The 144,179-nt window shown below is 37.8% G+C and overlaps 8 protein-coding genes across 11 annotated transcripts in view; 5 read left to right on the top strand and 3 right to left on the bottom strand.

Moving 5' to 3' along the window:
- LOC133517388 (protein O-mannosyl-transferase TMTC1-like) overlaps positions 1 to 19,257 on the top strand; it is a 385,685-nt gene extending 366,428 nt beyond the window's left edge. The window contains exons 4-14 of one of the 2 annotated variants that reach the window (XR_009799368.1): positions 6,684 to 6,815; positions 7,332 to 7,505; positions 7,943 to 8,132; positions 8,819 to 8,940; positions 9,540 to 9,698; positions 10,622 to 10,735; positions 11,647 to 11,790; positions 13,798 to 13,997; positions 15,681 to 15,831; positions 17,262 to 17,723; positions 18,002 to 18,136. Coding sequence is in view for 1 of the 2 variants with exons in the window: in XM_061850690.1 (XP_061706674.1) it covers positions 6,684 to 6,815; positions 7,332 to 7,505; positions 7,943 to 8,132; positions 8,819 to 8,940; positions 9,540 to 9,698; positions 10,622 to 10,735; positions 11,647 to 11,790; positions 13,798 to 13,997; positions 15,681 to 15,831; positions 17,262 to 17,391; positions 18,002 to 18,283 (1,798 nt within the window). In the remaining variant the exon portion in view is untranslated. Of the gene's footprint in view, positions 1 to 6,683; positions 6,816 to 7,331; positions 7,506 to 7,942; positions 8,133 to 8,818; positions 8,941 to 9,539; positions 9,699 to 10,621; positions 10,736 to 11,646; positions 11,791 to 13,797; positions 13,998 to 15,680; positions 15,832 to 17,261; positions 17,724 to 18,001 lie in introns of both variants that reach the window. The other variant, XM_061850690.1, reaches the window with a different exon arrangement.
- On the bottom strand, positions 5,059 to 6,509 carry LOC133517389 (uncharacterized). Its single transcript, XM_061850691.1, has 2 exons — positions 6,226 to 6,509; positions 5,059 to 5,899 (listed from the first exon to the last, which is right to left on the bottom strand). The coding sequence occupies exons 1-2, from the start codon at positions 6,242 to 6,244 to the stop codon at positions 5,283 to 5,285; spliced, it is 636 nt and encodes a 211-aa protein (XP_061706675.1). The 5' UTR covers positions 6,245 to 6,509; the 3' UTR covers positions 5,059 to 5,282.
- Positions 19,258 to 33,091: 13,834 nt separating the features above from the next.
- LOC133517381 (histidine-rich glycoprotein-like) lies at positions 33,092 to 54,261 on the top strand. Of its 2 annotated transcripts, none has more exons than XM_061850682.1 (4): positions 33,092 to 34,227; positions 44,482 to 44,701; positions 48,935 to 49,127; positions 51,019 to 54,261. In XM_061850682.1, the coding sequence occupies exons 1-4, from the start codon at positions 33,214 to 33,216 to the stop codon at positions 51,155 to 51,157; spliced, it is 1,566 nt and encodes a 521-aa protein (XP_061706666.1). In that variant the 5' UTR covers positions 33,092 to 33,213; the 3' UTR covers positions 51,158 to 54,261. The 2 variants fall into 2 exon arrangements, with proteins under 2 accessions (XP_061706666.1, XP_061706667.1); XM_061850683.1 differs by having other exon boundaries at positions 33,096 to 33,735.
- Positions 54,262 to 56,203: 1,942 nt separating this feature from the next.
- On the bottom strand, positions 56,204 to 63,294 carry LOC133517383 (uncharacterized). The gene is made up of 6 exons (XM_061850685.1): positions 62,745 to 63,294; positions 60,526 to 60,697; positions 59,988 to 60,094; positions 58,718 to 58,831; positions 58,166 to 58,296; positions 56,204 to 56,894 (listed from the first exon to the last, which is right to left on the bottom strand). Exons 1-6 carry the CDS (start codon positions 62,877 to 62,879, stop codon positions 56,711 to 56,713), a joined length of 843 nt encoding a protein of 280 aa, XP_061706669.1. The 5' UTR covers positions 62,880 to 63,294; the 3' UTR covers positions 56,204 to 56,710.
- LOC133517382 (uncharacterized) lies at positions 63,177 to 70,872 on the top strand. The gene is made up of 6 exons (XM_061850684.1): positions 63,177 to 63,623; positions 65,109 to 65,274; positions 66,074 to 66,291; positions 67,648 to 67,778; positions 69,619 to 69,729; positions 70,658 to 70,872. The coding sequence occupies exons 1-6, from the start codon at positions 63,456 to 63,458 to the stop codon at positions 70,716 to 70,718; spliced, it is 855 nt and encodes a 284-aa protein (XP_061706668.1). The 5' UTR covers positions 63,177 to 63,455; the 3' UTR covers positions 70,719 to 70,872.
- A 2,727-nt stretch (positions 70,873 to 73,599) lies between these two features.
- LOC133517378 (uncharacterized) lies at positions 73,600 to 84,638 on the top strand. 2 transcript variants are annotated; one of them, XM_061850676.1, is made up of 7 exons: positions 73,600 to 75,207; positions 76,381 to 76,523; positions 77,357 to 77,473; positions 78,421 to 78,520; positions 80,636 to 80,726; positions 83,917 to 84,047; positions 84,228 to 84,339. In XM_061850676.1, exons 2-6 carry the CDS (start codon positions 76,386 to 76,388, stop codon positions 84,035 to 84,037), a joined length of 567 nt encoding a protein of 188 aa, XP_061706660.1. In that variant the 5' UTR covers positions 73,600 to 75,207; positions 76,381 to 76,385; the 3' UTR covers positions 84,038 to 84,047; positions 84,228 to 84,339. The 2 variants fall into 2 exon arrangements, with proteins under 2 accessions (XP_061706660.1, XP_061706661.1); XM_061850677.1 differs by lacking the exon at positions 83,917 to 84,047 and having other exon boundaries at positions 73,615 to 75,207; positions 84,228 to 84,638.
- Positions 84,639 to 85,156: 518 nt separating this feature from the next.
- Positions 85,157 to 85,845, top strand: LOC133517379 (uncharacterized). Its single transcript, XM_061850678.1, has 2 exons — positions 85,157 to 85,348; positions 85,424 to 85,845. Exons 1-2 carry the CDS (start codon positions 85,258 to 85,260, stop codon positions 85,759 to 85,761), a joined length of 429 nt encoding a protein of 142 aa, XP_061706662.1. The 5' UTR covers positions 85,157 to 85,257; the 3' UTR covers positions 85,762 to 85,845.
- A 7,174-nt stretch (positions 85,846 to 93,019) lies between these two features.
- Positions 93,020 to 113,909, bottom strand: LOC133517377 (protein ARV1). Its single transcript, XM_061850675.1, has 7 exons — positions 113,722 to 113,909; positions 112,636 to 112,755; positions 110,773 to 110,909; positions 100,625 to 100,761; positions 99,955 to 100,026; positions 97,883 to 98,047; positions 93,020 to 95,331 (listed from the first exon to the last, which is right to left on the bottom strand). The coding sequence occupies exons 1-7, from the start codon at positions 113,818 to 113,820 to the stop codon at positions 95,219 to 95,221; spliced, it is 843 nt and encodes a 280-aa protein (XP_061706659.1). The 5' UTR covers positions 113,821 to 113,909; the 3' UTR covers positions 93,020 to 95,218.
- Positions 113,910 to 144,179: the final 30,270 nt, after the last annotated feature.

The following is a 144,179-nucleotide window of genomic DNA, read 5'->3' as shown; positions in this document are numbered from 1 at the left end:
TTTTTTAAGCATACGGCCCGCCTGATGGTAATAAGCAGTCTCCGTAGCCTATGTACGCCTGCAACTCCAGAGGAGTTACATGCGCGTTGCCGACCCTAAACCCCCCCCCCCTCGTTGAGCTCTGGCAACCTTACTCACCGGCAGGAACACAACACTATGAGCAGGGTCTAGTGTTATTTGGCTGCGGTTTTCTGTAAGGTGGAGGTACTTCCCCAGTTGGGCTCTGCTCTAGATCTGGAATGACATCCACTGGCTGTGCCCTACCACACAAAGCGAGATGAAATTCACAATGCCCATACCTCTCTTTTGGACGTAGTTTAAGGACGTACCCTGGTCCAGGACGTACCCGGGTCCAAGTCCGGGTTGCTCGTGTTACAAGAAACACCCGGTATAAGATTAGACACTATCTCAGAGCCATATGTTCAAGCTTTAAAAGACTCGACTGTTTCCCGGCACTAGTGAAACGCCTGCGAAAATAGCACTAAATGGAATTAGTTCGATATTTATGAGATTTTTTCCTCCAACTTTTTAATCAGGAGATTTAAAATCGTTACTGTCCCGGCTTAGCGGAGAAGTCACGTAGTTTTCAACTGACGTTTTAACTTCCAGCAAAGGGGATTTTACAAGTTAAACACGTGTTATTAGAAAATCGCATTGTACAGACAGTCACGGGCTTTAATCGTTTAGGGTTTACTTTACATTGGATATTTTCATACCGTTAGTATTACAGTCAAGTGTATGTAAAAATATGGGTGTACACATCTTACTCAAAAATATGTCCCATAGCATCTTATTCCAGTGTGATAAGAGCGTGTAGTAGTATTGTTCCAAAAAAATGCTTACTTTATGGCAATAAAAGTTTACAATAAATTACCTGATGATATAAAAAACAAACCAACAACATTATTCAAAAAGTATTTAGATTATTACCTACACAAGCATTGTTTTTATAGTGTTAACGAGTTTCTGGACCATAGTGATTAGTTTCATAGTTTATTTGTTTGATTGTTCCTAGTTTTGATTTCGTAGGTATTTTGTGTAAACCAAAAATATAGATTTAAGAATTAGATATAAGTAAAAATATTTGTACATCACCGCCTTCACGGTAGAATATGAAAGCACTAATTCTAATTTAAGATCAAATCAATGTACCATATTCTGACAAATAAATACATTTCATTCATTCATTCATTTCATTTCATTCATTCATTCATTCATGTACCATATTTATGAGACGATTTATTCGATACATATTTTTGCACTTGACTGTTCAACCAAATTAGCTTGAACAATAAACGGCTCAGCAATTAAAGTCCGTGACTGTACTTCCCAAGCGGATTTAACGAATTTGAGGAAAGATCTAGAGGCATGTCTATCGAGATAATTATAAATTAGATATGTTTGATCAATCTTATGGAAAGGAGTCAGGGAATTATTTCACTATTTATTATTATTATTTTATGATAGATATAGTAAAAGAAAGAAAAGGGACCTCGAGGAAAATGTATGCTCGAATAGATGGCGATATAATATATCTTTGGCCTATTTTAAGGGTTTTAGTGCTATCTCGAAAAATAGCAGTAGGTAAATTTAGTTGACTAAATTCTCTATGTTTTCACTGCATTACTTACTCCTCTAGCGCAGCGACCCAAAGTGTGTCTTGGCCTCCAACACGGTGACTGCTCGCCACTAATCCCAGTCCTGTGTGATTGTTATAAAAAAAAATATATATTTCGGACAAGATCCATATAATAAACACAAAACAACAAACATTTAAAATATTGTCATATAAATTAGTAAAATTAAATTAAAATATATATAAATTAAAAAATACGAATTAAATTAAATTAATATAATTAGTTAAATTAAATCAAAATTATCAAGTAATTTATACATAAATATGACCATAAACGATCCGTTTACTAATTGCTCACGTCTCATTAATCACCCTGTAATATTTCTTATCTTATCTTCTAATTACCGGGGGCCCTTGCGGATACACTTCGACCCATAGGGATATATGTAATATTTACTTGAAGGGCACCTGTCTACAGGATAGCTTGAGGATGATTTTGTCTTCTAAACTATACTTCAATATGCATTGCAAGAAGTTGATTCCAAGGGTAACCACTATTTTGTACTCGCTTTGGGTCAGATTGATTTTTACAGTTAAGCTCTGTTTCCTAGGATAGCAGCAGTATTAATACAAAACAATGGATGAGTAGTATTTTATATGGAGATGGCCGCTATATCCCCCCCCCCCCCCCCCCCCTATCATAGAAATTCAGAACTTAAGGCAATAAACATTTATTTTGACATAACGCTGCCCATTGAAAAATTGGAATTAAAAATTTATTAAATATAATAATAATAATAATTCAGCCTATATACGTCCCACTGCTGGGCACAGGCCTCCTCTCATGTGCGAGAAATTTATTACTCGGCAGTAAGGTAAACAATTGAATGAGTGCTGTAATGGCTGTTACGAAATTTATGTGTGGCATGGAATCTTCTTCCTCGCGTTGTCCCGGCATTTTGCCACGGCTCATGGGAGCCTGGGGTCCGCTTGACAACTAATCCCAAGATTTGGCGTAGGCACTAGTTTTTACGAAAGCGACTGCCATCTGACCTTCCAACCCAGAGGGGTAAACTAGGCCTTGTTGGGATTAGTCCGGTTTCCTCACGATGTTTTCCTTCACTGAAAAGCGACTGGTAAATATCAAATGATATTTCGTACGTAAGTTCCGAAAAACTCATTGGTACGATCCAGGGTTTGAACTCGCGACCTCCGGATTGCAAGTCGCACGCTCTTACCGCTAGGCCACCAGCGCTTTGTGTGGCATGGAATAACGGAAGCGATGTGCGGTGTTCAATGCTTGATGCATGGCATCTATAAACTCTCTACTACACGGTCGGCGACGAGGCTTCCGACCGCTGCGACCTTGGTAGATTCCGACTTAAGGTTTGCCATTAAATTGTGTTGCGCCCCGTTTAAGGTCAGAGTGCCTAGTCCATCGCGCGACAGTTCATTCCACAGTTCAGCCTGTGAGAGGCAGGAAGTTTCTGGAGAAACGCAAATTTGAAGACTGTAATCTTGTTTAATACTTTTTAGGGCGCAATCCGATATTGTAAGGCAGTGTAACATTTTTTTTCTTATGCATAATTTTTGGACTACGAGTATTTTCTGTAGCGAAATGTATATCAATCCCAGAATTAGGAAGAGTAAGCTGACAGTTGTTTGAAAAATATAGCATGACACTACGCAAATTAAAGTTACTTTCAGTCATAAGTCCCTATATTTGTACAAAAACGCTCTAATATCTGAATGTACGACTAAAAGTGTCAGTGTACTCTTTTTTTTTTTTTTTTCTTTTTTTTTTTTTTTTTGTATACTACGTCGGTGTCAAACAAGCATACGGCCCGCCAGATGGTAAGCAGCCTCCGTAGCCTATATCTGGAATGACATCCACTCTGCAACACTCTAGAATGACTCTGCATATAATGTAGATGACGATGACGCGCAGATTTGTCAAATGTAACCTTTATAACATGACAATACAACTCAAGGCATGCGTCGTCGTGAATGACACGATCTATAGTTAGGTTAAATGGAGCAAATGCTCATAATTCGTAATATGTATAATTTAAGAGGCTGTCAATACCTAAAGCACGCACACTGTCTATTTGTATCGGAGTAAATGAGATAGCACTGTCGCATGTTACTGGGCCTGGGCAAGGGAATAATAAGAAAAATATTTAAATAAAAAGCGGCCAAGTGCGAGTCGGACTCGCCCATGAAGGGTTCCGTACCATTTATGACGTATTAAAAAAACTAATTACTAGATCTGGTTCAAACCAATTTTCGTTGGAAGTTTGCATGGTAATGTATATCATATATTTTTTTTAGATTTTTCATTCTGTTATTTTAGAAGTTACAGGGGGGGGGGACACTTTTTTTCACTTTGGAAGTGTCTCTCGCGCAAACTATTCAGTTTAGAAAAAAATGATATTAGAAACCTCAATATCATTTTTGAAGACCTATCCATAGATACCCCACACGTATGAGTTTGATGAAAAAAAATTTTTTGAGTTTCAGTTCTAAGTATGGGGAACCCCCAAAATTTAATGTTTTTTTTTTCTATTTTTGTGTAAACATCTTAATGCGGTGGACAGACAGACGGACATGACGAATCTATAAGGGTTTCTTTTTTTGCCATTTGGCTACGGAACCCTAAAAAGAGTGGATTATTAGTGTAATATTTTACTCAACCACGGTTTAGATATAAATGTTTTGAAATTGTGATTTTAATTGCAGACCCATAAGTCAAAACAATAAAGACATAAAACCGTTTAATTGTAATTTTAAGACCAATCTTTGCAATTATTTTCTATCGAGCCGATTTCGTTCAATCGTGTATCGAGTACAACCACGGTCTTTGAAATATAATTAATATGAACATATATTCTTACTTGACTAAAACAAAAAGTCTTTCTTAAAAAACTGTTTAAGTAACATTAATTTCAAGGACATTGGGTGTTGACAGCCTCTTAAGCTCTTACTACAATCAATCTACCGACGATGTCGCCTGCGGTATTTCCGGACCGATACGACCTTCAAGTCCTTCAACCTTCAAGAAAAGAGCGTACCCCCATCCTAAAGGCTGGCAACGCACGGTGGGCTGCGCGCCAAGGGAAGGCGGCCATAACTAATATTTTATGATTTTTCCTGATTTCTTCTACTTTTTCTTTAAATACAATTATTCAGTAGGTAGTATATTAAAAAAAAACGTGTTAGGGTATATTGCATGCAAAATATATTCATAAATTCTAACAAAAAAGTCATTCTCTTAATAATATTAAAGTTAATTCTTAAATATCTATGTTAACATTATTTACATTTTAATACTAATACATTAATAAAATATGTGTATGTATAATATTATAATATACCTATTATGCTAACAGACAAGCATAGTTAAATAAAAACTAACCAAAAATTCAGATTAATACATGTAGAATTAAAGTTAGTAAGTCCTTAAATGTGTATGTTACTTATAACTATTTATTAACAGAAAATAAGTAAAAAAAACTTTTATTTCGTATAATATATACTAAAGAACAAATATATGTAAAAGTTAAATAAATCTTGTAAATAAAATAGTAATAAAAACAATATTTTTCTAGCCTACCACAGAAAATTAATAAAGGAAAACAAAAAGTAAAATTGTATAAGTAAAAGTCAAATCTACGCTATTCTTTACAATCTAACAAACTTAATGCTTCTAAGGAGAGTGTTGATTCTTTTTTCGAGGTAATCTCCTACTGGAACTGATGACTGGGTCGGAGTTCAGAAGTAACCTATGAATAAGGTCTGAGTTGGTGACATCTCGAGACATTTTTCTTGTATGGTTACGCCGAAAGAACTTTATATTTTTATTGTTTGATTCTGCAGCTTCTTCGGAAAGTTCACCAATAGGTACCAGAGCATTTTCTATTATAATTGCACCATGCAAAAGTACTTTATGGACGGATGCAGGCAAAGGATACCATTTGTAGGCATTCAAAAGTTGTTCTGCACTTTCTACGGCATATTCCTGAAATTTTTGTACATTTATTTTGTATCCAGACGATATACATTCCAAAATGGTTCCGCACCTTTCGATAAGGCTCTGCTGTATGCCGGTGGTATTTCTCCCAGAAGATTTCCAAAAAACCAGGATTCGATTGCAAATATACGTGACGACGTTATTCAAATTACTTGTATCCACATTTTCTGCATTTGGTACCATTTGTATTAAATATTGCACCACTTGACGACGTCTTTCAATATCTGAACCACTCGTAGGTAGCCATTGTTCGAATATAAATCCTCTTGTAAATGATGCGATGTACATGTCATCTGAAAAAAGAAAAAAAAGGTGAATTGTCATTCGTAATATTTTCGTAGAGCTGCTACGCGTTCGCTTACCGAAGCGTAGTAGTCTTGTAACTATCAAAGCCGCAGGCGTCTGCAGATAATCTTTTATGGCCGTTAATCTAGAGATATCAAGCTTCAAAACAATACTATTTTCAATGTTAGAATTCATTCGAAACATAACTAGAAGTTTAAGTAAACAAAATATTCTAATCCTGTTTGTATGACTTTTTGCTACCTCGTAGACCTATTATAATAAATATACGTTTAATGAAAAAATTATACTTTGTATATAAAATGAAACAACATACCTGATTCTTTAAGCTCCATATTAATAATAATCACTAAAATCACTATTGCCTCAGGAATTCACTACTAATGACGTTCACTTAATGAGCCTTTGATAAGAGAGCGCGTACAAACGGGAGTTGCGTTAACTTTCAAGGATTGTTAGAGAATGAAAGTAATTAGTTATGCGGGATCTATTTATACCTGATAAAAGTACACTTATTAGCTAATAATATTCAGTCATTGGAAACCAAAAAATACAACATGCATTTTTTTGAGTTATGGCCTAAGGCCAGCCCACCGTGCAACGCCCAACCCGTCTGGTGTTGAGGGTATCCATTGGTGATGATAATCTTTTACCATCAGGCGATACGTCTGCTCGTTAACCACCTAATATCATTTTAAAAATCTCCATGTAATTTTTATTGGGCAATAACGTTAATAAAATAAATAAGTAAACAAAATTTATATTATATTGCAGATGCTCCAACCGTTACCGCGCCTGCTGGAGCGTTGTTCTGGCTGCCCTCAGCATGTTGGCAAAAGAGACAGGCCTTACTGCGTTGCTGGTCAATATAGTCTTGGATCTGTACAAGAGTTGGCCTGGAGCAAGGTAAACATTCATCACCTTACGAGTATATTATTACTGCTGAACATCACAGCCCTTATCCAAGAACCTCAAACCACCAATCCTGACCAGGATCAACCTGCAATCTTGACCAGGTTGTTTAGAGTTTGAAGAGGGCTGTTGTGCCGTTTTTTGCGCTCGCTCCAATCAAGAATCTTTCTGCTCCTATTGGTAGGTAACACCTCCTCTATTTAGTGTTTTCCATAATGGGCTTAGTGGAGAGTTGTTCTGGCGGCCCTCAGCATGTTGGCGTTTGATACATATTAACATGAACACGTTTTATCAAAATCCATAGGGTTTGCGAAAGGGTTTTCGTTATCTAAAATAAAGTCATAGCTTCTATCTATTATATCTATAAATCTTCGAAAAATTGTTTTTAAATAAAATTCGTTTGGTGAAAATGAAAAATTGGAAAAAGAAATACCTGACAAAAATAACATGGAAGTTATATACGTATCCCATTGTACAAATTTTCTCAAAGCATTCTCTCTCTAATTCCAGATGTTCTCTCATGGTGAAATGGCGTTGGAAAGGCGACGCGTGCGCGCGCATCAGTATTGCGTTAGCAGGACTGGTACTGTTGGCGACAGCCAGAGTTGCTCTTCTGCAGGGTTCGCTGCCTGCGTTCTCACCGCAAGACAATCCACCAGCATTCCATCCTTCATTCCTGGTCAGGTTAGTGTTTTATTTTGTTTCACCAAGACTGGAAGGGATTCTGCTTCTAGAGACAACCAGGATTAGCCAAGAGGTATCTTCAAGGTTAACTACTTGCCTTCTCTCCTCAAGATATAATCACACCTGAGAACATTAAACCCTAATTATTTCATGATATATAATCAAAAAGCAACATTAGATACAAATAGCATAAGAAAGAACAGTGTCTCAGCAGCTGTCCGGTCTTTTTTACTTAGGTGAGTGAATAATCGTAAAAATATATTGCTGTTGATTGTTAGATATCAACGATTAAAACATGCATTTCTTTTATTCAGTATCTCGTTCCTAGTGCTAGATAAATCCACAATTGGCTTCAAATCGCATCGTATATCGAATCTGTTCGCGTCAGCTAAAGAAATCTTAATGCTGTTTCTCATCGTTAATCTCTCAATTTCCAGACTAATGACGTTCTGCTACCTGGCGGCGTTCAACTGGTGGCTACTTCTCTGCCCGTGGACTCTCAGCCACGACTGGCAGATGGGCTCCGTTCCATTGGTCACCAGCGGATGGGACCCTAGGAATCTTCTTACGGTTGCTGCCCTGATTGTGCTGATAGCACTATCGTATAAATGCTGGATAGATTTGGAGGTAAAGATACTCTATCATTCCTTTTGATTTCTGCTCATATTTAGGTTAGGCTGTGCAGAGCTGGAATAAGATACGATAGATGACGTCGGCTAAAATGGCAAACCTCTCTCTTCCCTCCAAAAAGAGGTTTGACACTTTAGGTATTATGGCTTAAATGACCAAATTCTAACGTCCTTTAAAAGAAACTTCTTTTATGAGGTTATGAGGTTTGCGATTTTAGCCCATGAATAGAACAAAGAACGACACTGTTGTCGTGGATTTATATTCATATAATGGAGTTACATTCATAAGTGGATTTTCAATAAATGTTTGCTCTATCGATGTTGGTGACTTGAGATATTTTGTTTTTTTTTTTAGTTTGTACATAATTATAGAGAATATAATTGTGTCTGAACTAGCCACATTTATTATTAAGTTTTAACTGTGACAACACTAAAACATCTATATTTTCATAACAATATTGACTTGACCATATACAATTTTAAAAGAAACGTAATATAAGTTTCTAAATTCTGAAAAGCTGCAAGCTGTATTATACATTCAGCTTTAGTGGTCCTTCGAACCAGATATAAACCAGTGAACTGTGGATATAAAGTCCACACATCACACTTATAAAAAAACTGTATTTTATTATTTATACACAATTTACTTTCAGTTTAATTAAGAAGCCAATTATTTCTTTGCAGCTCCAAAGACACCCCCCTGCTGCAGTTGGCCTGATGCTGCTGGTGATACCGTACCTGCCGGCGTCGAACTTGCTGGTGACTGTCGGCTTCGTGGTTGCTGAGAGAGTACTGTATCTGCCAAGGTATTTTATTGATTAACAACTTATCATTTTTTTTTAGATACGTCTGCGAGCGATATTACAAACTACTTAGACCGGTGTTCTAAAAAACATAGTTCACAAACTTTGATAGTAATAGAAAAATGGAAAAGTTTAAGCTTCCGGCATGACTCGAACCACACCACGATTGACTGATTGATGCACAGATTGCAGAAATCGTGGGTTTAAGTTCTGCCGTAAATTTTTCAAATTTTCCTTTAAATATAAAATAAACTTATCGCCTAATCCGTGAAACTTAAACTGTGTAATGAAGACAGTATTTCCAGACCGATACGAGCTTCAAATCTTCAAGAAAAAAGCGTTTTCCAATCTTAAATTCCGGCAACGTGTTTGCAACTCCTCTGGTATTGCAGGTGTCCATAGGCGACGGTAATTTCTTACCATCAGGCAATTTTTCTGCTTGCTCCATATACCATTAAAAAAGTTTTGCAGTTGGAAAACTATCTTAAATTAAAAATTCATTGCATTAGAGTACAGTAAACAATTTCAATAACTATTTGGGTTAGTGGTGGGAACAGATGTTTGTTTTTGCTTTAGGAACTAATTAAAGCCTTTGCTTTCAGCGTGGGCTCAGTGATCCTTACAGCCTACGGTATTCAGCTGCTCTGGCGTCGCTCTGACCGTCGTCTACTGTTGGTCGGAGCAGCGATCTTGGCTGCCAGCTTCGCAGCAAGAACTATCATGAGGAACCAGGATTGGAGAACAAGGGAGACACTTTTGAGGTATGTATCTTCCACTATCGCTCTTGCATATTCGAGTGATAGGGAGGTAAGTAGAGTAGGTTACTCTGGCGTCGCTCAGATCGTCTGCTGGTGGTCAAAACAGTGATCTTAGCTACCAGCTTCGCAGCAAGAACTATCATGAGGAACTAGGATTGGAGGACTAGGGAGTCACTTTTGAGGTACACTTTCTTATGAATTTATTTCTTATGTCGGCTTTCTTTTGACAGTTACTGACTCGTAAATTTTAAGGAGGGTTGTGAGCATACGGCAGGTGTGTGCTCACCAGGTGTAGGGGGGGGGGGGGGAGTAGGCCTGCTCGTGTCTCGCCTCATGCGTTTCTCTTTTAAATAGGCAAACCAGGCATCGTCGTGCTTGCATTGACCATCATGTCGATGTCACATGGGTCGGTCTTCGGGCAGTTTTTGGTATTGGTTACATGAGATATTAAAAGCAATTATATCCCGCTTGACGCAATCTTTAATGCGGCGACCCGACCGGTCTTTTTGCATCTGCAACCTCCCCTAGCAGGATTTGACGTGGTAGACGAGTCCGTTCCATTAGATACACGCATGTGTAATTGTGCATCTCGGGCATCTCAAACCACCTCAGTCGTCTCTTCTTACTTACTTACCTACTTACTTGGCTGGCGTGATGACCCAAAATGAGTCTTGGCCTCCAAAACAAGAGCACGCCATTTTGCTCGGTCCAAAGCGGACTCGCGCCAGCTTTCGCTGACGCCGAGCTCACGGAGTTCTGCCTCTCTCTATCCGCCCAATGATATTTAGGATAACCAATAGGACGGCGCCCAGTTGGTCGGCCCAAGTAGGCCCTTTTGGGTGCCCGATCGTCACCCATCCTTTCAAGGTGGCCAAGTGGTCTCTTCTAAAACGTGTAGTTATTTAACTTTTCTTTATATTTTACAGGGCGGACTTGGCGGTGTTACCGCACAACGCCAAACTGCACTACAACTTCGCAAACTTCTTGAAAGACAAGGAGCAACAAGAAAATGCTATCAAACATTATAAGGAAGCTTTGAAGTAAGTCATAGTACAGTACACACACAGTAAAACGCCGTTATCACTGTACAGTTTAACTGCAAGCCATTGAAGAAATATAACTTGTACAACACGACGCTATTAGTATTTATATCTTATGAGAAACCATCGAAGAGCTATCTAGAAATATTTCAGGGCCAGAACCCGCCACCAATTATTACCAATACCATGCCCAACAAGATACTAAAAGTTGGCAGCAGTTACGTAGTTCGATGGGTGAAGATCGTGCAGTCTGAAACTCTGAAGTCCGTACTTTGGAGTTCTAAATAACCGAAGACCGTCAGGACGCCCTAAGTACCGCTGGAGAAACGAAGTGAAAAAAAAGACCTTAGCGAACTCGGCGCCGTCGACTGGACAGAAACGGCTTTGGACAGAGAAGCATGGTGGTCTTTGGTGTCAGAGGCCAAGATCCACTTCAGGTCACAGCAGTAGTAATAGTATGCCCAACAAAATACTAAAAGTTGGCAGCAGTTACCGGCTCTGAACTATGTTTCCACTAGGGAGGGCACTACTAAACAGAAGGCCCGACCACCATCGGCCTGATCAACTTATTATTAGACTGCCAGAAAATGGGCTACCATCAGTCACCAGAAAGCCCACAAATGACGCTCTCACTGACCTGAGGGGCTACCGCGAACACCGAAGTTCACGTTGCGAGCATCTTTCTATTTTAATCCAATGAGGGCATAATCAGAGTGCCAGAGAAAGTTTCCCGCAATTTCCAAACGCCTCAGGAAGCGTGGTCAAGATAGCAATTACTTATCACTAATGTCAATAGAAAACAAAATAATTTATGGAAATGCCCATGTGAATTTTGTTCACGCCTGTCATTTCGATAGTTGTTTTACTTTTAGTTTGGCGTTAACGTTAAAAACGCTCTTTCTTTCTTCCAGGTTGTGGCCTAGTTATGCCAGCGCACACAACAACCTAGGCACCCTGGTGATCGCGTCAGGCCGGGCCGAGCACCACTTCCTGCAGGCGCTCAAATACAACAGGGATCATGTCAATGCGCACTATAATCTTGCCAAACTATACAGGTAGGTATTCGTCAGCGTCACTACTTTGAATAAATCTCGTATCTCACACTGCTCCTCAAAGTTGAAACGCAGTAAAGTAACTCTGTATCTGTATGCATCCCACATGCATCCCACACATAGTTACTACATTTTTCTTTTGACAGACAGAACAAGATACGAGTTTTTTTTCAAAGTAGTGACGTATAGTATTGTAGCCACAATAGTATTTCCAGGAGCCAAAATGTGCATAAAATAAATACTGAATATACAGTATAAATTTGTACAGCCAGCGAATACAATTCTGCAGCTCGTTGTAGACATAAGCTGCAAAACCAAATGGTCACGATCCCCAGTAATGATGGACCGACAAAGAAAAGAGAGAGTAGGTACATACATATAAACTAGACTTAAAGTTAAGTAAACAATAAAGAATAAAAAAAAAACATGTGGTCATTGACTATGGAGAAGACCGTGTATAAGAAAGGTTTACACTTTTTTTTTATGGAGGATAGGCAGGCGTTTAACCACGATCTCACCTGATGGAAAGTGATGATATAGTCTGCGGTGGAGCACGCTTACCTATGAGATACATAAATACTCTAGCATTGAAGAGATCCAGATTGTACTCTTGCGGAAACCCAGACTCGGGCAGGGCATTCCACTCCTTGGCAGCTCGCATAAGGAATGTTGAAGCGAAACGCTTCGTCCTTATTTGTGGAATACCTACCATGAAGCGATGCCGGAGTGCCGACAAGTTCTTTAGTCGCTTTTAACTCTTGCGTTACTCCATTTACACAAGGTCGGTAGAGGAAAGAAGGAAGAGACCTTTCCCTCTGGTTCTGAGAAATACGAGTTGCCCTATGACTCTCAAGTTGGTAGTACCTCGTACGGGCTGTCGCCTGTACAACAAAAAAGCATACTCTCTCTCCCACGCTTCTTCTTCCTCGCATTGTCCCGGCATTTTGCCACGGTTCATGAGAGCCTGGGGTCCGCTTGGCAAGTAGTCCCTAGAATTGGCGTAGGTTCTAATTTTTACGAAAGCGACTTCCGTCGTCCTTCCAACCCAGAAGGTAAACTAGGCCTATTAAACTATTGGGATTAGTCCGGTTTCCTCACGATGTTTTCCTTCACCGAAAAGCGACCGGTACATAAGTTCCCAAAAACTCATTGGTACGCCCCGAGGTTTGAACCCGCGACCTCCAGATTGCAAGTCGCACGCTCTTACCGCTAGGGCCACCAGTGCTTCATTCTTCGTTCCCGCTCCCCCACTGTCGTACCAATATTGGCAAGCTTCGAGCAACACCGGCTTCCGACACGTCGGAAGGGAGGAGCCTAAGCGATATCTTACCGAACAAATTATTCTGCCATTCTTTGCGGGGGGAAACGTGCACACAGTCGCACTTCTCACTCACTACATACAAAATCCAATCTGTAATAACGACACAAATACATAGAAAATGACACACGTCAAAGACATGCAAACCTCGATCTCTTTTTGTGTACGGACGAGTCACAACATGCACCGCCATAAGCACAGTTGTGCCTATGCTTTGGCAGAGGGGAAATAGTATGAATGCCGTCTCCCTTCCGTGTGTTGCTCGAAGTTGACAAGCCTTTGTATATACTTTGTGTAAAATGATCACGTCATATACTGGCATCAGACCTAGTGTGGACTTTTTTCTTGTTCCTTGGCCTCAGTGAAATCAAAACTAAAAGTTATAAAATTATATTAATTCTTTTTTTTGTTTTTCAACTTACTTTTTTTTCTATTTCGTTCATATATTATTAGTGACTAAATAGTTCATTTTAAGTATGAAAGGTAATTCGGTAACTGTTCTTTTTCGTGCATGTTGTGTCTGCTATTTTAAGGTGCACACAAGTTTTTGTTGGAAAATGCATATTCTATAAGCTGTACTAGTTGTGAAACCCAGTTTATAGAGCATTAATAAAAAAAATACGGCCTTTCCAAACAACCATTTTTAATGCCAATCTTTTCCACATTTTACACTAAGATTCTTATGATTCCAGGAAGAAAAACCGCCTGGCCGACGCCCTCAAAATGATAGAACGCTGCTTAGCCCTGGAGCCTCGCTTCGTCCAGGCCTACATAGAACTACTGCAGCTGAAGAACGAGGACCAGAAGAGGGGGATCCTGGACAAACTCCTGGAGTTGGAACCAAGGAACTGGGAACACTATGTGCTGTACGGGGACTGGTTTAAGGGCAGAGGTGGGTGCAATTGTCCCTACTATAATGCAGCTTATGCAGCTTCTCCCTCTGGACCGCATTCAACAGAGAGCGACTCGATTTAGAGGTATTATTATTATTTAAACTTTCATCATCAAAAAAGGTAGACTTAATGCCTCATGGCATTCTCTACCAGTCAACCATAGGGCCAAACAGAAAAATGTCAAGGTGGGTACAGTGAGAAGCGTTTAGAAGCAATCAAGTAATACAGAATACTATAATTTATCTTGATATTTCGTTGTCGGTTGCCAGCATATTTCAGATCGGCTTGACTTTGACTCCTTGGTGCTGCGTAGAGATTTAAGCTCGCTCTGAATTTTCTATCCCATGTCTAACGAGGAGTGCTCCGAGGAATTCTTCAGATTAATCCCTACTGCCTCTTTCCGCCATCGCTCTACGCGACAATATTTCCATCCTCACCACTTAGATGGATTGCAAATTGCAATTCTCACCTGTGCGTTTCTCCAGAAACTTCCTGCCTAGCAGCTCATCACAGACCTTTACGTCTTTTGCAGACGATTTAAGCATTGCTGTTTAGACAACGGGTCTGGTGACTGTGGAGGCCGATGCGTGAGCGGCACGACCTCCCACATTTTTGGCAGAAAAAGCTCATGCCACCTGAGGTTCCAGCCCCGGTTTGCTTTCTGCAACACCTTCTGCTATCTAACGCATTAAACCAGGCTTGGTCGCATAGCCTTCTCCCCTCCACAACACGCTTGTGCCATCCATCACGATCTTCAGCTAAGGTTTCCCAGGCATGGAGGTCGATTTCAAATGCTGACATTTTTCGCTTCCACCGGTCTTCCAACGTTCCTTTTAGCACATGTAACTGCACCAAACAAGACACGTCGAGGTATTCTAAACTGTGGAATAAACTGTCGCCTGCAGTATTTCCAGACCGACTTCAAGGAAAGTGCGTACCCTCTGGTATTACAGATGTCCATGGGCGACTGTAATTGCTTACCATTTGGCGATTTGTCTGCTCATTTGCCTCCTATATCATACAAAAAACTATATTTTTATAAATATGAAGGTAACTGTTTCTGTCTGTCCATCACACATAAACCGCTGAATAAATCACATGTAATTTGGTATGGACATACACACACTCGTACATATTATAGTCTCGGGAAATGATAAATTAATATAGTTTTATACGCAAACAGAGTGATAGCGGGTAGAAGCTAATTCTATAATTAACCATCGGTGAAACAATGAATATTAGTAGCGGATAGACCAATATATCGAATAGTTTGACATATAGATATATTTCTATACTTATTTCGTGTTTTAAAGTAGTTACCACGCCCTTCTTCATTCATTGATTGTACCTATTTAACCCTATCCTATCCTATTTAATTTGATTGTTTTGTTTTGTTTTTATTTGTAGTTTCTTTTTTATTTCCTTGTATTTTTTTTTATTTTGTAGTTTCACAGTCCCTTGGTTATTATTATTACTGTAATGCTGTGTCACTCATTTACGAATATTATTCAGCTTAAGAAGATGACGCTAGATGGCGCTATTCGTTTTATTTAATAACCACAGTGATGATCTACGATCATCTTTCAACTCGAAACACGATTTTTCTTAGACTTCAAAAACTCCTCCCTAATAACTTTGTCTTTGTTATATAGTTGTAAAACCAAATGTATATATCTTTTCAGGCCTCCTACCCATCTCTCTAAATTACTACATGACCGCCTTGAAACTCTCTCTCGCAAGCGGAGACCGTCGCGGCGTCGCAGCCCTCCGGGCAGCGTGTTTAGTACTGCGACAGAAGGGACAATGGGCGAGGGCGTTACATCTTATTATCAGGTAGAATTGTGGCTACAGGTTTCTACATTATGTATTCTCCTACCGCTCTCTCTAAACTATTACACAACAGCCTGGAAACTCTCCCTCGATAGTGGAGAGTGTCGCGGCGTCGCAGCCCTCCGTGCGGATAATTAATAATTTATTCTCCTCGTACTTCGAGAGGAGGGGCAGTAGGCAATGGCGTTACAACTTATCACCGGGTAGAATTGTAGATACAACCGGGTTAAGAAGGCGCGTTTCGCTAAAAAGCGGAAAAATCGCGCAGGAGCCCTATTCGAACTTATGGACTTACTTAAAATGTTGTAATTTTGTTATCGTTAGTTCGTGCGTCTAGTTCGCGCGTCTAGTTCGCGCTGTCGCGAATATATACACGAAAATGTATGAGCGAAAAATAACAAAAGGACATAATTTTGATATCGGAATGTCAGTTCGCAATATCCTCCACGTCACTAAGTTCTTACTGAAGTATTGTACTGCCCCATTTGGAGCCTAGTAATTACTAAAAACAACAATACGGATTCACTAACCACTATTGAACGTTTAATCTAGCACTGAATTGGCTGTTTACACTATTTTAGTCGGATCTGGATTGGCCGAGCTAAAATGAAAAAGTAGACTATTAATCCAATCACTGGGCTGGAATTCTAACTGGGATCCAGTGCCGGTTTATATTGTGCCAGTAACATTCCAGTGATACTCGATCACTGCTTTGGCATGCTATTGCTACTGGAATAGATGTGAACCGGCACTGGAATATAAGCAAAATTTCAAGCATACTATTCTACTATAGTAGCACTGGATCGGGCGAGCTAAAATCAAAAAGTGACCTATCAATCCAGTCACTAGACTGGAATTCTCACTGGGATCCAGTGCCGGTTTACATTGTGCCAGTAACATTCCAGTGCTACTCGATCACTGGATTGGCATGCTACTGGAATAGATGTGAACCGGCACTGGAATATAAGCAAAATTTCAAGGACACTATTCTAGTAGCACTGGATCGGGCGAGCTAAAATCAAAAAGTGGACTATCAATCCAGTCACTGGACTGGAATTCTCACTGGAATCCAGTGCCGGTTTACATTGTGCCAGTAACATTCCAGTGCTACTCGATCACTGGATTGGCATGCTACTGGAATAGATGTGAACCGGCACTGGAATATAAGCAAAATTTCAAGGACACTATTCTAGTAGCACTGGATCGGGTGAGCTAAAATCAAAAAGTGGACTATCAATCCAGTCACTGGACTGGAATTCTCACTGGGATCCAGTGCCGGTTTACATTGTGCCAGTAACATTCCAGTGCTACTCAATTACAGGATCGGCATGCTACTGGAATAGATGTGAACCGGCACTGGTACAATTTATGCAAAATTTGCAATATATGCAAAATTCCGAGGCTATTTTACATATGCCTAATGGTGGTTCCAGGTGGCAGACCATGCGCGGCGACGCGCGCGCGGCGGGCGCCCGGGCGCTGTGGGCGCGCGCGTGGCGCCTGCGCCGCGAGCTGCAGGGCCGCGCCGCGCTCTACGCGCGCCCCCGGACAGACCCAGAGCAGGTACATACATAGCGTGGCGCCTGCGCCGCGAGCTGCAGGGCCGCGCCGCGCTCTACGCGCGCCCCCGGACAGACCCCGAGCAGGTACATACATAGCGTGGCGCCTGCGCCGCGAGCTGCAGGGCCGCGCCGCGCTCTACGCGCGCCCCCGGACAGACCCCGAGCAGGTACATACATAGCGTGGCGCCTGCGCCGCGAGCTGCAGGGCCGCGCCGCGCTCTACGCGCGCCCCCGGACAGACCCCGAGCAGGTACATACATAGCGTGGCGCCTGCGCCGCGAGCTGCAGGGCCGCGCCGCGCTCTACGCGCGCCCCCGGACAGACCCCGAGCAGGTACATACATAGCGTGGCCCTAGGACTTTATTAATAAATAATTGAATTTAATTCACTTTGATTTGATTTCATTTGATTCGATTCGATTCGATTCGATTCGATTCGATTCGATTCGATTCGATTTGATTCGATTCGATTCGATTCGATTTGATTTGATACTATTCGATTCGATTCGATTTGATTCAATTCAATTTAATTTAAGTTAATTGAGTGTAGACTGATAGTGAGATGGTAGACGGAAAATAAAACCTAATCCAACATTTTTCTTTCTTATTCAGCCAAAATCTACCTGCCTAGACTACAGTCAACTGGAACTACGGGATCCTGCAGAAAAACATAACAAAAAAGCACAATCAAACACTCTTCTCAGCGAAACTAAAAATAATGCCAAAGATAAAAGTTGCCAAAATGAAAGTGCCAAAAAAGTATCAATATTGACTCAATTTAAACCCATACATAATAAGAGTGAGACGGGAAAGAGTTGCTCCTTGAGGAAAAAAGAGATAAAAGATGCGGATTTAACCCCTTTCGTGTCGGACCATTTGATAAAGACTTATTAAAATAAGTTAAGTTAGGTACTTATTATTATTAAGATACGAATAAGATGTGTTTTTAATGTCACTTTAGCAGGGAATCTTTGAAATTTCACTTTTAGGGGAAAAAATGCAATAGTTATAAGTTCATAACATACACAAAAAATTTAAAATCTAGTTATATGTATAAGTATGTGTCGTTGCATACCTTACCTCTCAGTAAATCAGTGTATTTTAATAATTATATAAAGATGCTGGCAAAATATGTGCATTTATCTATTAAATTTAAAAAGTCAAATAGTACTCTAATCGAAATGCTCTAGTTTTGCTGACTGTCTGTTGTATAACAACACAGTTATCAGTATTCTTATGTAACATTAGAACACTGTTTATGGTATATTAAAAAAGTTTATACGGGCTACGGCCAATGAGAATGGGGCCAGTACAGTGGTGTCACTCACGAATTCGAGCCAATCGTGCAGTCTAACGCCACAACGCGATTGGTTGATGAGGTCGCATCACGCGCGCGATTGGTCGCAACTAGTTGCGTTAGACTGCACGATTGGCTCGAATTCGTGAGTGACACCACTGAACTAGCACCATTCTTAGTGCCCGTAAGGCCCGTCCTTAGATATATGTCAATGAGGTTATATATTTATTTTTATTAGTATAATTTCTACATATATGCTTCATGCATTGCAATGCACTAGCTGTTGACTTTTGATATTGAGTTCTTCATTTCCTGCTACCCAAAGGTTGTCTAGAAAAGATTGCTTTTAGCGATAAGATCGCCTGTTTTTTCCTAGTTACAATTTTCTTCTAAATATTCAGTGTAATGTTACATGTAATGTTAATGGAACAATTAATATTATTTACTTGAAATTCAGACAGGCATTTAAATAATAAAATATAAAAATATTTGAATGTAAATAGCTCAATTGTAATCGATTTGTAAATATTGGAATTGATATAACTAAGCCATCATAAGTATTGATATAACTAAGCCATCATAAGTTAGTTATAAAAGGTATACTTATCCCAATACAGCCTATTACAATGAATTCATGTCATTCTTCTTAGTATATTACACACTTAATGATGAATTGTCAAAATGTTACTGTGTGATCACCTATTTCACCTATTTCACCAATAGGGAGTACTACTGCAATGTTCTGCCGCCAGAGTACAGCACTAGCACGTATCTTAAGCCATAGAGTAACTTATACATACTGTGTCTTAAACTGTATTTTGACAAATTTTCATAGATAATAAAATATGACGTCAAGGTTTGTTGACAAAGGGCCTACCGGAAAACGAGAAAATCGAAATTTAGTTATCTGCCTCTTTATCGCTCAAATATGCAAGAGTGATAGAGAGGTTAGATAACGAAATTTCAATTTTCTTGTTTCGTGGTTGACCCTCAGATTGTGATGGATTGTGGTAGTGGCGCCCCCTACGCAGAGTTTCGCGTAATATTCCCTATTTGAGTATGGAAGGTAGAGGCAAGGAACAGAAATTCCTTACGCAGAATTGTTGCAAAAGTGTCCAGCTGTCAGCTATAAATAATAGTTCCAAATCTCTCCAGAGTAGCGCTAGAGTAGCTAAGAACCTAGCTAGGCGTTATCGACGGAGTGAAATGCGCTGTCTATTGATTAGATTTTTTTCTCAAGTATTCTAGGTATTGTAGCGCCGTCCATATATTTGAGAATAGGGGATATTACAAAACTCTGCGTAGGGGGCGCTTTTAGTACATACAGAGGGCATACCGCGAAACACGAAAATCGAAGTTTCATAATCTGCCTCTCTATCTCTCGCATATTCGAGCAATAAAAAGGCAGACAATGAAATTTTGATTTTCGCGTTCCGCGGTAGGCCTGTGTAAACAAACCGCCTTGATACATCAATGTCATATTGAAAACTTCTTAAAAACTGCTTAAGGCATTGTATGTATTAGTTACTCTATGGTTTAGAATATGTGATAGTGCTGCTCTCTGGCGGCAGAACATTGCAATAATATCCCTATTGATACCTGATACTAACAATTTCCTGTACATTTCTGGGTTGGTAAGTAAAGACGGCACAGACGGTCAATATACTTGTTGGATCAGCAATGTTCGATGAATTGTCAACGTTAGGAGGCAATTGTAAGGCTGCTTTTCCACTAAGGCTGAGATGAGAGGGGAACCAACCAATGGCAACTAATCCCAAGAGTTGGCGCAGGTAGGTTTTTACGAAAGGGACTGCAATCTGACCTTCCAACCCAGAGGGTCAGCTAGGCCTTATTGGGACTAGTCCGGTTTCCTCACGATGTATTCCTTCAACGAAAAGCGACTGGTAAATATGTAATGAAATATCGTACATAAGTTTCGAAAAAGCGAAAGCGAACTTCGCATGCTCTTACCACTAGGCTACCAAGGCTTTTCAATCAACCGAAGCAATTGTAATCCATTAAAGCGGAGATTTTTTTTAAATTAACTTATAAGCTATATTAGTTACAATGAGTATTTTTAGTTATTAATTACATGTTTTCACACTATGGGCATAGGTCAAAGTAGATCTGACCTGCTCCATCCAATTCCATACTATGGGGCAGCTAAATCTGTCCGCAACCACCTTCAGAATGCTGTTTCAACTTTCCTTTACGCGACCCATATAGCGGCAATATATAGCGATATGACTTAAAACCAATTTTTATTGGTTGATCACCGCATGCTTCTTCTCATCACCGCTCATCTGGAGGCAGACCTCAACGTTAGCATGGTGAAGCAAGGGCCAGAACCCCTCGGGCGGTGCAAAAATATTTTTTCCTACTCCTCAACTGTTATCTGTCATTTATGCATTCATTAACACGAATATAAGAACATACATAAAAGATTTCAAGAAAAGTCTATATTGTCTATTCCTCATAAAAGCTCTTGTGCTTTTATACGCTATAACGTTACTGCGATTAATGGCTACCAACCCAACAAAACCAAAACAAATACGGTTTTAAGCTAAGTGCATTGATGCCAACTTACAAAATATTCATTTGGTTGCATAGTAAAAATAATTACTTCATAAGTCAGAAACACGCATGTGACACCCGTAATATAGCAACACCCATAGACTACGAAGACCGCTTAGCGTTGCTTGTTAGTCTCCGTAGGCAGCGGTGGCCAAAATTGAGAAAAAACTGTCCAAAAAATTAATTTAGCAAGTAGCAAGTACCAGGGCCTCATGAGTTACGAGGAGGTGTCGCCGACCGGCCGGCCGCGGCCCGGGGCGGGCCGGGCGCGTAACAAGGTATGCTCGCGCGTCTTGGCTATATACTTTTGCTGTAATTTGTTTACCTAAATTAAGATTTATTTTTGTTGACTCGTAGGAAAAATATTGTATGCAACGTTGTATAAGTAGGTCAAAAAATTCTCGTGGCGTATTCCTTTACAATGTTCGCCTATGCCTTCGGCTCCGGCTCACATTGTAACTCACGCCACTCGCCTTTTTTTACCCTTCTTATACAACTGATGCATAAAATACTATAAATTTTCGCGTCGAGGCGGCAAGTTTTCAATAGTAAAAATGCGTGGTTATTATATGCATTTCTAGGCATCTTGTCGCACGAGGGGGTATCTAAGAAATGTAAATGGCGTATGTAAATAAGTGAGAGAAGCAAAAATCTCTCAAATCTGCCAGGAAAGGCCTCTCAGATTCTTTGGCGATTGCCACACAACAGCCTCGAACGTGACATCATACTGGGTCAAGTTGAAGGCACGCGCGCTAGAGGAATAACCCCTGCAAGTGGTCGGATTCCATTAGACAAGCATGTGGTTCCATGCAGAGGGCAGCACACGTAGCCCTAGATAGCGTTAAATGGAGGGACATGTTGGTCACGATCCTCATACATGAGGGTACGACGATGAAAAGGAAGAATGTAAATAAGTAGTTAGTTTATACTTAAAGTATATTGTAAGACATATGGTAAATTGGTAAATGCACGCAACGCTTTTAGTGTGTTTATTTCGATTAATATACAATAAATACATTTAAAATATCGCTGTTTCATTATAACCTTAAGTAATACTAGGTAATAAAATACTAAAGTACTCGACGATAAATATTGCATATCGGTTTTTGGACAGAAACTCGGCTAATTTCTGCTTCGTGCCATCTCCATACAATTTATGGGTTATTCGCGGACGGTCTAGAACGCAAAATGACTACTGTAATATTTTACCTACATCGGTTATAGTCTACCGCTCTAACGGACTAGAACGCAAAATGCCCACATATTTTTTTCCGTTTTATCTTAACTTTATAGCGATGTCGACGGAGCCCCGCTTGGCGGGGCTCCTATTCTCTACTGTTTGGCCTTCGGCCATTTGAAGATACCTAACGAACCTAACCTACCTATATAAAATGTTGTGGTGATTTTGCGTTCTAGACCGTTTGCGATGTAGACTAATAGTGATATAGACAAAATATTACAGTAGTCATTTTGCGTTCTAGACCATCCGCGAATGACCGCGATATTGATAAAAACTAAATCTGACTTTTCGCAACTCAGTAAGGTCAAACACGACTACAATTGAATTATTATACTTAACTCAAATGTAATTGTTATAAAACTATTTGTACAGTTTCTCCAGATTCGGTCATGCGTGACGCACTGATTGATTTGTTTATGGTCGTGAACTAGGTATTTGGAACTTACTAAATTATTTGGTTTATGGCGTAATTAGCGAGGTAGTGTAAAATTAAAGTTACATTAGTTATTTGTTTTAAAAAGGGGCAAAGTTGTTGTTTAATACTGATACCCGACTAAGGGAAAGATTCCAAAACTGATTAACAAGCGTAGCGAGTGGTTCGAGCAGTGGAAACTTGTTGCGAAGGTTTCGAGGCATAAGGTTTAAACAAACTTTGCCTCCGAGTGAAACACGAAATTTTTCACCACACGAGTGCAAGGAAAATACTAACTATGAAATAATAAAAAAAATTAAACCAAATAAAATCAAAATGAACGTAATTATACATTTATAATGTCATTTATCAAATCATTATTTAAAAGTTAATTCGACCAGCGATGATAAGGAAACAACACAACATTTGCATCTGATTACTTTGCCCCACATGTGGATAAAATGCAACTTTCTCATTAGTTTTTGAATAATCAAGAGGGCCTTTACCAGTTGGTGTGGTGAAAAATGATATAATATGTTAATGAACATAATTAAAATTAATTACATTTAATAATCATTTAATTCAGGCATGACTCATAATGAATATGACATTATTTTATTTTAAAATCGTAATCCGGATAACATATACTATAATTTTATATTTTAGTATATTTTTTTAATATAATTTGGTACTATAATTTTAACAAAACATTATATACTATAGTTCGTACTATAGTTTGCGTCACAGATGACATCTATGTTAATGAGAAACACCTCATGAATTATCTCAGAAGACGCTGTGCAAAAAGTGGGGAAATGTAATATTAAAGGCGAAAACTTTAATCCGCCCTTTTATTTTAAATTAAAAAAAACCTATACCTAAAATTAAAAAAAAAAATCTCTGGGTTGTATACCTGAAATATATATATATATATATATATATATTAAATGCACCGCTGCAAATTTATCACAAAATAAAATGAAAAATCCATAGTATGTGCTGCTACTCTTTTTCCGAACCACGTAGATAAGGTGAGGGGTTGAGGGGGGGGGCAAAGTGCGCCATGTCGTCTAAGTGCGTAGGCGCGTAGGTTATATATCGAAAACTGCTTACAGAGCACTAGTAACTATTATCAATAAAACTGCAAGCTATTAGTCATTTACTAGTATTGTATTGTAGTACGGGCGATTTTCCGCAACTCGACGACTGGCGCCTATTTTGCGTGACAAGGGAGGGTGGAGGGTTGGCTACTCATGCCAGCCCAACTCCTCGAGGAAACCTATCAAACCTTTGATGTTGAGTAGGACCTCAGGGAGGTCTCTCGGGTATCCGAGATATTTTGCCCTGTATGGGGCCACTCCGCTGCATTCCAGCACCACGTGAGAGGCTGTTTCTACTATCTCCATGCATCCTCGGCATAGGGGACTGTCTGTGACACCTGTCATGAAAAGATGTATGTTAAATAGTCCATGACCTGTTATTAGTCATTTACTAGTATTATATAAGCTGTTTTTTTTTTTATTTTTTTTTTAATTAAACAAATTTAATATTATTTTCAATGTACGCTCATTACACAAAAAACTTAAATAAAACACACTACTATTACAAAAAAAAAAAATTAGCACCACTATACAAACACAAACTTAAAATTACTTAACTAACGTAAAGCCCGTCCTGTGACATGCCTTGTCCAAAAGTCCCCATCACACTCGCAGCGTTGCCACGCTGTATGGCGATGGAGACCTGTTGGACAAGCCAGGACCCAGAACGGGGGTCGTTCCCCCTCTCCCTTAGCCGCCGACCCAGTTCCCTGAACAATTCGGACGCCTCGCTGCACCAGGGTCCGGCTGTCTCGACAGCAATGGGCACAAAATCGTACGCCCCCTGTAACCCGGAGTACTTGGCACGCTTATTTTTGGCGGCAATTTCTGCCGCTGAACCCGCGGCCTTAACCGTGTGTCTTAGATGGGATGCAGCAAATGTACTAACACATGTCGCATCCCATAAAAGACACCGCCCCCTCCGCCAGGGGACTAAGGTGAGCCCGTCGGGTCTTTTACCGTCCGACCGTGACAAGCCCGGTGGTTCCAGTACGCACGGGATATTGGCCGACACCATTGCCCGCCGCACAATATCATTTAAAGAGTGGTGTCTAGGGAAACGACCGGCGCACCTTTGGCAACTCAGCCCGTGATGGCCACTCTCCTCAACCATCATGCCACAAATACACCGGTGTGCGTTGCACACTTTGCATCCCAACCTTAGGGCCACTGCAATTCTGAGGGAGTCGTTGTCCAACAATGTGCCCAGGTGCGGAGACGGCAAAGCATGCAACCACGCTCCCGACTCAGGCATGGAAACTGCCTTGAGGCGCGCCAAGTCGGCCCCCGAAGCCCCACTCTGTAAATTTGCGCACGCAAGTTTACAAAGGATGTCATCCCATGCCCTCTGCGTCACCAAGCTATCTGGACGTTCACTGGTAGGGCATAATGTGGCCCATTTTGCCAAAGCCTCGGAAACGTATGGTACGCACACGTCGCTACCATGGATTCCCAGAATACGAGCAACGAGACCCGCTGAGCCATGCGCCGACGCCAAAAAGGCCACCAAACCGACGTCCTGCACTCGCCGAATACCAAGACCGCCGTAACGAACCGGTAAGGAAGCCTGACGCCACTGAGTATCATTCAGGTTCACATTTAACAGCGATTCCAAAGCAACCTTGAGCGTGTCGTCCAGAGAAAGCAGATCCTGTTCAAAAATCCAAGTTGGAGACGTGCGCAAAGTGTACACCATGCGGGGCAACGCGAAACAATTCCGCAACAAAATGAGGGAGACGTGTGCAGCCAGATGCGCCAAATGCTCGCGTACTCCCGAGAGTGCCTGCCTTTTAAGTTGTAGTACAGAGCTGACACCCTCGGAAAACACGGGAGCACCTAGCAAATGGAAAGAGGATTTATCAATCTGCCTCATTCCGGGCAGAACTACTTCAAGCTCCGTAAAAGCTTCACAGGATATGCCCCCGCAGGTAAAATACTCGCACTTGGATGGATTAATCTCCAGGCCGATCTCTTTAAAAGCTGGTATTAAGGTCTTTAAGCTCTCAACGACCACATCTGGGCTACCTCCAATGATGCCGTCATCCAAATACCACACATTTAATGGAGCGTTCACCCCCGAGATTATTTTATGGATGGCCAAGCAGAAAATAAGGGGTCCCAGGGGGTCTCCCTGTTGAGCACCGACTTGCGACTGGATGACATCACTAGAGTAGAATAGGTTACTTGGAGAGGAATAGCATTGGTAAATGAAGGGGTATAAAGAGGGAGTTCTTTCTAGGACCTCCTTAAGAATGATGTCTCTTTCCACCGTGTTAAACGCATTTTTTATATCGATCTTAACAATAACAACTGCTGTTTTTGATATACAATAAGGGGCCCGCCATGAAATGGAAAAAGATTAACCACGTATTGCTGAGGTCGTAAGAAGGACGTGCTGTACGGATCGTCGACGATCCCAAACTCACAAAGCGGTATTGAACCTTTAAGTCTAAGGAGAGACTGCCTCCTTATGTGTGTTCTACCGCTTATACAATGGACTGTGCTCTGAAGAATTGTTTGACATGATGCCCACGACTACTTTCTATCACCGCACCGCCCGCCGTCGGCAGGGTGTTCATCCTCACACCCTGGAACCTGGATGGTCGCGCACTGTGCAGTTTAAGAGGAACTTCCTCCCGCGCACGCTCCGGTTGTGGAATGAGCTACCTGCCGAGGTTTTCCCGAGGGTCTACAGTATGAGGTTCTTCAAAAAAAAAGGAAAAAATCTTATACAAAGTTAAGTCAATACCGCCAAAAAAAAAACTTTTTACGTTTTTTTTTTACTTTAGTGTTGTGTTCCTGCTGGTGAGTTCGGTTGCCAGAGCTCAACAAGGGTGCAGTGTAAGGCAGTGTCTTACCTGAGCAAATAACTTGCGAACGCGAAGCGGCGCGGCGCGGCGCGGGTGAATTCAATCCTTTGATACCTATGGAAGTGTCCTACGTGGGCGATCTCCGAATGCCGTTTGGCCGCTGCGCCGCACCGCGTCGCATTCGCGAGTCATCGCCCACGTAAGCCGCGCAGTTAGGGTCGGCAACGCCAACGCACATGAAACTCCTCTAGAGCTGCAGGCGTACATAGGCTACGGAGACTGCTTACCATCAGGCGGGCCGTATGCTTGTTTGCCACCAACGTAGTATAAAACAAAAACTTTTTGTGTGTTTTACATATTTGCATTTATATGAATTAGTACACATTTTTTCGTAAAAACTAGTCTATTCAAAGTGTTCCTTGTTCTAGGGTTACCATCTCTAAAATTTGGAAACCAGGACAAGACGCGTGAAAACCCCGGATTATAGAGTTCAGAACCCAGACATGTCAACAGGTTTTTTTAAACAGGTTATGCGTGTGTCGCGGGCGGCCTATGGCTTTAAATTTTTAAACCCGGACTACAAATGAAGTCCTCCTCGGACGCTCTCCGGACGCCCTCTAAACTAGGACAAATCCGGGGAAACCCGGACGGATGGCAACCCTACTTGTTACTGATATCTGTCAATAAAGACGTCTAGACCAAAGAGTAAAGTATGTCTAGACTAGGTTCCAGAGTGGTGACATCGCCATCAAAAAGGCGTTATGCACTGAAACTCGATAGAAAAAACTTTTTTTTAAATTGGTAACTCTGAAAAAAGGCGAATTAAAAAATAGATTATACCTATGTCTCTAAATAATAACTGGAATATACTTTTAAAATCTTTTCGTTTCCCCGCGGGCACCGTGTATTAAAAGTAGCCACACTTTACCTTCCGTTTTCCATTATTTTTTGCCATTAAACCAAAACAAAAACAAACTTCGGTCGTTCTCATTCCTCAAGGTCAACTCTAAAAAAGTTCCTCAATTTAAATTTCAAGATGTTAGCTAAGGTTTCATTATACAGTTAGGCAATGTTGGATTAATTAGTTGCAATGGTGGCCGTTGCCTCATTTTGTGAAACGGAACCTTTTTTTACTACGCTGAATAAGCATAATAAGCGGGCTTATTTGTAAGCGAACGCGGGATATAGGTTTTAAGCTACAAGAATGGTACATGCACGTTACTGACTTGCAAAGCAGGTGTCTTGTTGTGCCATGTCATCATCTGACGTCGGCGACCATCTCTCGGAACTTATTTCTATCTTTTGCTATTCTGCTCAGGTTGGCAGCGTCCTTAATATGAGTCCAGCTTTTAATGTTATCCATCCAGGCTAGCTTCCTCCTTCCTCTACTTCTTTTACCCTCTATTTTGCCTTCTATTTTTTTCCTTAGATATTACATATTTATTGTTACGATATATATGTCCAAATCCAAAGTATGAGATCTTTCTTTTCTTTACTGTTTCCAAAAGTTCCAATTTTTTCTTCATTCTTTGCAAAACTTCTACATTGGTTATTCGATCTCTCCATGATATTTTCAGCATTCTTCGGTAGAGCCACATTTCAAAAGCGTTTATTTTTGCCTCGATGGTACGTATGTATGTTTGTCACTTTATTACACATAAGCAGGTTAACATAAAACAGACAACAAAATGTTAATGTACAAAGACAAACTTACCCCTAAAGTGGTCCAGCTAACCTAAATATTAAGTAATTCTAATTATTATTATTATTATTTTTTATATTAATTTTGGTCCCTTTGGTAACAAAATATTGCTTTAGGTGTTAGTAAAACCACTTTCTACGCGTAGGAGTCAAAAACTTTCAACTCCATTTTACCTTAAAGCCGACCCACACTAGCGTCTCCCGAGCGTCGGCGTCTAGTCAACTCTACGGCTGCTGCTCAACGCAACGTTGGCGCAACTGCGCAGCGACTTCATTTTCCATAGCGCCAACCCACACTAGCGTCTCCTGAGCGTCGGCGTCTAGTCAACTCTACGGCTGCTGCTCAACGCAACGTTGGCGCAACTGCGCAGCGACGCCATTTTCCATAGCGCCACCCCACACTAGCGTCTCCCGAGCGTCACTGTCTAGTCAACTCTATGGCTGCTGCTCGACGCAACGTTGGCGAAACTGCGCAGCGACGCCATTTTCTATAGCGCCAACCTACACTAGTGTCTTCCGAGCGTCGACGTCTAGTCAACTCAATGGCTGCTGCTCGACGCATCGTTGGCGCAACTGCGCAGCGACGCCATTTTCCACAACGCTGACTAGATGCCGACGCTCAAGAGACGCTAGTGTGGAGTGGTCCATAGAAGTTAGAAGATATCTCGACAACATTTTGAACAATATGTTCCAATATATGCGTGTTTTCTGTAAGTATTATAATAACGCGATGTTTTATAAGTGTGTACATATATTTTTTATATGAAAGTTACTCTGAATGCGGAATGTGCAAGAATGCACCTTTAAAATCTGTCAGGTTATATGGGCGCACGGTGTATATTCTAGAACACTTAAATACACACAAACATCTATAACACAGGAACAAAGTTATATCTGTGATAAACACAGAAATAAATGCCCTTATCACGATTCGAACCCGGGACCTCCTGCTGCTTAAGCAGGATTACTACAGACTGGGCTAGGAGATTATTTTCCCCGGGCAGCATGACCACTGGGGTTCATTTTTCCCCTCCTCAAGTAAAAAAGGAGACCATTATTTGCACCTAGACTTTACTCATAGCACTCATAAATACTCGTATTTCCTGATTTAGGTGGGTAAAAATGATTGCTAATAAAATATTTTAAAAAGTGAGATTTGGCAACTAAATTTTTTTTTAATGTTGTTGACGACCGGTTTGGCCTAGTGGGTAGTGACCCTGCCTACGAAGCTGATGGTCCCGGGTTCAAATCCTGGTAAGGGCATGTATTTGTGTGATGAGCAATGGATATTTGTTCCTGAGTCATGGGTGTTTTCTATGTATTTAAGTATTTATAAATATTTATATATTATATATATCGTTGTCTAAGTACCCTCAACACAAGCCTTATTGAGCTTACTGTGGGACTTAGTCAATTTGTGTAATAATGTCCTATAATATTTATTTATTTATTAAACAAAATGAAGATTGTTAACGTATATTAACAATATTAACATAATAAAAAGCATATGAGACCCTTAATTTTTGAAAAAAAGGGTAATCATCAGTTAGACGTAATTTGTGATAATGCGTAGTTAACAATTTTGTTTCTAAAAATAAGGTATTTACTTATATACAACGAGAGCGGCGCCGAAGGAACAACTAGAGAAATTCAAATCAAGCCTCTAACCTCCCATGACCTCAGACCACGATGTTAATAATCTTTTATTATATTTATCTAGATAAGGACATTGTTGCATGTTTAATTGTTTATTCCTAATGACGTCAATGTGTAAGTAAATAACTAAGGAATTTAATGACATTGACCGCTGAGATGAACTGACTCATCAAACCGCTGGATAGATTATTAAACATAGCTAAGAACTCGCTTTCACGTAATAAATCGAAATCGGTCCACCCGATTAACAGCTACGATGCTACAGACAGACACACATACAGACATTGGCGTCAAACGAAACACTCCTCTTTTTGCGTAGGGGATTACCGCGAGCCCGGAACAGATTTCCATGACCAATCGCCTCCCGGGCGATAACTAGTGTTGTGGTTAACGGCTATGTATGATGAACCCTCGTGGACGTCAGCTGCCGCTCCGTTGGTGGATTGAGGAATGGCAGCCATCGAAACACTTAAAAAAAAGTCATTTCTATGTCATTATGTTCTTTCATATTGGTGAGCAATAAAGAATATTTGTATTGTATTCTCATCGCCTCCCGTTTGATACTTTGTCAGATGCTATCGTGAATTTAAAAATGGCAGACCCTCCAACGCGCACGGTCCCTATATACACTCAGGAGTCGCCCGAGTCGCCCAGGGCCCGCGGTCTATAAATAAAACAAGCGCCATCTAATGACCCATTAATCGCTGGTATATCACCAAAAACCGAACTCAAATTGGTTTTACCTTTTGGAAGCTACGAAGTCCCAAACAAACACAATAGAGACCGTGCGCGTTCTGCCATCTTGTGACCTGAATCGGAACCATAAACATGTACATTTACACGTCACGTGTTTTCTTGTGCATAGTAAGTGCTGCCATCTTGTGGGCTACATCGGAACAACACATCACATTTACGCCTCGCGCCGAAAATCTGACGGCTCCTCTGCTGCCTCCTACAGTTCATGCACGCTCCCTATACTTGTTAAACTTATAACATTTGCGTCCTTTATGAAAAATATTCGTAACGTTTGAAAGAGATGGCGAGACGACCTGCGGTGGCAGCATGGTTGCATTTTTATCATTTGTCACTATGCCTGTCACTTTCACACTTACATACCTGTGAGAACGTGACGGGCATGGTGACAGGCGACAAAAATGGGACCGTGCTTAGCCCGCTGGACTCATTTTATGGCGACTGGCGGGAGCATGCACAAAGCTGTGACGAGTGGCGGAAGACAGAGGAGGCCATTGCCCAGCAGTGGCACAATGTAGGCTATAAAAAAAAAAGTTTTATAGCTTTTTAGTCGCTAACAATAACATACTACTCGTACTATGGAGATTCACTTTTAACTGGGATGAATATAATGATAGGTATAGATCGTGTCATTCACGAAGACGCGTGCCTATTGTTTGCAGATTGTGTATTAAGGGCGGTAAACAAGAATTTGCGAACGAGTGTGAATTGAAGCCCGAAGCCAAAAGCGAGGTATAAACTTTACAGCTCGAAATTAAGGATTTACGGACCGCGCCTAGCAAGTGTGATGGAAAAATACATTACAGGAAATAAAATAAAAATGGGATTACGTATAATAATACCTTTTAATTTTTTTTATTTATTTAGAACACAAACAGTCACATATACAATTGGATTTGAAGTACAATGTAGAGTACTTAACATACTTAAGAATCATAGACCTGGAGGTTCATTATTAAGTACATAATGTTAACATACATACTAACAGCATAAATAAAATGAAATCCTGAAATCATGAGTCATACTTAAAATCTATTTACTAGTCTTCAGAGGAGAAAAAAAAATACAATTAGTAGTAATACAGTAAGCAGGTTTGACATTACTGTCTGTTTCATTAATTATCGGATATGTTGTATTTTTTTTACAGTACATATGGTGCTACTTTACCGCACTAGTGCGCAAATTAGCATATAACGTTACTGTGTCAAACATTTAAAGGGCCATATGTACTGTAAAACGTTGTACGATACATGTGCGAATAGATAATTCGCAACTCCCTTCAGTCGTGTTTTAATTTATCGCCACTCGTTTCGAATTTCATATATTTCGCACTTGTATCGTAATGTACTATTATGATACAAGTGGGAAAAATAGAGAATTCGCAACGAGTAGCGATAAATTAATACACGACGGAAGAGTGTTTTCAATCGACACGAGTTGCGAATAACCTATTCACACATGTATCGTATAACGTTTTACAGTACATATGGCCCTTTGAAATTTTACAGTCTCGTAGTTTGCTAATTATCGCACTAGTGCGGTAAAGTACCACCAGATGTATTGTAAATAATATGTGTGCTTATTTTGATGCGGTTGTTCCAATATTTCTGTATCTGTGTTGTGTCTCCTATATAACACTATAACGCATAGGAGAAGTAAGTTACATTTGAATAGTCCGAACTTTGTTGCACGAGAATACGACTCATAATTGAACGAGTTTTCTTATGTCTTACTGTTCTCATTATTAGTTATCCGAAATAATTATAAATTTGTAACAAATGTTGCAAAAGGACTTTTTCAATTCTATTTTCGATTACCCGACAGTCTTGGTCAATGTTTACCAACACCAATAAAGCAATTGATTTTTAATAACAATAAAATGATTAAGACATTCACGATCAAATTATAAATGACAATAGTTAAATATTACCAACAGTATTATAGCGGCGAAATGATTTAGTAATTATCATTCACGTTTACTTCAATCGCCTAAAATATTACAATTTACCCCCATAACTTGCATAATCCTGATAATACATCATCCATGGTTCAGTAATCATTGCATAATATAACCTCAGAAAACTTAATTTTATTCACGGTCATAGTTTTCACCGAAAATCCATTTTAGCGTTAAAGTACGCTTTCTAAGCGGCGTTCGAACGACAGTGCATACCTGGCGTTGACCGCGCGCGCCCGCTTGTGCAAATAACGTTGTTGTCTTATTTGCAATCTACCGACGTTGAATGGTATAAAAGAAAAAAATACAACGCTTGCAGCAGTGATGAAGTTACTTTGGTTCTTGTTAGTTGTAGCGGTGGCAGCTCAGCTCGATGATATCGAGGAAGAGGAGTTGGAAGAACCTTACAATGAGGAGGATTATGAGCATTCCAAAAACAAAAGAAACATAGACGATTTTGAACATTCTAGAACCAGACGAGATATAGAAAACGGCGATCCTTATGAAGAGATTTTTAGAACGCGGCGGGATATTCATGAACCGTTTGAAGAACATTCAGGAGCTAGGCGAGATATAAATGGCGATTATAAAGAGAATTACAGGACACGGCGTGATGTACATGAAGGTCCGTTTGAAGAGCATATAAGAGTGAAAAGATGTACATACGAAGATGTCCCAATAAGTCGTGTCCGTCGCTCAGTAAGAACTCCTCGCCAAGTCCATCAATATGAAGTCCATGAGTTTACGGATGGAGATAGCTACCCATCGCCTCCATATGAAGAAATGCTAGCGGCTAGCGCTGAACATTATCATAAAGTTTACGCAGCACCGAATACGAGGCCAGATGTGAGTGTGCCTGTTGTGTATCGTCCTGTGCCGTCTGTGTTGTCTCCTGTGCCATATAAACAAGCTCGTCAAATATCCCAACCTCTCCATACTCAACCTCACCAAACTCCTGTCCAAGCGTCATACGCAAAAATCCAAACCCCTCAAGTACCCCAATATTCTCAAAATCTGCTTGCGAAACCCCAAGTCCATCAACTCACTCAACCTTCAAATCCCGTAGCTCTAACCCACCAGCAACCATTCTTAGTTCCAGTTAAATCTTCTATCCGAGTAGCTAACGCTCCCAACTCCTTCCAAAGTTCTTTAGGTATCATCCAAGCGAAAGTCCCGCTTTCCTCAGAAGTTGCTGTAGCTACTGTGGAAGAAATCCCGCTGTTGAAGGATCAGCAGGAGGCAGCGGCGGTGGTCAAGCATCATAAGCATGCGACGGGACATACTCAGGGAGGGGGTCATTCGAAACATGCGCAGCATGACGCGCATAAAGGAGGAAAGGTATGTTGTGTTCTGTGTTTATTTTAAGTGCTTCATTAATTTTGCACCTGCATTTAAAAAAGTTATAAATAATTTGGCTGGCGGTTTTTAGGGTTCCGTATTTATAAGTATGCTTATGAAGAGTTCAAGGACAAAAATATTATGAGACTATCGATTCGGCCCAATTCTAACATTAATATTAACATTCTTTTTTTAATTTATTTTTGTAAAAATGAATCATATATATATATATATATATGTAGATCTGTACCCCTAGTGTAAATTTTATCGACATCATAACGTGACGAATGCGTTTGCGTTAAGTCTCATTTTGTATAGGATTTTGAGTTTCCAAAACGTCCCGCTTGGCGCGCTCTTTCTAAATCCAATACAAAATGAGACTAAACGCAAACGCGTACGTTACGTTTCAAAATCGAATTTATTTACACTAGGGGTACTGTACCCCTAGTGTAAATATTTTCGACAGCGAAACGTGACGTACGCGTTTGCGTTAGGTGTCATTTTGTATGAGATTTTTGACTTTCCAAAACGTCCCGCTTGGCGCGTTGTTCAAAAGCCCATACAAAATGAGACTTAACGCAAACGCGTACGTCACGTTTCGCTATCGACTAAATTTACACTAGGGGTACTGTTCTTATGCTGTAGGAACTTGTATGTGTAATTAAGATGGGAAAAAACTTTTTATAATTTACTATATTTCTATAAGTGAGAACCTGTAATTGGCTCTGTAATTCTATTGGAAGTTCTAGATATATATATAGCGCTGTTGGTTTTCCATGTACTAAAATAAAAAATAAAATAAATGAAGATATATTAGGTCTTGATATCGTATCTAGACCTAATATTTGACGTATTAAAGTTCGAATCGGGCGTATATACTTATGTAAAATAGTTATGTCAGTTATTTAGAAAGCCTCGTGCATGTTGTTTTGTACAGTTTACAAAAACATATTTAATAAATTGTTTTCACCACACCGACTGGTAAAAGTTGCACTTTATCTATATCTGGGGCAAAATAATCAGATACAAATTTTGAGTTGTTTCGTTATGTTAGCTAGTAGAATTAACTTGATGATTTTGAATTATATTTTTTTATTACGTTCATTTGGATTTTGGATTTGATTCAATAAGATTTTTTGGTATTTCATAGTTAGGAATTGAAAATTGAAAATTTTTGTGTTTCACTCGGAAGCAAAGTTTGTTTAACCTTCGTTCCTTGAAACCCTCGCGACGCACAAGATTCCACTTCTCGAACCACTCGCTACGCTCGTGGTTCATTTTTAGAATCTTTCGCTTGCTCGGGTATCAATATTAGCACGAGCGGTTAAACAATAACTTTGCCCCCTTGCAAAACAAAAATTGACAGCTTTTTCTGTTATTCCATAGTTAAAATTTGTAATACAAAGTAAGGTTTGCTGACACATTGTTTGCTTAGCTAAAAAAATCAGTCCACTTTTAATATATTTGAGAAAATGCATAAAAACATTAAATATGTTAACATTAAATATTCGTTAATTTAAAACGTTCAACAACACATTACTTTCACAATAAAGTTTAGTTTCGATAATTTTGAACTGCCTGCTTATTTACTTGTGATTCTATCCGGCTTGCCAATAATAAATACGTCTACAGAAAACCTTTAAATTGATACTTGTATAATATTTTGCCAAAATTTTCATTTTGGTACAAGCTTTTTTCGCGGACTGTACTTTTCTTATCACGGGCAACTAATATTCATCAAGACAATTCTAAAAACCCTAAATACGATTAGGTTGCATTATTTCATCGCAGAGTTCCTATGGCCACCTCCTGTCTCCATCATCAGCTCGATGGTACCATAATATAGCATTGTCACCCAACTTACATACTCGTATGTATGCAAATTTTCAGCTCAATCAGAAATCGAGAACTTGGTCCAATTTAGCTTCACATGTTTGACACACACTAACAAACTAACATACATTACTAACAGGGCAAGTTGAATAAAAGCTTGTAAAAATAAATGTCAGTTTACTTAAACTGACACGCATAAAAAAAACCGATCAAATTGTAGCTTAGGTATGTCACCGGCTTTATAAAAACAAATCGATCTACATAAACATACACACATATTCATAGTATTTTTCAAACACGAAGGGTACGGTGATAGGTGTCATCTCAATAAATTTCGGAAGATTTGGCATTTTAAGGTTATAAATATCAGGATAGTGAGGCTCTTTGTGCCTTTCCTATCCAAGCAGGAACTTAGGGCTAGACACCATACTTCTTGCAGTTCCAGCTACGCGTACTGTAGCACACCTGAAATCTCCTCTCATTCGCGCTCTAAAATTTCTGAACGCGGTTCTGTCATGGGCCCCTGAAAGTGATTTGTTTGCAAGTCGATGGGCAAGTGTCTGTAGTGTCTGTCTGAAGTACTGCGAGGTGATGGATGGTAGTGGTATTTCATAAAACTGTTGTTGTAAAGTGTTGTGTACCGTAGCGTATAAGTTGTCTCTAAATTGTACAGCGATTTGGTTTAGACTGTCAGACTGTATACATTTTGTTTGAATAAATAAAAATATAAATTAAATTAAATAAACATTTATTTCAGAATTAAATTTCCATATTATATTTTATTATATTAGTAACTTATTACCTAATATACTAAACCTATATTAATAATATAAATAATTAAATGGAATGGGATGACACCTGTCACCGTACCCTTCGCGTTTGAAAAGTATTATACATAAATGTGTACTTGCATGCATATTTTACAGACTGGAAATATCATAATCATTCCCGTAGGATAAGAACAAAGACATACAATGCGTAGGTACGTAACTAAAATAGTGGAGAGCCGTTGCATACAAGGTGACCTTAGCCATTGGACAAACCCTGAAATCCCACGTAGGGTTACTTCTCAGGAATGCTCTGACGTTAATATATTTTTAATTAGAACAAAAGATAAAAAAAAAAATTTTTCGAACAAAAGTTATTTGCAATAATCGACAACAAAAAGAAACACACTGTGTTAATCTTTGGCAGTGTTTTTGACAATTTGTTCGAAATATTTGATAATGATGTCATTTTTCAATAAGTCAGAAGCTTATTAGTGTCATAAATAAAAAAGATAATCAAAAAGGTCGAAGAAGGTTCCATAATATTCTTTGAGGATATTACCTTAGGAGCTACTAACACATACAGGCTGCTCCAAAGTAAAAAATGGTAATTTGTTAATTTCTTCGAAACCGCTACACCGGTTGTTATGATACTTTGTACACTGGTTCTAAATACCCTAATGCATATGTACATGTCGGCTTTGTCCAATGGCTAGGGACACACTGTATACGGTATCGTCGTCTGATTAAGTTCTGAGTAGGAAGAGTAGGTAGAAGATTTTTTTTGACGCGAATAACATTGTTATTTCTATAACTCTGTATATTTACATTTTGGGTTACCTGAAACATTGATCATTTAATCAATTAAATAGGAAATTGAGATTGACTGGATCTGTTCCTTTATCGTTCTGGCTTTAACCTTTTTCATTTAATCGTGTAATGTTTACATCTACCCTCAAATAGCTAAATATTCGATCTCATTTTAGATTATTTTCTAGGGCGAAGTAATAGCAAATATTACAAAACTAAAATACTATTGATTATTCATATCATCCCGATATATTCCTATTAACAAAATAACACGAGAACAGCAGCTTCGTTGAGTAAATAATATGTCGTAGTAAGGGCATTGACATATATATCTAAGAATGGGCCTTACGGACAATAAGAAAATGGCCAGTACAGCGGTGTCAAGCATACGAATTCGAGCCAATCGTGCAGTCTAACGCCGCAACGCGATTCGAGTTCGCGCGTTCGCATCACGCGCGCGATTGGTCGCAACTAGTTCCGATCACGCGCGCGATTGATCGCAACTAGTTGCGTTAGACTGCACGATTGGCTCGAATTCGAGAGTGACACCACTGAACTAGCGCCATATTTAGTGGCCGTAAGGCCCGTTCTTAGATATATATGTCTATGAGTAAGGGTCTGTTTCACATGTCCAAGTAAAGTCCTGAATAAGCTACTTGCCACTTATCTGACGAATAAAGTCATTGGCCTTTCACAATCTTCAAATAAGCTTAATTGGTAGATATATACCTTAGAACTAGGTAGTTTTATCTGTCAGTTAATTTATTTGTTAATTAGCTATCCAATACTTTACTTGGACATTGTGAAACAGACCCTAATTTTTGGCACATCGAGTTAAATTAAATGACTTGATTAATTGATTGGATTGAATTTTCTGGCCCAATATAATACATAATTGTGGTTTGTTTACATTATTTTCAATATCTAAAGATAAATACTATACGGAGCAAGTCGTCCAAGTCGGTCATCTTTCTCTTATTTTAGAAGTTACGGGGTGGGACACATTTTACCACTTTGGAAGTGTCTCTCGCGCAAACTATTCAGTTTAGTAAAAAATGATATTAGAAACCTCAATATCATTTTTGAAGACCTATCCATAGATACCCCACACGTATGGGTTTGATAAAAAAACATTTTGAGTTTCTGTTCTAAGTATGGGGAACCCCCAAAATTTGTTGTTTTTTTTTTCTATTTTTGTGTGTAAATCTTAATGCGGTTCACAGAATACACCTACTTACCAAAAAAGTGGCTGTGACATACGGACGGACCGACAAACAGACATGACGAATCCATAAGGGTTCCATTTTTTGCCATTTGGCTACGGAACTCTAAAAATTGTTACGTCAAAAATAGATTTTTTTTACTTTTTCCTTATCAAAACCAATAACTTATTAGATCCCCACTTTTTTTGTTACATCTTGTAAATATTGCACTTGTGATACGTAAGAAAATGTATCGCTCACGCATACGTTATTGGCTGTGTGCACGACAGATGTGCCGCCTATATTTAGTTCGTTTTTTTTAGTATTAGAAAAAAGGTAAACAATCTTGACGAGTCTTTAAAAAAAACGGGTTTTAAAAATTAGTAACCACTTATGAGAACAAAATAATGTAAAAATGATCGTATTTGATTTAATAATTGTTATATATTTGCCGTGACTTATTTTTCAAAAGTGTTTTTAAAAGATAAAGATAAAAAATGTATATTGCCACAACTACCAAAGATACAAAATGTATATTGCCACAACTACCAAAGATACAAAATGTATATTGCCACAACTACCAAAGATACAAAATGTATATTGCCACAACTACCAAAGATACAAAATGTATATTGCCACAACTACCAAAGATACAAAATGTATATTGCCACAACTACCAAAGATACAAAATGTATATTGCCACAACTACCAAAGATACAAAATGTATATTGCCACAACTACCAAAGATACAAAATGTATATTGCCACAACTACCAAAGATACAAAATGTATATTGCCACAACTACCAAAGATACAAAATGTATATTGCCACAACTACCAAAGATACAAAATGTATATTGCCACAACTACCAAAGATACAAAATGTATATTGCCACAACTACCAAAGATACAAAATAAAAATAACATAGAACGTGACATAAAACAAAATACACTTAATTGCACAAAATAAATTATCAAAAAAATCACAAAAAATTTACTACAGCTCTTACCTTTTTACCTATGTGGTTTTTTGGTATAGGCAATGGGTACCTGTCTCAGCTTTATTGCTAGATATATACCCTTTTTTTTGACAGGTCGGTCATTACATATCCTGGTCATAAGTAATATATGCGATCGGCGCGGTTGTTTTTGTGAATAATGTCTGTGTGTGTGTGTATGCGTGTGTGATATATAATATAATATATATTACCATATCAAACATATTTTATAGTTTATTCTGATAAATGTTTTTATTCTAATGTAATTGTGATTATTTATATTGTGCCTAATTGTAAATAGTTAATTTGAATTATATTTTATTATTTTCCTAATACATTAGAATTTTAAAATCGTTATCATTAATATTTACGTGAATTGGAATAATTAGTTGACATGTATTTTAATTTATAATAATTTTGAAATTAATTGTGCCTAAATTGTACCTAATGTGACAGTGTATGATTAATACCAAATAAAATCTATCTATCTATCTATCTATATAGTAAGTTAGTTAGGGGGGCGGGGGGATCTCCTTTCTGTATTTTAAGAAAATGTGCTTTAACCAGCTTCTTGAATTTTAGCAACGGCATAGGACTCCTTAGTGGTGGCGGGGGATCATTCCAATTTTTTGTTGCTGCGTACTTGAATCCTCCCCTAAAAAACTTGGTCCTATGTTTAGGGACAAGCTAGGAATGTTTTCTATGACTTCTCACTGACTTTTTTCAATAAAAAGACACGTCAAAATCGCTACATGGTATTTATTTTGTCATCTGCAATAATATATAGGTGATACTGAGCAACTTTTACTATGGTACCAACCCCGGAATGGCGAGAAAAATTATAAGTATCCCATAGAAATTAACTTTGGTCGTACTACATATGCAAGAAATAAGTTCTTAGCTAGAGCGTGTAGAACTTATAATGAAAAATTTTCTGATATTGATATATTCCATTTATCATTACAGCAGTTTGTCTCTGCAATAAAATGTACAGCTAATAATAATATTGATTAGTCAGTATATTTCAGCATACTTGCCAATTTGTTAATATTGTTTTCAACAGTTAGTGTTATTTGAGTTTTGCATGTTTTAATATTAATGTTAATTTCTGAGCAACATAATTGTTATTATTCATTAGTGGAAACTGTTTGGCTTATGATGTGTAATCTGATTAACTATATGTGTTGTTTTTGCCTGTTTGTTTCCCAAAGGTTTAAATAAATAAATAAATAAATAGAAAACGTCAAAGTCAGACAGCCAAATTGTATGAAACAGCCATTTTTTTTCGCGATTTTGGGTTTGGTCCCATAGTAAAAGTTACCCAGTATGACCTATATATTCACCCCGTAAATTATTGCAGGTGACTAAAACATCCTGTATAATGCTGAAAAAAGTACTATACAAAAAACCGGCCAAGTGCGATTCAGAATCACGCACGAAAGGTTCCGTACCATTGTCTAAAAATCAGTTTTTGTATGGGAGCCCCCTTGAAATATTTGTTTTATTCTTTTTTTAGTATTTGTTGTTATAGCAGCAACAGAAATACATAATCTGTAGAAATTTCAACCGACTCAGCCTGCCTGGTGACAGACGGACGGACGGACGGACAGCGGAGTCTCAGTAATATGGTCCCGTTTGACCCTTTGGGTATGGAACCCTAAAAACGAACTCTGCTAAAAAAATTAAAGTACCAAAGAGGGTCTACCACCGCGTAAACCACAATCAAAAATTTCGTGGTAGGCTCTCAAAGCACAAACCCAGTTTTATGCGATTATATAAAATTTGACAAAACCGTTGTATTTTTTTATTCCTAGGTATCAAATAACTGTATACTTATAAATACTGAGCCAGAAAAGCTGATTTTGTATCGCCCTTTTTAGGGTTCCGTAGCCAAATGGCAAAAAACGGAACCCTTATAGATTCGTCATGTCCGTCTGTCTGTCCGATTATGTAACAGCCACTTTTTTCCGAAACTATAAGAGCTATACTGTTCAAACTTGGTAAGTAGATGTATTCTATGGACCGCATTAAGATGTTCACACAAAAATAGAAAAAAAACAATAACTTTTAGTTTAGTAGTTTCTTTTTAATACGTCATAAAATTTGCGTGTGTAGGAGTTGTAGGAATCAGATCATAGAATATTAAATACATCTATGGTAGGACTCATTATGACCCAATCGTGTATTCATTTTATAGTAAATATCTGGGAGACCGAGCTTTGCGAGAACATATACGAGTAAATACTCAAAAATCCGCGTTTTTTCAGAGATAATACCTAGCTAGATCGATTTTTCGTCCCTGAAAACCCCTAAAAAGCAGCAGCATATGCGCCATATGTTTTGGATGTCAAACTAAGGGGCACGTTTTTTCTTAGACATTACTTCTCTATTACAATCAATTCTCTTTGCCAATAGGGATGATGACACATTGAATTTAATAACAAAAAAAGTGTTTATAGCTTGGATAGAGAATTGAATTTTTTAGCTTAAATAATATACTTTGAAATATTTTATATCTTCAAAAAACATTTTATTGTTTCCTTATATAGGAAACACAAAATATCTTGACACAAGAGTCTTTACTTGGCTGGAGAACTATTTTTTTTCTGTGTACGGTGACTATTCGATAGAAGACATTTTTTATTAATGGTATCAATCAATCAGGTACGTTTTAGGATCAACTGTCTGTGTAATGCGTGTGTGTAGGAGCCACACAGGTCCTAATAGCGTTGAATCATTATAAAAGTTAGAAATGATAGTCAAAGTCCGACAGTCGTATTTCACTTGTGAACCGCTCCTAACAAAACGATAAGTGATCGTGACGTCACGGTCAATGAGAGCTCGAAGTATGAAAAAAACCGGACAAGTGGGAGTTGGACTTTCCCACCGAGGGTTCCGTACTTTTTAGTATTTGTTGTTATAGCGGCAACAGAAATACATCATCTGTGAAAATTTCAACTGTCTAGCTATCACGGTTCATGAGATACAGCCTGATGACAGACGGACGGACGGACAGCGGAGTCTTAGTGATAGGGTCCCGTTTTACCGTTTGGGTACGGAACCCTAAAAACAAGAAAAACGTGATTTTGTTAGTGAAATATTGCGTTTATGCATATATCTGTTTAACTAGATTTTGTTATTAAATTCAAGCTATAAAAAGCTCAATATTCTCACCAAGAGCGTTTGCGTTTTGTTTTATGTATTGTATTTTTTTAATTGAATCTAAGTGTCTTAGTGCAATACTTACAGAACTTGTGCCAAGAAACTTTGTTTCTTGGGGTTAGATACTCATAATTGAATTGAGAATTATATTTCTCCATAAAAACAAGAAAAAGCATTGGTTCAAGAGGACGTTACTCAATGTGAAATATGAATTGGCGTAGGCACTAGCTTTTACGAAAGCGACTGCCATCTGACCTTTCAACCCAGAAGGTAAACTAGAGGCCTTATTAGTATTAACACGGTTTACTTACGATGTTTTCCTTCACCGAAAAGCGACTGGTGAATATCAAATGATACTTCGTACATAAGTTCCGAAAAACTCATTGGTACGCCCCGGGGTTTGAACGCGCGACCTCCGGATCGCAAGTCACGTGCTCTTACCGCTAGGCCACCAGCGCTTTAGTCCTCTTCATCAAATATATTGATATTATTTTATGTAAAAGTCTCAAACCAAAGTTTTGGTGCTTTTTCTTTAAAATAGCTTCGGCTCTTGACTGTATATTGAAAACATCAAACCAAGAATTAATTGCTCTTGCGTAAAAACTTAAAAGTCTCAAAGGAAAATTTTGGTGCTTCTTCTTTGGAAGCGGGTGATATTTTTGGTTTGAGGAAGAGTTACTCAAAATAAAACCGTTTTTAAGACCGTGCTATATCTCTTGCTAAGACGTTTTTTATTTATTGCGGCGAATAATTAATATCTTAACTCAAATCACTACCATTCGCTTTAAAAACGTGTAAAGATAAAACTAAATATTTTTTATTCTCCTTTAAAAATCATGATGCTTTTAACTCAAGACATATTATTTTATTGGACTAAGCAATTTATTATTTTCTGTAAGCAACCGTGCGCAAGAAAGTTTTGGGTTTTGAATTAAGATATATTTTTGTGTACATCGGTGTACCGGTGTGTATAGTGGCGTGTATGGAAGACGGTAAAATTTATATAGGTAGTAAATGAAGGTACCGCGTCAAACAGAGACCAATATTATAATATTACATTAAAGGAATTTCTCGCCGTCTCAGCTCTTGTTAAGGAACAAAACGTTGAACAAAATAACGTTGAATGGCGTCACGTTGAATTCTCCGTCTCTTTCTGCAGAATGATTCTCATAAATGTAGTTGGAAAGGTGTGTTTTCGAGAGAATCGCCGGCAGAAAGAGATGCGAAACAAGTGTGACGTCACTGAATAGTAATATATAGAATAATAATAATGTCAACTAAATTTACACATTAGACACGATTCCCAGCTTGAGTTAAAAGTCCTTAGGGCAACCCGTAAATAAATAAAGTTTATTTGTATTATTTATATTAATCACTAATATATATTATGCACACACACACAAGATTTACGCACTTTGGTAAAACAGCACACAGTTTGCACTTTAAAAATAAAATTTATTTAACTTTGACATTAATCTTTCAGAGCTCCAGTGGTTTCAAACACGACCATCATGTAGACAAAGGAGCTAAAGGCTTCAAAACGGACGAGCTACATCGCAAGGAATATGAAGAAGCAGAAGGAAAAAAGAAGAAACACCACGATAAAGCAGACCATAAAGGAAGCCATGAGGAGGAAGCTCATGGACACAAGGGATCTAAATTTGATGAGAAGAAGGGGCATAAGAAGGGACACAAAACTAAAGGTAAGCAATATAAAGATTACGATGATAGAAGTAGAGGAGCACTCATACGAAGCAGACCATAGGGGGTATAAGGAATCTAAGTTTGATGAAAAGAAAGGTCAAGAAGGAATATAAGATTAAGGTAAGCCTAGGTCACAAAATAGAATGCTACGCCAGAAAATATACAAGACTAAAACAAGAACGACATTTTAAGAGAACATATAGAAAGGTAAGGACAATGAGGTATCTGCAAGGCGTATGAAGAAGTGAAGGGAAGCATGAGCAGGCACGTGGACATAAGGGGTCTAAATTCGATGGATTTTTTTGGATGAAATACCATAATAAGTTAGTATTTTCCTCACGTTGGTGTGGTAAAAAAAATTGTGATTCTCTCAGAGGCAAAGTTTGTTTAACCCTTGTGCCTTTAAACCGTCGCAACATTCAAGATTTAATTTTGGAATCTTTCGCTTGCTCGGGTATCAATATTAGCACGAGCGTTTAAGCAACAACTTTGCCCGGATAAAACAAATAAATAACTATTTCATATTAAAATGTCTTGTTAAATATAACAATGTTTCACGACCTATTTCCACGTTTAGTAGCATCTAATGCAACCAGCCCAAGGCCAACCATTGTGCACAAAAACTGCCATAGACGGGCAATAAAAAGAAAACTTATAAAAAGTGTTAAACGAGAGGTTACTAACCGGTGTTCTTTGACCTGTTAACTCTTGGACTGTCGAGTATTGTCCACATTTTTCACTGGATCCTAAACTTTATTGCAAAGATATTTAGTCCACTAATGATGGTGATGTTTACCGTACAAGTGCGAGTCGGAGTCGCCCACCGAGGGTTCCGTACTTTTAGTATTTGTTGTTATAGCGGCAACAGAAATACATCATCTGTGAAAATTTCAACAGTCTAGCTATCACGGTTCATGAGATACAGCCTGGTGACAGACGGACGGACGGACGGACGGACAGCGGAGTGAACCATTTAGATCTCAAAATTTCATTACATTTGGTTAAGTTTAGGAGGAGGAAACAGTCGTAAAAGTAACATCGTTTTCTGAGATTTTTACGCAGGATATTTCACCTAACCAGGCGTTGTCCTTGTCGCACTAGTTTTAGAAGCCGCTTCCGTTAACGAGACGGATATAATCACCTAAAATATTTAAATCTCAGCTCCCGTATCCTCTCAAACAAAATGTTAACCTCATCATCATATCGGTCAAAAGACGTCCTTTACTTAACATAAAATTCCGAAACTCCACAACAACTTGTTTTCAGCTACCCTCATTCTGTGACATATGTAAGGTCCGACCAGAAATATATGATCATTGTCAAGAGGGCGCTGTCATTCTCATATATAGGGTGACAGTTCAGTTTAGTATGAAAAAGTTCCAATGAAATTCCGCAATATGGCGCGTGATCATATATTACTAGTCACGCTTTATGTACCTACGTTTTAAAACACATGCTTAATTGTGAAAACATTACGCTGGTATGTTATTATCAGAGCCCGAAATTCTCGTAGCATATTTGAGCCGTCATAGGGACTTCTCGTTTATCAACTTCCGATTATACATATGTATATCGATAAATACAGAATACAATATGTAAAATATGATTACGAGTAGAAGTCAACAACGTGCAGTCTCGCGAATGAGCGATCTCTTCCAGATAACCTTTGGATACCAACTTTAGGAAATTATAAATAGAAATTAAATTAATAATATGTTATTGTTTCTTATTTTACACTATAGGTTTTATGATGTCTTTTGGAGAAAAATTGAAAACAAATTTGGTACGTAAAAACACGCTGTTAATGAGATAATTAATTGAGACCTCATTGAACAGATTCTAGAACCCCTTGTTGACATGACAGAAAGTGTTAAACATTTTGTCAGTTAAATGCACAGGATGATTATTTTTATATAAAATGGTTTGTTTTTCGGTAAATACCATTTCTTAAAATATCGGTAACTAATTTGTTAGCATCTCATATACTTAACTGACAATTTATACCTCCTTTTTTATTAGCATTAGAAGAGTAAATATTGTCGTGTTTTTTATTTAAAAACGCTTTAAAAAAATTGTAAGTATTACTTATGATACTAAAATAATGTAGATTATCATATTATTCTATGTACTTAATTGTTACATATTTAAGGGTTTCTGAATAAAAAGATACGTCTAGATTGTTTACCCTTTTTCTAATGCAAAATAAAAACAGAAGATAGTAGACGTTATTTCATGGCAATTTGGTTTTCAAATAGTTAAGAATAGCTTTGCGATCCTAGGGAAATCGGTACTTCTTCTATGAAATTACATTTCGGGAGAAATCGTTTTTCACTAACTAAATCTTAACAAATCACTTTGATTTTGATGTCGATCGCTTCAGCGTAATATATTCTAGGTTTATAGGTTTCGCTTTTTTTTTAGATATTTTTTTTTGTATTGTAAATTTTGAAAAAAGAAAAACCTATAAACCTAGTGTTTCATTCTGTCAATAACTTACTAAAAATCATGAATGGAGAATATTTAGAAGTAGAAAAACCTTTTCTCTTTTTGTATGGACGTGGTATACTTCCCTCTTAACTGTAATGGCAATGGTACAAGGTATATCATATTCATGTGGGCTTATACAGGGTGTCATGTCCCATACCAATAATTATCATTAGGCCAGAATCTTCAACTGATACAGTCACACCTTTTGGGTGTCAAAATTGAAATATACACCGTGAACATTTAACCAGACAGATTTTAACCACGCATTAAATCGAGAAAAAATCATAAGAAGCAAAAAAATTTATATGATTTTTGGTCAAAAATTGTGTGTGTGTGTGTGTGTGTGTGTGTTTTTTGAGCGGCAGTCTAATATTATTAGTGTTGCCATGGTACAAATACGATTTGACAGTTCGTGTACTAATAAAATTAGTCTAATACCGTTCGAGAAATGGGCCTCTGAACTCGTGCATATTCTCTCGAAAAAGTTGTTCTATCAAATCTATTCCTTTCATAAATACTTATATATAATTCTTATCAAGCCAATCAGGAAATTACTTTGAATATTAAACCGCAAATATTTATAGAAAACCATAATTTGCCACAAATCGTAAACAAATCACACTTAGATCGATTTGCGAGAGAAAGCGCCTTACGCAAGATTATTATTATTCACGGTCTTTTGTCGTTTGACCTCGGCTTTAATAAAAGAAATAGGTATTTAGAACATTTACGACATAAAGTGTCAATTTTCATGTCACTATTGGTTTGGTTGTTTATGTTGATTGATTGTTGATGTAATGTTTGATTAAAATTAAATCTAATGTTATTAGCGCCTTTGTGTTACTTTCTTGTTACATTATTGGTTTTGTTGTTTATTATGTTGATTTACTGTTCATGTAATGATCTGATTGGATGAAAGCTAATAATTTTACATAATTATTAGCTTTTATATAATCTACTAAGTTTATATAAGTGACTAACAAAAGTCACTTGGGCCATTCAGGGTTAGCTACTAACTCGGAGTTAATCGGTTAAACCCAGAGTTACCAGTACAAGTTAACCTGTGTTAACGGTTAACTCCGAGTAAGTGGCTAACCGTGGATGGTATAAGTGACCCTTATAGGTTTATTTGTTACTCAAATATGCAATTGAGTTACTTTGTTACACTGAGTACACTTGCAAAACAAGCTTGTCTTTCTGAAGGGGCCTCTGAATACCAGTTCGCCGGACGATATAGGCCTGTCAGTTATACGCGATTGTCAGCTTTTGCGAATAACTGACAGGCCGGACTGATATCATCCGGCGAACTGAGGGCCTACCGCGAACCACGTTCGACGTGCTGCCTCCTGTCACACTTACGTACGAATTTACAAGTGCGACAGAGAGGCAACACGTCGAACGTGGTTCGCGGTAGGCCCTCTGGTAATCAGTGGGCCTCTTTATTACCTGGTGCTTGTAGGAAAAACGAAAACAATCGCAGCGCTTGATGTGGCCAAAATTGGTGAAATTTCGCGGGTGTTTCTGTCAATGTCATACATCTCAGTTAGTCAAATTTTGAGTTGTTCCCTCATGTTGGCTAGTAGAATTATAATGTTTGAATTTGATTTGTAATAATTTACAGTTAATATTTTGCTCGCCTTAGTGTGGTGGAAAATTGTTTGTTTCACTATATAGCAAAGTTCGTAAAACAAATAACTATATTGTAATTTCTTATTGAATGGTAATTTCCTTCTATTATCTTCAAGGCTACCACAACAAATACCACAAAGACGAATTCCACAAAGAGCACAAGTTTTACGATGACTACCATAAGAGCGGGGAACACCACCGATACGGCAAGTTCAACGCGAAACACGCCAGCAATGAGAGCGGGAAGAAGAAGGCACATCATGTTAATGCTGGACATGACTTCGTTGAGCGAGGGAAGAAGGGATACAGGTGAGTGAGATAAAACATATGAGACGATACAGTTAGGCACAAGACAGAAATAAATACTACAACAAGAGCGGGGAATACCACCGATACGGCAAGTTCAACGCGAAACACGCCAGCAATGAGAGCGGGAAGAAGAAGGCACATCATGTTAATGCTGGACATGACTTCGTTGAGAGAGGGAAGAAGGGATACAGGTGAGTGAGTGTATATTTTGTCTCACTACAGATACAGATAAGGGAAAGTGGGATAAAGCTAGAAATAAACTGATGATACAAAGCAGATAGGAATGATAGATAATTAAAACTCTGTAGGAGGTTAAACTAAATATGTTGGTAAAGAGAGTGGGAAGAAGGAAGCACTAAATGTTAATATTGGACATGATTTCTTTGAATGAGGAAAGGAGGGATATAGGTGAGTGAGACAAAACATATGAGAGGGTAAAGTTAGGAACAAGACAGAAATAAATACTACAACAAGAGCAAAGAACACCACCGTTACGGTACATTCAGCGCGAAACATGCCAGCAACGAGAGCGGGAAGAAGAGAGCTCATCATGTCAACGCTGGACATAACTTTGTTGAGAGGGAAAAAGGGATATAGGTGAGTTGAGTGAGACAAAAGATACTAGGGAGTAAAGGTAAGAATGAGAGTAATGAAAGTGAAAGAAGAAGTGTAGCGTGCTCCACCGTAGACCGCATCATCACTTACCATCAGGTGTGATCGTGGTCAAACGCCTGCCTATCCTCCAGAAAAAAAAAAAGAAGTCTCATTATGATGATATGTCAACGCTGGACATGACTTCGTTGAAAGGGAAAAAGGGATACCGGTGAGTGAGACGAAAGATATGAAGGAGTAAATGTAAGAATGAGACAACAATGAAAGTAGAAAGAAGAAGGCACATCATGTTAATGCTGGACATGAGTTCTTTGAGACAGAGAAGAAAGGATACAGGTGAGTAAGGGTCATAGCTCACTACACCGCCTCGCCGAACATTCCGGAACGCCTCCCATACTAAACGCGGGCGTTGCTATGGTAACGAAAGTTTGTTACTATGGAAGGCGTTCCGGAGTGGTCAGCGAGGCGGTGTAGTGAGCTATGACCCTAAAACGTGACATACGAGGGGAAACAAGGTGGCAAGGATATCCCTCGTTATTTTTCTCACGTCACATAATGCCTCTAAGAAGTCCTGAGGGCCTAGCCAATATGATAATATTTGATAGAAAACACAATTAAAACCTAAAATAGGATAATGGATGGAAATAGTCACGTGACTTTTCGTAGCATTTTTTTTATATATATTTTTTTCTTTTCCTTTGGCGTTTGTCGATATAAACACTGTTATACTTAAGCTTCGGTCTCGACATCAGCGTCGAGGATATAGACTCAAAGCGTGGTTTCCGTGGCCCAACCCGTACGACTTTCCACAATGAAATTAAGTTTGGTCGGATCAGGCAACATGAGACCTTGCTAGAGTTGTGGAGAATCTGGAGTAGTTAGTTTCGAGTAGCGCTACCTCATTTTTCACGAAAAGTAGACCATTGTTGTCGATTTGGAGAAAATGCCCAAAAACTAACTTCGTTTGTTTCATAGCACTGAGAGTTCTACATACAAGGTGGAACGAAAATAGTGGGGATCCTCTTAAAGGCATATTCGATTTAGTGATGTGATTAGAAAAAGTAGAAGAAAACATTTTTTACGCGAAAAATTTTCGGCCTTTGGAGGGTTGGACGATTTGGACGATACCGACACAGAAAAAAAATAGCGTCAATTTTTTTTCTTCTAATTTTTACACGATACCGAATATGCCTTGAAAAGGATCCCCGCTATTTTTGTTGCATTCTAAATATAGTAATGGATGCTTTATTTTTTTCTAAGTCGATATGCTTCTCCACAGCAACAAGGGACACCTGGACGCAGACCACAAAGGATACAACGGCAAGCAGGGCCACGAGGAACACCACGAGAAGCACTCCTCCCACGGCAAGAAGGGGGGCAAGGAGGGGGGCTCGCACTGGAAACATGCCAAGAACTAAAACCTACAATCATGTGCAAGTTACGGAAATTCTCTTAAATACTGTAAAGTTATTTTGGAATTTGAACATATTGCCATTTTGGAAAATTTCGTTCTCAATCGTTGAGTTATTATTGCTTTAGAGAAGCCAAATCAAATAATGAAATTGTAGCAATCGCAACCTGCACCACGCGACCAGAATGTCGTAAGCGCCGTAACATTCATGGCGCTTATGCGTTAAGGTCGCGACATTCACGCTCCGCTTCTATGGTTTGTTGTCAAGATAACAACTCATGGCGCAAAATACTGGTTACCAGTTATATACGTAGTAATAATAGTTATATAAATCCCAATAGAAGAATGTAAAAATATTTAGAAAATATCGGTATTTTAGAAAGCTTTCGTCGGTGTATCAGAAACCATGCTAAATAAAAAGCTATACAATAACGCTCCAGTTATCTTCGTAAATACCATGCAGAGATTATAGGGACCGTGCGTGTTGGAGGGTCTGCCATCTTGTGCTCTGAATCGGAACCATAAACGGGCACATTTACACGTCAAGTGTTTTTGTGCATAGTAGGTTCTGCCATCTTGTGGGCTACATCGGAACAAAAAACATCACATTTACGCCTCGCGCCAAAAATCGGCTTCTGTGCTGCCTCATATAGTTCATGCACGCTCCCTATAATGTGTGTTTATGCAATATGTCACCGCTTGATGTGACAGCTGACATATAGTTTCTTATATTAAATCAAGCTTTATGCATAAGTATTTAATGTGGCATGTCTTTAAGGATCAGTGCGACTGCCATTCTTTAGGAGTTTTATAAGGTTAACATTGAACTATTATTACTACGTTTAAAACCGACACAGAAAACCAGTATTTCGCGCCATGAGTTGATGTTGTTTTAACAATAATTTTATCACCGCACCTCCCGCCAAAGAAACAAAGTTCATCCTCACTTTCTCGACACTTGGCAAACCAAGAACAAGCGGGCATCTCGCTCGTTTTTTCCCAGAACGTGCAAGTTGTGGAATGAGCTACCTTCTGAGGTGTTTCCCTTGCGCTATGACATGGGGTTCTTCAAGAAGCAGGTTTTTAGGGTTCTCAAAGGTTGGCAACGCATAAGTGGCTCCTCCGATGTTGCTTATGTCCATGGGCGGCGATGACTGCTTCCCATCAGGCGGCTCGTCTGCTCGTTTGCAGCCTATTACATAAAAAAAAAAAAAAAAAATCCACAGAAGCGGAGCGTGAATTTCGCGACATAAACGCGTAAGCGCCATGAATTTTACTGCACTTACGACGTTTTGGTCGCGTGGTACACGTTGCGATCACGACAATTTCATACTTTGGTATGGCTTCTCTATAGAAATGTTAACTCGATGGTTGTGACACCAATTGCCAGTTGTTTTAATAATCAGTATTATAGGTACGAGTTGAATTTAGGGATGTGATATTTTATTGGTATAAATACCTGTTTATTAGAAGATCTATTGTTACTTTTTTCCTGAGAAAATATAAAGATTATATCTTCTACTTGCTAGGCTTAAATAATGGTACCTAATAATTGAAATACGTCTCAAAGAAAAGTACAAGCAAGTTACCTACTTTACATAATGTTAATTATTAACAATAGTCGTACGAAAAAAGAATAACACGAACTGATCGGTAAAATAAACAGACAACGAAACCCACTTAAGGTTTAATAGAAAAAGTGTATCAAATAGTTAAAACGGTTATATCGAATGACGCAACCGAAACACCGAAACGAACCATCGTCGCAACCTAATTCGAAAAGTTACTTTGCCTCACTTAATTAACTTAGCTAAAATCAACCACAGTACCAACACATTAGAGTTGATATTTGTGTGAACTAAATCGCTTTACACAGTAGAAATGCATGAAATCAGTCCAACCCGTGTGAAATTTAGTTCCGTGAGTTTATTTATTGTATAAATATTGTTATTTCAGGAAGTGAATTTTTACGTATTTAAGATGCTGGAAAGAACTAAATACTTAGTCTTAGTCTGCTTTTTTTCAGGTTAGAAATTGTATAACCTCAAAAAGTAGTTCTAACTATTTTCCTCCAAGATGAAATCTGAGTAACTGTGCACTGAATCATAGTATCGTTTACATATTATTGCGCCGCAATATTAGATATCGTAGGAACCCTAGCATTTCGGAAGAAAATTTAATTACTACTTTTGAGGTTAGAAAAATTTGAATCTTAAAAAAACGGGGTATACCTAATTTTAAACACATAAATGTGGTTTTCTTTATAAAGCAAAATAAGATACTTTTTAATGCCATCTTTTTAAGTATTTTTTCTAAATGGGAAGCCATTTATTCTACTTTTTCTTGTAGTTTTTTTAAATCATTTTCTTTATATTTATTTATCAATTATTCCTTTTCATTGTTGTTATCTTTAGTTCTTATGATATATTTTCTTCCAGCATTTTTAACTTCGCTAATTTTCTTTAGTCCTTCCCGTGCAATCTAAAAGTATAATTATGTTTATAATCAGCATCTTAAATATCATCAGATATTGTAAATAATATTTTACCTTTCATTGTACATACGAACTTTATTATAATAAGATTTAAAAATATGTGATGTTATCTATGAACATCCGCCGTTATAAACGATGCTCCGATACAAATACAACGTTGCGCGACGCAGTGCGGCGTGTAAGCGCCATCGACAATAAGGTCCCTTTTCATAGATAAGGCCACATATATGTTTATACCGATATAATGTATAGTTGCAGACCTCAATGCAAGAAACTTCGTTATGCAGTTTCCTACAAATACCTCTATTTAAAATAAATATATTTTGCTTGGAATACTTTCAAGTTCATGTTTATGGATAGCCCGTGAAAACTTATAACTGTGTACATAAATCTCTTAATTTTAAAGCAACCGTTCATACAAACAAACAATGAAATCACATATTACGAGTATCTATATGAAAAAAGTATTGACTTGTTTGAATATACCTGAAAATATGAAAGACTGTAGATATTAATTTTTAAAATTGTAATAAGTTTATGAATTATGTGTATTTACGTTTTTATACATTTTGTCATTATATTTTACTTTGTGAAAATAAATGAATAAGTTTTTGTTATCTGTTTTTATTTTTTCATCAAATTCTAAAAACAATAGGTCAACAACATTAAAAAATCTAAAAATGACAATTAAAACAAAAATTGACAAGCTTACCCACATGATAAATATGGAGTGTGGAATTAAAAGGAGTGAAATCTCTTATGGTAGAACTGTTGCAAAGTGTCCAGCTGTCAGCTATAAATAATAGTTCCAAATCTCTTCAGAGTAGCGCTAGAGTAGCTAAGAACCTAGGCGCCATTGACGGAGTGAAGTGCGCTGTCTATGATTCCAGTTTTTTGTTCAATTATTCTAGGTATTGTAACGCCACCTATTTAAGGTTTTTTGATGACCCTTTTTGGTACATGGAGATTACATTCCTTATCTCCACCTTCCATAATGACAAGGAATATACCTACAGGTTGTAAATTTAGTCATCCGCAATAATTCACAGTGTGAATATCCTATATTGCTCATACTGAGCAAATATTATCACCAAAACCGTAACCTTGAAAAAAAATTTACTCATACAAATTGTCAACCGTCAGACCAGCCAAAATGTATGAAACAGCCAAATTTTTTTTCATGATTTCGGGGGTTCCCGCAGTAAAAATTGCTCAGTATAACCTATATATTCACGAAACATTGCATGTGATAAAATTCAGACCCGCTATTTTGTACAGAAGTCACAATTTTGGTTAAAAGAAAAATTACATGGAAATCAAAATAATTATAATCTGACCAGTGAATCACATTATCATATACGATATCACTTTCAAGCTGTCATTAAATATTTAATTACCTTTTTTATTTACTACCCTTAAATAGGATGTCCCAGTGGAAGTATATTGCAGATGGCGATAGCCTGTTTTACCTGTCAATCCTACGAATAGCGCCATTTTTTATTTAATTTTATGGTCTGAATGCCCTATTCCCAGGCAAGCTTGGTCGAATTTTACCTTCGTTCTCATTTTAAAACTACGTATTGTATTGTAATGAAACTTTTGCACGTACAATGACACTCACGTACCTCAGTATATCTAGGGCTAAACTTACTATACACGGTGCTCACGAGGAACCCGAAAGATTTTAGCCACGTACTTCTGAGGCCAAAAGAAGGAAAAAATGTTATATGAGTTTCAGTAACTTCGCCAAAAAAAAATTTTTTTTGTTTTTGTACATAAAAAGTTAATGGTAAAACTGGCACTGAAAATATTTTTTTACGATTTTTTTCTATAAAAACTAGTTCTTGCAAAGGTTACATGTCACTTTTTGACATTTATCAATAAGGATATTTAGACTACGCCCCATAATGGCATCATCGCAATCAAAAAGGCGTTTTGCACTAAGGTACGATAAGATGTTTTTTACATTGGTATTAACTCTGAAACTAGGCGAAATCCATAAAAGTTTATATGACATTTTAGTCTCTAAATTGATCAGTAATACACTCTCAAAATCTTTTGGGTTCCTCGTGAGCATCGTGTATATTGCTCCACCTTATAAAACAAACGAAAAGTTTTGTTTTAAAATCTTAAATTCGCTGTATTTTTTTAGCTATGGTATCTGAAGCCTTATCAACTAATTACAGCCCTAGATATACCTTAGCCTATTATAAGTACAAAGTTTCAGTGCATGTATGTAGAACTGAGCTTGCTGGGGACCCTTAAGCTAAATCTCATAGAACAAAACTAAAGAAGGTAAAACCTATAGGGACCGTGCGCGTTGGAGGGTCTGCCATCTTGTGGCCTGAATCGGAACCATAAACATGTACATTTAGACGTCACGAGTTTTCTTGTGTATAGTAGGTTCTGCCATCTTGTGGGCTACATCGGAACAATAAGCATCACATTTACGCCTCGCGCCAAAAATCTGACGGCTTCTGTGCCGCCTCCTACAGTTCATCCACGCTCCCTATACTGCCGCCATTTTTAAAAACTTTTGACAGCTACCCCAGACAGGCAGCAGGGAAACTGGTGATTTATTTTTCGTGTGAATATAAATTAAATACTAATATATGTATACTCTGACCGTAACTAGTATACTTCTGGTAAACACGGCAAAGCGGCTGCCTCCTTCTGGTCAAACTTCTTAATATAAATATTGCTGTCTGTGTGAGGAGAGCAAGGATAGAATATATTTTGACCGAAACTAATAGGGTTCTCAATCCTCTGACCGCCACTAGTATACTTCTGGTAAACACGGCAAAGCTGCTGCCTCCTTCTGGTCAAACTACTTAACGTAAATATTGCGGTCAGTATGAAGAGAGGAAGGATAGAATATATTCTGACCGACACTAATAGGGTTCTCAATTCTCTGACCGCCACTAGTATATTTCTGGTAAACACGGCAAAGCAGCTGCCTCCTTCTGGTCAAACTTCTTAATATACATATTGCAGTCAGTATGAAGAGTATGGGGGTAAAATATATTCTGACCGACACTAATAGGGCTCTCAATTCTCTGACCGCCACTAGTATATTTCTGGTAAACACGGCAAAGCAGCTGCCTCCTTCTGGTCAAACTTCTTAATATAAATATTGCAGTCAGTGTGAGGAGCGCGAGGGTAGAATATACTTTGCCCGAAGCTGTCGACGAAATCGGCATACTTCGTTGACCATTCCTTCGTCATGCCGCATCGCTCGCATACTTTGGGTCTGAAAAGATGAATTCATTGTGAAGTAGGTATAGAGTGGTGCAAGTTGCGGAACATTGGTTAAAAGCTCGAAACGTTCCCAACGATAACTCAGGAATTGTGTATTTTGGAAACGGTATTCATTAGAATTGAATCATTCAATGCTGTTAACGGAATAGGGTTGTTTCCAATTTTTTGAAACGCTTGTATTACGTTCTATATTAACTAAAAGTTGCCCTAAAATTCAACTTTTATACTAAAAACGGCTTTAAATATGTTAAATTAACAAAATATATTTTGACAGATGCTTTCGCGCCCAAAACGCTCTTTGAAAATTGTGTGACGTCACAGTTTACGGTTTGACACATAACTACATACACACGTAGAAGATACAAACTGTCAACAACAACAATTGTACAATTTGTCATTGTCATTTGTTGTTTATCACCTAACTGTCAACAGTGTCAATCCGAGAGTTGTGACGTCATCAGAATCTTCAAAGACGTTTCGAGTTTGGTCGCGTGACGTGTGCCAAAAGATATTTTAAATTCAATATTTACAAAAATATGGTCATTACAGGTCCCCTAAAAGTAGTTTAACATGTTCTTATAATCCAAAAGATTTTATTGGTATACAATTCTGCCCTAAGATTTGTAGATGGAAACAACCCTATTCATTCCACAGGTTAGCTGTGAGAGGCAGGAAGTATGCTGTGCGCCCACTGCCGTCTAGCAACTTTCTAAACTATTAAACAACCCTGGTTATCTTCCAGCGATGGTAGCATGCTTCCATTTTTATCACTTGTCACTATGCCCGTCACTTTCGCGCTTACCTACTTGTTAGAAAGTGACAGGCATGGTGACAAATGATAAAGAGCCGACCATCTTAGCCCTACAGATATCCTCATTTATAATTTTATCTGATGTTTTGATGCAGTTACATGCATGTTGTTCACGGATAACTGAAGATAGCGGGTGTCAAAGTTGTGTAGACTGGGAAAAGTCAGTGGTTCGAAATATCGGAAGCTCGGAAACAATACAAAAAGTAATCACGGTCCATATAATAAATAAATATTATAGGGACATTCTTACACAAATTCACTAAGTCCCTCGTTAAACCAAGAAGGCTTGCGTTGTGGAAACATCCATGACTCAGGAACAAATATCTGTGTTCATCACACAAACCGGTTACCGGGATTCGAATCCAGGACCATTGTACATCGGCTTCATAAGCAGGGTCACTACCCACTAGATCGTCATACCCCGGTCAATATAAGTCCAATAATGGTCTTACATATAAGCGTTGGTAGAGATGAGCTGTATGAGTGGATGACGTAACAGCAACGCCTCTTTAAGGGCGTACTTCAATAGTAACGTCGCTACGCCGTGGCTTGTTACCTCTGATGCCGTTGTTAATACCTCGATCTGGAACATTTTTGTTGAAGATACAGTCAAAATATTTAATTTGTGACAAACGGCCCGATTCGAAGAATGAGTCCAAAGTTTGTGTTTAAATTGTAACTATATTAAGTGCAAAAATAAATAAATATTTTTTCATAAATATATATTATTCAGGGTTGGCAATTATATACGTAAGATAATTTCTGCCGAATGTCTCTTGCAGCAAGCAATTTTTTCTCAAATGTTTGTGTTGTTTAAAACACGTTGTTTGCTCGATTAATTTCGAGATACAGATTGACATGACAATGATTGGTTCCCCAATTCCCCAAAATTTTCAGCTCCTAACTTATATAAAATAAATGAATTGGCTATATAGATATACACCTACAGTAAATATTTCACAGGATACCTGATCACCAGTGATTTAAACTATTATAAACCCTACCTCGTAAATATATTGCACATTGTATTTCTTCCACAGATTGGATCTGCTGTAGCAATGTGAGTAAAAATACATGCGACTGCGCTCTGGCACCGAGGGTGTGGCATCTGCCCATTCCTGGAATAGTAGATTGTTAACCAAGGGATGAAAATGGTGCTTTCCGAGATAAATACTCTACTTTTCATTTCGAATACAAGGATAGTAAAATACAAGAGACACGGCTAAGTATAAAGATCAGTAGTATTTCTTGAGGGTACTTTCGTTTAACGATAATAGATAAAAATATCGTTGTTTATTGAATGGGGAGTTAATTACGAGTATCAGAATGGAAATTTTAAAAGCCAAAATTTTTATTGCTCATCGTAAAAAAAGGAAAAAAAACGTACTTCGAAAGTACAGTGCTCTAGAGCAGAAACGTAACATTTTCTGCAAACTTTTTAGAACAACTACTCACTTTCAGAGTATGAGAAATGAAAAACAATATTCATGCGGCAAGTAATAGCTTCTGCCTACAACGTTGTACGCGTTAAATTCATTAAAGAACCTCCCATACAAACTTTGCTTAACACTTTGAATGTCAGAAACGTTAACTGACGCACTCCACTGAAATAGTAGGTTGTTAACAAAGGGATGAAATGGTGCCAGATGGTAGAATGTGCAAAATGGCGTCTACTCTGCCACACGAAGGGCCAAATCCAATACGGAGTACTGCAATGTTCTGCCGCCAGAAAGCAGCACTATCACATCACATAAACCATAGAGTAACTCATACATAATATGCCTTAAACGTCCTATCGGACGCCCTAGGTATCGCTGGAGCGACATGGTGGAGGCGGATCTGCGCGAGCTTCGAGTCGACAATTGGCGAGAGGTCGCAGGACCGAGAAAAGTGGCGCTGTCTTGTGTCGGAGGCCAAGTCTCATTTTGGGTCGCTGAGCCAACGGAGTAAGTAAGTAAGTAAGTAAGTAAGTATGCCTTAAACAGTTTTTTGAGAAGTTTTTACTATGACATTGATGCACCAAAGCGGTTTTTTACAGAGGCCTACCGCAAAAACCTTTATCGCTCGAATATGCAATAGAGAGGCAGATAACGGAATTTCGATTATCGTGTTTCGTGGTAAGCCCTCAGAATGTGGTAGTGGCGACCTCTACGCAGAGTTTTGCGTAATATCCCCTATTTGGCAGCAATTACGAGTATAGCTTTTGAAACAAGAATCAGTTCAGTTCATACATACAAAAGGTTCCCCATTTAAATCTGTTTAATAATTGAATACCTCGAGTTCCTTCGGCTCCCAGGGGAAGATCTTGTTGGCGACGAGAACGCCCACCAGCTTGCATTCTCCTGTACGTTCCATTGGTTCCATAGCTAAGAATCGGTCGCCTGGAAAGAGTCAACATTCAAAACGAATAAATTATAACCATAGTTCTTTTTTTTGCTACTTAATATTTTTAATGGAATTATTAAACCAGCACAGCAATATCTATACTCACAACATTTATATTAATAAAAATAGTAGCATGTTTTGTTTATCTGTAGAAACTATGGCAACATTAATTTAATTGTCTCTTCATAGTCGCACTAATGAAAGAAACATTCAGTGGTGTCTACCTCGAGCTATCTTGCTCGGCACTTTTTTGAAGGTGAATGCGCAGTCTATTTAAATATATGTCTATGGCAAGCGGCGAGTGGTGGCCACGTAGTTTACACGGTATACAATAGATGGCGCTTTTCTGATTAAACGAAAAAGGGTGAGGTGAAATGTTCTGACGTTATCTTTGATGATAATATGTAGGCTTTTAGTATTTACTAACCAGTATAAGAGTACTTGTCGGTAAGGAACCTAATGTAATCATTATCCAGATGCATCCATAATGAACAGACGCTAGGTTCCCTAGACCAATAGTGTTCGTATAGGAAAGGATGGATAATGGTTCCTGTTGATTGGTCTCCACGCATTATCTTCACGTTGCAGATGTCGAAGCACTGAGGACAAATTATATGTAATTTAGGATTGATTGATTAGTTGAATAAAATGAAAAGCATGGATACATTTAAAACCGACGCTATTGAGATGATGAACTTTATGTAGCCCCACTAGCAGCAAGATATCTTATATCTTATAGGGCAGAAAGATATCTTATAGTTCTTCTTATCTACATCAACTCAGACAGTCAAGCTGCTCTGCTGGCACTAGAATCCCTTGAGTCACACTCAAAACTAGTCCAGAACTGTAAAACAAACCTAAATGCACTGGCTAACTCCAATAAAGTCATACTTAGATGGGTACCAGGACTACCAGGGCACTCCGACATTAACGGAAACGAAGAAGCGGACGAACTTGCTAGAAAGGGCGCAGACACACCCCTGGTCGGCCCAGAACCGTTCTGTGGAATTACAAAACGGGATGCATATTCTCTGCTCAGCAACAAAAAAAAACAAGAGCAATCGATTGGTGGAAGTTCGTCAAAGGACAAGAACACTCGAAAGCTCTAATCAAAGGGTTCAATAGAAAATTTGCTAAGGAGCTTCTAGGGCTCAAAAGACACAAAACCTGCGCGGTGACCAGAATATTGACTGGACACCTGTAAGTTGAACAAACACGTTTCGAATTGGGAAGAAACAAGATGCGATATGCATGTTCTGCAAGGAGTCAGAGGAGACTGCAATGCACATTCTCTGTTCCTACGGACCACTAATGTCAAAAAGAAGTACCCACTTAGGGTGGCACGTATTGCAACCCTATGTGGTACAGAACATTACGGCCCAAAGAATCTGGAATCTCCTGGATTCAACGGGCATTAGTAATTAACTCTAAAGGGCTATCACAATAGATCACTGCTGCCTGGTCGACGTGGCACTCAAAGACCCACAATCTCCAATGATAATAATATAGTTCTTCTTCTTATACGGTCTGATTTGATCTGATCCTTCCGGCCAATTTCAGCCATGGCAGCCACTTCAACTCCTAGTTAGTTCGACACTCGTGCGCCTGAAGGTGGCTTACGTAGCCGACCTTCGAGGATGGCAGCAAGCTGGCGTGTTGTCAACTTTACGTTACTCCTCGAAATCACGTACTTTATCGGGAACCAGCCTGCGCCACTCAGGCCGCTGTGATGCTAAACCTTCCCACTGAGAGGGCTCGATATACTGGTACTTGGATTATGATAGCTCAGCTGAGAGATAAGGCATAAGCACTGAATGGTTGAAGTCAAGACGTTAAAATTTGAAACATATTCTTCAAACTTTTTGCATCCGGGTATGTCCTTATAAACTACGTCCAAAAGATAGTGCCTCGCTTAATGAGGTAGGGTATGGTACAGCACAGCAGATGTCATTCCAGATCTAGAGCAGAGCCCAACTGGGGAAGTACCTCCACCTTACAGAAAACCGTAGCCAAATAACACTACACACTCATAGTATATTGTTCCTGCCGGTGAGTAAGATTGCCAGATCTCAACGAGGGTACGGAGTGTTAGGGTCGGCAACGCGCATGTAACGTATCTGGAGTTGCAGGCGGCCATAGCCTACTGAGACGGCTTACCATCAGGCGGGCCATAAGCTTATTTGCCACCGATGCAGTATAAAAAAACTTTACGTACGACTGTTGGAGAAGTCACGATCGGAGGTTATAAAGACTTTACTGAAGAAGCTAAAAAACTTCCCTAAATTGACCTTACTAAATTACATGGAATGAACAACAATTTCAAAAGTAAAGATAGGCCCGTTTTTATAATTCCGACCGAACATTATCGTCTCGTCAGTGGAATGACACAACGCGATTTGTTGATGAGTTCGCATCACGCGCGCGATTAGTCGCAATCGCATCAAGTTGCGTTGGACTCCACGATTGGCTCGTACTCGTATGCTCACCAGTGTGCTGGCCCCATTCTTGGTGCCTGTTACCCGTAACACCCGTCTTTATAAAGTAATATAAGTCAATGGGACTGAAGCGAAGAAACTCAACCTTTTCCCAGCCGTAAAGTAGGTAATTAGTAGATTGGTGATTCATAAAATAAATAAATAAAATTACCGGTCTCCTGTCGGGATAGTCCAAGTATGCACATAACGAAGGTCTTCTGAACCTTTTGGTAATCAAATTGGTGGTAGGAATACATTTCAAAGATGGCTTGAGGATAGCAGTTTTTAGAAGATTTATGCTATTCATTTTTTACTAGAATTTATTTTTATATTTATGTTTTGTCTTAAGCTTTTAGGTTAGTCATTATTTTGAAACTTGTTTTGAAGTAAATTCTGTCTGAGCTTCTGTCATCTGTGAAAATACTGCAAGAAGTTTTATTATGTGTTTTATTTAATCTTAATTCTATTTTATTTAACTCAAATATAAATTATTATTTATACAAATAAATAAAGGCAGAAATAATCGCTTTTAAATTAACAAATAAATTAAGTAACTAGCCCTAGTTACTAATTTCTGTTTTTCCAAAAATAAGTTATGTTTCTCTCTGTTTTTCCGGAATAATTCCGAAATTTCGCTAGGTCTATCATTAAGTAAGTATGACCTTCAAAATTACACATCTGTTATATTATAATTTACATCAAACCTCCTTCCCATAAAACACCAAACGTAATTTAAATACAATTATCAAAAGAAAAAAACTAAATGTCAGTCAATCCGTCACGGAGCCACCATTTAACGTCTTATTTCACTAAATTATCGACCAAATTCAAGTAAAATGGACTGACACAGAAATTTCTCAATTCGGGAACCCCAAACCCACTCATGTTCGCTATTCTCGAAACAATTTATACTATTAAAGTGTTAAGGGGGTTCCCGGCACATCTAAAAAATAGTTGCAGCTTTATTGTAGACAGGATACCTGTATTATGCCAAGACATTAGGAGTTATTCAGACACACCGAAGAGTGATAGTAAGAAAGCTGTGGTCAAAGTAAGTATTATTAAAGTAAACCCCTTTTAGAGTTAGGACACGTAGGAAGTATAGGGGACAGGCAGGGCCTGGGCACTCGAGAAATAGCTGATCACTATTTCAACATTGAAATAGTGTAGTCTAAGACACGTTTATAGTTCTTTAATGAACGAGGTTATCTCACTGATGCTGATTCTCGTGTGGATCAGTTAGATGCGAAAGCAGCAAGGATCCGGGCTTCGTAGACTGCAACTCCGACCAAGTTTTACGTGAACGAGGACCAGGACAAGTAGCATACTCGAAGAGAGGTCTATGCTCAGTAGTAGGCGATAGAGTCAAACCAATCTAACTAGGCAGCAATTCTGATAGCACAAACTGTGTGTTTAAACGTCAAACTTCTCTGAAATTATAACGGAATTTATTAGTACTGTGACACTTAGAACAACACTTATCAAAATTCAAATTCAGACTCGGTCGTTGGAGAGCTTGGGCTCAGGACTGCTTCATCCACAATCCTATATCGTCACCTTTTTTAACCTTTTCAACGCCAAAGACCACTAAAACGGTCATCGTCTGTCGTGCCCGCGACGCCAATGACGCCAATGTCCATTAAAAAGGCGGACGGTGTCAAAGCGACTTTCCTACTGTCAGTTAAGCTTCATATTCGCTCTTCACCAGTTAACTTTTTGGCGTCCATGGCATTTCTTGACATGTGTGGAAAAGCGTTGAAAAGGTTAAACGTCCACAATGCCATGTCGTCAGCATCTACAATTCCTAAATCGTCACCAGCCAAATTTGTCCACATTACTATTTTGACTACAGTCCCAGATCGTCTACCACACCACAGACCACACACCACACCACCACCACACCACACACCAACACACCACACCACCAACCACAGAGCCAACTCGTCAACATTATTGTGGGTAGTGACCCTGATTACGAAGCTGATGGTCCCGGGTTCAAATCCTGGTAAGGGCATTTATTCGTGTGATGAGCATGAATATTTGTTCCTGAGTCATGGGTGTTTTCTATGTATCTAAGTATTTATAGATATTTATATATTATATATATCGTTGTCTAAGTACCCTCAACACAAGCCTTATTGAGCTTACTGTGGGACTTAGTCAATTTGTGTAATAATGTCCTATAATATTTATTTATTTAATATTATATTTATTGTACTAACCATGATCCTGGCTGAATTCTATAAACAAACTTCTGCACTTTTCATTTACTTTTGTATTACTTTTTTCCAACTAAAATTTTTGTTGTCCTGTCATTTTGACTTCCACCAATACCAGCAATACGGACCGTATAGGAATATGGACGAGTTAGCACTGTTGACCGAAAAAGAATGTAAACAAGACAGGAAAGTGACGATGTAGGAATGTGTATAAATCAGAACTGTGACAAGTTAAGAAGGTGACGAAATGGGATTGTGGAGGTCACTTTTTCCTATATTATGACACCTACTTTAGTTTATAACCATTATTTTCCCAGGTACAAGGCACAGACACCGAGCAGCGACTCCGCGTGCGTCTAGCCCGACCGTCGGATGTGCCGCGAGTGTTGAAGTTCGTTCGCGAGCACGTTCGCGTTTGGCCTGGCCCGCTCGCACCTAATAATCTTGTTTTGGATGACTACGTTGCTAGGACTTTAGCTCAAGGTATCTCTCTCTCTTTCTTTCACTTTTCTGCTTGCCCGGAGTCAGAGAACCTTGCTGATACGGCTGGTCTTTTTGGGGATCTTTGGATAGATATATATCCAGCAGTGTGAATTTAAGGTTATTGTCAGAAAGCGTTCCTGGGCGACTTTGTGGCTTGGACTTTGGACTTTATCTCAGGGTACGTAAATCATCAATTTCATTACCATCCATCAGAACCACTAAGCTTATAACCAAACCCCGTTATAAATAGGAGAATTATTCAGTGAATGAAATTTACTGAAGTGATATCCTACCGGGGGACTATGTGGCCAGGACTTTTCCTCAAGGTATGTGTCCCCTTCTCGCTTTCTTTCTCTTTTTCTCTCTCTCTCTCTCTCTCTCTCTCATTGTTTTGTAGCCCAGGGTATGTGGCTTTTCTTAGCTCAGGACCGGTATCCGCATATAGAATGGACCATCATCATCATAGCAGCTGCAAAACCCTTAACAATCTTTAACCTGTGTATGATAAGATCCTGACAAATTTTAGTATTTTTTTTTTCGTTTTATTCGAGAAAGATTTTTTATACTCTATTCGGCATGACTGAGGTGTGAATCCACGGTTTTCCTCTGAAAAATCCTCTGATGTCTATAATTTTACTGTAGCATAAGCAACTTCATTTCGACGTTACTAGCTCCAAGATCATCGGTCTAGCTTTTATATCAGTTAGAATCTTGGAATACGAAAGAATGTCGATAACTATATACTCCTAGTTACTTGATTTTTATGCCCTTTTTCTGCCATATAAACATTTACTTACAGGGCATTCTATGCTAGCAGAGCAGACTCCAAACGCAACCCGCTCTGAAATCCTCGGCCTAGCTCTCGCCGCGGCTATATGTTCCTGGGACGCCGATATCCTAGAGCGTTGGGCAAGCTGTCTACGATGTACGCGTTCAAAACGTCTGATCAATTTCTCGGCGCACTGCCTGAGGGCGCCGAAGTTACATGAGAATTATGGAGTGGAGAGAATCTTGCAGGTTAGTCTTTTAAGATATCTTCGGTCTAGCATTCGCTGCAGCCATATGTTCCTGGGACGCCGATATTATGGAACGATGGGTGAGCTGTCTACGATGTACGCGTTCGAAACGTCTGGTCAATTTCTCGGCGCACTGTCTGAGGGCGCCGAAGTTACATGAGAATTATGGAGTGGAGAGAATCCTGCAGGTTAGTCTTTTAAGAAATCTTCGGTCTAGCATTCGCTGCAGCCATATGTTCCTGGAACGCCGATATCTGGAGCGATGGGTGAGCTGTCTACGATGTACGCGTTCAAAACGTCTGATCAATTTCTCGGCGCACTGCCTGAGGGCGCCGAAGTTACATGAGAATTATGGAGTGGAGAGAATCCTGCAGGTTAGTCTTTTAAGAAATCCTCGGTGTAGTATTCGCTGCAGCCATATGTTCCTGGGACGCCGATATTATTGGAACGATGGGTGAGCTGTCTTAGTTGTACGCGTTCGAAACGTTTGGTCAATTTTACTGCGCACTGTCTGAGGGCGCCGAAGCTACATGTCCGCGCGTTCCAGAAATGCATACTTATAACACAGAATAACTAATAGTACTACCGTACTTATAACTTAATTTTTAACAAGCAGAAACGTCTGCGAATGATGCTATTAAGCTTAGAATAAATTTAACAGCGAAAAAATTCTCACCCAGCCGTAATTTTTCCACGTTTAAATGCATAGTACCTGGGCGACCGAGCTTTGCTCGGTTATAACTATTTATTGTTATATGGTGGTGTATAGGTGATAATCTTAACTACATTTTTTTACTAAATTAAACTTGTCTAAATATAAAAAAGAAAACAAAAGTTAGTCACCGGGCGAGATTTGAACCCGTATCACTCGTTTAGCAGTCCGCGTCTTAACCCGCTGGACCAGACGGACAGTGGCCGGCAACACGAAATTAGCGACCATATTCTGCGACGAAAGAAAAACGCATGAAAACTCGAAAACACGCGTTTTCCCAAACATAAAACTAATCTAGATAGATTGTATACCCCCAAAAACCCCCATATACCAAATTTCAGCGAAATCGTTAGAGCCGTTTCCGAGATCACAGAAATATATATATATATATATATATATACAAGAATTGCTCGTTTAAAGGTATAAGATAACTTATCGAGTGGGAAAATAAAATACTACAGGAGCATAAATTTGACGACTTGGTATGTGGTGTGACTTAAGTTAACCATGGACACTATTGAAAAATGTGTCTACTTTCTATCTACAAAATGTCCTCCTTGTTAGTTCGTCTATCGTGACGGATGGTCAACTACCATCCTACACTGAGCATGGCCAGATAACTATACCTATATTAACCATTGACAGGTGACCCTAATAGTGCCGCCGGACAAGCCGAAGAGTGCAGAAATAGCCCAGGCTTTAGCCAAGAATGCCATCAAGCGTGGGAAAGACGCCGGGTTTCCGCTGGTACGGTTTGACATCACTAAAGATTCTGAGTAAGTTTTTTTACCTTTTTCTAGCTTTCTGGTAGATCATGATAGTATGAAAAACAAGCCTACTTTCCTACATTAGTTATGGCTATATACGTATACAAGGTGTAACATAAAAACTTTTAAATTCTCATTGATGATTCCTTAAAAAAAAGCGGCCAAGTGCGAGTCGGACTCGCGCATGAAGGGTTCCGTACAATTTAAGACGTATTAAAAAAAAATCTTCTTACTAGATCTTGTTCAACATTTTACCACTTTGGACACACATTTTACCACTTTGGAAGTGTCTCTCGCGCAAACTATTCAGTTTAGAAAAAAATGATATTAGGAACCTAACTATCATTTTTGAAGACCTATCCATACATACCTTACACGTATATGTTTGATGAAAAAAATTTTTTTTAAATTTTATGACGTATTAAAAAAAAACTACTCACTAGATCTCGTTCAAAACAATTTTCGGTGGAAGTTTGCATGGTAATGTATATCATATATTTTTTTTAGATTTTTCATTCTGTTATTTTAGAAGTTACAGGGGGGGGGACACACTTTTTTTCACTTTGGAAGGTTCTCTCGCACAAACTATTCAGTTTAGAAAAAAATGATATTAGAAACATTAATATCATTTTTGAAGAGCTATCCATAGATACCCCACACGTATGGGTATGATGAAAAAAAATTTTTTTTTTTAATTTCATGACGTATTAAAAAAAAACTACTTACTAGATCTCGTTCAAACCAATTTTCGGTGGAAGTTTACATGGCAATGTATATCATATATTTTTTTTAGATTTTTCATTCTGTTATTTTAGAAGTTACGGGGGGGGGGGACACACTTTTTTTCACTTTGGAAGGTTCTCTCGCGCAAACTATTCAGTTTAGAAAAAAATGATATTAGAAACATTAATATCATTTTTGAAGACCTATCCATAGATACCCCACACGTATGGGTATGATGAAAAAAATTTTTTTTTTTTAATTTCATAACGTATTAAAAAAAAACTACTTACTAGATCTCGTTCAAACCAATTTTCGGTGGAAGTTTACATGGCAATGTATATCATATATTTTTTTTAGATTTTTCATTCTGTTATTTTAGAAGTTACGGGGGGGGGGGGACACACATTTTACCACTTTGGAAGTGTCTCTCGCGCAAACTATTCATTTTAGAAAAAAATGATATTAGAAACCTCAATATCATTTTTGAAGACCTATCCATAGATACCCCACACGTATGGGTTTGATGAAAAAAGATTTTTTGAGTTTCAGTTCTAAGTATGGGGAACCCCCAAAATTTATTGTTTTTTTTTCTATTTTTGTGTAAACATCCTAATGCGGTTCATAGAATACATCTACTTACCAAGTTTGAACAGTACAGCTCTTATAGTTTCGGAAAAAAGTGGCTGTGACAGAATCGGACAGACAGACGGACATGACGAATCTATAAGGGTTCCGTTTTTTGCCATTTGGCTACGGAACCCTAAAAAATAGTTCAAATGATACTATAGCTACATATACTCTATACCTATGAGATACCTACGTATCTCATGTACAATTTGCACGCAAACTCCGAGATAATAGTGGCGGTGGCGCCCAGCTTTTGGCATGCCTTCATGCTTTTGACGCTTCACAGAAAGATTTAGTTTCCTCTATAACGAAGCCTCGTGAAAGTCAGCTGACGCTCCCTCGGCGTTCATAACTTTCATTAAAGCTTTATTATACGTCTCTCTTAACTACTTAAGAGTTTTAGTACCCTTTTCCTAATGATATTCTTTCCTTGTCTGAGCTCTACACACGTTGATTAACATTACTCTATATTTACTATCTTAAGTTTTGATAATTTTAGTGCAAAATCTTTGGAAGAACTTAATCTGAAGAAGGAATGGTTCGTCTCATACAAGATTATTGACGTCGCTCTAAAAGAGGATGCCCAAGGATGCAAAAAGGACACTAATAAGTAAGTTTTCTATAGTACAAGTCGTGTCACCCACGATGGCGCGCAGACTTGTCAAATGTAACCCTTAATAACATGACAATAACAGTCAAGGCACGCGTCGTCGTGAATGACACGATATATATCAAGCTAAATAAGTAATACTTTAAAAAACACATGGAGTCGGGACCACGTTAAGTTTTCACGCCAAGTGCTACGCGTATGGAGCTTATCGGGATAAATACATTTACTAGTTTTACAGCCAATTTTGTGCAAAGTTAGCGTGGTCAGAGTTTATTAACCTGTTTGACGCCAATGATGGATATATCCGCACCGTAGGTCCAACGCCGAAGACGGATTAATCCGTCACAGACCACAGAGCAGAATAGACCTACATATATTATGCATAAAGTTCAATTTTAGTTTTGTCATTTAGGTGACGTGGCGTCCGAGTGACAGCTTTTGTGTTTGACACAGCGTCGAAAAGATTAATAATATTTGGGTTATTCCAAATATCTCATAATGCGGGGTAGTTCGAAATATCGCCCATAATTACTTTCATTCGGAAGTGGTTCGTGACTACCCGAATGTTGCTCCCAAATTGGCTGTTATAAAATGTTATATAACACCGTTTCACCGAAAACACATAAAATAAAACACTAACAATACTACCATGCTGTCCCTGCCACAAGATGTTATATAACATTTTATAACAGCTAATGTGGGACCACCATTATTTCCAATACTTCACTGCGCAAATGGAATTTACTAAACTATAAAAATAGAAACTGCCAAATACCTATTTCCGTACAAAAAGCATTTTATTTTTAGAGTTCCGTGCATAAAAATAAAAATTGAAAAACCCTTATAGTATAGATCTTTTTGTGGGACGCTCCTAACTATTCAAATTTACCCTCATTGCCTGGAATTTATGTTATCCTGTATGTTGTAGGAATGAAACAAGTAACGTGTCTTCTAGTAACTTCGTGTCTGTATACACCGCCAAACCATAGAGTCACAGATGACCTCCGATGGAGTAAGCAAATGAACCCAGATGAAATCAGCAAGGATTTCTACAGCAATGCACAACGGAAATCTGCGTAAATTAATAGCCACCAATTATTTGGTGGCTTGGTGACGGTTTGCTAATAAATCCCTTTTTTATAAGATTTTGTTTACTTTCTCTATGGCACGTACATAGCAGCAGTAATCTTAACTTACCTTCACTTAGTATAATTACATGAACGGATGCTACTAAACACCGTGGGCTCGAATAACCCGACAGATTTTAAAGGTGTATTCTTGACCGCATTTAGAGACTAAAATGTCATATAAAGTTTTCATAAATCGGTCTTATTTTAGAGATGATGACAATTGTTGTGAAAATTTGTTTCTGTAACAACTCGATGAGAAACGTATTTTTAGTTGCAACGCCGCCACTATGAGTGACTAGGTTTAGACATACCTACTGACAGACATTAAAGTTTTAAAAGAAACCCGCAATATTTATCTGTAAATAAATGAATAAACTTATTCGTTGTAATGTTTTTTCCGTCAATATGTAAAAAGAAATGACATGTCGTATACAGAAAACACAAACACATTTTTTTTTGTGGAATTTATTAGAAGGAAAGAAAGAAAATATATTTATTAACATCATAATTTGTAAAAACATTTGACAAAACTGTAAAATAACACACACAACACAAATAACTTAGATTTTTTTATTGTTTTATTGGACCTTTACTTCGATGTTAAACAGTATCCCGTCCCCCCCACCCCACTCAGCATAATCAAATCAATAATTTAATCAAAAATAATAATTTGATCAAAAGTCATCATGTATCATTTTTGCTCCTTATGATTTCAGGAATGCATGGTTTAAATATGTCGGGTTACTTCAGCCCACGGCGTATAATCTAAACAGAACAAAAGGGAATTAAAAACAGTTTAAAATGCGTCATTTTATGATCTTTTCCAGCAGTTCCGCTTCAGTAAATTGTGTTTTCCGTGACCAAATGCACGAGTTCATATCTATACAGTCACGTCTGAAAATATCGATACAAACAAAGTCCCAAAAATATATATACACGACCTTATTGCCCCATATATTAAGGTGCATACCTACATATTTTAGGCACTTTGACGTCCATATCTATATTTTAGATATACACAAATTACTATAACACGTCGTCAGTTGTCAACCAAAAGTCACTAATTACTAAGAAAAACTTAAATCAACCTTGTTTTAGTACCAATACGAGTACAAATATCGAAACGAAAAAAGTGCCAAAAATATGTATACATGATTTTATTGCCCATATATTAAGTTAGTGTATACCATATTCTGGCACTTTTTTCGTATCGATGTTTTCAGACGTGACTGTAATATGGTTAATTATGGCTCTTAACTTGTGGTAGTACCTAATTATATAGTTTTTATTGTCACCCGACGATATATAATACGGACGAATAAATTATAGAATAAACCTTTATTTACATAATAGATATATACACAGTTACTACTATTAATAACTAGCTTAAATCTAAATAAGTTTTTGGCAAAAATTTCATTTTTGGTACAAGCTATTATCGCTGACTGTACCTTTCTTTCCACAGGCAACTAATACTCATCGAGCAAATTCTAAAAACCCCAAACACAATTAGGCTGCGTTGTTTTATCACAGAGTTCCTATGTCCACCTCTTGTCTCCATCATCAGATCAGCTCGATGGTACCATAATATTGCATTGTCACCCGACTTACATATGTATGCAAATTTTCAGCTAAACCGGGAAGTGGATCAAATTTAACTTGCAAGATTTGATTACAAACAGACAACGGTCAGGTGAAAATAAATAAAAGCTTGTAATAAAATAGGCTGTTGATGCATTATGCTGGGGGCATTTTCTAGATATATAAATGATTGGAATTATGATCCAGATTTGTAGGGTTTTTTCAAACCCACCACCAGACCCTGAACTGATAACAACGGTGAAAACCTTTACCAACATAAAACCCAAATGGTTAAATCTGTAAACCTAGAATTTTTTAAAGACCCCGACGAATAGAACCTCTTTTTTAAAGTCTTAAAAACTAAAACGTAAGCTTTTATTACACTGTTGTTTCGTTGACCAAATTCGACCTTGCACAGATCGTTGCAACGTTGCATTTAATAAGTTTCAACAACCTGTCACTTTTTTTTGGAACGCCCATTCAAGCAAAAATCGAATGAAAGTAAATCAATCTTCACAATAGATATTGTACTTATTGTTGAAGAGAGCCCACAGATTAGATCCTACTAGATGGTGCGTGTAAGACGAATGGCTATCACCATTCTAATTTAGATGAATGCGACCGCATATTTGACGCAGGTGCGATCTCGTTTCACGACATATTAATCGACCTAATAAAATTGAGTTCTCAATATGTATGTAAAAAAAAAAGAGTATATATGTTCACCGATTAGTCGAATACTATTAGACTGATTTCTGAAATTATAATTTTTTGTTTCAAAGATATGTTTCTTGTTGTACCAACATCATATTTAATCATCAACATATTGTTAGAATCTCTGAATTCTGAATAAATTGAGGGAACTTCTCAAATTTTATCTATAGGATATACTTCACAGCGATTCCGTAATTTTACAGCAAGTACATTTTCTCTATAAAAGTACCATTTTGCGAAGTAAACCATAAAATTATGGATAAATAAATATTATAGGCCGATATTACACAAATTGACTAAGCCCCACAGTAAGCTCAATAAGGCTTGTGTTGTGGGTACTAAGACAACGATATACATATAATATACATTTTTATAAATACTGAAATACATAGAAAACTCAGGAACAAATATTCGTGCTCATCACACAAACAAATACCCTTACCAGGATTTGAACCCGGGACCATCGGCTTCATTGGCAGGGTTACTACCGACTAGGCCAGAGAAGTCTCCAAATTATGGCATTTTAAACTGCGTAGTGAAGTCGGTTCTCTTCAGTTTGTAAATTCTTCATAACGCGGCGTCTGTTGGGCGTAATCTATGGCTGTATCGAATCTAATTTATAGGAAAATGAAAGATGTTATGACACCTGTTGCTAATCATATTCCGGTTTGGAATTGTAACGGTTTGAATGTAACGGAAATTGAGCCTTTTGTTTCTTCTGCTTTTGTTTTGCGAATTGGTCTATAATGTCTATAGGGACCGTGCGTGTTGGAGGGTCTGCCATCTAGTGGCCTGAATCGGAACCATAAACATGTAAATTTACACGTCACGTGTTTTCTTGTGCATAGTAGGTTCTGCCATCTTGTGGGGTACATCGGAACAATAAACATCACAATTACGCCTCGCGCCAAAAATCTGACGGTTCCTGTGCTGCCTCCTACAGTTCATGCACGCTCCCCATAGTCGGCGTAACGTCTGAATTGCAAGCGTTAGAGATGTAGGTGGGTTTTTTGTACGAAAGATGTATAGATACCTGCAGGTATTCACTGTGATCTGTACCCGTAGTGTAAATTTAATGGACATCATAACGTGACGAACGCGTTTGCGTTAAGTCTCATTTTGTATAGGATTTTGAGTTTCCAAAACGTCCCGCTTGGCGCGCTCTTTCTAAATCCAATACAAAATCGAATTTATTTACACTAGGGGTACAGTACCCTTAGTGTAAATAAATTCGATTTCGAAACGTGACGTACGCGTTTGCGTTTAGTCTCATTTTGTATTGGATTTAGAAAGAGCGCGCCAAGCGGGACGTTTTGGAAACTCAAAATCCTATACAAAATGAGACTTAACGCAAACGCGTTCGTCACGTTATGATGTCGATAAAATTTACACTAGGGGTACTGAGCACAAGAGTGTAGATCGGAAGTTACATGCGCGTTGCCGACCCTAATACTCCGCACCCTCGTTGATCTCTTGCATTCATATTCACCGGCGAATTTTGATGTAATTTGTTATGGAGATAGCTTTTATCAGTCATCATCATTCTCCGCGGACGCAGTCGCGGACAGAAACTAGTGTTGAAATATAGATAGACTAGAAAAAAACAGTTTCAGACGAGATTACACTTTTGTTTCTATTTTCTATCCTTTATTTCTAAGCAAAAACCGAAATATCTGTAATGTCTCAATAGTTAGATCAATTCAGTCAAAGAATTAATTTAAAATGGTGCCATATTCTAGATTGCTCGATCGTTTGTCAACTTTTACTCAATTCTTTAGCTCGTATTTAAATCTCAGCTGCAACACCTTGCCCGATTCGCTTGACAGAATACTGCAATTGATACGTTTAAAAAATGACCTTTCTTTAAAAACTGCAACATTTAACTGGACAATAGTGGTTCTTATGTCTTTGGAATAAGGTTTAAGAATTGACAGTTAAATGTGGTAGTTTTATAGGGTTATTCTTGTGAAAGATCTAGTGGATGTAATGTTTGATTTGTATAAAATAAGTAGCAGTTGGGAATTACTGTTCGTTAGTGCTGCGTTTGGATAAGGTGAGTTTGTGTTTTCATTTACTGTTTTTTTTTTTTATATTTGTACCTATGTATTCAGGCCCCAAGATGGCAGATCCTCCAACGCGCACTATTCCTATAAAGATTTTATCTATCTATCTATTACTGAACATCATCTTAAACATTCAACCTAATTCCACAATTAGCTCAATAATGTTTGCTGTGGGTACCAGACGAACTATTGAGCTTGGAAAGAGGAAAGGGGACGGCCGCTTCTCCATACAAACTTAGTCCCCATTTTCCTCTCTGGATATTGACATTATGGAAAATATTTCCACGTAACTTGATGTAAATTAACCATAGTTATGTCTCTACTATTGTGCATGTAACTGGGTGAATCAACTTTTTTGTTTTGTTATCCTGTCCCGTTGTCCAAGGGACAACAGTGGCACAGTTTGTTTGAAGAGACGGTGTATGCCGTTCTATTAACATGCTTAGTAGGGGGCCCATTATGGACATTGGTTATAACGACCTCAAAAACGCAAGTTTGATACATTTAAGTACCATAAAATCAGTATTTCAATGAACTTTTGTCCCCTGGACAACTAATCGTAACCATGGCAACGAGTGACGCCAAAAAGTTGATTCACCCAACTATAGGGAATACTGGAAAGGTCCTTAAGGTATATCCTGGAGCAGCAATGTAATACCGAGATAGCTCAATCGTGTGTATTTCGGAACTGACATACAAAATGTTAAACCACCTTTAGTCAGCGCATGTTAACTTAGATCTATCCCATATTACATATATAACACCTACGTTTGGCTTTTTTAAATTTCTTGATTATTGTACAAATTAGGAGCAAAAACTGATTTCATATAAATATTTAAATACTCCTAATTCTAATAATAATTATAAATTTGAAATAAATCAAACGTATAGGGCTTAGCTGTGGTTGATATACAAAAAATTGTGTCAAAATCTGGTCAAAATATTTTCAATAATGTTAATATCCAAAGATGAAAACGAGGGCTAAGTTTGTATGCAGACAGAAGTTATTGTGGCAAAAACGAATGTTTGAAAAAAAAAAACATTGATAAATCTGTTATAGATAAGTCAGTCATAGATTAATAATTAAGTTTTATTTGAGTCGTCGAGACCCTGACCTGCACGGCTGCTACATTAATAAACATTTGTTTTCTTCGATTATTCAGGCACTATGGCGTTCAAGCTCATTATTTTAGCAGCCGCGCTGCAACTGGCAGCATGTAAGCCGACGCTAACGCTCGAAGACATGGAAGTTGCTGATGACACGGTGGCAGTGGGGTCTTACGTTAGAGAAGTTCGGGCGGCGGCGGTGAGTGGGCTACAATTTACAATTTTTGAAGTCGACGCCATCTTAAATATGCCTAACTAGAATAATATTTAACCGACTTCAAGATTTCAAAAGGAGGAGGCTGTAAATTAGGTGTGCATGTTTTTTTTTGTGCTAAGGTAGAAGTACTAGTGCTCGACGCTGCACTAGTACTCGACATGGGCACTTTATGTCAAAGTGACAAGGATTAAGTTCGAATACAGAAAAATCTTCGTTGTTCAAATTTAACCTATATTTCCATGAAATAAAGTGCCCATGTCGGTGACTAGTGCAGCGTCGAGCACTAGTACTTCTACCTTACTTCATAACTCCGTCATTTCTGGTTGAAGTTGTTTGAAAATTATTTTTTTGTTTGAATCTATATATACACAGATTGGTCCCGTTTTTGTCAAAACTCAGTTCTGATGATGGGATTCATGAGGAATCGAGGGAACTCTTCAAATGTGAAGAGCATACATATAGTGATTTTTGTATTTTCATCAACAAATTTACATTTAAAAAGTGAAATTTGATGAAGTGGAACTGCTGATGCTGATCAGAATGGAACTCTTTAACGATTAGTTCACTTTTGGCGATTTGTCCTCTTCGCTGTGTTTGTGAAGCAAATTAGATTTTTAAGACAAGTTTTTGTCAAGTTGCTACCGCGAAAATCGAAGTTCACAAATTGCGGGCATTTTTCTCTGCCACTCTAATTTCGCCTTCATTGGAGTAAAAGAGAAAGATCCCCGCAATTTGCGAATTTCGGTTTTCGCGGTAGGCCCCCAGAACGCAATTCTCGCTCAGCTTATAACTTAGTATTGAACATTTTGACACAGCCCGAGGACTACCACAAGTCGTACGAGAACGAGGGAGATGGCGAGATCGGCTACTCGCGCAAGAAGGAGGGAGGCGGCAAGAAGGGATACCAGCACTTCGACAGCTTCCATAAGAAGGTATTATGATGCTCTTCTTCACTCACACACCTCTTTTTAGAAGAGGAGACAACACAACAACAAAGCCATGATCGGCCTCCGGCCGACCACGGCCCAGAAGCCCTCGCCCTTTGTGAAGGGCACAAGAAAGACCCACCCGTCGTCACGGGCGGCGACAGACACCGCCAAAAATCCCGAAGAAGGATGGAAAGGCATCTCTCACCAAAAACCCTTTTGGTGCGATAGAAGCAAGGACCTCTTCTTCACGGATGCGGATACACGCGGACATCGTCGCTCCAGTGTGCGAACGGGACATCGCTATTATACGTGCATAGCGTTTTCTCACTAGCATACTGACCGTGCGGTTCCGTATCAGGGGGCCTACCGCGAAAACCGAAATTCGCTAATTAGAGTAACAGAGAAAAATGCCCGCAATTGACGAACTTTGATTTTCGCGGTTATAGTACAGGACTTGACTCTGGGTATCTCGTTTGTTATTTATTTGAGACATGAAATGTGATCTTGAATGACGTAGAAGTGAATATAAACTTTCAACCCCATTTTAATTTCAACCCTCTTTTAACTGAACTTTACAACATTTAAATAAGTATATATTTTAATGTTCAAAGTCCTATCTTTAAATGTTCATTAAGTAGCTGTCAGTAGGTATTTAAGTAACGGAGCACTCAGGGCCTAACGCGAAAACCGAAATTTGCAAATTGCGGGTATCTTTCTCTTTTACTCTCACTAAGACGTAGGTAGACTGACAGAGAAAAATGCCCGCAATTGACGAACTTCTATTTTCGCGGTTATAGCCCAGTTATGATTGCCCTAATTTGTGGGATCTGTCGTTTTAGAACAAAATTATTCTTATTGGTTTAAAAGTGTTAAATTGCCCAATCGAACTGTTATTTATTATGTTCATAAAAAACACAGCTTATAGGTATCTAATGATTTTCTTTTTACAGGCTGGCGACAACTATGAATTCGAAAAGCAAGACTCCTTCGGACACGACGATGGCGGCAACCAGGGCGCATACAGCCACAACCACGAAAGAAGAGAAAAAGGTGACGATAGTGACGCTATTAACGACTATAATGAGGAGGTTGGGGAGGCAGATGACGGACAGGGCGCGCACAGTCATCAATACGGTAGAATACTTACATTGGGTGGCAACGTTTATAAAGATAGAGGGCCAAATGGAAATAACCAGGGCCACAGCCAATACGAGAGAGTAGGTAATAATGGCTATGGAATTAATGACTATAGTGCAAATGACGATTATCAGGAGGGGTATGACGATTATGCCGTGAATGAGGAGGGTGAGGGGCGCTCGGCGAAGATAAGGCGTCCACGGCCGTGGAAGTTTATTAGACGGCTTGTTAGGTGGTTCTTTTAAAAATTGATCATTACTTTTTTCTTGACTACAAAATAGTCAGAAGGAATAATTATGAAACTTAGGATTATAGCACTCTGTTTAAGGCGGCCGGTACACTTGTAAGTTTTACTTACGTAAGTAAGGACAAAGCTATTTGTTAGAATGAGATAATGATATTCATCTCTCACTCTATAGTATAGCTGTGTCCCTACTTACGTAAGTAAAACTTACAAGTGTACATGGAGCCTAGGGACTGAACACTTTATTCTACAAATATTTAGGGAAAAACATGGTAATTATGCTTACTTCTGACGCACCGCCACTGTTAGATACATAATAATATGTTCCGTTAGATTATAATATTTCTCATTAAAATAGACACTTGACAGGCAGCACCGCTAATTACCTACCTAAATCGAAGCAAAGCCACCGCGAACATCGAAAAACTAAGTTTTGTCTGTTTACGGTTCTCTAAATCATTGCCGAAAATTATTTTGCCGAATGTCATTTCCCAGCCAATTTTTCGCATAATTTTATTTCGCCGAATGATCAAGTAGCAACTCAGCATAATAATAGCGTATTATTTCCCAACATAACAGTTAATAACTGTATGTTTGGAAAACAACTTAAAAGACACTTTTTAAAACGCAATGTTTTAGGTATCAGAATGACTTTGCAAGTCTAATAAGAAACATCTAAGTTTATTTTTGTAATCTAACATCGTTCGATGCATAAAAAGTCGCTAACACGGACCTCCTCGCTTCGCTCGTCTTCGCACCTATCTTGTCTCTGTCAAATTACTATACGTTATCGTACCTATTTTTTTAGCCAAATGAATGATTTAGCAAAAGAAATGTACCTTTTCTAAATGTTGCAAGTCATAATTATAATCTTCTTCTTCTTCAGTCGGTCCCTCAATGCTGAGGATCGTGACATCATGTCCTTCTGTTGAAGACATCATGTCCTTCTAATCTACTATATTATCTACTTAACTATAATTCTACCAAGTAAAACGTTGTCATATTGAAAGTTTGCCGAATGTTGGTTGCTAAAGTAAATCATCTGCGAAAAGTTGTTTGGCAAGTGAAATTCGGTCAATAAAACTTCGACGAAAAGGCAGAACACCCTGTTTACCTATCTGTCATTAATAGGGTTGTTTCCATCTACAAATCTTAGGGCAGAATTTGTATCCCAATAAATTCTTTTGGATTATAAGAACATGTTAAAGTACTTTTAGGGGACCTGTAATGACCATATTTTTGTAAATATTAAATTTAAAATATCTTTTGGCACACGTCACGTGACCAAACTCGAAACGTCATTGAAGATTCTGACTTCTCGTCACAACTCTCGGATTGACACTGTTGACAGTTATGCGATAAACAACAAATGACAAATGTCAGTTGACAGTTCGTATCTTCTACGTGCGTATGTAGTTATGTGTCAAACCGTAAACTGTGACGTCACACAATTTTCAAAGAGCGTTTTGGGCGCGAAAGCATCTGTCAAATATATTTGGTTAATTTAACATATTTAAAGCCGTTTTTAATATAAAAGTTGAATTTTAGGGCAACTTTTAGTTAATATAGAACGTAATACGAGCGTTTCAAAAAATTGGAAACAACCCTATTGTATATTCAAGGCTCAAGCCATACTAGCATATATAGACTAAAACGAGCGCAAAAAGAAAGGCATTTTATAAGTTTTTTATTAATTTACCTAACTGTTGTAATCGGGTATGTTGTAATAAACTATTTGTTATTAAACTACGGCTGTTTCATTTATCTAATGTTTTTGCTTACAGCCAAGAAGGAGAAATACAGAGAACCGGAGTACGAGGCAGAAGAAAGAAACAGCGGGGAACAGAAGGACGATCATACTCATGAGGAGTTAAAGTAAGTTTTAGTTTCTTATTTTTTTTAAATTACCTATAAGTCAACTGCATAAATGGCTAAGACTTTGGTTACACTGCCGTATGTTCTGGGCTATAACCGCGAAAATCGAAGTTCGTCAATTGCGGGCATTTTTCTCTGTCACTCTAATTACGGAACTGGAAACGGATCATCGGCGGGCCTACCGCGAAAATCGCAAATTGCGAGGATCTTTCTCTTTTACTCTTACTAAGACGTAATTAGAGTGACACAGAAAAATGCCCGCAATGACGAACTTCGATTTTCGCGGTTATAGCCCTGGATCTCTAGTGAATTCGTCTGAAATAATCTGCCAGTGCCGGATTAAGACATTTTGGTGCCCTAAGCATTTCTAGACCATGGTGCCCCCTCATCAAGATTACATTGAATTTTCTTGGTAAATTGAATGACGTTTATTACCGCATTACTTCTTCTTCCTCGCGTTGTCCCGGCATTTGCCACGGCTCATGGGAGCCTGGGGTCCGCTTGACAACTAATCCCAAGATTTGGCGTAGGCACTAGTTTTTACGAAAGCGACTGCCATCAGACCTTCCAACCCAGAGGATAAACTAGGCCTTGTTGGGATTAGTCCGGTTTCCTCACGATGTTTTCCTTCACCGAAAGCGACTGGTAAATATCAAATGATATTTCGTACATAAGTTCCGAAAAACTCATTGGTACGAGCCGGGGTTTGAACCCGCGACCTCCGGATTGCAAGTCGCACGCTCTTACCGCTAGGCCACCAGCGCTTATTACCGCATTACTTCTGAGAATAGAATTTTCAATCCGTCACATCATTTTATCACGGAAATTGACAGAACTGCAGTATTAATGTTCCAAGAGTAGGTAAGGTAAAGTGTAAGCAAATTCGAAGACCGTGCTTCGCATAAGTCCGGAGGCCAAGCCAACCATGGTCCAAGTGTAAGCGAAGACGTAAGACATAGGCAGTATTCCGCACAGGATTTTGGAACCTCTAGAGCTTTCCTGCGAAGCTCATTCATGTGAGGGCAAAGGCCGAGCTTCAGTAGGGGCTTAGCCATTGGCCATTGATTTTCAGAACAAGTACCAATGGCCACAAATGTTTTAAATAGCAAATTATTGTTTACGAAAAATGGACTTAATAGGGTAAGTTTTAAAATTACCTCTGACCAGACGTTTCAAGGCCGGCGTTGTCCCCATGGTCTCGGAGAAGACTGTGTAAAGTCGACATCATTATTTTGACGTTGGAGGTAATTTTAGAACTTAATCAAACGCGAATAAGTCTCGTTTTCTTAAATAATAATGTGTCACAATTAGGCCAATACAATTAGATTTTTTCGACCTAAAAATACGTGTAATCCGAGTTTGCTCCATTCCAGGAGGTGTGCATAAATGTTTCCTCTTTTTCAGTTTTTTTGCTTGTAAATCGAAAACGGTACGGCCGACGGAAAATTTGTTCTAATTACAAGTATTATTAAAATTGATATCTGAGGATCCGAAATGTAATTTAACTATGTTCTTGCAATAAAATATATTGATTGATTGATTGATTTAAGGTACCTTAATATGTATTCGTAGTACCTAAATTGTAAATTTGGTCGACATTTTTTATTTTTGGTAAAATCATGTTAATAATCCTAAAACGCTTTCTTACCAGTGTCTGATCCACCAAGTGCTATTGTAATTGATAGTGGGTTCCTTCTACATCAGGGGTGGCCAACTTGATTAGACCCAAGATCTCCTGTTTACCGAAACCCTGTGCGATCTACGTAATTGGTATTTCGTAAAACCTTAAATGAAACTGGTCTACGTATTTATATTTTTTGCCTTGCCACGATCGACTGGACTAACAGTCGCGATCGACCGGGTCGATCGCGATCGACCTGTTGGCCACCCCTGTTCTACATCGAGTGGTTTGGCAATCCAAAGGAAAAAATAATCTCCTAAGGATCCCAAAATGTATGCACACCTCCTGGGATAGATCAAACTGGGATTACACGCATTTAGGACCAAATAAATGTATTAAAACAATTTCCAGCTTGCTGGGAATTAATTCCTCAAAATATTTTTTTGGATCTAATTTGATTGGCCTAAATCGTGAAGGTGTTTTTAAAGGCAAAGTCTAAGGCTGAATGCGCGGAGCGTTCGATCAGCGCTTACGGATGAGGCCAAAGGTCGAGCTGGAAGAAAGCAAGGCTTGAATTTGACCAATGGCGAGGTATGAATAGCTGGACGTCCGCAGCGTCAGATCGCGGCGCGTTATCATATAATACAACTAATGGCGAGGTGTGAGCAAGGCAGCCCAGCTGCGAAAGAGGACAGCATGGATTTGGATCCATGGCCAAGCGAAAGTGGGGCAGTTTGCATAAAGTAGAAGGCCTGGCGTCGCATAAGACCTAACGCCGAACTGCAAAAGAGTAGCTTGAAATCGAACCTATGTAATCACGGTCCTCCTACTGCTCGGCCTTTGCCTTAACTCGAAAGCGCAACTTGATAAGATGCTTTTGTTTTTCGGCCTTCGCAGGGCCCTTTATTACACTTTGACAATTAGGTCGCAGGATCGCGGCTCTGCAGCAACTCGGCCTGGCCGACACATCTGGTGTGCAAGAGACCAAAATACGCTACAAAATCGGTAATCTACGTCGAGAAAATCGGTTGGCCACAAGCCCGACGGTAAGATTTTTTGGCCATGAGCTTTGATGGCCTCCTCGTAAGGTTGGAGATGTGCTTACGTGTACTCACTCTCTTACGACCCTTCATTATTAGATGGGTACTTGCACACGTATCAAAAAGTTTCGTGTACATAAGTACTACACTACGAATGCGATGCTGATGCAGCCTGCGCGTTTTTTTTCCTATGATTTTGGTGCCCCCCTAGACGTGGTGCCCTAAGCAAGTGCTTATTTTGCTTAATGGTTAATCCGGCACTGTAATCTGCACATCGTCTTATTATTTAACAAATTGAATAGCTCACTTACCTAAGGGGTTATTATTATCTAATCGCCGGTCATATTCTTCTATATTCCTCTTGCTGCTAAGAGCGATAAAGAAATAACATATGCCTTTCCTTGGCTCAAAGAGTGTATGGGGATCGGATAAGTTAAAATAACCCGTATAAGTTTTATAATCTGCTATCAGCAGAAAGTCTAATAGTTATTTATGCTTTGTTGCCTTTAAAATGACGCTTCTATTATAGATCGCTTCTAGAGAGTGTTGAGGCTTTGGAAGATGAAATTCCCTTCCCTATAAGAAAACGAAGAGATCTTACCTCGCAAAGAAAACAGAAAATACCTATTTTAGCGATGAAAGTATTCTAATACGTCAGAGGTGAGATTAAAATGACTTGATTGTTTATTTATAAATTAATGAAATATTTCACTTTAATTTTAACTAATTTATAAATAAAAAGTCGCGATATTGACATAATTTTGTCGGAAGTCTACGTTTGACATCTACTTTAATTTGTTTTTAATTTGCCACCTTTTTAACAAACTTTTTTTTCTTCAGAGAGGGCGCCAGCGATGGCAATGGCGGCGTCGAAGCACACGGCCACGACCCGAAGGATTACATTCTTCCCGAAAAATATGTTTATGGCGAAGGAGATGAATACAGCTTCTAGAATAAACTTAGTTTAAAGAAATACTTATTTGACTGATAGTATTTAGGGCTGGGTAGTTGTAAGTTTATCATTGCATGTATTAAATAGGTATGCATTTTTATGTTCTTATTTTTGTATGTGACTTACAATAATTGGCTAAAACAAAAATAAACTTCCGAATGATTATGACAGGAAATGAAATATCTAAAGGCAGAACCAGACGATTATGTAGAGTAGAGACTCTACAAAATAAACCTAAATTAGCTAACAACAACTTATGTAAAAATTTGTAGCAAAAAAATTAAATGACTGACGGAAAAGACATGTTTTATTTAATTTGCTTTGCTTATTACAATCAAAACGCATAAAATGACAATGTCGTGCGTGAAACGAAACGTGAATTTTGATTGCGTTTTGTCATTGCATAGTTAGAACCTTTTGTGCCTCAAAATAAATTTAAAAGTGGAAAAATTACTGTCTTGGGTGAGACTTGAACTCACGGCCTCTGGAGTTCAAGTCTCACCCAAGACAGTAAGTTTTCCACCTTTAAATTTATTCTAAGTTTAATAGCATCGTTCGAAGACGTTTCTGCTTGTTAAAAATTAAATTTAACTTTTGTGCCTCCTTTCAAATTTTTGATCCCGACGAGCGAGTGCAATGGGAAATTTGCAATTGTTTACAGCATAATAAAAATTTCGATTCCCAATTATGATAAAATACTGTTTCTGATAATAACATTGACGTATTACTAGGAAAAAAGTGATTTCATATTTATTTCGCTGCGCAGTAACAAAACGCATCTGCTAACAAATAATTTTATTGTGACAATTTTGACAGTCAGATGACAAGTTGTTTTGCTTGCACGATCGAGTCGACTGTTCTCCGTTGTAGACAAAAACTATTGTTTCCCGTTACAATTTGTGATGTAAATACCAAACGATGATGCAGTCGACACGCGGCAACAGTGTAAAGGTGATAAATCTCATCGCGACGCTGATATTCAACGCTGCATATAGCTTCGGCGCGCAAGGTAAGTAGCAGGCAATTATTTAATTGAATCAATTTATTCGGGCCGTTATCCTAAGAGGTTCATTCTTTTTAACAGATGATATCCTGTCCTGTAACCCGGCGATGCTGGAACCGTGCCCTGGGGAGCACCAAATATGTAACCAAACCACAAGGATATGCGATTGTTTGCCCGATTTTGTCAGAGTAGACAAGGATTGCGAACCTCCGAGTAATGATTACCCGGCAAAGCACAGCGCTACGGCCGCTGTCGTTACCATATTCACACTAGCCCTAGTCATTTGTGGACTTGTATTAATTATAAGAAAGTATAATTTAATTGAATATCTCCGACAGAAAATCAACTTGAAGAGAAACGGTGATATAATGTATGAAGATGTAATGATAGGCCAAGACGACCCGCCGTTGACGCCCTAATGCCTTTGCTTGTGTTCGAGAATAATATTGTTAAAGCTAAACATTTTATTGACCAAGTTTTTCAATATAATATTTATAACCGGTTGTGTTAAATTTTATTTTAGGGCTATACATTCCTATTGGATTTAGTTGATAAATCATTTCCCTATTTAAAGTGAGAACAAAAGTCATATGGTTGTTTGTTTTTTTCACTATAATCTACTTGATACGGATCTTAAATGAATGTAAACAAAAAAAACATACTTTTTTGTTTGCATGCTTTGAATGATTTGAATAATGAAGCCACTGAAGCACAACAATTTATTTATATGAATAACTATGTTATTGCCCAAATGATTTATATTCTATTAAGATCCATATATAATAGACTATCAAATATATTTGATAATGGTATAAAACATAATGCTTTGCTTTGTTGGCAAGTATAACCTCTTGTATCTGGAATATAAGAATGGCACTTAATGTCTTTCCTTAAAACAAGCCTAGAATGGTTACAAGAATATATATTATTGTCACGTACAGTCAGCATCAATAGCAGATGAAACAAGGAGCCAAAAGTATCTGCCGCCCTGGAATTATTTGCCAAATAGAGATATAGGGTAAACTCCATATAACATCATTCGATATAACAATTCACTCCGTATAATGTTGACATTTGTTGGCTTTACTTTAAGTATTAATTCCTATATAACGAAAACTATAGCATCAAAAAACGTCCAGTCCCTTGAGTGTCACTGAGAATTTACACTGATCTTTTCAGTTTGTGTTCTAAAGTCCGTCACAGTCTAATTGTTGTATAACAGCAACTTATATCTTTTTGTAAAGCTATTTGAGGATACACTAATACTTATGCATTGTCTGATCCAATACTTTAGATGCGTAATGTCTTACCCTTTGTTTGCTTGGTCAATTTAATGAAATTCAGGTGATGTGAGTCGTAATAGTGTGTATGATTCTCTCATGATTATAAAAATCTTTTTAAGCTTACAAAATCAACCAATTTCTGTATGAAAAACTAAACAAAAACAAATGCTATGGCAATAAGAACTTGTTTTTTAGCACTCCACACAAAACTGTTCATGAAGCTCTTACGAGATCACTTCCGTCTTGCAAATCCGTTATATGCGTTTTCTTGTACAGGATTTTGAAATAACTGTGCTGTGGGGTTATGGGCAGAGCTATTACTATACATAATGTATATTATAAAATATTATTTCCCTATTTGTGCTTTGATTATATTATGCCCTTTTGAATCTGATATTTGTAAAGTAAACCTTTATTTTATTATTAGTACATATATGGCATTGAACAAATTTTTTTTAGTTTTAAATTAATTTATCCAGATATCTCTTTTTCCTTGTGGGGCGTGACGACTGTCTTCACCAGTGTTCTCCAAGCCGCTCTCACTTGGGCCCCGCGTATGCTAGCCTGTAATGAATGAATATCATCTAAACTAGAAGAATTTAATTCTGCAAAATTTACGCAAATCACACTTACCATGGCATTTTGCAGTGTATTCCCATTTGTACCCACCCCACGTGACCGCTGCCACGTATTCCCAGCTGTGCCCATTGGGCATAAATGGGAATACAACCATTTTGATTATTCTTGCTACAGTAGGTACTGCTTCTAGTTTAGATGTTATATTCTTTTTGACAACCTGTCTGGCCTAGTGGATAGTGACCCTGCCTATGTAGCCAATGGTCCCGGGTTGAAATCCTGGAAAGGGCATTTATTCGTGTGATGAACACAATTATTTGTTTCAGAGTCATGGGTGTTTTCTATGTATTAAAGTATTTATATATTATATAAATCGTTGTCTAAGTACCCACAACACAAGTATTACTGAGCTTACCGTGGGACTTAGTCGATTTGTGTAATAATGTCCTACAATATTTATATTTATTTATATTCAAATTTTCAAAATGATTTTGCTTTCGAAGTTATCCCAATGCACTTTATTGATTTTATCATAACATATGCATGTAATTTTACTATTTGTAAACTAATACTGATAACTGTGATAAGCAACTATGTTTACTTTAAAAATACGATAAATTGTGACTCATTCAAATATGTTGTTTTGGTTTCACCAATTGTTACTGTCGACTTGTATTGTAACATTTCATCATTGTTTTCAGAAAATAATCCGTATTAAGAAAAGTTATCCCCTGTTCGTTTTGTCACGATAATGAAGCATTAAGTCGCAATAACAATTAAAAAAAAAATTGGTGTTCACTTCATAAACTATAAGCGATATCCCAATGTAACAGAAGGTAAAAAGTTCATCCCCGTAAAGATTCCATGCTTAGTTTTCGTTACAAAATTGACAGCGATTAACTTTTTTTTACAACTTACATTTTCTGAAAATTATAAATAGTCGATTTTCGAATGGCTTATTTTTATGTTAACATAGAGATCATCAAATCAAGAAACAAATATGTAAATCTTATCTATGTCTAGCTTTTCAAAAAATTGCATATTCCATAGAATTTCTGACCGCTTCTACCGTGATCTGGCTCCGTGATTGTGACCGTGATCGTGGCTTAGTGGTAATGGCACTTAGGGCTTATAGAATTGGAGGCCTAGGTAACTTTTTCTTTTGTATATGACCTCTATTTCAGTTTATGTGATTGTGAATTATGAAATATGTGTTTTTGTATAAGTAAATCTTATAGCATTCCATGAAAATTTCTTGGAAAATTTACTAGATCTAATTTTAATTATTTAAGCTTGTGGCATGATAAATTTTATTTTATTTTGATAAGTTATTACGAATTTAATCCGGACTAATCCCAACAAGGCCTAGTTTACCCTCTGGGTTGGAAGGGCAGATGGCAGTCGCTTTCGTAAAAACTAGTGCCTACGCCAAATCTTGGGATTAGTTGTCAAGCGGACCCCAGGCTCCCATGAGCCGTGGCAAAATGCCGGGACAACGCGAGGAAGAAGAAGAAGAAGTTATTACGAATTTAGTTGTAGCTGGGCATTTTTATTGAATTGTAGATACTAATTAACTATTATTTAACTTAGTTGGTTGTCAGTATCACAAAACGCGAATACCGAAGTTCGCAAATTGTGGGCACTTTTTCCATCACAATTATGCCTTAATTAAATAGGCCTTCAGAAGTAATGGTCACTTGTCACACGTTATGTTTACACAAAATGGCCACTTAAATGAAAATGCCCAGTAATATAACTGTATTTTTCTAATTTCGTGCTCATTTATGCCAAAGACTGATTCTAATTCAATATTTAAAATGATTTTTTTGGTTCATAATTATATAATAAATAAAAGTATAGTTTAGTTTACTAAGGTTTGATTTTTCAAACATCAGATAAAATTATATGTTAGATAAAGATAACACGCTCCCTTTCTTTCACAAGCAAGAAGAAAAAGGACAAATAATTTTATCTGATGTTGGAAAAATCAGACCTAAAACTCTTGTTTCCTTTACTTTATAGAATTTGAATCAGTATCACACAATTACTTTGTAAATTATTATAATAAATATAAGCTATTATGACACCCTATGAATTTAGAAAAAAAAAATTTTTTTTTTTTAAATTGCAGTTGATTTTTTTCGGTTAGTTTACTGAAAAAAAAAGTTTACTTTAATTTGTCGTTAAATGTTCGATTTTATCAACTAATGTGTTTTATGTAATGTGCTATGAATTTAAAATAATACTTTACAGTACATATGGGGCTACTTTATAGCACTAGTGCGAGAAGTAGCATATTATGTTACTGTGTCGAACATTTAAAGGGCCATATGTACTGTAAAACGTTGTACGATACATGTGCGAATAGGTAATTCGCAACTCGTGTCGATTTAAAACACTCCCTTCGGTCGTGTTTTAATTTATCGCCACTCGTTTCGAATTTCCTATTTTTCGCACTTGTATCGTAATGTACTATTAGAATGTTGATATTATAATACCTAACTATTAATTTTAGCGTAATTTGAAAAGGCAAGAGAAGTTAAACTCGCATACAAAATCATGTGTGCCCATTTATTCCCGCCGGGAACAGATGGGAACAAATGCATTCATATAAATCATCCCCATTTGTACCCGCCTATAAATGAAGCCATCCGGCGGCAGTCACGAACGGGTTTTTTTTTTTTTTTTTAAACTACGTCGGTGGCAAACAAGCATACGGCCTGCCTGATGGTAAGCAGTCTCCGTAGCCTATGTACACCTGCAACTCCAGGGGAGTAACATGCGCGTTGCCGACCCTAACCCCACCCCCCTCGTTGAGCTCTGGCAACCTTACTCACCGGCAGGAACACAACACTACGAGTAGGGTCTAGTGTTATTTGGCTGCTGCTTTCTGTAAGGTGGAGGTACTTCCCCAGTTGGGCTCTGCTCTAGATCTGGAATGACATCTGCTGTGCTGTGCCCTACCACACAAGGCGAGATGACATTCACATTGCCCATACGTCTCTTTTGGACGTAGTTTAAGGACATACCCGGGTCCAAAACAATAACAGCACAAATCTTTCTAAAAATAAATTGGCAAGTTTTCAACCCGAGTGAAATATCATGTTAAATTGTTAATTCATGTTTGTTTGTATTCATGTTTGCATTCCGGGAGAAAACATTTTCCACTAACTAAATCTTAACTTAACTTTGATTTTATTATTATTATTATTTAAACTTTATTGCACAAGTACAAGTATGACGTACAATAGGCGGACTTAATGCCTTAAGGCATTCTCTACCAGTCAACCACTGGGCCAAACAGAAATTTGCTAAGGATTTTGATGTCGATCGCTTTATAGGTTTCGCTTTTTTGAAAAAAAGATATATTTAGAAGTGGAAAAACATTTTTTCTTTTTCTGTGGACGATCAGGTGGTATAATATTTCATAAGGCAGTGAAAGATTTTAATTAAGTGCATGTCTACATTTCTAATTAAAAAATAAAATTAGGTAATTAAGGAGATGAACTGAAAATTTAGCTACTTCGAACGGAATGAAGGATGCTTTCAAGACAACTAAGCTACCAAAGCTCCGTTCGAATGCGATGAATTTTCAATCAGTTTTTTCCCTTTTGTATGAATTTAGTTGGTCAATGTCTATCTTGCCTTAAACATTATTCCATGTACGGCGTTTATGTAATGTTAGAAATTATATATTTTTAAATAAATACTCTGTGATAATGTCTTTGTTTTTTATTTCATTAATTCCCATTTGTACAGTCACATCTGAAAATATCGATACGAAAAATATGCCAAAATATGTATACACCACCTTAATATCTTCTTCTTCTTCTTCCTCGCGTTGTCCCGGCATTTTGCCACGGCTCATGGGAGCCTGGGGTCCGCTTGACAACTAATCCCAAGATTTGGCGTAGGCACTAGTTTTTACGAAAGCGACTGCCATCTGACCTTTCAACCCAGAGGGTAAACTAGGCCTTGTTAGGATTAGTCCGGTTTCCTCACGATGTTTTCCTTCACCGAAAAGCGAGTGGTAAATATCAAATGATATTTCGTACATAAGTTCTGAAAACTCATTGGTACGAGCCGGGGTTTGAACCCGCGACCTCCGGATTGCAAGTCGCACGCTCTTACCGCTAGGCCACCAGCGCTTCTTACACCACCACCACCTTAATATATGGGCAATAAAGTCGTGTATACATATTTTTGGCACTTTTTTCGTATCAATATTTTCAGACGTGACCGTGTCTTTAAAATTGTTACTTATCTAAACATACATTACTTTCGTTATATCATATTACATATTGTAAAAAACTGCTACTTATAAATAAATAATTTACCGTTTTCACATTTTCCGATCCGATATCGGATGTAGGGTCCTACATTAGACATGCCAAATAATACTAAAAGATACATAAGTCTGTCCCTTTCGGTAATGTCAGATCACGCACACTACTAGAAACATTGCTACACATGCACGCACACAAACATAAATTATCGCCCGACATAGCTAAAACTGTCGGAGGCACCTTCCGATATCGGATGTCGGAAGGTGTCCATGACAAAAAAAGATGATGAGAGGGTGAGAGTGTCATATGGCATGAAGTCCGTCTTTTTTGGGTTATATATCGTTTTTTAGTAATAATGATTTAGTAAATGCATAAATAAACACAAAGAAGCACATATATTTTACAATTTACGTCCTTCCGACAGCCGATATTGGACAATGTGAAAACGCTCTAAGTCGTATAATTTCTAAGTTATGTACTTACACAATTTTTGGGCTTCAGCTATTAATTCTAAGCTTTTAAATTTGTTATAGGCTTTCAGTCTTCATCAGTTCCGTCTTTTATTGAAATTTGGATTATTTAAAATATAATAATAAAAATTTGAATACCGTTTTATTAGGCAGGCGTCCGGTTTTTTATCCCATAGCCCAGTATTTAGTCCATCGCTTTCACCCAATAGCCCAGTTCATTTTAGATTCCATTAACTCTCAAATAGTCCTTACACCCTGGCGGGTCCCATGACGCGGGCAAGGTGTATTTCATTAAAGTGTCAAAAGGGCCTCTACGTGTTGGCTTCGGCTCCGCGCACGCCTCCCAAAGGTCCGGAACACCATTGTTCCGTGATGGGAAAGACATACTCCTAGGTGGTTGGATCAAGGGTCAGATGCAGAAGGCGGTGATCTTGGACACGGCGCGGATAGTCCGGCGGTTCCTCTCTCTGCGGCCCTGACCACCGGCAGCTTGGGCCCTGCCCCGCTGCTGGCGGCACACTAGGTTAGGTTTTTTATTATGTGTTTATATCTTTTGTATTGTTTTGTAAGTAATAAATATAAATAATACGTAAATAAATATTATAGGACATTAAATAAATAAATAAATAAATAATAAATATTATAGGACATTATTACACAAATTGACTAAGTTCCACAGTAAGCTCAATAAGGCTTGTGTTGAGGGTATTTAGACAACGATATATATAATATATAGATATTTATAAATACTTAAATACATAGAAAACACCCATGACTCAGGAACAAATATCCATGCTCATCACACGAATAAATGCCCTTACCAGGATTTGAACCCGGGACCATCGGCTTCGTAGGCAGGGTCACTACCCACTAGGCCAGACCGGTCGTCAAGTTACATTATTACACAAATTGACTAAGTCCCACAGTAAGCTCAATAAGGCTTGTGTTGAGGGTACTTAGACAACGATATATATAATATATAATTATAAATATTTAAATACATAGACAACACCCATGCCTCAAGAACAAATATCCGTGTTCATCACACAAATATATGCTCTTACCAGGATTTGAACCCGGGACCATCAGCTTCATAGGCACTTAGGCAGGGTCACTCCGACCGGTCGTAAGTGTTTTTATATTTTACTTTTATATACATATTGTAAAAATCCTAGTTAAAATTATACCAAGTAAAATATCGTTTATTTTTGTAATTGGGTGAATCAACTTTTTTGTTTTCTTATCCTGTCCCGTTGTTCAAGGGACAACAGTGGCACAGTTTGTTTGAAGAGACGTTGTATGCCGTTCTATTAACATGCTTAGTAGGGGGCCCATTATGGACATTGGTTATAACGACCACAAAAACGCAAGTTTAATTCGTTTAAGTACCATAAAATCAGTATTTCAATGAACTTTTGTCCCCTGGACAACTAATCGTAACCATGGCAACGAGTGACGCTAAAAAGTTGATTCTCCCAATTCTTAGTAATTATTACAGAAATTAAGTCCCACAGTAAGTTCAATATATAAATTTAGTTGACTTCAAAATTCACTTTGAAAAGCCTCTACACCAAAGATACATTGATTAAGTAAGATGCGCAGAGCCAGACCAAGATAAGTTTGCAGCGGTTTTGATTGTCCAGTCTGTGCAAGTGTCTGAGTCATAATTTCATAAAAGTTTGACGTTTAAAATAACACTTGCACTGTCTCGACTGTCAAAATGGCTGCCAACTTATCTTGGTGTAACAATTTGGTGTTTCGAATTTGACAGATAAACGAGATGGCGCTGTACAGCTACATTTTGCAGTAACCCTGACTGTCAAAAGTTGACGTTTGACGATTTTTTTTTATACTACGTCGGTGGCAAACAAGCATACGGCCTGCCTGATGGTAAGCAGTCTCCGTAGCCTATGTACACCTGCAACTCCAGAGGAATTACATGCGCGCGTTGTCGACCCTAACCCCACCCCCCTCGTTGAGCTCTGGCAACCTTACTCACCGGCAGGAACACAACACTATGAGTAGGGTCTAGTGTTATTTGGCTGCGATTTTTGACGATTCAGTGACTGTCAAACATATGGCTCAGTACAGCGCCATCTGTTTTGGATGTCAAACTAAAAGGCACGTTTTTTTCTTAGACTACCTCTCTACACCGTGCTTTTTTTGATTTCCGTTAATTTCAAGGGTGCATCCCTGAGCTTAAATTAAGAAACTTTCTCAAAGACACCGGTATTCTAATAAACTCCATTTCGGAGATAATCAATAGTTAATTTTTATGTTATAAGGCCCTCACGAGCGTTTACACTTCCCTTAGGGTCTATTTACATATTGATTAGTGTTTAGTACGAGTTAATACATTTGCTACTAAACGTACATACTATCTCGGACGATCGATGTTCGAAATGACATTGAGATGTCACAGTTTTCAATTGTTTGGTTGATTTAAATGTAATGCCCGTGTTACAACAATGCTATATGCAACATTTAATTACTTTTTATAAAAAATTAACTATTAAAAAATATATTTAAAAAAATCTTTTTTTTGAAAATTAACTATGCCATTTAGTTTCCTTCAAGGTACTTACCGATACCCCGAAGTTAACGGTATTCAATAAAAACACGGTGTATAACAATCAATTCTGTTTGTCTATAAGGCTCAGACCCGGTATATAAAATACCGGTAAACCGGTTTATTTCGGTTTTCGTCCGAACTTTTATAAGAACGCGAACGTTTTAAGAATTTTATTTGTAACCTATAAAAACCGGTTTATTCGATGAGCGACGAAACCGGACAGTAGGCCTAGCACATGATTGGCGCGAAAGTATTTAGAGCCGTCTTTTTCTAACTATGATAATTAAAGAGGGACGGGTAGTCTATCTCGCCGCGAGATACTCTCGCGCCAATCGTGTGCTAGCCTGTCTGCCTGGTGGTGTGTTACGTAAACATGTCGGTACATAGGAATAAACCGGTTTATATTGCTCTAAATCGGTTAATTTGACAAGAACTGTTCTCATGAAAATCGGTTTTTCGAGCGTAACCGATATTAACCTTTTGACCGCCAAAGACGTCATATGACGCGCTCGGCTTCAGCCCAATATCAACCTTCATGCGTACCGACAAGGTTCACGATTACGCGCCGCGTGCGATAGGCGTGGCGTTCAAAAGGTTAAAAGGTTTTGCGCCAAGTGCATGATAACGGTTTCGTAATTTAACCGGTTTTCAAGCCTAGGTCTATACTCAATTCTCATTGGTATCTGCGACTACTGTAACAGGTTCCTTATGAACGGTGTCGTGTGGTAGGTGGTGAGGTATTTCATGCAGTTGCTCGCCGTCAGTACTAGCACTGTGGCCATCATTGGACAGCCGTAGAGAACTGAAATCAAATAAAGCAAATATAATTTGCAACTTTGTGGCCACAGTAAATTTACTGTCATCTTTCGACACATTATTAAAACTTTTTTTTTTTTATTTGAATCAAAAGAAGATTACAAAAAGCCTTAAACTACTAATTTGCCAAACTGCAGTACAGTTTGTTGGCAGAAAAAACTAAATCTGCCCTTCATCAACTAGTAGGTATTGTACATATTAATAACTATAGCCGCTTTTGCATACGTATGTATATTGAAACCTTGGTATGTTAAAACTTAAACTTCAGAGTGGCTATCACATACTGTTATTGATCACAGGTCATTGTATTATGTAATTCAAGCTAACATTAACATTGTAAATTAAAATAACTGTCCCTTGTCAATAAATGATTTTACACATATAAGCGAAACAAGCCTGTCCGTAGACCCACCACAGAACATTCCCACAGAAATTGTCGTAGTAATTTTAACTTTTTTAAATATACGTGATGCTAATGACGTTTTTAATGTGGAAAGGCTCCACACCGGGTCTGGGATCCATCTGATTAGTTATCCTTATAATGCCATTGGACTTAGATCCTTATTATTTAATTCATGTGTTTAATTTGTTAAAAAGGTAATTTAAGGCACTTGTTAATATTGTGTGAATGTAAATATGCATGCATACGCTCACCCGTACATTGTTAACTTATTTACTCCTAATTCTCATGTAAGTGAATTGTAAAAAATTCTTATGAGAAATAAAATTCTTTAAACCGAAATACCAAAAAGTGGCGCCATCTAATAGATAAAACGGGGTTTTGACGACCGGTTTGGCCTAGTGGGTAGTGACTCTGCCTACGAAGCTGACGGTCCCGGGTTCAACTGGTAAGGGCATTTATTCGTGTGATGAGCATTGATTCCTGAGTCATGGGTGTTTTCTATGTATTTAAGTATTTATAAATATTTATATATTATATATATCGTTGTCTAAATACCCTCAACACAAGTGTTATTGAGCTTACTGTGGGACTTAGTCAATTTGTGTAATAATGTCCTATAATATTTATTTATTTATTTAAAGGCTAAATGTATAGCAGCAACGTTTCGAGCGATGGCGCCATAACCTTTAGGTTGCGCCCGGTAAGATGGCGCCACTTTTTGATATTTAATTTAACACACATCAGTGAAAATGTGATGGTTGTCGCTGAGGGCGAACCATACATATCCTTCAGCCTGAGGGGCTTAGTGAAGGTTTCCAGGCTAACTCAGGGTATGGAGGATGAGCTGATATAAAACACAAGTTTCACTTAGCTAAATGGCGTCTTTCGCGCCCTTTATTATTATCAAGAACCTTACACTAACTAGCAAGCTATACATACACGGATATCATTAAATAGAACCGGCGTTACGTGATCGGCCCGCGGGCCCCGGGTACGGCGGGAGATCGGAATGTTCCCCGGGGAACGGGGACACGGGGTCACAAAAGAATAAAGATCAAAATCGGCGTTCAGAAAGTTTCAATCATGTGTCGAAAGATGGCAATAAATTTACTGTGGCTACAAAGTTTCCTTTGACAATCCACCTCTATTTCAAATTCTCTACTGTACGTAAAGCAATTACTCAAACCCTAGTTTAGGTTATACTGAGCAACTTTTACCATGGAAGAAACCCAGAAAGCGTAAAAAAAATGGACTGTTCCATAGGAAATTTCAACATGAGACCAGCAAAATTAAACAGCCAATTTTTTTTGCGATCCCATAGTAAAAGTTGCTTAGTATTAGTATGACCTATATATTAACGGGTTTAAATTATTGCTTTACGTTAAGTAATACCATATCCATATCACCAATTTTTTTTTTTCAAGAATAGACGCACGCCTTTACGATAGATTAAGGTAGTGTGTACATATTTTTGGCAGTTTGTCCGTGTCGACATTTAATATCTTGACTGTACTAGTTTTTACGAAAACGATTCCTTATTACTCAAGCTTTTATTTAACTTGTCCTGTTAGTATGTATGGGACAAATCTTGCAAGTTAAATTTGACCCACTTACCGGTTTCCGATGAAGCTGAAAATTTGCATACATATGTAAGTCGGGTGACAATGCAATATTATGGTACCATCGAGCTGATCTGATGATGGAGACAGGAGGTAGCCATAGGAACTCTGTGATACAACAACGCAACCTAATTGTGTTTGGGTTTTTTAGAATTGTCTCGATGAGTATTAGTTGCCTGTGGAAAAAAGTACAGTCAGCGATAAAAGCTTGTACCAAAATAGTACATTACGATACAAGTGCGAAAAATAGGAAATTCGAAACGAGTGGCGATAAATTAAAACACGACCGAAGGGAGTGTTTTAAATCGACACGAGTTGCGAATTACCTATTCGCACATGTATCGTACAACGTTTTACAGTACATATGGCCCTTTAAATGTTCGACACAGTAACGTAATATGCTACTTCTCGCACTAGTGCTATAAAGTAGCCCCATATGTACTGTAATTGAAATTTCTGCCAAGAACTTATTTAGTAATTCGAATAGAAATATATCGAAGGGAAATATATCTTACCAATAAAAGTATTAAGGTGCACAGCAAAGCTATACACGAAGACCAATCCATAGTGAAAAGCTCTAGTCTCGGCGACGGGATCCGAACCCCACACCAGCATTGGGAGGGTCAGCAGGATGCTCACGTTGGCCAGCGAGAACGCTTTTAGTAATGATGTGAAGCGGGCTGGAAAATAAAACATTACAAACTTTAACATTATAAACATAACATTAGCTAGACTTCTTTCATTGCATCTGGAACACCTACTGGCATGACATAACTGGAAGAGATCGCTTTTTAGCGATAAGACCGCCTGTGGCGCCTGTTGTTTACCTCTTCTAAATGTGCTGTATTATATTTGTATTGTTTCTGTATTGAGATGTGCAATAAAGAGTATTTGTATTGTATAGTATTACATAATAGTAGAAAGGGCAATCCGTGGATGAGTTTCGAGAAGACGAATCCACGAATGGCTGTTCCTGCCGAGGCATATATAGTGCTTTTTTCCATACATGCGAGGAAATAAGATAAAATAATCATTATTTACACCAACCACCATTTAAATCGAACCTTCACTTCAAAAATGCCAAAAAAAAATATCTCTTTAATAATTAAAAAAAAAGTGAAACGCACGTGTTTTGCCATTCAGTATCATTCAATATTCGTTCATTCAATATAATTGTGCAATATAAGCTGTAGTGCCAACATGAGATCCTTAAAAAAAAATGCTACAATAAGGTGAACATTTCCAAGCATATTGGAGAAAAATAACATTACTAACAATAACATTACAAACATAAATAAATAAATAAATATTATAGGACTTTATTACACAAATTGACTAAGTCCCACAGTAAGCTCAATAAGGCTTGTGTCGAGGGTACTTAGACAACGATATATACAATATATAAATATTTATAAATACTTAAATACATAGAATTCCATGACTCAGGAACAAATATCCATGCTCATCACACGAATAAATGCCCTTACCAGGATTTGAACCCGGGACCTTCAGCTTCGTAGGCAGGGTCACTACCCACTAGGCCAGACCGGTCGTCAAACACATAACATTATAAACATTACAAACTTTAACATTATAAACTCCAACAAAAACAGAACTCTCTAGTGAGTTGACACCTATCTATTATTATTATTATTGTAGTTTGTGGGCCTTTGAATGCCACGTCGACCAGGCATTGGTCTATTGTGACAGCCCTTTAAAGTTCATTACTGATGCCCGTTGAATCCAGGAAATTCCAGATTCTTTGGGCCGTAATGTTCTGTACCTCATAGGTTGCAATACGTGCCGCCCTAAGTGGGTACTTCTTTTTGACATTAGTGGTCCACAGGAGCAGAGAATGTGCATTGCAGTCTCCTCTGACTCATGGCAGAACCTGCATGTCGCGTCTTGTTTCTTTCCGATTTGAAACATGTGTTTGTTCAACTTACAATGTCCAGTCAAAATTCTGGTCACCGCGCAGGCTTTGTGTCTTTTGAGCCCTAGAAGCTCCCTAGCAGTTTTGCTGTTGAACCCTTTGATTAGAGCTTTCGAGTGTTCCTACACCTATCTAAGAAATCTTTTCGGAATAGACAAAAACGATCAAATAAGTTTTTTGTAAAAAAATCCAATTATTAATTAACACTTTTATCGCTGATTGTACTTTCCTTTTAACAGCCAACCACTAATCGTGGCAATTCTAACAAATCCAAACATAGTTAAATTGCGTTGTTTTATCACAGATTTCCTATGGCTACCTCCTGTCTCCATCATCAGATCAGCTTGATGGTACCATAATATTGGATTGTCACCCGACTTACATATGTATGTGAAGTTTCAGCGCAATCAAATTATGGGAGGTATGTCTAATTTAGCTTGCAAAATTTGACATGAACATGCAACATACATTTCAAGTTAAATTTTGACCACCTTATGCGCTCTTATTTACCCCCACCATACACTTAGCACGTAGCCAATAAATGTCTAAATTAATTCCGTCTGTCTGTTACTCCTCTTCCTCCTCTCTTCTCCCCTAAACTGCTACACAGATTTAGATGTTTAATGAAGTTTATAATAAGTAATGATTCCTTACTTTCGTTCTGTGGAATGAAAAGCTTCAGCAGTTTCATAGCGAGGTGCATCGTAAGTATGAACGCTGTCACACCTGAAATTGCACAAACATATAATTTAGGACTACATACATACAAAATTTTAGGTGATCTTGGGCAATTCAAATCAATCATTTATTACAGATAACATGGTTCATATACAATAGTATTTTGTGCAATAGATGAGTTTATAGTTATTTCTTTAACTACTTACCTCACATTTTTAGGGATAAAAAAACAACGGGTTGCACTCCGGGAGTGCCGGCAGAAATGAAAACTGGGAATATTAACGTTGTGCATTTTTGATATTTTGGAATGGTTAGGGAATAATTTTGCACGAATTGCTTTAATTATCAGTATAAAAGTAATATCATTTATGTGGTAAAATACAATATTCATTTATTGCGCTATCGTACACAAACATGACAAAACATAACAAACATGATATATTACATAAAAATTTTACACTTCAGAACTATTACAATTATTTAACATTAAAAAAATTATCTCAGAAAAATCAACTTCCATCCATATCAGGTCACGTGTCCGTCTTACAAATTTTCAATCTGTCGAATCTGTCGGTCACTTGACCTGTTACTTGACAGATTATTTGAACCCCGGACCATCGCTTTATACACCTCATTTTATACACACCAGCGAATGTAGAAATGAACTGTATGTAGAAATGCTTCTCCCATATGAACAGGTCTCGTTCATCCCGTTCCTCTGGCTGCCAGCCGCCGCAGCGGCGCCGCCACCATGCTGGAGCCCCCCATTGAAGGGATGAAGGTCTGAAACATTGGTATTTTAAGGCTAATTAGCTTATTTCTTATTGGATAAAGTAAAGCAAAAAAGAAAAAAAGGAGTCCCACAGAAAAGGCAAAACTGATCTAGAAAAACCGGGCAAGTGCGAGTCGTACTCGCGCACGAAGGGTTCCGTACCATTAATTATAAAAACGGCAAAAAAATCATGTTTGTTGTATGGGACCCCACCTTAAGTATTTATTTTATTCTGTTTTTAGTATTTGTTGTTATAGCGGCAACAGAAATACATCATCTGTGAAAATTTCAACTGTCTAGCTACCACAGTTCATGAGTTACAGCCTGGTGACAGACGGACGGACAGCGAAGTCTCAGTAATAGGGTCCCGTTTGACCCTTTGGGTACGGAACCCTAAAAAACAAGCTTGAAATTTGACTAAACAGGATGTTTATTTAGCAACCTGCAATACGTAGCCAAATGTCAAAAAACGGAACCCTTATAGATTCGTCATGTCCGTCTGTCTGTCCGATTATGTCACAGCCACTTTTTTCTGAAACTAAAAGAGCTATACTGTTCAAACTTTGTAAGTAGATGTATTCTATGAACCGCATTAAGATTTTTACACAAAAAAAAAAAAAAAAAAATTTTGGGGGTTCCCCATACTTAGAACTGAAACTCAAAAAGTATTTTTTCATCAAACCCATACGTGTGGGGTATCTATGGATAGGTCTTCAAAAATGATATTTAGGTTTCTAATATCATTTTTTTCTAAGCTGAATAGTTTGCGCGAGAGACACTTCCAAAGTGAAAAAATGTGCCCCCCCCCCCCCCCCGTAACTTCTAAAATAACAGAATGAAAAATCTAAAAAAAATATATGATATACATTACCATGCAAACTTCCACCGAAAATTGGTTTGAACGAGATCTAGTAAGTAGTTTTTTTAATACGTCATAAATGGTACGGAACCCTTCATGGGCGAGACCGACTCGCACTTGGCCGCTTTTACTGTCTGACCTCGACATTTCCTATGGGAAAGTAAATTATATTCGCGATTTCGGGGTTAGTCCCATAGTAAAAGTTGCTCTGTATGATCTTTACATTCACCCCGTAAATTATTGTAGCTGATTAAATAAACGTTCTGTAGGTTACATATGGCTCATGTGCAGGACTAATACCTATTAACGGTGTATGAGTATTATTTGGAAGAACTTTTATAGAATAAAAACAAAGAATGGGAAGTCGTGAAGAAACAAAAATGCTAATTGTGACATTCCAGTCCAGTCCCAAAAAAAAAATAAACACTAGAGATTGCAAACCGGACTAATTTTAACCGGATCTGGTAACTCCGGGCGGATTACCTGATCCGGCGGACTGGCTTGAAATCCCTAGTGTACACGTTATTTGATGACAACTTATGAAGATAACAATTCATTTTCTTTTTCTTCCTACCGTTTGTCCGGGCTTATTGCCAAGGCTCATGTGAGCCTAGGAACCGCTTGACAACTAATACCAAGAATTAGCATTAGTGCCTATGCTTTAGAAATCTTCACATAACTTTGGTATGGTGACAGCTGTCATCACATATATATTTTGCGATTTTTTTTTCCCCTCTGGCTTTTACTCCCTGCCAATTTGCACAGGGATTTTGCGATTTAAGGATAAATTGTATGGAGATGACAGCTGTCATAATCAAGCTGTGTGAAAAATACTATAAGGGGCTGGTTAACAATGGCCAAGTCCTGAATAAGCTACTTGCCACTTATCTGACAAATTCAATTCAATTCAATGCATTTATTTGTCGAAAAGCAGGTAGTGTTACAAACAGGTGTTACATACAGATAATTAAGTGCTCCACTTTTGGCCATATTATGAGGCATACAAATATTTAACGTGAGTGGCGGTGTAGCTCATGAGATTCAATGTAGGTATTTGTCATCATCAAAATAATAAATTTCAACTATTTACATACACATGCTTATCAATAAAGCAGGGAAAAAGGACTACTCACAGCCTAAATCCTTCAGACCTATCAGTCTAACATCGTTCCTACTAAAAACGATGGAAAGAATAGTCGATCAGCACATTAGAGGCAAATACCTGGTGGAAAGACCACTAAGCGTAAACCAACATGCTTACCAAAAGGGAAAATCTACGGAGACTGCCCTACTCGACCTGGTTGACAAGGTGCAGAAAACCCTAGAGGACACGCAAACCGCTCTATGTGCGTTCCTTGATGTAGAGGGTGCTTTCGACAATACGCCCACAGAGACCATACTCAATGGTATGAAATCAAAGGGAGTTGACGAAACCACCACCAGATGGGTACATAACATGCTCTCGAACAGAGTAGCCACTCTGACCCTCAACACTATAGAGCATGAATTTTATACCACAAAAGGGTGCCCACAAGGAGGCGTTCTTTCCCCTCTATTATGGACCCTAGCAGTGGACCAACTTCTTGCGATTATGTCAGGCCAAGACTATGACACACAAGGATATGCCGACGACCTTGTAGTCATTATCAAAGGCCCTTGCCTCCACACGATATCCAACCTAATGCAAGGAGCTCTAAACACAATATTCAAATGGTGTAAAGAAAATGACTTGTCCATTAATCCGAGCAAGACTGTGATAGTACCATTCACAAGGAAACGAAAGCTCGGAAAACTCACAGAACCAAAACTTAATGGACAAATAATACCGTTCTCAGACGAGGTCAAGTACCTAGGGGTCACTTTTGACCAAAAGTTAACTTGGAACCCTCACCTGAGAAATACTATACAAAAAGCAAAAATGGCCATGTGGTCATGCTGTCGAATGGCAGGAGCAAGATGGGGCATAAGACCCAAAATTGCTATGTGGTTATACACAGCGGTAGTGAGGCCCATTATTACCTACGCCTCCGCAGTCTGGTGTAACAAAACCAGCCAAAAGACGGCAATAGAAACTCTAAACAGCCTGCAACGCACGGCTTGTTTAACAGCAACAGGTGCCTTCTCCTCGACACCGGGGGCGGCCCTAGACGCACTGCTAGACATTATACCACTCCACCTGCAAATGCAAAAGGAGGCCAAACAGTGCGTCTATAGAATATGCACGCTAAACAGGCCGAAATGGCGCTCTCAAGCATTAACCAAACTAAAGGCCTGGGTTTTTGCAAATAGAACCCTTAGCATGCCCACGGATGACACGCACACAGAATGTCATTTTACCAAACTGTACACAGTAGAAATTCCTCCTAGAGACAAATGGATTAACTACCAAATGTACGTCGAAGAGGGAAGCCATATTTGGTACACTGATGGTTCCAAGAAAGGCAGTGATGTAGGATGTGGGATCTATGGTGAGAGACCTAAGTTCAGTGCTAGCGTCAGCATGGGCACACAGGCCTCAATCTTCCAGGCAGAAGTCTACGCCATCAACAAATGTGCGGAGATTAATCTGGATAGAAACCTAAGACACCAACATATCTACATCAACTCAGACAGCCAAGCTGCTCTTCTGGCACTAGAATCCCTGGAGTCAAACTCGAAACTAGTCCAGAACTGTAAAACAAACCTAAATGCACTGGCTAACTCCAACAAAGTCATACTTAGATGGGTACCAGGGCACTACGACATTAACGGAAACGAAGAAGCGGACGAACTTGCTAGAAAGGGCGCAGACACACCCCTGGTCGGCCCAGAACCGTTCTGTGGAATCACAAAACGGGATGCATATTCTCTGCTCAGCAACAGAAAAAACAAGAGCAATCGATTGGTGGAAGTTCGTCAAAGGACAAGAACACTCGAAAGCTCTAATCAAAGGGTTCAACAACAAATTTGCTAAGGAGCTCTTAGAGCTCAAAAGACATAAAACCTGCGCGGTGACCAGAATATTGACTGGACACTGTAAGTTGAACAAACACATGTTTCAAATTGGGAAGAAACAAGACGCGACATGCAGGTTCTGCCATGAGTCAGAGGAGACTGCAATGCACATTCCGGCTGTCCCAAATCAAAACCTAGCAAGGGACATTTTTTGGTAAAATACGTTTTTCTAATAAACCTGCCTCGAATTTTGAGCTGCGTCGAATGCAAAAACACCTGTATTCCTATCACAATTAGAATGAAAGTTAAGAGACCTATCAAACCTAGCAAGTGCATATGTTACCTGCAAATATAAAATTCAAAATACTAGTAAGTAACATTTCCAAGCTTAAAAACCTATTAAATGTGCCATATACTAGGTTTTTGAATTTGAAAACGGAGCTTACTAGGTTTTTAAATCCGAAATAATCCCATACTAGGTTTTTGATTTTAAAAATTGCCGAAGTGTAGAACAAGGAAGTCAAATATTGCAATAAATAAAACCTAGCAAGTAAGTAATGAGTGAAATCGGCGTTAACGGTCGCCGCGTCCCGCCGCCCCGTTTGCGATTCGGGATCGGGAACAAGTTTCAACTTGAAGTTTGTAGTTGGTCGTACTTTGCGTTGCTGCGCGGACGCATACATAATGATTAAACATTACATTTCATTTCATATTTAGGCTGACAATTGTACGGCCCAAAATAAATAAAAACTGGACTCAGTATACGGCCTTAGATACTATTGTCAATAACGGCGGAGTCTGTAACTTTGAGTTACTTAACAAAAGGACATACTCATATGACTGCGGATTCGGTTCACGGAAACATAGAAAGTAAAATGAAAAAATAAGGAGAAGTCTTGGACTGTAAAGATTTTTAGGATGTCGTAAACAGTTCGAGGAAATATATACTCGTAATTGAATCCATAAATATCAAGAAATGGCCAAGGAAAAAAAGAGCACCAAGAAAGAATGATGATGAAGATTTGATGAAGTCTTTCTTGCTCAACCAAGTTGTTGTTGAGTGAAATTCGTTGTTGGCTCAAAAAATGCTTTTTACAAGACATCTTTTAACGAGCCGTTTGCAGAGTTAGATTTCCTGCCCAAAACCTATAAAGTAACAGAGCTTCCTGAAGATAAAAAGAGATAAAAATATCAGGTCCTCGAGGCATTACAGCACTAAAAAACCGGCCAAGAGCATGTCAGGCCATGCTCAGAGTAGGGTTCCGTAGTTACTCTTCCGTCACAATAAGCTAAACTGGAGCTTGAAGTATAGTAGATTGTTAACCAAGGGATGAACTGTGGATGTACGTCTTTTAGCTATGAAGGGGAAACTTTTTGCGATAACTCAAAAACAGCTAAACTGATCATGTTCCACGATTTTTTTTCATATTTTTTGGACCTATGGTTCAGAAGTTAGAGGGGGGGGGACACTCTTTTTTTTTTTCTGTCGGGGCGATTATCTCCGAATATATTAACTTTATCAAAAAATGATTGTTTAAGACCCCTATTAGTTTTGGAAGACCTTTCCAACGATATCCCACACTGTCGGGTTGAAACAATGGTTTGCAATAAAGGAAATAAAGAAACAAAAAAATATTCACCCCTACTTTACGTGTAGAGGAGGTACCCTAGAAAAATATTTTATAATACGACTTTGTCGGCTTTATTGATTTATATATCCATGCCAAATTTCAGCTTTCTAGCACTAGCCTCGGACAGACAGACAGACAGACGGACATGGCGAAACTATAAGGGTTCCTAGTTGACTACGGAACCCTAAAAAGGACATTATAGTTGCTAAATTAGTGCGTTTAATGCCAGAAACAAGGCGTGATTTTTGGTGTCAACTGCCGATTAACAACCAATCGATTGATCTCCAAACTGGGGGCGAATTAATGCCTGAAGACGCTTGGTTATTGATTAATAAATAACTCTTTTTTTTCAATATTTTTTTATGATCCTACTAAATTTATAAATATTATTAATATGAAAGTTCGAATGTTTGTTTCTCAATCTCGCTAAAACGCCTATATTGATTTACGTGAAATTTAGCACACAGGTAGTTTATAAGCTAGGTTAACATAAATAATGATCCTGGAAATCATCTCGTCGTGGGTGAAAGAAAACATGGAAGTTTACGCGGCGTAGTCGCGGGCAAAAGTTGGTAGTCAGTAATTCCTGAATAATGTATACCTACTAGATTGCTAATTCTACAAATTATCCGTTAAAACAAATAAAAATCCTAGTCCAATTTAATAACTAGTCTTTTGCTAGGTTTTATGTAAGGGATCTAAAATTAAGCATCAAACAGAACCAATTCAAAAACTTAGTAAGAGTACTTGGTAGGTTTTTATATTGTAATTGACAAAACACTTCTGTCAAATTTTTATAGTCAGTCGTTAGTAAGGCACATAAAACTTGTAAAAATACACATAAATTTAGTTTGACTAATTCTTCTTGTAAAGCAAGTTATACTTCTCTATATGTAAACAAGTCTTGTGTGTAAAAGGTCTCAGTGTCTGAATTTTTCAACAAAGAGTTTGTTTGCCTCTCCTGTAAAATTACGCTAAATGCACTTACTAGGTTTTGATTTGGGACAGCCGATTCTCTGCTCCTGTGGACCACTAATGTCAAAAAGAAGTACCCACTTAGGGCGGCACGTATTGCAACCCTATGAGGTACAGAACATTACGGCCCAAAGAATCTGGAATTTCCTGGATTCAACGGGCATCAGTAATGAACTTTAAAGGGCTGTCACAATAGATCACTACCTGGTCGACGTGGCACTCAAAGGCCCGAAACCCCAATAATAATAATATCAATTAATGTAAAAATTCTAATTTTTAAATGTCAAATTAAGGTATATATTTAAATTATATAATTTAGATAATATATGTATTAAAAAACATGCATCAAAAAAGTTCGCTGTCGTTTAAATATTCGTATATCGGCTGTCCCAAATCAAAACCTAGTAAGTGCATTTAGCGTAATTTTACAGGAGAGGCAAACAAACTCTTTGTTGAAAAATTCAGACACTGAGACCTTTTACACACAAGACTTGTTTACATATAGAGAAGTATAACTTGCTTTACAAGAAGAATTAGTCAAACTAAATTTATGTGTATTTTTACAAGTTTTATGTGCCTTACTAACGACTGACTATAAAAATTTGACAGAAGTGTTTTGTCAATTACAATATAAAAACCTACCAAGTACTCTTACTAAGTTTTTGAATTGGTTCTGTTTGATGCTTAATTTTAGATCCCTTACATAAAACCTAGCAAAAGACTAGTTATTAAATTGGACTAGGATTTTTATTTGTTTTAACGGATAATTTGTAGAATTAGCAATCTAGTAGGTATACATTATTCAGGAATTACTGACTACCAACTTTTGCCCGCGACTACGCCGCCGTAAACTTCCATGTTTTCTTTCACCCACGACGAGATGATTTCCAGGATCATTATTTATGTTAACCTAGCTTATAAACTACCTGTGTGCTAAATTTCACGTAAATCAATATAGGCGTTTTAGCGAGATTGAGAAACAAACATTCGAACTTTCATATTAATAATATTTATAAATTTAGTAGGATCATAAAAAAATATTGAAAAAAAAGAGTTATTTATTAATCAATAACCAAGCGTCTTCAGGCATTAATTCGCCCCCAGTTTGGAGATCAATCGATTGGTTGTTAATCGGCAGTTGACACCAAAAATCACGCCTTGTTTCTGGCATTAAACGCACTAATTTAGCAACTATAATGTCCTTTTTAGGGTTCCGTAGTCAACTAGGAACCCTTATAGTTTCGCCATGTCCGTCTGTCTGTCTGTCTGTCCGAGGCTAGTGCTAGAAAGCTGAAATTTGGCATGGATATATAAATCAATAAAGCCGACAAAGTCGTATTATAAAATATTTTTCTAGGGTACCTCCTCTACACGTAAAGTAGGGGTGAATATTTTTTTGTTTCTTTATTTCCTTTATTGCAAACCATTGTTTCAACCCGACAGTGTGGGATATCGTTGGAAAGGTCTTCCAAAACTAATAGGGGTCTTAAACAATCATTTTTTGATAAAGTTAATATATTCGGAGATAATCGCCCCGACAGAAAAAAAAAAGAGTGTCCCCCCCCCTCTAACTTCTGAACCATAGGTCCAAAAAATATGAAAAAAAATCGTGGAACATGATCAGTTTAGCTGTTTTTGAGTTATCGCAAAAAGTTTCCCCTTCATAGCTAAAAGACGTACATCCACAGTTCATCCCTTGGTTAACAATCTACTATACTTCAAGCTCCAGTTTAGCTTATTGTGACGGAAGAGTAACTACGGAACCCTACTCTGAGCATGGCCTGACATGCTCTTGGCCGGTTTTTTAGTGCTGTAATGCCTCGAGGACCTGATATTTTTATCTCTTTTTATCTTCAGGAAGCTCTGTTACTTTATAGGTTTTGGGCAGGAAATCTAACTCTGCAAACGGCTCGTTAAAAGATGTCTTGTAAAAAGCATTTTTTGAGCCAACAACGAATTTCACTCAACAACAACTTGGTTGAGCAAGAAAGACTTCATCAAATCTTCATCATCATTCTTTCTTGGTGCTCTTTTTTTCCTTGGCCATTTCTTGATATTTATGGATTCAATTACGAGTATATATTTCCTCGAACTGTTTACGACATCCTAAAAATCTTTACAGTCCAAGACTTCTCCTTATTTTTTCATTTTACTTTCTATGTTTCCGTGAACCGAATCCGCAGTCATATGAGTATGTCCTTTTGTTAAGTAACTCAAAGTTACAGACTCCGCCGTTATTGACAATAGTATCTAAGGCCGTATACTGAGTCCAGTTTTTATTTATTTTGGGCCGTACAATTGTCAGCCTAAATATGAAATGAAATGTAATGTTTAATCATTATGTATGCGTCCGCGCAGCAACGCAAAGTACGACCAACTACAAACTTCAAGTTGAAACTTGTTCCCGATCCCGAATCGCAAACGGGGCGGCGGGACGCGGCGACCGTTAACGCCGATTTCACTCATTACTTACTTGCTAGGTTTTATTTATTGCAATATTTGACTTCCTTGTTCTACACTTCGGCAATTTTTAAAATCAAAAACCTAGTATGGGATTATTTCGGATTTAAAAACCTAGTAAGCTCCGTTTTCAAATTCAAAAACCTAGTATATGGCACATTTAATAGGTTTTTAAGCTTGGAAATGTTACTTACTAGTATTTTGAATTTTATATTTGCAGGTAACATATGCACTTGCTAGGTTTGATAGGTCTCTTAACTTTCATTCTAATTGTGATAGGAATACAGGTGTTTTTGCATTCGACGCAGCTCAAAATTCGAGGCAGGTTTATTAGAAAAACGTATTTTACCAAAAAATGTCCCTTGCTAGGTTTTGATTTGGGACAGCCGATATGTCATAGTAGCACTTGGTTTTCAATAAAGTTTTTATCGTATTGCGGAATCTGTTTATCGGTAAAGTTTGTATCGATTCTGGTAGTTTGTTAAAAAATCTAACAGCCATAATTAATAGAATCAGGCGTTACTTTGCGGAAATCCATGCTAATTAAAACAAGAACTATTACTTTGCTAATCCGCGAGAAAATAACGTGTTAGTCAATCAGTGCTAACCCGCTATACTTACTTGCGTATTTTTACATGCAATTAATGTAACAGCCATGCTAAAAATGCATTTTCTAAAAAGTGCGCAATGTGCACGTGGATTTAAAAGTGTATCTCTTTGCCGGAAAGTACGTGCCTGCCGGGTTGGGCTGTTTTTTAGAAAAACGACTGTCATATTTTTTTACGAATATTAGGCACTCCAGTATGTATAAAGAAGGGACAGTCAAATAAAGTCATCATTGGTTTTATTTTTTTTACAATCTTCAAATAAGCTTAACTGGTAGATAATGTTTGCAGGAAGTTTTATCTGTCAGTTAATTTATTTTCTTAATTAGGAGTGGAATGCCCTGCCCGAGTCTGTTTCCGTATGAGTACAATCTGAATCTCTTCAAGGCTACAGTAAATAGGTATCTCATAGGTAAGCGTGCTCCACCGTAGACCGCATCATCACTTACCATCAGGTGAGATCGTGGTCAAACGCCTGCCTATCCTCCATAAAAAAAAGCTATCCAATACTTTACATTGTGAAACAGGCCCTAAAAAATATAACTGTACAATACTTACAAGTGTGTTATATTCAATGTGGTATTGTTAGTCTGTATACCACAGGTAGTGTGAACCACAATATTGAACAAGCTGTCGCTCCGCCATAGACCGTATGTTTCTATCATTATCAGGATTATGAGTAGCTTCCAATATGCCTGGAAGTATATGGAAATAATTATATTAAAAATTTATGTTTATGAGTCACAAAAACCCACCCTCATATGGGGGTCATCCATAAATTAAATCACACGAATTTCATGATTATTAGGGTTCCGTAGCCAAATGGCAAAAAACGGAACCCTTATAGATTCGTCATGTCACAGCCACTTTTTTGCGAATCTATAAGAAATATACTGTTCAAACTCGGTAAGTAGATATAATAAAAATAAATAAAATAGCCTTTATTTACAGGACAAAGAACAGTACTACTATCTCTCTATTATCTCCCATCTTTTGTATTCTTTGCCTGCTTGCCCTTCGGCAAAGGCCTCCTCCAACCTTCTCCACTCTCTCCGATCTATTGCCACTCTGCTCCAGGTACGGCCAGCTAGGTACGGTAAGTAGATGTATTCTATGAACCGCATTAAGATTTTCATACAAAAATAGAAAACAAAAAATAAATTTTGGGGGTTCCCCATACTTAGAACTGAAACTCAAAAAAATTTTTTTCATCATACCCATACGTGTGGGGTATTATTATTATTATTATTATTTATTTATTATTAACATAAAATCATACATCTCAAACAGGTACGGAGTCCCACAAAACAGTTTACACGGTTTGACTGTGGGATCGTGCAGTCTCTACTCTCTTATATATATATTTATATTACAATGAGATTCGTTTCTATATGCTCAATAATTATTTTATGCAGTTTACAAGGTAAGTACGCAGCTTTTTACCAAACTTAACTTTATTGGCTTCCTGTCTGATGTCTATCTATGGATAGGTCTTCAAAAATGATATTGAGGTTTCTAGTTTTGCGCGAGAGGCACTTCCAAAGTGGTAAAATGTGTCCCCCCCCCCCCTGTAACTTCTAAAATAAGAGAATGATAAACCTAAAAAAAAAAATATACTTATTGGTCTTCAAAAATGATATTGAGGTTTCTAATATCATTTTTTTCTAAACTGAATAGTTTGCGCAAGAGACGCCTAAACCTAAAAAAAATATATGATATACATTTACAAACCTCCACCGAATATTGGTTTGAACGAGATCTATTAAGTTTTTTTTTAATACGTCTTAAATGGTATGGAACCCTTTATAGGCGAGTCCGACTCGCACTTGGCCGCTTTTTTTAACCTCTCACGTTTTCAACGAAATCAGAAAACTGATTAGGAATTTCATGAATAAAAGTGATATACTTATCATTGCAAATTTTTTTTGTCCGCAACAAATACAAAAACTCTAGACAATTTTTGGTTACAGGTGAAGTTAAAGTGACCTCACATTTTCTGATGTGATTAATTAATGGATAAACATTCATTAGCTGACTTAATAAAGTGAGTATTTTTCGTTTTTCCTTTTTAGGGTTCCGTACCCGAAGGGTCAAACGAGACCCTTGACTCACCATCCATCCATCCGTCCGTCCGTCTGTCACAGGCTGTATCTCATGAACTGTGATAGTTAGCCAGTTGAAATTTCTACAAATTATGTATTTCTGTTTCCACTATAACAACAAATACTAAAAACAGAATAAAATAAATATTTCTTTCCAATCTCGAGGTTCTCATCCAATCACTGAAGTTAAGTAACGTCGGGCGGGGTTGTTGTTGGGTAGTACTTGGATGGGTGACCGTTTTTCGACTCGCACTTGGCTGATTTTTATTTTTTATGTATCTTATCTCACAGAGCCAGTAGTTATATCAACCAATGTTACCTTAAACTCTGTGTTGTACAGTACATGTCTCTGGGCTTCCTTCGATACCAGTACTAGGTCTATCATTACAATCACCGGATCATATTCAATATATTTGTCAACAATTCCATTGCATTTATCCTGAAAAAAAAAAATACAAATAATAAACAGTCTGAAGTAATTTTTTTTATCAAGCAGAAATGTCAGCAATCCGTTCTGCAAATTTTTTAATCATTTAAAAAAACAAGGAAAACTGGAAAAATATACACTTCCAGCAGGACTTGAACCTGCAACTATTGGAACACCGGTCCAATCGCTTCTGCCAACTGAGCCACAATAGTGATGCCATAATGATTTGGAACGGATACAGGACAATAGGGTAGTAATAGCGTTATGGGGAAGGAGGGGGGTGCAAATACATATTCCCATAGCATTAACTCACATACAACTCATATCTCAACAATGTGGTCAAACAGAGATGATCGTGACCTTTTATATACGTATTCTACAGTGGTATTGATAAATGGGACAAAAACGGGACAGGTAAAAATGTGGGATACAATACTTAAATACAGTGACAGTCCCGATTATACGGGACGTATGACAAACCTATTGTTATGCCTACCAGATGTGTGCCATGTATAAGAAATTGATCTTAACAGGCACTGGAGTCTCAAGTTAGTTTCCTTTAATTTAAAAATTAATAGTTCAAAGCTAACAAGAAGAGGAGTTTTGAAAAATGATTATGTATTTGTGGCCCTTGCGCTTGAGACATTTGGGCGTTGGTCACACAGACACCAAAAATGTAGTGAAAGAAGTCCTCCTCCAGTCTAGGGCGTTTTTTGCCCAGAGATTAAGCTTAGCCCTGCAAAGTGATACTGCGGCTAGTGCCTTGGGAACAATGCCTCGGGCAATACTAAATAGGGTGAGCCGATGATTTGTTATTAAGGTTTCTTTTTGGTGTTAGATTTTAGTTCGTATGTAAGGATTTCATGCTTAGTAAATGAATAATCTTATTCGGATCGTTGTAATGTTTAAAAGACTGTATTTTGCCGTTATATTAAGCTATTTGTGATTAAACTAGCCGAAAACATTGAAATTACTTACACATTTGGTCAGCTTCAAAACGGACGGGCCGTAAGTTTTGTATAAGGCCGCCGATGCCTCTCCACAATTTACGCATTTGTAAGGTTTATTCTCGGCCATTTTTTAGTATTCATTCTGTGAAAATGTACGATAAATACTCGGTTTGCTTATGCGATACATCACTACAAATTTTATTTGACAGTTTTGACTTTCTGACAGACAACCGATTAATGTTCGAAAACCACAACAGATTTTAAATTATTGTTAAGTTTTTTCTATTTAAAAAGCTGAACGGATAATGACTTTTATTTAAAACAAATTTCACTTTACTTTTATTTTTAGCTCATTATCTCTGATATAATTAAAATCATATTGTTTTTTATTAAGTATACACCAGAAATGATGACAAAAGTCAACTAATCCAGATTTCTAAACGTGTATTGTCATTTTCAAGTTGACACATAAATATTTGACATCCCGTCTTGCGTTTTGATTCTGCATCTGGCAAACTAACGAAAAAAAATTAACCCCTCTCGAAAACCTCGGCCAATGGTCATATGGTATTGTATGAACTAACGTTTATCAGACATATATAGTTTGTCAAAGGGCTATCTCATTTCAAACATAGACAGAGGGAGTCATACTATCTTTGTCTTACACTAGTACGAGCATCCAAAAGAAAAGGATGAGTATAGTTTTTTTTGTTCTTATTTACTGACAAATTGGTTTGACCAACTATAGTCTGTCAAGCCATTTCCGTCAGCAGAAAAAAGCGGCAAATTTAAACAAATGTAGGCGCGATGGGTTATCGTACCATAGAAAATTTTCTACTGACAAAGTTTTTTGACCGGCTATATATTTGACATGCTCCGCCCGCATTTGTTTAAAAACTCCAAGTGTGTGTGTGTGTCTCCGTGTAAAATGATGTTTTGTGTGTTCAATTTTTAGGGTTCCGTAGTCAATTACGAACCCTTATAGTTTCGCCATGTCAGTCTGTTTGTCTGTAAGTAAGTAAGTAAATATTCTTTTTTGTGCACCTTACAGTTAAAAATAGGCAGGCCATAGCATTAAAAGGCATCAATACCAGTGAAGCGACACTCCTCCTTTCGGCTTTTCCCGACTCCGTTCGGCTCAGCATTGCTCCGAGCAATTATTAGGGTTGGCACAACCTGACATCCCAATACATGCACGACCACAGATAAGATAATGACTAGAATTTTAACAACCGTAAATGGCTGAAAGGGATAGTTCCATACATTAGAAAGTGACAGCATAATTCATCCCTGAATCGCTGTCAAACTTCGGTTTTGTAGGAAGGAAGTGTCATTTCTGTATAAATAGTACTACCGTACATACACCAATAAAGTTAAATTGTTTGCTTCTAGAGTTAATGCAATGATTTTGCCTTAAAATACTGTGATAGAAACAAAAATACCTACCTAGGTACCTACTGGTACAGACGCCATCAGATATATCGGAGCGCCCAAGGCGCTCACAAATATCTGTACACGCCTCTATTGCCAAGGCATTAGCGCCGCTCCGATATATCTGATGGCGACTGTACTTACCAATATTATATAATATGTATGTACATATAATACAATAGCACTAGAATCCCGAGTACTACCATAACCTAGTTTTTCACATCGATAAGTCAGTTCTTTAAAATCTTGCCGCTCAAATGGAAGCCCGTTCGTCCGAGTCGCGTCGCTATTCCTATCGGTGAAGCGAACTCACTGGTTTTCCCATAATATCTTCTCCAAACTTCACCGATAATTGCACGCGACACCGCAATGTATTACAAACATTGCATTACTTGATCGACTGACAAGGAAAGGTACCCAACTGTCCGGTTCCGATTTGATTTATATTTATATATGTTATAGAGTAGTCTAAAATAACAGACACGTATTTTTTTTAGCTGCCCAAAATCAACCTATTGGGAGAAATTGTCCTCCAAAGTACTAAAAAATTACTAAATCTTCTAACTCCTATAGAAAGTGATGCTCGAGCAACTTTAGCAAGTTGCTCTAGCGTTAATGGCAGGTTTGAGTATAAGTTTGAGAGCAGGAAAAAATAATGAGCACGCATTTTGTTACATCGGTTGAGGGCAGAAACACATTTTTTCCTAAAAAAATCGACATTCGAAGTTTTATAATATCTTATCACTAAAGATACACATAAAGACGGGTGTTTTTTACTAGGGTAGGTAGACCCGATGGTTGAGGATTCTGGGATGGATGGGTTATGGCCTACAATAGACCGGTCGTTAAACCGGTGTAGTTTGGTATTTAATAATTATCTGTACATACCTAATCGGAGAGTGCCTATGCCTACAATGCCTACACCAATGCAATATTTTTTGCGAACCTTCGGCCAGTGGGGACTAGACTCACTAGAGCGTTCGGGCAATCTCAGCTCCGCTTCGTTCGGCTCAGCATTGCTCCGAGCAATTATTAAGGTTGGCACAACTTGACGTCCCTTCGCATGCACGACCACAGATAAGATAATGACTTGAATTTTGACAACCAGAAATCGCCGTAGTATATTAGAGAAAGACAGCATGATTTGTCCCTGAATCGCTGTCAAACTTCTATTATTTATTCTGTGCCTAGGCTCGCTCAGTCAATGGAATATCCATGGAATGCCCGCTCCGTATTAGGTACAGTCTTGGTAAATATTATATAATAGTACCATTTTTGATGTAAAGGGTATGTCAACACAAGATTGACCGAATTAAATCGACTTTTCTACAAGGATGAACACAGCTTTTTGCTTCATTTCGCGCCATTTGAACGCTTGTGCACGCACATACAAAATACAATTATAAATAAGTTTTTGTCAAAAAAAATTTGGTAGGTATAAGCTTTTATCGCTGACTGTACTTTTCTTTCCACAGACCACGAATTCCCATCGAGACAATTGTGAAAATCCCAAACACAATTAGGTTACGTTGTTTTATCACAGAGTTCCTATGGCTACCTCCTGTCTCCATCATCAGATATATAATATTGCATTGACATTCGACTTACGTTACGAAACCGAGAAGTGGGTCAAATTTATCTTGCAAGATTTGACCCGTACAAACATACATAGTTACATTGCAAGCTAAATAAAAGCTTGTAAAATGTGTGAAAGTTTTGTTTGGATATTTGTTGGTCTATCACATGAAACACGGCTGAACGGATATGCGCTGAAATTAGCCACAATTTGATGCTTGTACAAACATACATAGCTAGATAAATAATAAATATTATAGGACATTATTACACAAATTGACTAAGTCCCACAGTAAGCTCAATAAGGCTCGTGTTGAGGGTACTTAGACAACGAAATATATTTATAAATACTTAAATACATAGAAAACACCCATGACTCAGGAACAAATATCCATGCTCATCACACGAATAAATGCCTTTACCAGGATTTGAACCCGGGACCATCAGCTTCGTAGGCAGGGTCACTACTCACTAGGCAAAACCGGTTGTCATACATAGCTACATCATATTTAGGGGATATGCGTGGTAACAAATAGGTAGGGGAAACTGTTGTACCTTGGGCCTAGTTTTACCTCGGACATTTGTCAATATTTCGACATTGCCACGTTTATTGAAATATTTTATTTATATTATTTGAAACGTTATTATTAATTATCAAAATCAAGCTATGAACAAACTTGAGAGCGGCCGGTATCTCAAGAAAAAAAATATATACTTAATAAATATAAATAAATAAATATTACAGGACATTATTACACAAATTGACTAAGTCCCACAGTAAGCTCAATAAGGCTCGTGTTGTAGGTACCTAGACAACGATATACGAGTATATAATATATAATTATAAATACTTAAATACATAATTTGAATTGTGTCATGAAAAGTCAGTATTTTGAACTTTACATCAAGGATGATTATATTATTAGAACAAATTAAATCATTTTTAGAAAATAATTTGTTTTTATTTCAAGTAGAAACACTACTATTATAAATTATAAACTGAAATAAAAGTCATATGCCAAGAAAAAGTGACTAAGGCCTCCAGTGCCCCAGGCTGGAATCGAACCAGCGTCCTCTGCTATCGCGGCAGGTTTATTTCAGTTTAAGGATGATTATTTCAGTATTTGCTAATTGATAATAGAACTTTTTTTTTTTATACTACGTCGGTGGCAAACAAGCACACGGCCCGCCTGATGGTAAGCAGTCTCCGTAGCCTATGTACGCCTGCAACTCCAGAGGAGTCACATGCGCGTTGCCCCCCCTCGATGAGCTCTTACTCACCGGCAGGAACACAACACTATGAGTAGGGTCTAGTGTTATTTGGCTGTTGTTTTCTGTAACGTAGAGGTACTTCCCCAGTTGGGCTCTGCTCTAGATCTGGAATGACATCCACTGGCTGTGCCCTACCACACAAAGCCAGATGACATTCACAATGCCCATACCTCTCTTAACAAAAGAACTTATTATAATTGGTTAAATTAAGTTAAGTTAATTAGATACTCGATGGTAGGATTATTTCAGCATAATCTCAATTGAAAATGCTATTACGAAGCTTATTAGGGAGCGTGCATGAACTGTATGAGGCAGCACAGGAGCCGTCAGATTTTTGGCGCGAGGCGTAAATGTGATGTTTTTTGTTCCGATGTAGCCCACAAGATGGCAGAACCTATTATGCACAAGAAAACACGTGACGTGTACATGTGCATGTTTATGGTTCCGATTCAGGCCACAAGATGGCAGACCCTCCAATGCGCATGGTCCCTATTGTCTAAAAAGTTGCTTTGTTGTACTTCTGACACCGAATATATGTTGTACCTTAACCTGTATTTGCTACTACTGTATTAAATTTAACTTAGGGATTAATTTTTGCCGTGTTTCTAATTATTGGTCATCTGCGTTGTAAATTACCGAGTAATCGATCTTGGAAAGGATTCCTAAAATGTTTTTGGTAAAAATAAAATATGACCATTGCTAAGTATATTTTTCTAAGGTAATTTGTACTAGATAAATATATTAAATGGCGTAAATATGCTAACATCTGTGATTTCATATATAATATTATTTATAGAATTATATTATAAATTTAGTACCGTAAAATAGGGTGAGTAGGGTTTATGAGGTCAGTTGGGTTATGAATGGGGTGAGGAGGGATGACAGGGGGGTGTAATGGTTTTTACAGGCCACTTCTATGTAAATTATACATTTCAATAACAAATCAAGATATTATAATGTTTATAATCCCAAAGTGTCGATCCAACAATTTTCAAAACTCACCTTAGTAGGAAATCCCTCCTCACCCCTACTAAGAGCTGGCATTACCTACTATTTCGTATTTATCTTTAAAGTTATGAAATGAAACTGCACAAAATCATAAACTACCAAAATTCAAACGACCGGAACATTTATCATGTATAAAAAAATAAAAATCTGTTTACCACGTAAAAATAAAGTTTTATCGAGGTTTGAATATCAGTTTTCTCCCTACTCACCCCCATTTTACGGTAACTAAAATTATCATGTCCGAGGTACAACGGGATATGTCCAAGGTACATCAGAGGTGTTATTCCTTGGACACATTTCCCTTTTTTTCGTCAACCTATCCTATCAAAATAAATAGCCCAATCCTTTAATTTTATATATCTTTAGATAGCATATTAAGAGCCCTTAATCCTTGGAGCGTTCTCCGATTTCACGAAATAACGCTCGATAGATGGCGTTGGCGCTCGGTACGCGAGCGCCGGCAACGCGACGCGCGTTTCAATGCAGACTAGAATAATCTTGATAGTTTTCAATATAATTTCAAGCAACATTAATTTTAGTGTCATATGATATCATATGGGCACTCTTTATTTTATTGTTTAAGCACAGTAGTTTTTTTTATGTACACTACTACTAAGTGTACAGACTACAGAGTGTACTATAACCCTTGCTCTTTATTCTGTCTCTTTCACACCAATGGAAAATGAAGAAGTTAGTAAATGACTGCAGGTATAAATAAAGTATATTAGTGCGATAGAGAGACAGATAGTGTTTCGTTGTCGTATCGTAAACGATTGGCATGTTGGCCACACACTTGCTTAGTGCCTAGCCAAAATACCAATCGTTTGCGTATATTAGTGCGATAGAGAGAGAGTAGTGTTTCGTTGTCGTATCGTAAACGATTGGCATGTTGGCTACGCACCCATGATAGTGACTAGCCAAGGTCTCATGATGGAGTCAGGAGTAGGTCACTAGAACTCCTAATCTACTCATTATAATTCCATCGTATTTGAGCTCAATAGATTTGCCCTGACGAGTACCATCGATCTAAATGAAGTCCAGGGTCTCATGATGGAGTCAGGAGTTGGTCACCAGAACTCCTAATCTACTCATTATAATTCCATCGTGTTTGGGCTCAAAAGATTTGCCCTGACGAGTACCATCGATCTAGATGAAGTCCAGGGTCTCATGATGGAGTCAGGAGTTGGTCACCATAATTCCTAATCTACTCATCATAACTCCATCGTGTTTGGGCTCAATAGATTTGCCCTCACGAGCACCATCAATCTAGATGATGTTCAGGGTCTCATGATGGAGTCAGGAGTTGGTCACTAGAACTCCTAATCTACTCATTATAATTCCATCGTGTTTGGGCTCAAAAGATTTGCCCTGACGAGTACCATCGATCTAGATGAAGTCCAGGGTCTCATGATGGAGTCAGGAGTTGGTCACCAGAACTCCTAATCTACTCATTATAATTCCATCGTGTTTGGGCTCAAAAGATTTGCCCTGACGAGTATCATCGATCTAGATGAAGTCCAGGGTCTCATGATGGAGTCAGGAGTTGGTCACCATAATTCCTAATCTACTCATCATAACTCCATCGTGTTTGGGCTCAATAGATTTGCCCTCACGAGCACCATCAATCTAGATGATGTTCAGGGTCTCATGATGGAGTCAGGAGTTGGTCACTAGAACTCCTAATCTACTCATTATAATTCCATCGTGTTTGGGCTCAAAAGATTTGCCCTGACGAGTACCATCGATCTAGATGAAGTCCAGGGTCTCATGATGGAGTCAGGAGTTGGTCACCAGAACTCGTAATCTATTTATCATAACTCCATCGTGTTTGGGTTCAATAGAGTTGCCCTGACGAGCACCATCAATCTAGATGAGGTCCAGGGTCTCATGATGGAGTCAGGAGCTGGTCACCAGAACTCCTAAACTACTCATCATAACCTCATCGTGTTTGGGCTCAATAGATTTGCCCTGACGAGCATCATCAATCTAGATAAAGTCCAGGGTCTCATGATGGAGTCAGAAATTGGTCACTAGAACTCCTAATCTACTCATTATAATTCCATCGTGTTTGGGCTCAAAAGATTTGCCCTGACGAGTACCATCGATCTAGATGAAGTCCAGGGTCTCATGATGGAGTCAGGAGTTTGTCACCAGAACTCGTAATCTATTTATCATAACTCCATCGTGTTTGTTCTCAATAGATTTACTCCGACAAGCACCATCAAATTACCATTATGATGAATAGATTAGGAGTTCTGGTGACCAACTACTGAGTCCATCATGAGACCCTCGACTTAATCTAGATCGATGGTACTCGTCAGGGCAAATCTTTGAGCCCAAACACGATAGAGTTATGATGAATAGACTAGGAGTTCTGGTGATCAACTCCTGAGTCCATCATGAGACCCTGGACCTGATCTAGATTGATGGTGCTCGTCAGGGCAACTCTATTGAGCCCAAACACGATGGAGTTATGATGAGTAGATTAGGAGTTCTGGTGACCAACTCCTGACTCCATCATGAGACCCTGGACCTCATCTAGATCGATGGTGCTCGTCAGGGCAAATCTTTTGAGCCCAAACACGTTGGAATTATAATGAGTAGATTAGGAGTTCTATTGACCAACTTTTGACTCCATCATGAGACCCTGGACTTTATCTAGATTGATGATGCTCGTCAGGGCAAATCTATTGAGCCCAAACACGATGGAGTTATGATGAGTAGATTAGGAGTTCTGGTGACCAGCTCCTGACTCCATCATGAGACCCTGGACCTCATCTAGATTGATGGTGCTCGTCAGGGCAACTCTATTGAACCCAAACACGATGGAGTTATGATGAGTAGATTAGGAGTTCTGGTGACCAGCTCCTGACTCCATCATGAGACCCTGGACCTCATCTAGATTGAAGGTGCTCGTCAGGGCAACTCTATTGAGCCCAAACACGATGGAGTTATGATGAGTAGAGTAGGAGTTCTGGTGACCTACTCCTGACTCCATCATGAGATCCTGGACCTCATCTAGATCGATGGTGCTCATCAGGGTAAATCTTTTGAGCCCAAACACGTTGGAATTATAATGAGTAGATTAGGAGTTCTAGTGACCAACTCCTGACTCCATCATGAGACCCTGGACTTTATCTAGATTGATGATGCTCGTCAGGGCAAATCTATTGAGCCCAAACACGATGAGGTTATGATGAGTAGTTTAGGAGTTCTGGTGACCAACTCCTGACTCCATCATGAGACCCTGGGCCTAATCTAGATCGATGGTGTTCATCAGAGCAAATCTATTGAGCCCAAACACGATGGAGTTATGATGAGTAGATTAGGAGTTCTGGTGACCAGCTCCTGACTCCATCATGAGACCCTGGACCTCATCTAGATTGATGGTGCTCGTCAGGGCAACTCTATCGAACCCAAACACGATGGAGTTATGATGAGTAGATTAGGAGTTCTGGTGACCAGCTCCTGACTCCATCATGAGACCCTGGACCTCATCTAGATTGAAGGTGCTCGTCAGGGCAACTCTGTTGAGCCCAAACACGATGGAATTATAATGAGTAGATTAGGAGTTCTAGTGACCAACTCCTGACTCCATCATGAGACCCTGGACCTCATCTAGATCGATGGTGTTCGTCAGGGCAAATCTTTTGAGCCCAAACACGATGGGATTATAATTAGTAGATTAGGAGTTCTAGTGACCAACTCCTGACTCCATCATGAGAACTTGGACTTCATCCGGGTCAAAAATAATAATGCAAACCCTAACGTAATTTCAAGTGAAAATGCGTTTTTCAGAAAATCGCAGCCAAATAACACTAGACCTTACTCATAGTGTTGTGTTCCTGCCGGTGAGTAAGGTTGCCAGAGCTCAACGAGGGGCGGGAGGGGGTTAGGGTCGGCAACGCGCATGTCACTCCTCTGGAGTTGCAGGCGTACATATGCGGGCCGTGTGCTTGTTTGCCACCGACTTAGTATTAAAAAAAAGTAACACTGAAAATCCATCAATAAGCGAGTCTGTTTGGCATACTGTAAAAAATGAACTTTTATTAAGATTTTCTAATCGCAGTATATAGCACTTCTCGGAACTCCGTAGCTGATTACGATCGCAACGAATGCCTGACAATCGAGCACAGGTCCGTCCTCTAAGCGCGCTCCGCGCGGACTGAGAGCGGGGCGTCGCTGCTGCGTGATTTATACGTGTTTTAAAAAAATATAAATTTACGGCAATGTAGGTCCCAAAGTTACGATTTTTTTTTATAGGTTAACATAAAGTTACAGTTTGCTACAATATTATTTTTAAAGCAAAATATGCGTACAATTTGTGGAAATAAAATATAATAAAACCCTGTTTTCGCCAAAAAAATGAAGAAAACTCGGAAGGTATTTTATCAGTTTTTTCAAATGAATTTTCGATTGTTAATCATTCCAGCCCCTCGTACGAGATATGTTGAATCAAATTGTAGTCATTCATGTACCAAATGATTCTTGTTTATAGCAAAATTGAGAACCGAAACGCCACATCTCACTGCAAAATTTGGAAAAGACTCCCAAAAAACCTCATTAAAAAAGAGGTTTAAAAGAGAAAATGAAAATTTGAACTGTTGGAGCCCCTAGTTTAGGAAACGATTATTTAAGTACGTTATCAGTTTTTGAATAAATACTAATAGTTACGTCGTAATCTTGAATGAAAAAGGAAGCATTTTACAAAATACGCTCGTCTGTAGGAATAAGGACTCTTAATGTTACTTACGATATTCGGATAAACAACAGTTCTACAGCTTTTAGTTTTTTTCTAAAAATCAGTAAAGAAAAAACTGTCCAAGGTAGAACAGCTTCATACTTATTCAACATTACCGCATTCAATGCAAATTTTGGTATAAAGCAAACCTCTGAACTAAGTGAGTGGGCTTCAGCAACATAAATTTCCTTTAAACAAATTAAACAAAAACTAACTTAGGCCTGACTTATTACAAACTCCAACAAAATTACATCCCGAGTGCACAGCGAAAAGATAAAAGTATCCCATTACGAATGGAGCATTATTTCATTTCATTTCATTTCATTTCATTTATTAATTGCATTCCATGGTAAATACAGATGTTATCTTAAATTAAATTTTCACAATATGGACCCTGAGTAGGGTATAGCAAGTTAACCTTATTAACTAAATACTTAAAATTACTCGTACCTTACAAAACATATTATTACCTATTGCCTAATATCTTAATTTAGTAGTCTACGTCAGGGATCGGAACCGGTTTTTTGTAAAAACATCGAAATAACCATATATTTCGGTTTATTTTATACTGAAAATGTAGGACTCAGTTGTGTTTTTAGATAACGACTTCATATTATTAGATTGCCCGATTAGGAATGAAATAATTAACAAAGAACGAAAAAAATACCGTTTTCGTTCCCATACAAAAAATACCGGTTTCCGATCCCTGGTCTACGTATACTTCCGAAAATAATTTAAAATACATTACAATCATTCGTTTTAATAGTAGTTATTCAATGTAAATAACTATACTAATAATAATAATACGAATTAAAATATTATATATAAAATAATGCAGGGATGTCAATAAACAAATAATAATAATAATAGAATTTAAAATGTCGTGCCCTTTTAGTATGTAAGTTAGTGTGTTCGTTCCGTTCCCCGTGAGCTTGTGCGGTTGCCTGGTGTGTATGTTAGTTTGTCTGTGGGTCAAATCTTAGAAGCTAAATTCGACCCACTTCCTGATTTCCGATTAAGCTGAAAATTTGCATACATAATATGCAAGTCGGGTGACAATGCAATATTATGGTATGGAGACAGGTGGCCATAGGAACTCTGTGATGAAACAACGGAACCTAATAATAATTGTGTTTGAGGTTATTAGAATTATCTTTTTTTTAATACCACGTAGGTGGCAAACAAGCATATGGCCCGTCTAATGGTAAACAGTCACCATAGCCTATGGACGCCTGCAACTCCAGAGGTGTTACATGCGCGTTGCCAACCCTTTAAAAACCTGTACACTCCTTTTTTTGAAGAACCCCATACTGTAGACTTGGCGATAAAAGCTTAGCTTGGCATTTGATCCATTTTACAGCTTAATTAAGGATCATCATATTCATCATCAGCTCAGCCATAAGACGTCCACTGCTGAACATAGGCCTCCCCCTTGGCCCTCCACATGTACCGGTTGGAAGCGACCCACATCCAGCGTCTTCCGGCGACCTTAATATTATTAATTATTTTGTAGGATACAAAGTAATTATTAAATTATTCTTCTCTGCAAAACACGGAGTTACTGCAAAAATGATCTATTATTTGACTTGTTATCTATTCTATTCATAGAGATAGAGTCTATAATCCGTTGGACCTTCAAGTTGGTTATTTTCACTACGTGGTCAATGCCGTATGTTGTAGTAAAATTTACAATTAAGAGGAATTCCTAGTGGTGATTTTTCCATACAAACGCTCTCGACTATTTCCTCCCTGGATTTTGAATCTAGAGTAATGATTTTTTCAAATAAGATCAATATCATCAATATCTGTGCCGCTATGTTTTGCTTTTTGGATTATTTTATTTTGAAGAAACTTACAGCGCCTCAAAAATCGCAAAAACGGCTCAATTGAATTGGCTGTAAAAAAAGGCACAGTATACAAATATGACAATAAATATCCAAAAAAATCAAAACATAGCGGCATAGATTATTTCTTCCTCTTGCAATTTCCAAAATTTCATAATGATTGGTTGCGTTTTGGAGGAGGAAACAGTCGAGAGCGAAACCTCGATTTTTGAGTTTTTTTGCGAGTGAATTTTAGTCCGAGCTGCAGTTGTCCTTATCGCACGAATTGGAGGCGGAGACAGTTTATAAATATACGTACACAGAAGGATTAGTGATGGGCATAACATCCTTATTAGGGATTGCAGAACCGGTACTGTTTTAAAGAACCGGGATTTTCGGTACTGGTGGAAATAGGAACAGGGATTTCCCGGTACTTTCGGAACTGGTCTAATTATTTCATTATTTTAAATAAAACGACAGCATTTTGCGAATTTAATAATCAATTAATCACAATTTCTTTTACTACGTATGATCACAATAAACAAGGCAATTTTTTTTAGAAATACTTATAGTATTTTACATTGCTCACACTTGTGCGTCACAAGTAAAAGATTACTTTGATGTTTGCCACTAGATAGCAAAAATGAAATTACATTAACGAGGGGATTTATATATAAGTATCGCAGTCGTATTGTATAATCCACCGTATTACAATACGGCTAGCCGATATCAAAATAAGGGCCATTTTGAAATGCGGCGGTTCAACGATTAAGGTAGGTATGTTGGGTAAATACCGGATGCGGGTGAAGAACGTAGGACATTCATGTCTCCCTAATTTGGCTTGATTTTTTTAATGTTGGCAACATTGTGTAAGATGCCATTTCATTACGCCTCGACTGCCAGTGTCCCCGCGTCGCTCAGGGCGTCGGGCTTGTGCTATGCGCAATCACAGGGAGCAAGATATTTTCGCAATTTTTTTCTTCTATCCGATCTTCGCCCTGTAATTTATTTTGCGTATTGTGACGAAACTGTTTTTGTTTTAATGTATAATTTCTTTTTCGATATTTTTTATATAACTATCCAATCAAAACAGACCTAGGACTGCTGCAGACCGATATCCGATCTTGACCCTTCCAGGTAAAGATCCGAGAGAAACAACCCGATCTTTACCTATTTAAAAAACAGCAGTGATTGTCAAACTTTAAACTTTCTTCAATTTACCTACTGACCTACTTAATTATCACATTTATTGTTTTCTTGATCACACTTTCGTACCATTATTTTTATCCAGTACCACTACCAACGCGACGGTAAATCAAAAGGAAGAGATTTTGGGAGTCTATTTTGTATGTATGTATATTGTATGTGTATGTACACCTACTTACGGACAATGTCATTTTTTTAATTTCCGCAACTCAAAGGTAGCCTGGAAGAGATCGCTTTTTAGCGATAAGATCGCATGTTGTTTACCTGTGCTTATGTTTCTGTTTTCTTTTGTATTGTTTTCTTTTATTGAGGTGTGCAATAAAGAGTATTTATATTGTATAGAGATGATGATACATGTTGAATTTTATAACAAAATCGAGTAAAATAGATAGCAAATGAGCAATTTTTTGCAATAAAGTACCTACACATACAGATGCATATGTAGATGTGCACGCATACATACATAGCTAGTTTCGGAAACAAAATAGATATAGGGCTTCGAAATTAGTTTCCTTAAAATGCTTCAAGAGGGCTCCCTTTTCCTATATATTTACTTTACTCTTTACATACGATCCTTACATTTTATTAAAAAAAGATTGTATATCAACTATATATATAATTTCAAAATTATACCAATAAAATCGCAATTTTACTTATTTTCCATACTTCAAGATGGGCTCTCAGTGACTTTGACCTTTTGTAAAGAACTACTTAGTCTTTTTGATTTATAAGTTTGATTCTTATTTTTTTGGCGACCTTCATTAAAAATGACTGAGCACAATTATTTTTTTATTTCGATTTTTGTCCCTCCTACTTAAGCACGTAATATCTTCCAGTACATTCCTTTCAATAAACAATACATTTACACTTTCACTAAACCTGTACAGTTCACGAGATCTTAAATTGTCAAAACTTCGAAACCTATCTATTATTTTAGTAGTTTTTCTTATTTTATTACTTCGGGTAAACCTTACAATAAGAGGTTTCTTAGCACATTGCTTACATATCAAATTGCCTTATATTAGGTATCAAAGTTTGAGAGCCACAATTTCCTTCTGACATAGGTATCAAAGTTTGAGAGTCACAATTTTACCAATTTTTGTATCAGGGTTAAGGTCGGATTCAAAAATACGAATTAAAAACTTTCGATGACAACTTTTAAGTTTGTAATTATTGGTGGCTGCAATTTATATACATTCGAGAAGAGTAGAAACCGGACCTATTTTTTTGTGATATCTTATTCTCTTTCCATTAGAAGCAACTTTTTTTCACCATCCTATTTTCTCCCTTGATGGCAAAACACTCGTTACCCTAAAAAAAGTATGTCTCATCTTTACACAGGTACAAAACTGAAACCGTTCTATATTGAAGATTACCAAAATTCAGGCCGAATCTACGGTTATTATTTAACGATTTGCTCCGTACTTCAAGAATCTATCATGTGCTGAGATCTTGAAAAAACGTTTTTTCACGAGTTCTCTCAATTGGTCCCAAAATTGTCCGGCATTACCCCAACATACTTTACTCAGATTGTCATTGCGATACGTTCTTCAATAAGGCGACCCAAGTTTAGCCCCATCGTACTACAAGTAAAATAGATTGTAGTTTAACCATATATTTATACCTACTTACAAAATTTCACAACACCATGATCACACCCAACTTACTGTCACGGATAGGTACAGTCAAGTGTAAAAATATGGGTGTACACATCTTACTCAAAAATATGTCTCATAGCATCTTATACCAGTGTAATAAGAGCGTATTACCATATTTATGAGAAGATTCTTTCGATACATATTTTTGCACTTGACTGTACGACGACGACCGAAGCAGGGACATCATTCTTTTTTGCAGTTTTTACCTATATGGTAATTAATAGATACAGTATAATATAAAAATGAAAAACAATATTATGTGATCAAAATATGAGATCTGTGATATGAGACCAAAAACAACTTGCTTCGGGCAGCGCAGGATGAATTCCGTCCGGCTCGCGGGCGACGTCGACATGTCGACGCAACGGCGCGCAATGAGTGAGCGCTCACGTCTCGCGTCTGTGTGTGCGCACTCACACTTAGATAGCTCCCGCTCCCGCCCACCGCAGCGCGACAGAAACATAGCTTCAAAAATTCGAGATTTGAAAAGTTGCTCAGCTAGGAATTGCTCTTAATTGCTTTGTATTCTTAAGGCCAGTCCAGGCCACCTCCAATTTTAGAGTTATGGCACAGAATAGGTGATATTATTATGATATTTTACCGCTCTAATTGCCCCCAAACGCGAATACTGACGTCACAAAATGGTATTCTTGCATCTGCACTTGCACTTTATCGGTGGGTAATATCAGTCATAATCGGCGTTCTAAATCGGTGACCCAAATTGGCGTTTGCGTCCGCACCACCTGATTTGATCAGACAATTCAAGCAGATTGACAAAAAAAATATCCAGTCTGAACTGGCCTTAAAGTACGCTGTCGGCCCGATTCGAAGAATGAGATACGATAACACTAAGTTCTGGTTTCGATAAGTTCTAATTTAGATATCGGCTGTATGTCGTATAATTGGCAGAAGCAGCTCGATTCAGGCAGCCAATGTCACTTGACGTTAGAAATATCGTAAATAGATCTTATGGGGATCACAGCGGAATCGAAATAAACGTCAATTTTGTCAATTTTGACATGTTGTTTAGTTATCTATCTTTTAAAAATCATTCCAAGATCTTAAACGTGTCTGAATCATTCTTAGAATCGGGCCGTGTGTATATTGGCCAAAAAGAAAAACGAAACACCATACTTTCCAAATAACGCTATGAAAAGCGACAAAATTACCAGAACGCCCGCTTAAAAATATATTTACTGAAACCACAAAGGAATGTACAGAAATTAGCCGTTTTAAACGTATTTTTGTTTGGTTAATTACGTTACGTTACTAAATAACGTTACGGGTAACGTTATTGTCGCAACTTCGTAATTAATGGCTGAACGGTTTTGAGAATTTAATTTGTGCGTTTCAAAGTTTGAGAGTTTGGGACTTTGTTTTGGTTTTTGGACAAATCTCATTGTTTTTGACGTAAAATAGTAGATTGTTAACCCAGGAGTTATGGAAGGTGGAGGTTGTTGATTTTCTTTTGTTATTTTAATGTACAAAAATTAATATATCCTGTAAATAAAAAGTAACTGATTTGATTACCTTCTTGACGGAATGAATGAGACTGATTGATTGAGTGATTGATTTGATTCATTCTATGTTCACCTGGTTGAAATAGTTACTCGGTCGCCATGCCCTCACTTCGACCGAGACCGTACCCAAGAATAGACGTGCTCTAAACTTACCAGTGTAAAAATTAAAATAAAAAGTGATTAACTATTATTCCCCTAACCTTCCTATAGAGGTAAGGAATGAAATCTCCATGTACCAAAAAGTGTCATCAAAATACCTTAAATAGGTGGCGCTACAATTCCTAGAATACTTTAAAATAAAATCAAATCATAGACAGCGCACTTCACTCCGTCAATAACGTCTAGGTTCTTAGCTACTCTAGCGCTACTCTGAAGAGATTTGGAATTATTATTTAGAGCTGACAGCTGGACACTTTTGCAACAATTCTGCCTAAGGAGTTTCTGTTCCTTGCCTCTACCTTCCATATTGTTAACCCAGGAATTATGGAAGGTGGAGGTAAGGAATGAAACCTCCATGTACCAAAAAGTGTCATCAAAAAACCTTAAATAGGTGGCGCTACAATACCTAGAGTACTTTAAAATAAAATCAAATCATAGACAGCGCACTTCACTCCGTCAATAACGTCTAAGTTCTTAGCTACTCTAGCGCTACTCTGGAGAGATTTGGAACTATAATTTATAGCTGACAGCGGGACACTTGCAACAGTTCTACCATAAGAGATTTCACTCCTTTTAATTCCACACTCCATACCAGGGATGAAAGGTAGTCATTTCAATGGATATAGTTTCAATCTCACTGAGTTCGAGCGCCGATAGTCCGAGACTGAAATGGTGCCTTTCACCCGTTAACAGTGTTAACACTATACCTTTCATTTCGAATAGGAAAGTAAAATCAAAGTGTATTTTATAGTATTTCTTGAGGGAACATATTTCAAATGAGTACATTTAAGTAAAAGTATCGTTATTCATTGAAAGAAAAACTTAAATATATTATCAGAATAGAAATTGTGCAACAAATCCATTTAAAACCGAATTTTTCGAAATAACGCACTTGGAAAGTATATGGTGCAAGACCAGAAACGTAACCCTTTCTACACTTTATAGAACAACAATGACCCAACAACTGGTACTTGGTTGGCGCGACATCCGCATCCGATATCGGAACAGCGCTTCCAATAATTTAAGCCATGTCGGAGCCGTCCGTTGGTTGTTGGACCGATAATATTTGTTTATGACCGCTAAAGATAATAATTGTTTGAACCAGTGGTTAACTGGTAGAAAATGCTCGCTATTAAGGTATTAAGTCTGCCTATAGGGAGCGTGCATGAACTGTAGGAGGCAGCACAGGAGCCGTCAGATTTTTGGCGCGAGGCGTAAATGTGATGTTTCTTGTTCCGATGTAGCCCACAAGATGGCAGAACCTACTATGCACAAGAAAACACGTGACGTGTAAATGTACATGTTTATAGTTCTGATTCAGGCCACAAGATGGCAGACCCTCCAACGCGCACGGTCCCTATTGTACTTGTTAGCGCTATTTAAATAAAAAAAAACCGGCCAAGTGTGAGTCGGACTCGCACAGGAAGGGTCCCGTACCATTATCTATAAAAACGGTCACCCATCCAAGTACTGACCCCGCCCGACGTTGCTTAACTTCGGTGGTTGGATGAGAACCTCGAGATTGAAAAGAAATATTTATTTTATTCTGTTTTTAGTATTTGTTTGTTATAGCGGCAACAGAAATACATAATCTATAGAAATTTCAACTGGCTAACTATCACGGTTCATGAGATACAGCCTGGTGACAGACGGACGGACGGACAGCGAAGTCTCAGTGATAGGGTCCCTTTGACCCTTTGGGTACGGAACCCTAAAAACAAAGTTTAAGGGCCTTTTCACAATGTCCAGGTAAAGTCCTGAATAAGCTACTTGCCACTTATATCTGACGAATAAATTAATCGATGGCGTTTCACAATCTTCAAATAAGCTTAACTGGTAGATAAAGTGCTAAGTTTTGTAGGAAGCTTTATCTGGTAGTTAATTTATTTGTTAATTAGCTAACCGATAGTTTACTTGGACATTGTGAAATAGGCATTTAATGTAAAGTACCATTTTAATGGTGTTTAAGTTACAATAGGTTCTTTTTACAAGCTTTTATTTAACTTGCCCTGTTAGTATGTATGGGACAAATCTTGCAAGTTAGATTTGACCCACTTCGGCCACTTCCCGGTTTCCGATGAAGCTGAAAATTTGCATACATATGTAAGTCGGGTGACAATGCAATATTATGGTACCATCAAGCTGATCTGATGATGGAGACAGGAGGTAGCCATAGGAACTCTGTGATAAAACAACGCAACCTAATTGTGTTTGGGGGTTTTAGAATTGTCTCGATGTATATTAGTTGCCTGGAATAGAAAGTACAACTACAGACAGCGATAAAAGCTTGTACCAAAAATGAATTGTTTGCCAAAAACTTATTAATAGTCTAGGACACGCGCGTTCAGTGTGGTGTTTAGAATGGAAGAAAGCGATGATCGCGTCGCGCGCCGCGCGCGCGCTTCCTAGCTATGTGTCATATGTGCGAAACTCTGGCGCTAGCATCGCGCATTCTGGTTGTCCGCCGTTCTGGCCGTCTATGTTAGCAGATTGGACGGACTTATAAGAATGGTACAGGGGGCCTACCGGGAAAATCGAAATTCGCAAATTGCGGGGATCTTTATCTTTTACTCTCACTAAGACGTAATTGCACGTAACAGAGAAAAATGCCCGCAATTGACGAACTTCGATTTTCGCGGTAGGCCTCCAGGGCCGCTTCTCCATCCATCATGGTTGTCGACAAGCTAGCGGTGTTACCACAACGCTAACAGTACTTTTTACTTTTATTTGTGCAATAAAGTTTTAATAAATAAAATCCAAATTTCCAAACTTAATGTATTAACCGTGGAGACTATACGTCTCTGTCATATTGTATAATATACTTGACTTGGTACATAGTAATAGAAATAGAAATAGAAATTATTTATTGTCAGACCACAGGTAAAAATATAAAAGATGTTATTGGTAATATGTCCTTGTCCGTAGTCTACCACATTTATGGTGTACAATATTGAATGTCATGCACAACATGCAGTCAAGTTATTTACATTATTTACATACAACCTATAACGCAGTATTTTATACAATAAGGTCCCCAACTTTATGCCATTACGCTACATCTGTATATGTCAAGTTAATCATTATTATTATTACATTAATATTTTATAATTTGCCATTGTTATTTATAAAGTCAAGTGGAGAATAAAACATTTTGCTTAATAGCCATTCATTAAGTGTCTTTTTAAATCTAGTTCTGTCAAGGTTCTTAAATACATCCGGAATATTGTTATAAATCTTGATTGCCATGGAGAAAATGCTATTTTTGTAAAATGTCGATTTAGTTTGATGCGTATTTACGAGTCTGTACTCGTTTCTCAAGTTACGGTGGAATCTATCGTTCCTTTGATATAAATTAAGGTTATTTTTTACAAACATAGCAACTTCCTTGATATATAAACAAGGTAGTGGTAAAATCTTATATTTAAGAAAAAGAGGTTTACAGGAGTCTCTTTGAGATGCCCCACAGAGCGCTCTTACACATCGTTTCTGCATCTTAAAAACCTTTAGCCAGTCGGTCGAGTTTCCCCAAAAAATTATACCGTACGTGATGCTAGACTGAACGTAACCAAAATATGACATTAGTCCCGCTTTTTCCGATGCATTATGTATCAGCCTACGTATTGGAAAGACAAACTTTGAAAGTTTGGAGCATAGTTCGGTTATATGACATTGCCAATTACAATTACTGTCAAGTATGAGTCCAAGAAATTTAGTTGTCTCTGACTCTGTAATTGCGTCTGATTTATGCGATATGTTAATTGCCAAACCTGGCCTACGGCTTGTATGAAATTGAACAAAGTGAGTTTTAGACAAATTTATGCTTAATTCATTGTCAACCATCCAAGTAATGATATCATTTAGAGTCTTATTAATTTCAAGTTCATATTCCTTTGTTGTGCTTGAACATCTTATTAAAGCACTACTGTCATCTGCAAAGAGTACTACTTGATTGTTCGTGTGCTGTGGGAGATCATTTATATAAAATAGGAACAAGAGCGGGCCAAGAATACTGCCTTGAGGCACGCCTCTTGGATTAGGTCTGTATGCAGATCTTCTAGTTTCAATGGTATTGCTTTTGGAACAGTAGTAATTAATCTCAGTACATTGGAACCTATTTGAGAGATAACTTTTTATCCACTCGAGAGCCTGCCCTCGAATACCGTAATGGTCGAGTTTATCAAGCAATATGGAATGGTTAACGCAGTCGAAAGCTTTAGACATATCGGTGAAGATCGAGGATACATGTATTCGTTTGTCTATGCATTCATGAATAGTTTTCAGCAGTTGAAATACAGCAAGATTTGTAGACCTATTTCTTCGAAAACCACATTGTTCGTTTCTTAGTAGGTGGTATTTGTCAGAGTATTTGATTATTCTGTTATACATAAGTCGCTCAATCACTTTAGAGAATATTGGGATCAATGTTATCGGCCTATAATTGCCTAGCCTAGTTTTTTTCCCCTTGTTTGAAAAGTGGTTTGATAATTGACTTTTTTAGTCTTTCCGGGAACATACCAGTTTGAAAGGACAGGTTTACTATATGCGCCAATGGGGTAGATATTAAAAATGCAGTATCTTTTATTGCTTCTGTACTTATATCGTCACAACCTACCGCTGTAGTATTGTTAAGTAATTTTATTGCTCTGAAAACTTCTTGAGGAGTAACAGGATAGAGATATATGCTAGTTACGTTATGATCTATGTTTTTACACCGGTTTTTGCCATCCATTATGGCATTAGGAAGTGAGTCAATGAAGAAGTTATTAAAGTGTGTAGCAATATGTTCTGGTTTATCTACTAATTCCCCATTGTGGTCTATCTGTTCTATCATACTTGGCATTTCATTGTGTCCCGTGTATTGTTTAATTATTTTCCAAGAAGCCTTACATTTATTCCTCGCACTTTCTATTAACTTATGATTAGCTTGCTTTAATGAAATTTTTACACATTTCTTTAACATGCAAGCATATTTTAAATATAATTCTTTTACACATTTTAAACCTTTATATTGATAATCCATGTATAAACATCTTTTGACTTTGCTTGATATATTGATCCCTTTTGTTATAAACTTATTTTTATTCTTTGATTTAATTTTTATTTTTATTTTGGGAAAACATAAATCATAAAATAATTTAAATTCATTAATAAAATTATTATATGCGCTGTTTACATCCTCTGAACTGAGTACCTCTGAGAAGGATAAAGCTGTTAAACAATTTATGAATTTGGAAACATTTTCTACACTATGGTCTCTTTTATATACAAACCAGTATTTTGGCTGAAATTTTTGTCTTAATTTTAGTGTAATTGTTTGAGCAGTATGGTCTGAGAGGGCTAAATGATGAATTTTTGCCGTTCCATTTTTGAAATTACATAATATATTATCAATACTACTTTGTGTTCTATGTGTTATTCTAGTGGGTTCAAGTATCCGCGGGTATAAGTGAAACGTCCCTAACAGACTCTTAAACCAATTCTTTATGTTTGGATTTTTATTGTTTTTGTCCAGGATGTCTATATTAAAGTCACCACATATTATAATTTTATGCTTCTTGTAACATATTTTTATCAATAGTTTCTCTAGCTTTTCAAAAAATGAGTTTATATCACTATTGGGAGTGCGATATAGGCAGATCAGATACACTTTTTCGATTGGTAAAAATATACCGCAACATTCAAAGATCTTTTCTGTACCGAACGATTTAATGTCGTTGATAACTTGGAACTCTATGCCTCTCCTAACTAAAATACACGAGCCTCCCCTTTTTTCATTCTTTTTCCGTAACAAATCACTGTGCTTATCTTTCTTTCTGACAAAAATATCCGCCAATACATAGTCCTCCACTTGAATATTTTTTTCTAGGCCAAATGGCACAAAGTGTTCGGTAAGACATAGAACGTCAGGACATGCGGTCTGCTTCTCCAATTGACTCAGAGCAATGGTGAGTTGATCTAGCTTTCCCAAAACTCCCGCTATATTTTGATGGAAAACACAGAATTCCCTGTCTCTGAGTTGGATATTGTTTGAACATGGTGTTAGGCGGTTAGAATGGTTACTATGTTCATTCCTGCTCACGAAAAAACAAGTTTCTTTCCTCATCACTTTGCGAATGCAAACTTATATTAATGGCTTGTTTGAGTCGAGGGAAGTAATCTGATATCTTTTTTTGTACTTTTTCATAGTTTCCCCTTAATATATTACGATTAGGATGTCGTGGAAAATAATCACATATTTTTTTTTGTACTTTTTTATAGTTTCCCCTTATTATATTCCGATCGCGATTGACATAATTGTTATAAGAAATAAACCTATTAATGTGACCTATAATATTTTTCATCCCCAAATTGTTAATACGTCCTGTCGTTTTCGAAAACATTTCAAAAGTGAGATCCAGGTTTGAATCGAATGAGAAGTGATTTTCATGAAATTTTATATTCTTATGTAATAAGTTGTTGAATAACTCAATTCTAAAATTATACAATGGTTTACCACAAATATAAGTAGGATATACAACAATTATATTTGTATTTTTGATCTGATATAGAGTATCAGCAATACATGTTACTAGGTCATCGTAATTTTCAGTTTCATAAAAGTTCTCTTCACCTACTATAAGGACATAATAATCTGACAAAGTTAAGTTCTTTACATGAAATTCAGTTTGCCGCAGTATTTGCCTGATTCCTGCACCAGGCGTTACAAAATGACAATAGCTGTAATTATCTAAGGTTGCATTCCTCCAAATGTTCGTTATGTAACTGTTTTTGATGTTGCTGGCTATAACTAATCTGTTTTTATTTGAGTTATTTTTGAATAATGAATTAAATTGATTACATTTTACAGGTGAGTTGGTTTTAGTACTACTAATAGGTGACGTTTTCTTTGGCGGATCCGGGTGTACATTTTCTTGTATGTTGTTCATATTGGTTTCGCCGGTGTTCTCATTGTTAGTTTGTGTACTGCTAGACGAACCAGGTGACGCGTTCTTCGGTGTGCCCGGCTGAGAAATTTTAGCGCCACCATAATTACAGTCCTGGCTTTTCTCAATGTTTTTCATAATTTCCTGGAGTTTGGCAAGATCATGGTGTGCCTTAAGTAATTCAGTTTCCAAGTCTTTAATCTGACGTTCCATAGCGGTAACTTTGGCTGAGGTTTCTGGTTGTAGGTTAGAGTTTGTAATTGGGCTACATGACACACTTTTGCGAGATTTTCTTGACTGTTGTGGGGATTTACATATGTTTTTAAGAGTACAGATTTCCCGCATGAGTTTTTCATTTTGACGTATACATTCATTTTTTTCCAAGATAACGTTTTGAAGCTCATTGTCAGTGACAGACAGGTCCAATTTCAGCCTTTCGATTTCAATTTTTAATTCTGATACTATTCCAATATCATTACTTAGTAGTTATGTATTCTGTAGCTGTTGGCGACAAGCCCGCCGCAGCATCGAATTAACTCCACAGCAACAGCGATGACGTCCACCGTCACGTCACCGGACCGGTTAGCCAGCGACGGGGACCGGGGCCGGTCCGTGGGGGGACGGTCAGAATCGAAATAACGGCTCGCGGAATGCACACATATCGCGCCGAAAATAATTATAAAACTACCTCTGTAACTACCAGTAATTAAATTAGTGTTTACAGCACTATAGCATATAGTTTTATTCAGCAGTCTAGATATCCTGGATTCAACATACTACACGCATTAGGCACTAGACGCAACAGTAGCATTAGTTTATGAGACTGCTCGCTTAACAGTCCAGACCAGACGCGATTTATTTATTCAGTTTAAATTTTATTTTGACACTTGGAGAGACTTTACACTTCCAAATCTTATTAGTATTAGTACTCTGACATTGGGGACCTTTTACATCTCCAGATTTAATGTATTTTTAACCATAGAGACTATACATCTCTATTGTTGGATACTACATCCAATATCGGATTGGAAAATGTGAAAACGCTCTTATCGTCTTTACAATAAAGTTTACGATTAGTCAGCTATACCAACAATACTTGGAGACAAGTTTCGATATAATTAATTTTGGAGTGAGCACTCAAACTTGGGAATAGTTGAAGCATTTTGAGGGCTGTTCAGAAACCTCGAACAGACTTTCTATCAATAATCGTATGAAAGTTATTTTCATCTATTTTCAACAATTTCAACCAACTTAAGAGTGCAGGATTTTTCAAATAGTTGATATATTTTATTTACAATTCAATACAATACTCTTTATTGCACACAATTTTTAATAGAAGTAAATACTTGATGTACATTTTTGCACGAAAAAAGACATAAGTTTATATTTAAATGTACCTAAAGTATGTGTTCTTCGTTTGATTGTAACATACGTGGAGCATTTAAAAATTGGAGTCGCATTTAAGGGCCGGTACAGACGGACTGCAACTCGACTGCAACTTGTATGGGAGCTGCATGCCGACTGCACTCCAACTGCAACGTCGACGTGTAGTTCCTATACAACTTGCAGTCGAGTTGCAGTCCGTCTGTACCGGCCCTAAGAGCTACCCCTCTGTCGAAAACCTCGGCCTATGGTCATATGTATTTTATGGACTGACGTTATGTACAAATACGAGTAGCTATACATTTGACATAACCCTCCTTCGCAAAACTCGGCAGACTGTTTTCTACAGAAAATTACAGTCGCTTTGTCTCCAGTTATTAAATTCTCCTAAGCAACATAGGGTAGTTATGGTTTTTGGGGTAAATAGAACCTACTCCATATTACCTTACCCCGCGCGAGCTTAGTGTGTATGCCTCGGCTTAAACGCAGGAAATTAAAAGATTTCTGCGTACTAGAGCGGGTAATATCACAGTCTTCGCACAGAGTTAAGGCGACCAATGGTTGTTTTAACTATAGAGTACCTACTACGCTATATATTTTCTATGCAAGAAACAAATAAGCTGTCCATACTATTACTAAACAGAATTTGAAATATAGGTGGATTGTCAAAGAAAACTTTGAAACCCCACAGCATTTTCCTCAACTCGTTAATCATTATATATATAAATAATAAAATAAATAAATAAATAAAAATAAAAATAGTTTATTTACCAAAAATTTTTTACAAGATCTCCTTAACCTATGACTGCCACACTAGGCTATGCCTGTGCTGTGGAGTCAGATTGAAAACAATACTAATTTGAATTACATCCTACGCTGAAGTTTTGGTTTTATAATAGGTTACTAATAGTAAAACATTTTTGATAATAATAACAGGCTTAAACTAAATAGGAACGATCACAATTTAGGTAGAGTAAAATTATTAGGTACACGAATTTATATTATTAACCGTTGTAGACAGCAATTGTGTGTGGTGTGTTTGTGGTGTGTGTGTGTTTAAGTGTGTAATATTACTAAGCGAAATTGAAGGCAAACTTTACCGCTATATAGACGACCAGTCTGGCCTAGTGGGTAGTGACCCTGCCTACGAAGCCGATGGTTCCGGGTTCAAATCCTGGTAAGGGCATTTATTCGTATGATGAGCATCGATATTTGTTCCTGAGTCATGGGTGTTTTCTATGTATTTAAGTATTTATTAATATTTATATATTATATATATCGTTGTGTAAGTACCCCCAACACAAGCCTTATTGAGCTTACTGTGGGACTTAGTCAATTTGTGTAATAATGTCCTATAATATTTATTTATATATATATATTTATTTATTTATTTATAGATCACATTTATGTGTATATTTATATTGTTATATACATATATTTGTGCTGTTTTATTTTTTCCTTTAATCCTTTGTTCTGGTTCGCCATTTCTTTTTGCTACCCTTATACACATTTCTTCCTTACGGTAATTTCTACTGCCTGAAGGTTGTCTAAGAGAGATTGCTTTTTAGCGATAAGACCGCCTGTTGTTGTTTAGTTTTTTATGTTAATCGCTGTATTTAATTATGTTTTCATTGTGTACAATAAGGAATATTATTATTATTTACTGCCATCTTTAAACCCATGACTAAAACTTCCACAACGCCATTTGACTTTCCTTATTCTTTTAAATTTGTAAAATAACAAAAAGTGGCGCCATCTAATAGATCAAAGGCCATAGGTATGGCGGTATCGTTTCGAGCGATGGAGCCACAACCTTTGGGTTATATTATGCCCGGTAAGATAGCGCCACATTTTGATATTTAACATATCAGTGAAAGAATACGGATCAAAGTCAAATGGCATTCTAGAAGTTTTAATCATATGTTTAAAGATGGCAGTAAATTCACTGTGGCTAGAAAATTTTCTTTGACAATCCACATATATTTCAAATTCTGTTTGTATTACCTACGGGCAGTATTTCATAGTAACAAAAACAAAAGAAATTTCATTTTAGAAAGTCTAAGGTACTATAACTATTGATCAGTCTGAATTGTAAAGTATCTGATCCTACCTGGGTCGCGTGTTTAGGGTTCTGTAGCCAAACGGCAAAAAACGGAACCCTTATAGATTCGTCATGTCCGTCTGTCTGTCCGATTATTCGGTAAGACTTTGCTACCCACAGGCTCATATTACATATTATTATTGATAAAGAAAAATCAATCCTTTGATTTTGAAAATGAAAATGAAAAATAAAAAAATATTTATTTCCTTATGAAGTAAAGGTGTACAATTTGGCATTTAAGTGGTTGGAGCTTTCTTTTAGGTGAATGAACCTGTATCAGGATGCCCCGCTCCTCCATAACTTACAGTCTTGTTACTTAGTACGAGGGAAATATTGTATAAGTACATGAAAGTTTTATAGCCATTTTATTATATATATATATTTTATTATATATATATATATATAACATCGCAAAACACTCATCTAAAACAAACTATATAATGCGAATAAGATGCGATGAGCAAGTATTTACTTAAAAAAATTTTTAGTAGTTATTTTATCTTCAATCTTTCTGTTTAATTTTTAAACGTTTATGCGTATTATGACAATAATTATAAAATTAATTGAGGCGTGTCTGGGCGACGTGTCCAAAGTATAATCAAGGTCGTCTAGTTTGTCAGTCGCCTTAAAACACTTCCCGTAAAGAGGGTTACGCATTACTTTATTACTGTAGAGTTGAGCCTTATTTTCTTAAGGATGCTTTACAGAGTTAATACATAAGGCAGTTAAGTTGATGTCGTAAACTCCAGTTTAGAGCTACATAGGTTATGTTAGTACTTAGTTTTATAGGCACTGAGATGTAGGCTAAGTCGTAAAGTTCCTTTAGCTTTAGGAAGCTAGAGCTGTGGTGGGCGAGTGGTTGGAACGATTTTTAAATTCTTTCAAACTCAACAGGACAATAATATAGAGTTGTCAGAATTTTCCTTAAGTGGCATCTTTTACTGAGTTGTGCCGATATCTAGATATAGTACCTGGGCGACCGAGCTTTGCTCGGTTATAACTATTTATTGTAATATGGTGGTGTATAGGTGATAATCTTAACTACATTTTTTTACTAAATTAAACTTGTCTAAAACAATAAAATTTAAAAATTATATATAAACTTGAACATTAAAAAAAAACAAAAAGTTAGTCACCGGGCCAGATTCGAACCCGTAACGCTCGTTTCTAGCCGTCCGCGTCTTAACCCGCTGGACCAGACGGACAGTGGCCGGCAACACGAAATTAGCGACCATATTCTGCGTCGAAAGAAAAATGCATGAAAACTCGAAAACACGCGTTTTCCCAAACATAAGACTAATCTCGATCGATTGTATACCCCCAAAAACCCCCATATACCAAATTTCAGCGAAATCGTTAGAGCCGTTTCCGAGATCACAGAAATATATATATACAAGAATTGCTCGTTTAAAGGTATAAGATTATTATGTAATCTGGCCAGCGATTCATTATATTTACTTATGAACGTTATGAAAAGGGATAGACTATGGAAGTCGGAGGCAAGGAACAGAATCTCCATAGGCAGAACTGTTGCAAAAGTGTCCAGCTGTCAGCTATAAATAATAGTTCCAAATCTCTCCAGAGTAGCGATAGAGTAGCTAAGAACCTAGGCGTTATTGACGGAGTGAAGTGCGCTGTCTATGATTAGATTTTTTTTGAAGTATTCTAGGTATTGTAGCGCCACCTATTGAAGGTTTTTTGATGACACTTTTTGGTACATGGAGATTTTATTCCTTATCCACCACCTTCCATAGGATAGACGAAAGAATAGAATACTGGTAGTGTGTCATAAATCAAAATATTTGATAAAAATAATTTTATTTGTTCCCAAAGTTGCATAGACAAATGCAATTGCATAGACTAGATAGGAGCAAAGTTGCCGTAGCAAAATATTTTTATGTTAATTACTCAAAACTATTTCCCCAGCATCAGACCACACATGCACAATAGGGTTGTTTCCATCTACAAATCTTAGGGCAGAATTGTATCCCAATAAATTCTTTTGGATTATACGTAAGAACATGTTAAACTACTTTTAGGGGACCTGTAATGACCATATTTTTGTAAATATTGAATTTAAAATATCTTTTGGCACACGTCACGTGACCAAACTCGAAACATCATTGAAGATTCTGATGACGTCACAACTCTCGGATTGACACTTGACAGTTAGGTGATAAACAACAAATGACAAATGTCAGTTGACAGTTCGTATCTTCTACGTGCGTATGTAGTTATGTGTCAAACCGTAAACTGTGACGTCACACAATTTTCAAAGAGTTTCATATTGATAGTCATTGTGAAAAGGTACTAAATGGTACGAAAAATTCTTCGACTGTGGTACATAGGTAAAGGTTAGACTGATGATACGATTGACTTCCGTTTGGCTGCAATTAACTTGTGGGTTCTAATTGATTCCATTGAACTCCAAACCTCGATGGTTAATCGATTGACCTATATCTCAGTGTGATCTCAGTGATAGAGTTGAATCGATTAAAACTCGATTACGGAAACTCGATATGTGTGAATAGCGTCCAGTATTGGAACAGTTATAGCATTTTGGACCTTATTGCGATTGTTTAAGGTCTGTATTAGTTGTGTTGCTGTTCAGTCAATGACTGGATAACGAAAGATCTATGAATTGTTTAGTAAACGGTTGCATGTTAGTGTCTCCGATGGAATAGTATTGTAAAATGCCTTTTCTCAAACTTGTAATGAAATGTTGACATGACTTACTTCAAATTAGGTCCGGAAATACTACATTTCAGGTGTGATGAGTGAAGATGATATGTAAAGGAATTTCATACAGCCTTACACACCTAGGCCTGTAAGGCAACCTTCTTTTGTTTTTAAATGTCAAATTATGGCACGTCTTGGCAGTCAACCATATCAAAACCTATACCTAAGCAAAATTCTGCCATTATGTTTTTTTTTGTTTTTTTGTTTTTTTTTTTGTTTTTTTTTTCTTTTTGTGTTTGTTAAATATTGTTTCAGTGATTCAAAGGGGAACGAAAATTTCATTATTTTTGCGCTACGACGCACGGTTTAGGAGATACAATCCCATAAAGTTTTTTTTTTTCGGTCATGCAGAAATCTTTATAGGGCTGTATCTCCTAAACCGTGCGTCGTAGCGTAAAAATAATAAAATATTCGTTCCCCTATTAATAATCCGAAAGTAATAATAATAATCATCATCATTATCATTATCATCATCATCACGACCTGTCTGGCCTAGTGGGTAGTGACCCTGCCTATGAAGCCGATGGTCCCGGGTTCAAATCCTGCTAAGGGCATTTATTCGTGTGATGAGCATGGATATTTGTTCCTGAGTCATGGATACTTTCTATGTATTTCATCTTATATTGTCTAAGTACCCTCAACACAAGCCTTATTGAGCTTACTGTGGGACTTAATTTGTGTAATAATGTCCTATAATACTACAGTCGACAGTAGAAAAAAATATTTGTTGAATGGGGTAAATTGATTTTAAAGTTATTAACAAATTCTACGCGAACAAAGTCGGGAGCAGAGGGTAATTAATTATAAATCGGATATTTAAGTATCTGGTCCCCAAATTGTATAATGAAATACCGTATGATATACGGGAATGTAAATCATTTAGGATGTTTAAATGTAAATTGAAAACGTTTCTATTAAACAAAATTAAATTACCACCACAATAAGCT

Source organism: Cydia pomonella, chromosome 4 (assembly GCF_033807575.1).
Source record: "Cydia pomonella isolate Wapato2018A chromosome 4, ilCydPomo1, whole genome shotgun sequence".
Classification (NCBI taxonomy): domain Eukaryota; kingdom Metazoa; phylum Arthropoda; class Insecta; order Lepidoptera; family Tortricidae; genus Cydia; species Cydia pomonella.
This window is presented reverse-complemented; position numbering and strand designations above follow the sequence as displayed.

Coding starts and splice junctions, on each gene's coding strand:
- LOC133517381 (XM_061850682.1), top strand. CDS start 33,214: ATGAAGTTACTTTGGTTCTTGTTAGTTGTAGCGGTGGCAGCTCAGCTC. Junction 34,228..44,481: donor ACGCGCATAAAGGAGGAAAG/GTATGTTGTGTT, acceptor TTAATCTTTCAG/AGCTCCAGTGGTTTCAAACA. Junction 49,128..51,018: donor CGAGGGAAGAAGGGATACAG/GTGAGTGAGATA, acceptor GCTTCTCCACAG/CAACAAGGGACACCTGGACG.
- LOC133517379 (XM_061850678.1), top strand. CDS start 85,258: ATGATGCAGTCGACACGCGGCAACAGTGTAAAGGTGATAAATCTCATC. Junction 85,349..85,423: donor ATATAGCTTCGGCGCGCAAG/GTAAGTAGCAGG, acceptor TCTTTTTAACAG/ATGATATCCTGTCCTGTAAC.
- LOC133517377 (XM_061850675.1), bottom strand. CDS start 113,820: ATGGCCGAGAATAAACCTTACAAATGCGTAAATTGTGGAGAGGCATCG. Junction 100,027..100,624: donor GTTCATTTCTACATTCGCTG/GTGTGTATAAAA, acceptor GTGCAATTTCAG/GTGTGACAGCGTTCATACTT. Junction 98,048..99,954: donor TTTCATTCCACAGAACGAAA/GTAAGGAATCAT, acceptor TTTATTTTCCAG/CCCGCTTCACATCATTACTA.
- LOC133517378 (XM_061850676.1), top strand. CDS start 76,386: ATGGCGTTCAAGCTCATTATTTTAGCAGCCGCGCTGCAACTGGCAGCA. Junction 78,521..80,635: donor CCACGAAAGAAGAGAAAAAG/GTGACGATAGTG, acceptor TTTTGCTTACAG/CCAAGAAGGAGAAATACAGA. Junction 80,727..83,916: donor CATACTCATGAGGAGTTAAA/GTAAGTTTTAGT, acceptor CTTCTATTATAG/ATCGCTTCTAGAGAGTGTTG.
- LOC133517382 (XM_061850684.1), top strand. CDS start 63,456: ATGTTCGCTATTCTCGAAACAATTTATACTATTAAAGTGTTAAGGGGG. Junction 65,275..66,073: donor TGCTAGGACTTTAGCTCAAG/GTATCTCTCTCT, acceptor ATTTACTTACAG/GGCATTCTATGCTAGCAGAG. Junction 69,730..70,657: donor TGCAAAAAGGACACTAATAA/GTAAGTTTTCTA, acceptor TGTATGTTGTAG/GAATGAAACAAGTAACGTGT.
- LOC133517383 (XM_061850685.1), bottom strand. CDS start 62,879: ATGAATAGCATAAATCTTCTAAAAACTGCTATCCTCAAGCCATCTTTG. Junction 60,095..60,525: donor CGACAAGTACTCTTATACTG/GTTAGTAAATAC, acceptor GACTCTTTCCAG/GCGACCGATTCTTAGCTATG. Junction 58,297..58,717: donor ATGTGCAATATATTTACGAG/GTAGGGTTTATA, acceptor AAAATGTTCCAG/ATCGAGGTATTAACAACGGC.